This window comes from Lytechinus pictus, chromosome 14, assembly GCF_037042905.1.
Source record: "Lytechinus pictus isolate F3 Inbred chromosome 14, Lp3.0, whole genome shotgun sequence".
NCBI classification, from domain to species: Eukaryota; Metazoa; Echinodermata; class Echinoidea; order Temnopleuroida; family Toxopneustidae; genus Lytechinus; species Lytechinus pictus.
In genome coordinates, this window is record NC_087258.1 from 9,311,689 (window position 1) to 9,455,867 (window position 144,179).

General features: G+C 35.6%; 4 protein-coding genes across 6 annotated transcripts in view; 2 read left to right on the forward strand and 2 right to left on the reverse strand.

Moving 5' to 3' along the window:
* Positions 1-8,394: 8,394 nt before the first annotated feature.
* Positions 8,395-34,094, reverse strand: LOC129276679 (G protein pathway suppressor 2-like). 2 transcript variants are annotated; one of them, XM_064109280.1, is made up of 12 exons: positions 33,969-34,094; positions 28,937-29,082; positions 27,788-27,894; positions 26,851-26,972; positions 25,112-25,188; positions 24,102-24,193; positions 23,308-23,449; positions 22,597-22,869; positions 17,696-17,823; positions 15,318-15,431; positions 14,305-14,391; positions 8,395-8,515 (listed from the first exon to the last, which is right to left on the reverse strand). In XM_064109280.1, the coding sequence occupies exons 2-12, from the start codon at positions 29,028-29,030 to the stop codon at positions 8,420-8,422; spliced, it is 1,332 nt and encodes a 443-aa protein (XP_063965350.1). In that variant the 5' UTR covers positions 29,031-29,082; positions 33,969-34,094; the 3' UTR covers positions 8,395-8,419. The 2 variants fall into 2 exon arrangements, with proteins under 2 accessions (XP_063965350.1, XP_063965349.1); XM_064109279.1 differs by having other exon boundaries at positions 23,308-23,452; positions 33,969-34,052.
* Positions 34,095-39,992: 5,898 nt separating this feature from the next.
* LOC129276275 (large ribosomal subunit protein eL22) lies at positions 39,993-44,815 on the forward strand. Its single transcript, XM_054912676.2, has 4 exons — positions 39,993-40,024; positions 42,845-42,964; positions 43,892-44,013; positions 44,473-44,815. The coding sequence occupies exons 1-4, from the start codon at positions 40,016-40,018 to the stop codon at positions 44,612-44,614; spliced, it is 393 nt and encodes a 130-aa protein (XP_054768651.1). The 5' UTR covers positions 39,993-40,015; the 3' UTR covers positions 44,615-44,815.
* Positions 44,816-50,732: 5,917 nt separating this feature from the next.
* Positions 50,733-111,700, reverse strand: LOC129276677 (polyamine-transporting ATPase 13A3-like). Of its 2 annotated transcripts, none has more exons than XM_064109762.1 (27): positions 111,560-111,700; positions 95,034-95,106; positions 94,480-94,650; positions 89,674-89,726; positions 87,009-87,140; positions 84,162-84,242; positions 82,130-82,199; positions 80,789-80,923; positions 80,146-80,212; positions 79,083-79,214; positions 77,846-78,010; positions 76,973-77,083; positions 76,383-76,429; positions 74,920-75,108; positions 67,270-67,331; positions 66,517-66,661; positions 63,101-63,217; positions 62,396-62,549; positions 61,801-61,921; positions 61,231-61,355; positions 60,775-60,950; positions 59,790-59,900; positions 58,441-58,673; positions 57,225-57,545; positions 56,703-56,851; positions 54,571-54,659; positions 50,733-54,246 (listed from the first exon to the last, which is right to left on the reverse strand). In XM_064109762.1, exons 2-27 carry the CDS (start codon positions 95,088-95,090, stop codon positions 54,046-54,048), a joined length of 3,414 nt encoding a protein of 1,137 aa, XP_063965832.1. In that variant the 5' UTR covers positions 95,091-95,106; positions 111,560-111,700; the 3' UTR covers positions 50,733-54,045. The 2 variants fall into 2 exon arrangements, with proteins under 2 accessions (XP_063965832.1, XP_063965833.1); XM_064109763.1 differs by lacking the exon at positions 111,560-111,700 and adding an exon at positions 100,401-100,552.
* A 26,874-nt stretch (positions 111,701-138,574) lies between these two features.
* Positions 138,575-144,179, forward strand: part of LOC129275921 (nucleolin-like) — a 21,124-nt gene continuing 15,519 nt past the window's right edge. Inside the window, exon 1 of the mRNA XM_054912385.2 lies at positions 138,575-138,631. Within this exon, the coding sequence (XP_054768360.2) occupies positions 138,575-138,631 (57 nt within the window). The remainder of the gene's footprint in view (positions 138,632-144,179) is intronic.

Genomic DNA, 144,179 nt, shown 5'->3' on the forward strand with positions numbered 1-144,179 from the left:
CTATATTATTTATAAGGAATACATGTGTTCCAATTGAGACATATACTGAGCAATTTATTGAACAAATAATCTACAACTAATCCAAAGTTCTATAAAAGTTATTTTCTGCACCTGCACACAAATTGAAAAATTCAATGAATTTCTTTTTTTTAACCTGGTATCAATTAATTTATCATCATCACCACCATCATTCTCATCACCACAACCATCATCATCATACTTCATAGGCAAAACCACTATTGTCATCCTCCTCATCACTAACCACCACCACCATCATCATAATCATATCCATCATCATAATCATCATCATCACCATCATTTTCATCATCATCATCATCACCATCATCTTCATCATCATCATCTTCATCATCATCACATCACCTTCATCCTCATCACCAGCCTCCTCCTTATCCTCATCAGTCATCACCACAACCATCCCCCTCCTCATCATCAATTTCATCATCATTATCATCATCATCATCGTCGTCATCACCATCCTCCTCCTCATCATCATCATCATCACAATCACCACACTGGCACCACCACCACCAATTTACCTATTTCAAAGTGTTCAGCAACTATTCCACATTATAATTCAGTAGCTTTGAAACCTACCTAATACTGCAGCCTCAGCCTGGACCAAGTTGTTGAGGGTGATCCTGATGACACTAGAATTCAACATCAGATGCCCATCACCATTTTTATTCAACATGAAGATTCGGGTGTCACCTGTCGTGACGGCGTTCTCACAGATCGCCGGGTCTCCAAAGCCACCGATTTGGATCGTGTTGTCATTCATCGGCGGGACCACATTCGAGTGCAAATCTTCGTAACCTTTAAACACGCGGACGACTTCGATGTCGCAATCGTACATGATAGTCCTAGGCTTCCTCATGATGCGGTGGATGTAGCCAGAGAGGACCACGTTTGCGATTTCCTCGCGTTTTTCCACTGGATATTCCTCACAGGTTTTTCCGTTTCGCCTGATCTGCACCCCGGCGACGCCCCGAAGCTCACCCATCGCTAGGAAACAGGCGACCGCCACCAGCACTGAGGTGTGAAACGCCAAAAGCTGCATGGTCCCAATTAAGTTTAAACCACTTTCAAGTCGAAAGAAAGGGATGAAACTATCTCGCAAAGTGAGATGATTTTATCCTGGGTATGAATATTCCACACAATTCTCAATTCCTAGGCGAGACAGCGAGAAAAAAACGAAAATAGGAAGCCTTTTTCTCCTAAGTGGTAGGAGAAACTTCCAGTGGGGTTCACCGGCAACCAAATCTACGCCAATTGTGCGCCCGGTGTCGCGGCTCGTATCTGTATAATCAATGTACACAAAAGTGTAATCGAACAATACAAAACTTCCGCTGAACCCATGCACTAGAAGTTACATGTACGGTTTTACGTGCGTACAAAGTTTTGCACATGCAGGCGGTGACGTTTTAAAAAGGGGTTCCAAAGTGCATTTTGTTGTTGTACTGTGAATAGAATGGTGCAATTTCAGCCGCTTTGACGACAATGGCGCAACATAAATTGCACTTTTTGTTTTCCATTTTATGTAAGTGTGAAATAAAGTCCTTGTTTGTTTTTCTTGTCTTTATTTTGAAATACATTTTTATCAATGGCTACAGACATGAAATGGCCAATGAGAGAAGGTGATTAATTGAATTTTGAAGTAACCAATGTAGGCCCATATAAAAAAGGACAAAAATGGAATACAAAAGAATCATATATATGGTTTGAAAATTCTGATTTCGAAATGATTTCAATCATTATCAATCAGCATGGATACCTAACTCAGAGGTACATATACCAGAAATAATCTTATAGAATTCATTGTGTGAATATAATGCAAGTTATGAATCTTTTCCTTTTATCAATAGTAATATATGGGTAGAACTGGAGGACGTTACTGCATGAATAACTAGTCAGTTTTTGCAATAAGGATTTAAGATAATTGATCTTTCTACCTTAATTGAAATACATGTACAATGGATCTTCATTGAATTAGATAACTATACCAATGACAAAATAGACTACTCCCTAATTTGCCCCCCCCCCCTCTCTCTCTCTATTTTCTCTGGTCCAACTCTCCTCCATCTCAACAATCAAGTTATTGTTATGTAATCAAAATGAATAAAGAGACATTATCCTCCTGCAGACCATACAAGTGTTAATCTCTTCTGCAAATCATCTTAACGATGAGTCAGCCCAAGGAGAATAGAAACTATAGAAAGTCTAGCATCCCAAAACATTTATAAGAATGAATGTAATAATGAATGGATGATTGAATGGATGGATGAACGAATGAATGGATGGATGGGTGAGTGAAGAGGTGGATAGATGAATGGATGGATAGATAGATGGAAGGATGGATGGGTGGAAGGATGGATGTATATGAATGAATGAATGGATGGATGGATGGATGAATGGGTGGGTGAAAAGGTGGATGGATGAATGGATAGATAGATGGTTGGATGGATGAATGGGTGGGTGAAAAGGTGGATGGATAGATGGTTGGATGGGTGAGTGAATGGAAGGAAAGATGGATGGATGGATGTATATGAATGAATGGATGGATGGATATGAATGGATGGATGGTTTAATGGATAAATAGATGAAGTTGTGAAAGAATGTGTTTATAGCTGATGAAAGAGAAGAAGAGGATATGAGATTAGGATGAAGATACAAAAAAAAAGATTGAGAAGTGAAGAAAATGAAGATCACTGAAGAAAATGGGACTAGAAATGAGAGAATAAGAAGATGAGGAGAGAAGAGCAAAGAAGAGAAAATGAAAAGAGTGAAGAAAATTCATTTAAAATGAAGAATCCAAGAAATAGCAGATGAAATGGAAGAACAAAGACGATATGAGAAGAAAAATGATACAGAAGATTGAGAATTTAAGAAATGAGTAAGATATGAGGAGAATTGAGAGAATGGAAGATAAAGAAAGTAAAAGAAGGGAGAGAGAAGATAAAACAGGTGAAGAAAAGTGGGAAAAGAATGGGAAATAAGGAGAACAAATAGAAGATAAGGAAAGTTAAAGACAAGGGGGGTGCCATGGTAGATGAATAAAATGGAAGGGGGAAATGGTAGAAGAATAATGAGAGAAAATGAATGTCAAGGGTAAGAAGGAAAGGATGGTTGAGAATGAATGTGAGGGAGATCTGGGTCCCGTATAACACAAACGTTAGCATTTGATTGTACACTTGATAGTACATTGTAGTCAATGCAATCAATCATTAAAAAAATGTTCTACGATGATTGCTAAGCTTTGTGTTACGTGCCAAAGAATAAAGATGAAAAGATGAATGACGAGGAAATGGGGAGGTATGAAGGTAAAAAACATGGAGAAGAAAATAGGATGAAAATTGAGAAATTAGAGATGGAAAAAAGAGATCAAGGAATATCTGGTGAAGAAAGTGGAGGAATAGAAAGTAACATTTTTTAAAAAGAGGTGACCACCACCAACAAGAGAAGAATAAGAGCAATTTGTGTAGAGAAGTAAAATCAGAAGAATTTGAAGAAGAGAAAACAGTAAAGAATCAGAAAAAACAACAAATAAAAGCTCTAAGGAAATAAATAACTTAAAAGGAAAGTGAAATTAAATAATGTACACTGGAATTACATTAATACAAACAATAACGAACTAAAGTAAATATTACCAATTTTTTCATGGTGATTATACAGATTATTTTTCACAAATTTAATATATATTCAAGTCAATGGTGCATTATAACATGCAGAAATTATAATTTCTTCCATTTACACGACTACATATATACATAATTTTAAAACAAAACACAATATACAATATTTACCAAGCATCATGTAGAACATGGGACCTCAATACAGACAGTATTATTGGGATAGGGTATTTATTAATTTCTACTTTTTCCTATCACCATCTTTCCAACCTACTCCCAAATTCATATGCATATTTGTTACAAACATTACTGGACAACTTCTACCCTCCCTTCCTACTCCCTGTCTCTTTCCCTCCCCTTCCTCTTCTTCTTTTTCAGTGCCTCGTTAAAAGAACCAACCAGAAGACATGTACATTTCCAACGATCTTGGTGACACTGGTAAAGTTATGCATCAGTTTTACTTTTCTTCTAAGAAATATATATGTGAGCAGCTCTTTTGAAAGTTTTCTTTATTTAAGATGATGTCAATAAAAAAAAGGGGGGGATGTACCCCCTACTCTGGTAGCCCATACAATTGCAATGCCCCTACTCTTGTTGAGAACATTATAATGGGTTCATGACAATGTAAAATTTATTGTACTCCCAGTGGTCTATAGAGGGCATCCTTTCAAGACATATCAGACTGTCTTTTCATTTGACTTGGCATGCATGAAACAAAGTGTTGTCACAAGTCCAAGTTTGACTGTGGTAAAATGTTTCCATCAATTTGATTTTATTCTGGTATGCTTTAAAAGAATTTAAGAAGCCCTTTATTTATATTTTTTTATTTTGGTTTATTAAATATTATGAAATGAAAGGAAAACTCCAGAAAAGGAGCGTCACTTGTATCTGATATTTTGTCATCTAATAATAAACAATCTGCCTCTGATGAAGAGTAACATAAGTACATTTTACACCTATCTAATCACAAAAAATAACTGTCATTTCGCTAACATGAAAGCAAATTATCCATAAAAATGAAAGGAAGTACTTGTAATCAAGTAAATTTCAAAACAAAGATAGTTTTTAGGGATTTCTACAAAGTGGTAAGTTTATAAACAGAGTGAAAGCAAAATACACACACATCTGTGGGGCGTTTCATGAAAGTTGTCGGCACTGACTATATAGTCAGCGCTGACAATTTCAGTGAAATCCTTGGCTTTCATTGGCTGAGAAGCACTGGCCTCTTACTGTTACTATGGTAACTGTCAGAGAATGAAAACTTGTCAGTGTTGACAATTGTCATGAAACAGTCCCCTGGTGTGAAGAGAAATATTGGAATCCTTTGTATAAGAATCAGAGAGAGTTGTGTTGCTGTCTCATAACTACATGTACGAGAACTTGTAACTCTTTTTGGTGGTGTAAATATGTATTTTTTTTACTTTTGAAACGGGGAGGGTGTGGTTGCACCTACTGCCATTCTAATTCACTCCAGAATTATGTAATATCCTGCTTGTCTTGTCATCTTGATTAAAAGCAAGGCCAACAACACCATTAAGCTATCATTGACCAACTACACAAAGGGCAAAACCCTATTTAATGTATTGTAAAGCTCAAGAATATTACTTGTAATTTGCTTTCACACTATCCAAAATACCTAGTATTCTGTGATGGGGGAAATCAGAGTAAATTTCATAATCAGAGAATATATGGTATTAATGGCTTTAGAGTTGGTCTGTAAGGAATTAAAGATCCGAAGATCTCATGAAAAAAAAACCCAGGGGAAATACACATGTTTTATGATTAATTACAAAACTTGTCAAACTTTGAACTAGATCAAGCACAGATTACAATTTTCTCTTAAGGGGCTGTCACATATAGACTTTTAGCCAGTTCATACCAGCATACGTATGGTAAGCTGATTTCTCATCAAATCATATCAAGCATTTCATTCTTGATATCAAACCTTTTGACATCACAAAAGATCAAGTATCAAATCCTTTATAACAAAACAAATGTGTGCTGTCAATGAAAGAAAAGGCAATTCTTTATATTAAAAATTGTAATCATATGACGAAAATAGCTTGCCATGTGTATGTCAACATACGCTGACTAAAACGTCCAGGTTTGTCGGCCCCTTTACATGATATTCACCATTTACAAATTCACAGGTGACTACAATTCATTTCTAATTCATTAAACAATTGGTATTGTGGATAGCAATGTGGAACAAAGAGTGACATTCAGTAATTACACTATCATGATTATAACAGAGATAAAAATAGAGAGATACTCGGGCACAGAGAGAGAGAGAGAAAGAAAGTTAGAGAGCTACATGTAGAGGTGGGGGGGGGGGGGGCTTTTCACTAAAACCAACTCTCCTATCCATCCCAAAATACACATCAGGTGGGTGTTTCACAAAGCTGTTAGAAAGTTAAGAGCGACTTTAAGAACGACTGGTGAACCTTTCTTACCCGCCAAATAATCACCAATGAACATTTAATGGTGAAAATCATTAACCACAAGAAAGGATCACCAGTCGTTCTTAAAGTCACTCTCAACTTACCAACAGCTTTATGAAACAGCCCCCAGTTACAACTTATCAGGATCATTCCTCCCCCTACTCTTTCTTCTTTCTCCCCCTTTCTACTCCTCCTTACTCCTCCTCTCCCACCCTCCCTCCTACGTATAACGAAATACAGACTGATGTGCTTTAGAACTTCCAGAACGAGCTTCTGCTTACATTAGTTTCCTAATATCAAAGAAACAAATGCATTTAATTCTGGTATAATATAATCATAATAATAATAGCTGTTTTTTATATAGCGCTTTACAAAATATTATTACCCTGGTCATTGGATTCATTTCAATCATGCACGAAAAGTGCACAATAATCTAGTGATTATATCAGAACTTGTGTTTCACAAACCTGTTTGTAAGTTTAAAGACAACTTTACAAATAATTAGCTACATATTCTTGTGATAAATTAGATACCCTATGTTTCATATTCTTTTGATAAATTAGATACCCTATGTTTCCATTTAACAAATAGGGACTGAATCTCTGACTGAATAAATCAGACACTTGATAATACCAAGAATTTCATCTACAATAGCAGGATTTCAATGTTACCTGATAGACCATGTCACCAATTGTGTGTAAAGTCATGCATAATTTACAGTTTCATGAAAAACCATCCTGAAGCAAACTCAATTTGTCTTAATGAATCATATCATGCACAGATACAAATTTGATGAATAATTACTTTTGAGATCAACAACATGCACATATCATTTTTAATGATTTACTAAAGCGTACATGTACACAAACGCTGCAATGCTAAAGTCACAAAGATATATGCTATTACTCAGTCTGACGTCACGCAGTGCTGACAACAAATAAATCAACTTATTTTTTTTTTGCATGAATACCTAACTAACACCATTGCCTCCCAGGATACTGCCTGAAAACTGAACGATTAGCATCAGTCTGGATTTGAAATTAACCATTGTTCATGCTTATCAAATGGAATGTTCTAGTATTACATAACTGAGCCCCCCCAAAAAAAAAACAAAAAAACACCAGAGCAACCCCCCCCCCCACAATGCTAGGAATAGAAATAAAACCTCACTCATAGACATTGTTGATCTAAAGAGGATCAACAGCCAGTCTTTCATAACTTCTCTTGAGTGGTAGATTTCAGTGTTGCTATTCCACTCTTTATTGAAGAGGGTGGGTATGACCAATGTCCTTGATAGTATCTTCCAGGACCTTGGTGTTGGCCCCGAGATGATCTATATCCTGACTACCCACTCTCCTTGCCACGTAGACTAGGGAGAGTCTCATTGCTGTCTTCTGGTGGATGCCTACAATGTACATGTACTTGAAAGTGTCTCCCATGACCTTGGTGTTCACCCGAGAATACAGCCTCGATCCTTTTCGTCCTGGAGGGAAAGTAGAATTTCAGTGGTGCCATTCCACTTTTTCCTGAAGAAGATTGGTATGACTAATGTACCTTGCCTTTCTGCTCCTTATCCTTGAGAGTAGTTAGAGTTTCAGTGGTGCCAATCTGCTGTCTTGAAGTGAGTGGGTGCAATTAATGTTCTTGATAGTATCTTCCGAGACCTTGGTGTTTCCCCTGGGAGGATCCATCACCTGATCTTCCACGTCCTTGTCTTTGGGTATAAGTAGAGTTACAGTGATCCCCTTCTACACTGTCTTGAAGTAGGTGGGTATGGCTAATCCTTGATAGTCTCCCATGGCCTTAGTGTTGCAATAAGGGGAGCCATAGCCAGACCTTTTACCTCTTTGTCTTGCAAAATCAGTAGAGTTTCAGCGGTGTCATACTGCTTTGTCTTCAAGTGAGTAAGTATGACTAATGTCCTTGACAGTATCTACCAAGACCTTGATGTTGGCCCCTAGAGGATCTACAGTCCTTCTACTTCCTTGTCCTGTGTATAGCTAGAGTTTCAGTGGTGCCATCCAGTCTTGAAGGTAGTGGGTATGACTAATGTCCTTGACAGTATCTACCAGGACCCTGATGTTGTCCCCTAGAGGATCTATAGTCCTTCCTTCTGCTTCCATGTCCTAGGTAAAGGTAGAGTTTCCATGGTGCTGTCTTACTGTCTTAAGGTGGTGGGTATGACTAATGTCTTTGATAGTATCTTCTACAACCTTGGTGTTGGCCCCTAGAGGATCCATATTCCATAGTCATTCCTTCGATTTCCTTGTCCTTGAGTATAGGTACAGTTTCAGTGGGCCTTTTACACTGTCTTGAAGTGAGTGAATGTGACTAATGTCCTTGATAGTATCTTCCGGGACCTTGGTGTTGCCCTTGAGAAGATCCATAACCTGACCTTCCGCTTCCTTGTCCTGGTGGGTAGTTGGTCTAGAAATCAAAAGAACATAAGGCAGAACACAATTAGACCAAAATAATTCACAAATAAATAGATAACCATCTCACATTGACTACAAAAGATAGAACATTGATTGTTCCAAGAATCCAAAGACAGTGATGTGATTCATGTCACCTTGCATAATTATATTAAACTGGTATATTAAACCAACATCCAAAACATAACACATTTAGAAGTATCTATGATCCCAAAGGACCCTATCGATTAAGGAGAAATGACAGATGTTCTAACAATCACAAAGTCATACATACAGACCCAAACAAAATGACCACCAATTGTTTGTATGTATTGTAGGTGCTTGTAGAAAATCAATATGTATCTGTAATTGTCAAAATAAATTAAGAAAAGGCTCTTATTTTAGCCAAATATGTTCAATTACTTTGTATTTCGATGCAAATTTAATGTTTAACATCTGCAATAACCTCTCAAAATAAAAATCCCCTTCTCTCACATACATATATTTAATAATACAACAATAACTATTTTAAATATGTCTCTACTTTTCACAAAAACATATTCATCTCACGACCACAGGGTGATTAACAAACAACTAAAATCTGTTTTCACAAGATGTAGACCAAGATATCTCCTGAAATCAATTTTATCTTCCTTAAAATTGATTTTATCTATTGTTGAATCACCATCAAGAGAAAGAAACTTTCGTTGAATACAAAACTTGTTGTATTGAGCTTATTAGCAAGTTAACCTGACAGCTGAAATAAATTTTCTGTAGGTATATGACCAATTAGATCTCATTAATCGATTTTATCTCTCTTAAAATAAATTTGAGCTGTTGTTAAACTGCTCCTAATAGGGTGAAACTGTTGTTGAATATAACTATTCATTATGATTGGTGTGTAGATAAGCTCAGGGCAGGCTGGGCAGCATATAGCTTCTTTGCAAGTGCACTGGACCTCCCGCCGGGAACAATGACATTTTGTTTCCTTTTCAGCGAAAACCCCACAAGTTCTTGCCAATTATTTCACATGATACACTAGCTTATTCATTTTCACTTTTTTTTTCTGCATTGGCCAGGTATGGACTGCGTAGGTCAGTTCCCATTTACAAGTACATATGGAGTAGTGAGTACAGGCATTTGAATACTACTGAATCCTTGACAGGACCAAAATTGTTCTAGGCAATTTTATTTTTTATTTTTGATATATATACATCATTTTCAACATTACACAATATTCATATTATTATAATCATTCATATTATATATACACATGAGTGGAGCATCATAAGCTCTATGAGCTTGAGAACGATGAAATCCATTTACTAAAAATATGACAATTTCAAGACTTTGGCTAAAATTATATACTCAGCCGATTAACACATCATGTTTGAAGCACCTGTGACCGGGCTAAGTATCTTATAGACCTTCATAGCCAGGCATATCACAATCATATACTTGCATATTGGTATTTATTTCTTGTATCTATTCCTGAAGCTCTGCTGGTTTATTTGAAGACCAAGTCCATCATAAAATCAAGTTACTTTATATTATATATATATAGGTAAATATAGAAAAATCAAACAAACATGTCATCATAAAGCTTTTTAATGAGAAAATGTGACATTTGGGAATACCATAACTTTCTTATTTGACACAAGACTAACAGGATAAAACATAAATTTTCTCTAATTTATTTTCAATTAACTTGAAGTTTTAAGTGAAAATCTGGGTATGTAACACTAAGAAATATACTTATATTCACAACTAATTATTACTTTTTGTATATGATTAGCCATAGACGTACAATTTAATTAAATGATAAATTGTATCCTTAAATACAGGGCATTAATTTGACTTACGGTTAAAGAAATATGCTAAATGCATCAGCCATGCACTAAATTAAACAGACACCCAATGAAGCTCATTACAATTTATTCTGCATTAAGCAAATTTCTGTATGAAGTTTTCCTTCCTAATACTGAATTAAATGTCAAAGCCCGGCTATAGAAACAGCCCAATGAGCCGACAGTAATCATCGCCAACAGAGGGAGTGAATGGCCGAGCCCTTGACCTCTATAGAAGTTAGAACCAATTACCGATTGAAAATGTGTTGAGCTCATTAGCAAGTTACAATGGAAATTAAACTGTTTGGTTTGAGATTAAAGCAAGTGAGGAATGATAAATGTAATGAGAGATTTGTTTGATATCCTTTTCCCCCATCATTCATTGTGATTAGTTTTATTACCAATAAATTGTTTTTGGATATGTAAGGCTTCTCTGTACTATGAAAATTTTACACTTATTCAAATAGATCTTTCAACAGATTCTTTTTATGTGTGCTTTCGACTGAAGCTACTGTACCCGGGAATTCTAATTCCCTGACTATACTATTAACATTATATTTTCAACATTTCTCAAATTTTTTATAGTTATCTGTCATTAATCTGTCATTAAAAAAAAGGAGGAAATTCTGTTGACCTCCTAAGCTGAGCTCAAGTCATGAAGCCTATACTCTCAATGTTCATTAATTCACTTGACAATTAGCTCATTACGTATTATGTAATAATTTGAGTCATAACCTATGAATATATTTATTTTTCTATTCTACCTATTGAATTCATCATTCATTCAATTGTTCATTAGTTTATCTGTCTGTCCATCTGTCCATCCATTTATATCATATCAATTTCTTTTCTATATGTACATGTAGGTCCACTTTACAAATCATTCATTTTGTGTGTGCTGTTGGATGTTGGGTAGAGCTATTCTCTTTTCATGACTGATGTAAGTATTTTAATTATTCATCTACAATCCATGGCCTGATTGACTCTGTTACATATTAGTTTATTCCTTCAATCAATCATACATTCTGATTGGATCTTTCCTTCCTCTACAAGGGCATGCTATGCTAAATAACTTAGTATTGGCAATGGAAAATGCATTACACATTAACCACTCATCCAATTCATTAACATAAACAGTGCACTATCGCTTAAACCATTTTCCAGTTCCACCATAAACAAATCTATACAAAGTGATTTCATCATCAATCTTTCTTGCCCCCTACAACTTCTCGAAAATCAGAACAATGTGGTTCCACTCATCTGTCAAACACATGCACTCCATCAGAGCTAAAACTTACATGAAACTCACAAAACAGCAGCTATTCAAAACTGCTAATTTTGGAAAATGTAGTCTGACTTTCTCCAATTGGGGATACATGTAGCTAGAAAGTTAATAACGTGGCAGAGTATTTGGTATTTTAAGATTTGTTTACTATCAGAAGAAAAAATTCTCATTATTTCCATATTAAAATCTTTTAACATCAACAATTAATAATTTATTAATATCCCCCTGCCCAATCTAATGCCATTTCCAGTACACACTAATACTCTAAATCATTATTTTCTTGCTAACTTTGCAAGGTTGAATGCACTTTATCTGTTATTGCATTTTATAGTTCGTATTTTTGCAGTTTACAGTTTCATTTGCATTTTCCATGTGTTTTATTTATCCTGTTCAATCAAGTATAATTCAGCCTCGGGCTGGAAGAAACAAGTTTTAATGGATCAATAAAGACCATTATGCTTCTCTGAGTTATGTTTTCAGAGACATTACAAAATATTAAAGCAATGAAATGAAATGCATTTAATTCAGAATTGGAAAACACTGGAAATCATAGCACTGAAGAATACATTTTAGAAAATAGTTATACATGTATATCTAGAGTTGTCGAAGGTCATTGTCTCCCGCTGCCCTTGAAAGCAGGGTTTGTTTACATATCTCACTTTCCTTCAGTAAGCACTCTATCTTCTTGGGCAGAGATCAACCCAAAATTCTGCTTTATGTAAACACATTATACATGGACCATTGACCAATGACTATGTCATCTCCCAATCATATTCCTGGACAGTTTTGATGGCGCTAATATCATAAATCAGGTTTTATTTATTTACTTATCTCGCTCTCCTTTGGCAAGATTTAAAAGCATTTTATAGATAAAGGTGATAAAGAAATAAAAATTGGCCATTTCCTCAGTAGTTTGTCAAATATTACACACTTTTGAATTTGGTTGGGCTATAAAGATTTTTCTCAAGATTGTGCTTTTAATGACCGATTCTATTCAAATCATAAAAATATGGATATACTGAACAATTATAGGGACTAAAAAGGCCAGGAGGCTAAATAAAGGTGCATGCAGTCATCTTTATTCATACCATCATTGTTATGTATTTAATTTAATGGTAACTTGTTGATTGCAACTGCTATCTTGCAGGTTGGGAACATGTAAAATATTCAGATAAATTTGCAAACTGATAGTTTATAGTGTAGTTTGTTGTCACAGAAGTTGATCCATTATATTATAAAATCATTATAAACCACATCACAACAATAATTTGCTCAGATATGGAAAATGTGACCAACAACCTGTAGGTATTTCTCACAAATCTTGTTCGAGTCACTTTTATGGAACTAAATAGATGTTCCTTTGTCAGCGAGAAAAATACTGCTGGAGGAAATGTATTCACTTAAATTTGAAGTTGTTTCCCTTGATGAACTGCCAATCACGAGGACAAACTACACAGCGCTTAAGGTCCTGTCACATTGCTCCGTGCAAGACTTGCAGGTGAGTTGCGGATGATTGCCTGCAACTCACATGCAGCAAAGTTTTGAGCACGTTCAAAACTTTTCTGCGTGAAAATTAAACTTGCATGCGCTTTTGCAGGCAACTGCGTGTTAGATACTGTCAATGCGGATGACCTGTGGGCAAACTGCTGGTAGAAAAAATAGCCACCCGCAAGGCTTGCATGGAACGATGTGATAGGGCCTTTATCAAATAAATTACAGTATGTGCAGTTTAAGTTCAATTTTATCATAAACAGTAGCACAGAACACAGTATTATACCTGTATTTTGAAAACTGGAATATATGTCAATTCAAGGAAACCCTACAACACTTTTACTTATTTAAATGGAAAAATTTGAGGTTTTTTTTTCATTCACCCTGTACAAGGACTCACACAAAAAAAATCTTGAGATAGATTCATGATCTGATTTTTTTTTCTTCTCTCTACTTTCTTTTTGTACATTGTTCACGATAATACATACATGGCCCACCTTCTGAACCCTTTGTACAGCCTGACAGGCTTTGGGGCATTTTCAGGTCAAAGGTCGAAGGTTGTGCTGACCATACTTGAGCAAAGTTTTGATGCAGACTGGTTTACAACATGCCTATAGTTCCCAGACCAACTGTTATGATCATAGGATGCAATAGTGGTAAATGTACCCAGATCTACCAATATCAATATTATATCAATATTACAGAGTTCCAAACAAATGGTAGAGTATTCATGTCTAAATTACATTTCACCTATTTACTGTATAGAAAATACACTCTTTGTTTTTGCATTCTACATATTCAAAATTTACATAATACTTAGTATTTAAATTCAGAAGATAACATCAATGATGGGAATAAGTATACATGTATTTCACTCAGTTTCACTCAGCATTGCTGCTTGTAGCTGATTCATCTCCCCTCCCCCAATAATCGTTGAAAACCATACGGCAATGGACATCAGTAGATAATAACATAATTCAATTGTGATTATATAAAGTCTGAGTACAAGTACTACCAAGTCACAAATATATCTCAGAGTTTTCATAGCATATGGTAACTAAACAAAAAGAAATACATAAAATTACAGACTGAATGACACTCATATGTTTCCTTTGTTTTATTGTTTTGGGAAACATTTTTTGTTTAATGCAATGAGATGAAATGAGAATGATAAAGACTTACCCCATGTTGTTGGCTTGGTTTCTTATGATACACAGGAGACTCTGGCTTCCTTCTTCCATGAGCAGCAAAGGATGTTGGGATACTCGACTGAAAGTTAGAAGGGAATACAGGGTGTACAATTAGCAGGAGAAACATTAATATTTCATTTTTGGGAGCTACACCTACTACCTAGCAGTGAATGGAGATTTTCAGGGCCCTGTCTTACAAAGAGTTACGATTGATCCGATCAATCGCAACTATGGACGGCCAGCAACGTCAACATCTATTATGCATGTTTTTTCAAAATATTTTCTAGCTACGATGTATATTCATGCATTCATTGTTTTCTTGATAATTCACTGTGCTTCTCTTTGCATACAATTACAAAGGACATTGTGAAAAATTTTCGTAGAAAAAATTATGACACTGATGGATTCCCATAGAGTTATGATTGATCGGATCAATCGTACATGTAACTCTTTGTAAGACAGGCCCTGGACTCCTTTTTTAAAATTCACTTACTAAGGGTATTTTGAGCAGTTTGGGGGCAAAATTGCCCCCGGGCCCCAATGCAATTTTTCCCTAGTACTTAGGAATGTCAGATAGAGGGCTTGAAAATTGTCTGAACATGCCTTGTGAATCCCCCCCCCCCTTATAACATATTGAAGAAGTTAAGAACATGGCAGAGCAGCAAAACCTGTTCAACCATGAAAAAGAATCATTATGGCAAAATAGAGAGGAATTCCTGAAATCTGGGAATAAAAAAATGTCTTTAATATTGACTCCAAATGACCCTTGACCTTGGTCTAGTTACCTGAATAACATTCATCTAATAGACTATATTTATATTATTTTCATGAAATAGAGACACATAGAGAAAAAAAATTCTAAATGAAATATTATTATCTATAAAAAAAAAAAAGATAATAGAAATACAAAAATAACAAAATGCTGTATGTTTTAAAGAAAAACATAAAAATTACGGCAAACATATATAATGGCTGGCAGCTCTGAAATGATTTGTGATACCTTACCTTAGTTTGTGCAGGTTGCATATGACCTGGAACTTGACCTTGTGTCAGAAGAGGTTGATGACTTCCTTGATGATGAATGGCTTGAGCGTGACCAGAATTCAACTGACGAATGTGCTGGATATTTTAATAAAACAGAAAAGACAATTTTGAGGATTCTAGATGATCCTAAATTTTAGGGAAAGTTCACCATCATAAAAAGCTGGTTTGACCTTATCACTCTCAGAAACATACACGTGGTATTACCCAAGGATGATGTGTATTCAATTCAATCCAAAATGGTTTATTAAGATAAAAACTTCCATCGCAGCACAGAGCCGAATTACAAAAAGCTTTTACAATATAAAAGATCGAAATCATAAGGAATAGCATAGTGTGGAATATAACAAAAACACAATACAGTAAAGCAACATTAATATGGTACATAACATAAGATAAACAAAAATTATAACAAGACAAAATGTGTTCTCTATGACATTAACGTCAATTACAAGAATCACAGAACTAAAACAAAAAATACAGAGTCAGAGAATCAATATGAGAAAAGGATGAGACATACAAATTATGCCAAAAAAAAGTACCCGATCGTGTACAATTAGGGATCGAATTAAATATAAGAATACACAAGAGATGTAGGATAAGCAGAAAAATATAGGCAGATCACAAGAGCGAGGAGAAAAGGGACAAAAAGATAAAGAAACGAAGCAGCAATTAGAATTAAAGGCGAAAGAAAAAAAAAGAACAATAGTATATTTAAATAAACGAGATGGAGTAACTGATCAATAGTGAAAACAACTTAATTGGGGGGATACAACGTAAATATACAACGAAACAAAAGACGGACAAGAGAGAACGGTAGCGAGGCTACTAAACAAGTGGAACGCCTCTGGCAGTCTCGCCTGCATTACGCGATTTAATATAGCAGCAGTGCTAACTTTGAAAACTACTATAAAATAATCATTCACAAAAACACCATTCATATGACATAATACCACGTTCATTGACCATAAATGACATTTGAACGGTGACTTAAGACTTGTCAACTTCACCCATGTCCACATTTCATTCACTCTATCCATAAACTTTCAAAGTTATGATGGCAATTCAACAATTACCCCAACATGGCCTAAGTTTATTGACCTTAACTGACCTTTGACCTTGGTTTTGTGACCTGAAACTCACAGGGGATGTTCAGTGATACTTGATTACTCTTATATCCCAAGTTTTATGAAGTAGATCCATAAACTTTCAGAGTTAGGATGGTAATTCAACAAATACCCCCAACACGGCCAAAGTTCATTGACCCTAAATGACCTTTGACCTTGGTCATGTGACCTGAAACTCGAGCAGGATGTTCACTAATACTTGATTAACCTTATGCCTAAGTTTCATGAACTAGGCCTATATACTTTCTAAGTTATGATGTCATTTCAAAAAATTTACCTTCGGTTAAGATTTTGAAAATAATTCTCCCAACATGGTCTAAGCTCATTGACCCTAAATGACCTTTGACCTTGGTCATGTGACCTGAAACTCAGGCAGGATGTTCAGTAATACTTGATTAACCTTATGTCCAAGTTTCATGAACTAGGTCCATATACTTTCTAAGTTATGATGTCATTTCAAAAACTTAACCTTAGGTTAAGATTTGATGTTGACGCCGCCGCCGTCGGAAAAGCCGTCGTCGGCGCCTTCAGTCTCGCTCTGCTATGCAGACGAGACAAAAAAAAATTGTTTAAGTTATAGATAATTAGGAATCCAACATAGTAAACTGTGAAGATAAAAAAATATAAAATTTGTCTGTATTGTACCAGATTGCATTGTAAGAAAAAAATGTGAACACAATTAAAGCAGATATAAAGAAATAAGAGCAAGTTGAACAAAAGCTTTGAAAATTTTTGTAGTTACAGACCAAGTCGAACAAAAATTGACCACGCTAAGCAGAAAAATTAGCTGAAATTAGCTCATACTGACTGGTCAGAATTCATAACATACAAGATTCAATGCACAAAACAATTAAGACATGAAATTCATGATCCGATTGTTTTGGCATTTAACATCAAATACTTCATCCATACAATCTTTACAATCAATTACATTAATGATTAGGTGCAATCAACACACACAAACTTTATGACCAATGATTGTATTTGCATTACAGGGACAAGGCATCATTAATGTGGCGAACAATTACCAAACTTACAATGGCCAATCAAATTTCATACACATACATGCATTGTTCAAGATTACCAATATCGACCAATCAGATTAGCTGTTTGAAAATTGTTGTTGTTGTTATTGTAGTTCGTAGTCCACACCCAGATGATCTCTTGAATTGTTTGTTAGTACCTGTCCCTCAGAAATTAATGAATTCAACCTACCTGCTGGCCTTGGAGTTTGGCCTGATAATAGCCTTGGTCATCACCTTCACTACTGGCTTTCCTGGACGGTTCCACTCCATGGTGGGAGGCAGAATGCAGGCTGGATGAAGGGGCACCTTGCAGATATCCTGTGAGTGAAATGAGGATATACTATAAAATGATTTTTTTTTAATTGTGTATTTTTTCTTCATATATTACCTAATTGCTAAGAAAGCATGAATGCTTCAAAGCAAGCAAACAGAGTACAAAAGGCTGAAGGTCCTCTCCAAGGGACCTGGTAATGAGGATTTTCTAAAGGGTAATAATAATCAAACCCAGATCACAGAATCTAAAATACCAACTGAGCTATCACGCCTCCTGAGCTATATAACTTCCTGTTACTTTTCTTGTGTCAATTTTTTTTCTCAAGAAAGGGCTTTGATGGAAATGTCACAATGGTTTCTTAAACCAGCTTTGCACATTAGTAAACATTGAAGAATTTCTTAGAATTGGGAAATTCCATTTTGCACAAATGGAGTTATTAAGGGCCAACTAGTACAAGATTGGCTTTTCTTTATTTCATTTTATTCAACTTTTGGAAAATTTCATAAAAAAGGCAGTGTCTGCATTCAATTGCAATATGTTGCAACAACTGCAATCCAAACATTCAATGAGGAATCAAACCTCGTTTCACATTATGAGGAAAAAATAAGATATTTTGTATTTTATAGAAAACAATACGAAAGAAATAATAAGTGGGTGATGTCATAAATTCCTTCATTTGCAGATTGACCAAAATGTGCATTTAAATGTTTATGTGACATTAAACAAAACTTTAAAATGTAATCACTTTCTTTATGCTCTACATCTGATTTTGATGAAATTTTCAGCATTTTATTTGTTGGATTTTCTCTTTTCATTCAATCAACTTTCGTTTGGGTGTACAAGCCCTATAAGCAACAAGTTCAGAATTCAATAAAGCAGAAATTTTCTAAAATTCAAGTATTCAGAGATGAATGGAAAACTAAGTCTCCTCCACATGGCCAGAGAATCTGTTCAATAAATTAACAAAGTCAATTGATCAATAAAATATCCACCTACCGGGTAAATCAATTCACGATAAAAATTTAATCAGAGCAAGGCCTAATAGAACAAAACCAATCTTGCTAATTATAAAACATCAACATCCTTTCAATATGATAAAAGTAAGCACAAAATTAGCATAAAATCAGCAAATAGAAGAGGATAGAAACTGATAAGATGAGACTAAATTATACAAAGGTCGTCGTAAAATTACTTCCTGTAAATGACAAGCTGAGATTAAATTTACAAAAGGTCATCGAGCAATTACTTCCTGTTTCCTAGATAGGGAGGATAAATAGTAAATTCACACATGAGGGCAGGTGGAGGGGGGGGGGTAAAGGGGTGTTTGAGCGTTTATTGTTTAGTAGTGAAAGTGCCATAATAACAATAATAATAGTAATTACTTCTTATTAAGCACTTTTTCAAAAGTTACAAAGCGCTGTACATATGACAAAACAAATACAACGGTGAAAACTTAAAACAAAACTACACAAAATGGAACATTATTACTTGCAATATATTAAACATGTTAAAACAAATGAGACTTAAGCATCTTCTTAAACACATCAATAGAAGAACATTGTCTAAGTTTATGGGGTAATCTATTCTAGGCCCGTTTCGGGTACATGTGTACACGCACGGTCAAGTCAGTGCATGTGTACTAAATTCCATCACCGTGTACACGGTAGCATCTGCATAAAGCTTGCATGGGACTGTAAAGTCAGTGAACAAGCTCACAGCCTCACTTTAAATCTTAGTTCTCAGACACTGCACATGTTTTAATCACTAATATGTCAATATATTTCAATTAACCAAGAGTGAGTTTACTTCCAAAATCGCCGATTTAATCCACATTTATTCTGGAGACTCAAGTTTTTGTACCACGAAATGGGTCTGCTCCGGTCTCGAAAGCGTTGCTCAATCACACTCAGAGCCAATTTGAGAATCAACAATTGCGACAGCGATCATTGCTACAACTTACGTGTTATACGCTCGTACACATGTGCTACAAGCCTACGAACAAACGCTCCTCAAATTGGCAATAAAAATCAATCGATAACTTCAGTTCACTTAATTCTGCAGCGATCTGTGCATGCACGTACGGTACAGTATACAAAATGCGCATCCAACGAACGTCGGCGCTAGCTAGGGCCCTGCACTGATTTTCTTTTGCATTCTTTACTAATTTAATGCGCTGCTAAGCTGAGTAAACTTATTAATTGCACCAATTTTTGTGGATTGATACTTCTAACTTCTCAGGTAAGCTTTAAAATTGTGACTTAGGCTATATAGACCCCTTTTTATGTTACATTGACATGTTGATGCGGGTCCGCGTCGACATGAAAACATAACTCGCTCTCACAGTTTTTACAACGTGTACACGTGTACACGACCGAAAAACACGCCGTGTACACGTGCATCAAAAATGGACTTTCAAAACGGGCCTAATCTATTCCAATATTTGGGGGCAAACACAGAAAATGACCTATCACCTACTAATTTTAATGTTTGGCGATGTGAAGAGGGATATGTGATGATGACCGAGTGTTGTACATTGATTGGCGAACTGTTAGGAGGTCTGACAGGTATGGTGGAGCTTGATCATTGAGACATTTGAATGTGATAGTCAGAGACTTATGCTCAATTCGATTTTTTACTTTCAGCCAGTGTAATTCTCTTATCAGGGGGGTTGTCTGTGTATATGCTGGTTGACAGTAAATGGTGTAGTGGTTCTGACTTTCGCCTTGCAATCAGAAGGTAATGGGTTCTAATCCCACCATGGCCTAGCATACTTTGTCAAGGCATCAATCAATGATGGGTCGTGTGGTCTAGTGGTTAGAGCATTGGACTCATAATTAAAAGGTTGTGAGTTCAAAACCCAGCTCTGCCATTATCTCCACTCCAACCAAAAAAGGACCGAGGATAATTTCTGTCATCTGTAACGGGACAATGACTGGTTAACCTAGATGTAAAATGTTTCATATGTAATTGGTTACACTGGCTTGGCATTGATGTGGAGGAAAGCTGATTTGCCGTGGTCAATTTGACCCCCCCCCCCAGATCTCTGCCGCCGATTGCGCAATCTACAACTACAAGACTGTATAGTAAAATTTTCAAAAAATCAATTGTTTATAATAAGCATATGAAATTTGCCTTAAATTTGTTCTTTGTGTATGTTTTTGCTTTTAACTCAATTTATATAGTTAGTAGAATGCTAATTTTTGGTTGGAGTATCAATTATTACATTTCTAACAAATAACTACAAAAAATGCAAAAATATAATTAATTTCTTATGTACTTCTTTGTTTTTTATTATTTTTTTCAATGAACTTTGTCGGAGACCCTTTTGCGATCATAAATAGCATAAAATAAATCCATTTAAACCAACAAAAGTAAGAATAATCATACATTTATGATTTTTGGTTGTAAAACAAAATTTGCATTGACTTTGTAGACGGAATCACGTTTTTGAGCAATTTCGGGTCTGACATGCACTTACAAAATTTTGCCAACCGCGTACCCGGCGTCGCAAATTTGGTCTCAAAAGATGCGCAAGACTTAAAATAAAAAGTCAGCGAGCGGCGCAGTCAAAAAATTTTGCGTGACGGCGTAGTGAGGGGGGTCAAATTGACCCCCCCCCCCAGTTTAATAAGGGTTAACATACAATACTCTAAGGTAGGTTTCTGGACATGTTTATTTATTTATATTTGAGGGGTAAAAAACAGTATTTTTCATTAAGTCTCAGGTACTTGGGGCTGAAAATTGGTTAAAACTACATGTACAACATGTTATCTTTATTATTCTCATGTAGAACTTTTTTGAATTTTATGGAAAGGTATTGTTGTCTCATCAATTTTTAGTTTTTTGCAATTCTCTCTATAAAACAATTGCAAACAGGATGGACGAAGTTGTAAACAAAGCATGTTGTCCTTGAATAATCTAATTCACTCAAGCTGAATTTGGGGTTAATAAACTTTTCAGGGCAAACTTTTGGCAATTTTCATCAATTTTTGGAACAAAATCAATAAAACAAATACCACATTAATCAACTGTTATATAGTAACTCAATGGGACTTTGTGTGGGTGTTTCACAAGGTCATAAATAAAGTATGCACAACCTCACGAGAGAATTGCATAGAATGGCAAAAAATTAAGGTAAAAATATGCCTTTTTTTATAAAGCCCCCATGCCCCACAACACAAATCTAAGCATGTGATTGTAAGGCTAATTTTTAAAATAGATTACATTATACAAATAGCGAATAGGCATGAGTGCAATGGTGTGAGATTTCGCATGGGGTGAAAGAAAGATACTCTATTCAACGAGGCATTAGCCGAGTTATATAAAATGTCTCTTTCTTTCACCGAATGCAAAATGTCACACTATTGCACGAATAAGAATAATCGCTATTTGTGTTGTATAACGCCTCGGAAGTTAGCGAAAATACAAACAATTTTTTTTTCCTACGTAAATCTATGGAAATAAGAATGAAAATTTTGAAAGCGAAAGGAAAATCCTCCAAATGCACATCTGATCTGCAGCAGCAATGCGCATTTCAGCCAGTAAGCCCAGCCCTACATGTATTTACTACGCATGCAATGCGTTGAATCATATTTTCATAGTGACAACTTTTCCTGACCCATGCAACGGTACATTATGGATGGTACATTCCGGACGGTACGAATGTTTGACATTCAGCCTGCCATTTGCTCGCGTACAACAAGCCAAGTAGACGTTGTACAATGATTATTACTTGCAATCAAGCATGCAAATCAATGGTACAATCAGTCTTTAAGTTTTGTGTTATCAGCCCCTTTCAACATTAATCAATGACTCACTTTGTTGCTGCTGCTGCTGCTGCTGATGTTGCTGTTGTTGTTGTTGTTGCTGGTACGACTGAGAGAACTGCTCTCCGATGCCTTTCTGCGCTGTCGCAAAGTGGTTGCCATAGGAACTAAATGCCGACTCCCTCGCCTGGTATTTGCTAGGGTTCGGTTGGCTGCTGGACGCGTAGTTGGCATGGACTGGTTGCTGCGTCGGAGGAAAGCCGCTTGCTGATTGGTTGATGAAGGCTGATGAGGGAGCCTGAGCTGTTGTGTACGCTATGTGGCCTGGGATTAGGAGGTGAGAGCAAAACAAAAATGTAATACTTACCCACAATGCATCAGAGCAATTTCATGATAAGAAGGACAACAGCCAAAACTTTATTCTTACTCCTACTAAAAGTCTTGTTATTCTCGGGGGTTGAACAACTTGAATTAAGAAAATGTAAAAGCAAAAAGGTTTTATCATCATAAATAATAACAATTCCAAAATATTTCCTTATAGGAGAATCATACAAAAAAATCAATATATGGGACAAAACAGTTAATAGACTGACAGAAAACTATCATTTCTTTTGTGAGTTTTTCAAGTGGATATTACACTTAAAAAAGGTCAAATTAAGTAAATTACAGAAGAAAATTATTCCAAATTTGAATAATGGGAAAGATGATCAATCATTAATTCTTGAAATTATTACTTGTCTTTAATGAGCTACTACACCATACCTTGTTGTCTGTATGGGCTATGGGCATGACTGACTTGGCTCTGTGTATAAGCAGCATGCGGAGGATAATGGCTGCCTTGAATGTGGTGTTTGGGATACAGGTCAACCACAGGAGGCGATGGACTTCTCGATCGCTTCACATTCTGCTAAAGAAGAAAACAAAATTTATCCATCGAGGCAAAAGAATATGGAATGGGTAGACACAGCTTTCACTGGGGGCCCATTTCATAAAGACTTGTTGTAATAACAAATGCAAAGTTTCTATAACAAATTTACTAGCAGCAAACCAATTTGAAGGCTATCAGAAGCTTTTAACTGTTACTGCAAATTTGTTATTATTATAACAAGTTTTATGAAACGTGACCTAGGTCTGGATTACTCTGTTTTGTTCCTCAAAATGGAAACAAGCATTGACTTTCTATTCATTTTGAAATGCTGTGTCAAATGATGTATCCACCGCACAAATAAAATCACTTTCAATCTAGTGAAAATGGAAATTGGGGGATTTATATGACATGACATATGAGCTGCTCTTCTGTGACCTCACAAAATCGTCACTTACCAATTCGGAACTCGTTATTTTTTGACATACTTTGATTGAACCTTTACCAGTACTTCTTTTCTAATTTTTCGACTTTTAATGAAACCAACTTGGGGTCAAGGTTAACTTCCCCTTTAAGCCTCCAGCATTATCAGAGCAAGAATATATCTACTTTACCTTCCGTTCCATTTACGGAAGCTCACAATAAAAGATATCTAAAAAAATATCAGTGAGAGATAGCAGTAACGACTTACCTGAACTGATTGCGAAGGTGGAGTTTGGGCTCCACGGTAGTAATGTCCTTTGGATCCATCTCCCAACAAAGTTGGTCTTGCTAAACTTCCACCTAATCAGAGAAAGAGAAAGATACAAGTATTGCTGTTCTGAAATTATGCAATGCGTGAAACATTCCTGTCCAACCTGACACTAACAGAACCAGACATTTCAAAGAAAACGTGTGTTTTGCATAAATATAGTATTTAATAATGCATACATGTTTATCTTTCAAAGAGCCTTGATAATTGTATGAATATTCCTGTTTTATGATAAAAACTTTGAGAAATGAGTAATGGTTGGAGGTCCAGTGTCAAATAAACCATTGACAGGTGAAGGAAATATGAAGAATTTAACCATCAATTGGTGACACACAAGATAATGGCAACATCTCTGAACATGTTTCATAAATGATCATAATACACATGGGTTTGTCTATGACTAATGTCTTTCAATGGCTTATTACCAATTAAGTACAATATTGTAGTTCCACATGTAGACTTTCATGTAGTAGATCAAGTGTGACATTGACTGAAAACGATCGTTCAGAATAAAGAAAGAAGGGAATATTCTTCATTTTCTTGATAGCTTCCAATTAAATCAAAACAATTTCAAGGAAATATGGACAATAGATGGACATCTCATGGATAAAAATGTGAAATGTAAAATTTCAACTACTATTTGGGATTTTATTTTTTGAGAGTAAAATGGTTGTCAAAATAGGAAAATGTTTACGCTTGTAACAGTTATTTGAATGGCGTATAAACATATTTACTTAGCCCTAACTTGGGGTCTCCAAGTCAATCATAGGGCTTACAACTGATCCGCCTCTTGCAACAAGGAATGTGATCTTAATTTACGTCAGCTAAAACTGATCTGTAAAGTACAAAACTTTAACAGAATTTTCTAATTGATTCCAAATATTTTCTTGCAATACCCCCTTAGACAATTATGAATGATATTGTGTGGATATATAAAAGATTTGACTTACTCTGGACAAGCATGTGAGGGCCTGGTAGCTGCATGGTAGGATGATAAGATTGACTGATACTAGCAACAAGCATTTCACTGAAAAAACAATATGAATAAACATGGAAATCAACATCAAATAAAAAAGATGAGCAACAAAAGGAATTAAATCAATATACTTTTATTGACATCTTACATTATTACAAAGGATATATATCACATTCTTGAGATATTTTAAATTTTTATCAAATGCTTATGGACTGATTCACTTAGTAAATAATATGGACAGCAGGCGCTACTTCATAAAGTTGCTTGTAAAACAACTGGCACTTGTACTCATGCTAGAAGAGATATCCCAAATTTTCCACCTCATAATTGGATGTATTTCCTACAATCAAATAACCAAACATTGAATATATTGAATTTTCCATTCAGATGACTAATAGAAATAAGAATTTCAACCTACATGTACAACTGTAAGTGATGACAAATGAAATGATTGAGGATCTAAGCCCCCAAGAAAGGATTGTTAGTTGTGCGTAAGTCATGTATAACTTACAAACAGCTTTATGAAACAGTTCCATTACAATTTTACTCCAACAGCGGCAATTGCTCCGATGTAAATGAAAACCATATGGCAAGAATTCACCCGAAAACTGTCTAAATTTTGCAAAAAATATGTGGGAAACTTTCTCTACTACCTCCTGGACCCTAGTAAACAGCATATCCGGTCAAGCCGCTGTCGGCTAGCGCTGAATAATTGCATGCATTCATTTTTAGTACTAAAGACAAAAGACGTCAACTTTTTCCCATGATACATTGCGAATTTCAGCCTATTCGCTGCAACCGATAGATGGTGCACAGTATTGTGAATCCACCGAATTGAGTGTGCGTTACAGCACTTGCATATGTGTTAACATACAATACTCTAAGGTAAATTTCTGGAGATGACATGTTTATTGATTTATATTTGAAGGGTACAAAGCAGTATTTTTCACTAAGTCTGAGGTACTTGGGGCTGATAATTGGTTAAAACTACATGTAAAACATGTTATCTTTATTATTCTCATGTAGAACTATTTTGAATTTTCCATTCAGATGACTAATAGAAATAAGAATTTCAACCTACATGTACAACTGTAAGTGATGACAAATGAAATGATTGAGGATCTAAGCCCCCAAGAAAGGATTGTTAGTTGTGCGTAAGTCATGTATAACTTACAAACAGCTTTATGAAACAGTTCCATTAAATTTTTACTCCAACAGCGACAATTGCTCCGATGTAAATTCCACAGGCTAATGGAATGACCAACTTCGACCCTGGAATTAATAACACCATACCCTATCCTAAACATAACCCTAAACCTATCATAAAACCTTATTGCTAACCCTAACCCAAGCCATATATATTAGATGAAATAAAGTCTGGAGCTATCGTTGCCGGAGCAAATGTGCGTCGTCTATAAAACACCCACACTGCCACCTATTACAAAGAGTTCCAACAGTCAAACTTAAATTTGTGATTGATCTAAAAATCTGATCTCTTAACTAAAATAGATCAGTTGTGATTTGAGTTTAATTTGTTTCCATCGTAACTCTTTATAAGATGGAGCCCTGGACTATACAACCAAAAAATGTTAAAAAACATTACAATTTATAAGCCTTCCCCAGCCCACCCTATCTGCAAAAAAAATAAAATAAAAAATAAAACTTTCAAGCCAACAGTCAGTCACCAGAAAATCAGAGAGATTTTTAACTAACTTCTTCTTGCTTTCTTGTTGTCTTCTCCTGTTTTCATCTTCATTCAAGACTTTCTTGAGTTGTCCAAAGAGCTCATGCTTTTCTTGATGGAGAGTTTTCAATTTCTCCTCCAAATTCTTCACCTGAAAATGAAATAAATTCCATGTAACAGGTCAGTAACTACTTACATATAACATAAGTACCAAATTTCAGTCACCTGATGTTAGATATCCCTGAAGAATATCTATTATTGCTAGGGTATTGTGGATCCATCAAGGATCATGCATGCACATCTGGCCCTGGAGAAAATATGCTACCCTGTGCAACAGGGAGAAAAATATATAATTATATATATATATACACATATATAAATAATTATATATATTTTTTAATTTTCTAGGGCTTCTTTTCACAACCTACTGCAAAAGTGAATGGGTATTTTCCAAGGCTCTTTTTAAAATATATTTCCCATAATTTTTTTGAGCACTTTTAGGGCAAATCAGCTAGAACCCTGTGTAATTTTTTTTCCCTGCTGTGCACTTTTAACAGTGTATGGTACAAACACAGAAATACACAACAATTCACCAGTGTCGGCCGCACAAAAACATTGTTAGCCTAACAGGGCGCAAACAGTAAGCCCAGTCACATCTTTTAGATTGTGAAGTCAAAACATTATTTCAATGTGTAAGTAATGCATTGTTGTAACATGAGGCATCTGTGCCACATTGACGGTTGTAACAGGTCCTCTGTTAGTGCATTGTTAGTGCTAACAACATTTTTTTCCATACCGAGGAATACATGTATATCAAGTAAAAGATTTTTCATGAGTTTTCACAAAAAGCTGACAAATTACCAGACTTTTCCAAATTTTCCTGACCTTTACAAATATTTACGATCCCCTCTCATTGGAAAAAAACAAACATTTATTTCATGAAATTGTAATCCTATGATCATGTACCTGTTCCTTTGTCTCTTCCAATGACAATGTCTCAGCTTCTTGTTTCTTCCTTAATCTCTCTTGTTCTTGTTTCTTTCTTTCTATCGCCTTGTCTGCTTCTTCTTCCTCTGAAATTGAAAAAGAAAACATTGTTCAGTTCAAATCACTTCTCATAAATACCTAACCAACTGATCAAATTCAAAAGAAATGTGATATTTGTCAGTCATGCATTGAAGAGAAAATAATCCATTCGGAAAATACTCTTGTACTTGGTGTCATTCCAGGGGGGTGTTTCACAAAGATTTTAAGTATGACTTACACGTAGGTAGCACTTAAATGCCGAGGCGTACAAGATATGCAATGTGCAATCTTATTGATCAATACGCAGTAGTTCGCTTCCTAGCATGATCTGACCAATGCGGTCATGCCTTTTATACCACACACAGCGAGGCATTTAAGTGCGACTCTATGTCATACTTAAATCTTTGTGAAAAACCCCCAGGCATTAAATGTCTATATATCTTTAGGGCAGGGCCCCTTTTATAGGGCACCTTTCTACATCTCAATACAAATGGAATACTTCAAAAGAGCACAAATAAGACCAAGATCAATAAGATAGGCATAGAGATCAATCGATAGGGCATCCAAGGTCATGGCTTTAGACAGTCACGGATCAATTTAAGCCCTGTATCACAATAATGAATAATAATAGTAATGATAATAATAATAATGATAACACTAATAATGATAATAACAACAACAACAATAATAATTATAGCTGGATATATATGAGCTTTTTGCCCGAGGATACAAAGCGCTTGCAAATATTACCTCGGCTTTAGCTCGAGCTACCATCACCGGAGCTCAGTGCATGCAAGGAATTAATCCTGCTGGGTACCCATTCACCTCACCTGGGTCGATTGCAGCAGTGTGGATAAATTTCTTGCTGAAGAAAACACACCATGGCTAGGATTCGAACCCACAACCCTCTGTTTGAAAGGCGAGAGTCAGAACCACTAGACCACGACGTGCCCACATGTTTGTTATTTACATCCAATAAAGAGACATGTCAGAAATTTACATTACTCATCAAGTGTGTTCTCTATTTTTATAGCTTTGGTGCATAATGCCCAGAAAAAAAAAGGGTGGGTTGTGGGTTTATGGACTCACCTTGGCGTTTTCTGTCTCTCTCTTTGACGACGTGCACCCGGAGGGCTGCAGCCATAGCCTTGCTGAGTTTGGGTCTCTCCAACAGAGCAGGCATGGTGCTTTTGTTATGGTTGTTCGCCAGGTCAAAGGTCAAGGGTGGCAACAATCTGAGACAAATAATAATTAAATGCAACATTTATATAGTGCAGTGCTTAATATGTTTCTAAGTGCTGCATACTATTACCATGGGGCAGGGGCGCTCAAGCATTAAAGGAATTTCTTCCTACTGGGTACCCATGTACTACATCTGGGTGGAGAGTGTCAATCTAAAAATGCCTTGCCACTGGACGCCAGTGCTACAGTGAGATTCAAACCCCAGACATTGTGGTTCAATGTGTGGAGACTTATCCACTGAACCACAACACCTTTTCAATATTATAAATTACTGTAGAAGGGAGTGATTGTGGAAAAATCTAGCATAACAGAAGGGTAGAACACCCTGACCAATAGTTTGCTGCAAAAATTCAAGAAGATATAATAACAAGATATTGGTGAAAGTTTCAGGAAAATCTGTCAAATATTATGAAAGTTATTTGAATTTGAAGCTTTTGATTTGTGATGTCATACGAGCAGCTACAATATTCATAAACTGCATAAATTTCAATGGTTCATGATGACTACAAATTTTCTTCTTTTAAAAGTGTATGTGAAATAATTTGTCTGTTGATAATGATGAAGGTACAATAAAACTCATTTTCATTTTCTGAGGAAATAAAATTTCATTGATTTTTGTAATTCACGATACATAGTAAGCTGCTCGCATATGATGTCACAAATAAAAAAATAATATTCTAATAAGTAATAACTTTGGAAATCTTCGATTTTATTTAAACCTCCACCAATATTGTTTTATTATTTATTCTGCTATTTTTACAATAAACTTTTTGTCAGGCTGAACTTTCCCTTTAAGTTTTTATCAATTCTGAGAGAAAGATAATTCAAATACCGGTATTTTATATATTCAGCTTTGTGATAAGTCATGATAAATGATTGTAGAAGAAAGTGAACTTTGTGACAAATATAGTGAGTGATTGTATTACCGACCGGCAGGGTTGTAATAAAAAACGTTTTTTATAAAAAAAAAACAAATAAAACGTTTTTTATTGTTTTAAAACGTTTTAAATCGTTTTAAAACGTTTTTTTTCCAACGAACGATGTAATTTTCCTGTAAATCAATTAAATTATACACTTAATACAATATGATTTAAGCTCTTGATGTTTTAATTACATTTTTGGAGTATTAAGAGATGACTACAATTTTTGTTACTGAATTTTCAACAGAAAAGTTCATATTTTTCCCAAAATTACTAAATCAAGGAAATTGAATGCCAAAAAATTAAGTTGACATTTTATAAGTTTATTCCTCATACATGTAGTCTCAGGTTTTTTTTAGTCTTATCAATCTATAGGGGTAAGAAGAAGTTGCACTATGTAAGAAAACAACATAATCTATAGACTATAGGCTTTCAAAGCTTAATTTCATTTACTCAATATGCTTTATTTCATTTGTATCAATTATACAAATTTTAAGTAATAATAATGATAATAATAGTCCGCTTTTATATAGCGCTTAATACATTGGAACGACGTGTCTAAGCGCTTTACAGATATATTATTAACGCAGTCATCGGAATCAATCAGTCATTCCCGCACACAATGTATGCACATCCTCAACTCCCTGGGTAGTATTTCAGTCAGTCGCTAGTGAGGCGCACACAGTACTGGACAAGCTACAATGACTTTCACATCCTACCGGGTACCCACAAGTGCATGAAATATAAGTTTGGGTTTAAATCTATAAATATTAGGCCCTTGAACTGCTTATTTCTTTAATTGAGGAATTTTAATCAAATTGTTTTTTTCAATGTTTGTTTTAACTGTTTTTTTTTAAATTTCTTATGTACAGTTTTGTGGTTACTTTTGGGTTTTTTTATCGTTTTTTAATGGAAATTATTGGCAATAATTTTCCAATCATTAACAAAAAGTACAAATATTGATACAGATAAAATGTTGGCGAAAAATTTGCATTGGCTTTACTTGTGTAATATCATGGAGCTATCAATGTGTTGATAGCTCCATGGTAATATCATAACCGCATATCCATGCATGTATCCAAAAAATAGTCTTGAACAATATGGCGTGGCCCTGCTGTTCTTATGGATTTATCATAGACATTTTTAAGGGGGCCATTACAGTCCCCTGGGATTGTTAGGGTTAAAGGTCAAATCCACCCCAGAAAAATGCTGATTTGAATCAGTAGAGAAAATTCAAACAAGCATAATGCTGAAAATTTCATCGAAATCGGATGTAAAATAAGAAAGTTATGACATTTTAAAGTTTCGCTTATTTTTCACAAAACATTTATAACAACTCAGTGATGTGCAAATGAGGGAGTTGATGATGTCCCTCACTCACTATTTCTTTTGTTTTTTTAATTGTTTGAACAATAAAATATTTCAATTTATACAGATTTGATAATAATGACCAACTTAACTGAACCAAAAAATGTTAAAACAATGGTAGTTCCACTCATGTTCAGGGAGGAAAAAAAAATATATTTCACATGACAATGAGAAAATAACGACGTACAAAATAAATAGTGAGTGATGTCATCAGTCCCCTCATTTGCATACCAACCAGTATGCGCATATAACTGTTTTGCGAAATTAAGCGAAACTTTAAAATGTCATCACTTTATTATTTTACATCCGATTTTGATGAAATTTTCAGCATAATACCTTTTTCTTGGGGTGGACTTGTCCTTTAAGGTTTGCTAGCTGATTATCTTATTCTGAATTAAACTACTTTTCTTCATCTTTACAAAGCGCAAAGTTTCACCTACTTTCGTGTGTACCTCAAGGTTACAATGTCAGTTATACAGTCTATTTGCAAAATATTATTGTGCTTGTGCAACACTTCCATTTCATTCAAGTACTACTATTACATATTTGAGCTTAGTTTAAATAGTGTTTCTTTCCCTGTCTAAAAGTGAGCACAACACTCAAATGCTTGTTAAAATGAGAATATATAGATTGATCTACATAATTGAACAGGAGAAAAGGAACATGACAAAGCAATGGAAAAGGGGAGAATAAGGGGGGAAAGAGAGAGGAGAAAAAGAGTGGTGGTGAGAAAGAGATTTAGTTAGAAGAAAATAATATACCACTTAAGAAAAAAAGTATAAAAAATATATTCATGTAAAATCACATCCATGCATATTTATAACACACAAGTCTATGAGGTGTTTTAAAACACGTTTTTTTTGTAAAAAAAACGGGTGTTTTAAAACGCGTTTTAAAACATGTTTTAAAACACACCGTTTAAAACGTGCCAACCCTGCCGACCGGCCTTGTATTACGGAACGCGCGCATCATACGCATCAGAAAATAATATTACGCTCAAAATTTTGCAACATCCTTCCAAAGAGAACTTGAATAGAAAGATGATGAAAAATTGTAAAAAACCCATTTTCAAAGTCTTAATATTCTTAAAATAATAAAATATGGTCAAAATAGCTCATCAGTGATTTTGTTGTTTTCTCAACTTTTCCCATAGATAACACACGTTCGGTAATACGATACCTTTTTCAAGTGACCCAAATATTTCACATGCGAAGAGGGGTCCGATTGGAAGCTAATATCGTAAAAAGGAAAAACGATTTCGGCAAAATTTTTACATATTGATATTTTGTAGGTAATTGTGTATTTATGGTGAAAGTTTGGTGAATTTCATGAAAATAATGTGTTTGATATGATTGAATTCATGAAAAGTGTTCGGTAATACGATCCACTACCATACCTAGGCTAGCATTAGACCAAAAGCTTCGGTCTCTGTTATGTTGGTTGTTCAGCTGAACTCCGTTGGCTTCACTCACCAAATACAGAGACCGAAGTTCTAGCGCGATCTGTACAGGGGACTCAATGGCCATATGTTTATGTACTTAAGATCGGATAAAACGGGGAAGTGAATTTGCGCGACAGCCGAGGTAAGTCACTGTTTTTGTTCCTTTTAACTTGATTTTTCTCCGTTTTTTGGCAAATGCCAAGAGGGAATATTAATTTGCATTTTGGTCGCGTTAATTTTCAAAATTTTTATTCATTAAAGACAAAAATTGAAGAGCCCCGACGGGGGGATTTTGCATTGCAAGTCCCCTAATGGTGGCTGCACGCTAGCGAGCCGTCTGTGTACAAGGAGAAATTAAAAAAATAAAAAAAAGTTAAAAAACTCCTCGAAACTGGATAAGTATTGGAAATGTGAACCTGTGAAGTACAAGTTTGACGCTGACCCACCAGGACATGATCCGGCCAACCTAAAGAGGAGACAGAATTTGGAACTGAATATAGAGTCTTAGACTGCGTTCAGAAGCATCCATAAGTATCCATAACTTAAGTAAGAAACAGACGGCTGCCAGCTGTCTAGGCTAGCATAAGAGCCTATTTTAAAATATTTTCAAGTTTTGATATAAAATCTCCCATAAACGAAAAGTTCTCTCCTTCTACCCAGTCTCGATCGGCCATTTTGTTACGATTTTTAACAAAAATGGCCGATCGAGACGGGGGTAGGAGAGAACTTTTCGTTTTTTTGAGGTTCCAGTCTGTGCCCAGACATGCCAGATGTCAGGAAACTGCCACTGCACTCGTTAGACCTTCATCCATATAATCGTGGTAGTTGTATACTTTCTGTTTTTACAATTCATTTGGAGAAATATTTAGACCATAAATCACCCTAGTCCGGTGACTATGGTCAAATACACGGTAAGCTCCTGGGCTCCCTGGGACTGGGTTAGATTGGAAGCAGACCCAATTTTGCATCATTCAATCAATTATTCATAGAATCATACATGTCATTACTACTAAACTAAAGTAACGCCGGTACCGGTACCACGCCGGTGTAAAGTAATCAAATCGCTCACGGAATCTAAAGCGACAACATTAAGAATAAGATGTTTAAGAATAGCAAGAAGAAGAAGAAAAGAAACAAAGTGCCAACTTACTACATAGGGCCTACAGGAAATCAAAACTACAGTACCGGTACACACAGTTGCAGTACGTGGGCGGCCTGCCTACACAAATATAATACCAACGAATGAAGCTGGCATGCAGGATCTCGATCAGGAATTACCGGAATTAACGACGCAGGAATGCCAATTCGAAGAATGTCAAAATCGTAACGACCAGTGTAAGTAATGTGCCAAAATATTTTTTTCGAGAAAATCTAACTTTGAAAAATTAATCAAATCAAAAGAAACGATTCAGTCTAACTTGTGCTTTATTATCTTAATCAGGAACAAGAGGAGTTATATGTCTTTTCCCCTCACCTCTACATTCAACTTTCAACATCGTTATAGTCAGCGTGGCATCGTGCCGGCGTTTTGTCCCAATCTTTTTCTTTTCCCACTTTTTCATCCAGAATTTCTTCTTTTTATGTGCATTTTTTACGATACAGATGAACTGACTGTTAAGATAACAGTAAAGAAGCCAGGAGCGTTATTTACTTTGCATTACCGAAAACCCGATCTATTTCCAAGCATTCCAAGAACCTGTATCTGTTATATAGGGGGGGGGGGGATATGGATATCAAAATATTTTGCGATATGACCGGCGATAAGAAAAGCTCCTCTATCCTGTCCAGGTGGCTTCAAGAAAATATAAGAAACGCCTTTTTACTTCAATGGGGACTTCAAAATGGTGAATTTTCCAATATATGTAAATAGGCAAAGTACGGAAAAAGGGGTGGGATAACTTCAAGAGCCCATGCAAGAGGGTAAATAGGCTTTGATGTGCCAGGACTTTTCCCTATGTAGTTGATAGAGAAAAGGCTCTTCTATCCTGTCCAAGTGGTTTCAAGAAAGTAAAAGTGACTTTATGATACAGCAGAAACGCCAATTTGCTTCAATGGGGGCTTCAAAATGGTGAATTTTCCAATTACATATAAATATAGGCACTACGGAAAAGGAGGGTAGGCTTTGATGTGCCAGGACTTTTCCCTATGTAGTTGATAGAGAAAAGGCTCTTCTATCCTGTCTAAGTGGTTTTCAAGAAAATAAAAGTGACTTTAAGGTACAGCAGAAACGCAGAAATCAATGTAGCATAATGCTGAAAATTTCATCAAAATCGGATGTAAAATAATAAAGTTATGGCGTTTTAAAATTTCACTTATGATCATCAAACAGCTAGTGATATGCACAACTCAGTGACATGAAACAGTCGATGATGTCCCTCACTCACTATTTCTTTTGTTGTTTGTTGTTTGAATTATACAATATTTCATTTTTTTACAAATTTGACAATAAGGACCAACTTGACCGAACCATATATTCAGTGGCGTAGCTAGGATTTTTTCCTGGGGGGCACTGGGGGTCCTTGCTTTTTCAGGGGGGCACCATTTTTCTGTGTGTGTGTGTCACAAGGGCGGATCCGATTCTCGCCAATAGGGGATATGGGGCACGAAATCATCTTCACCTTTCTTTTCTCCGATCAGTCACTTCTTAGCTTTATTCTTACAAAACAACATAAATATAAAATAATCTAATTTGCCCTACATAAAAAGTGCGAGCGCGAAGCGCGAGCAATTTTTGTTTATTTTCATGTATTTTGTCCTGGAAATTTTAACATTCTGGGCAATGTTTGTGATCGTGAACAAGATGTATGTAACTACAGTGCGTGAAGATAATTACTGCGAATGCCAAGCGCGAGCAGGAATGTTTAACAAATGTTTTAGCATATGATCGAAAAGGGACCTGTTCGTTACCCACGAAGACGGTACATATGCCAATATTGGGAGCGCGAGGCGCGAGCTAAAAATTCTTGACATGCCGACCTAAAAAATAGTCATTCTAAGAACTTTTGTAATCATAAATGGGATAGGTATGTAACTAACAATTGATGCGAGCGCGAAGCGCGAGCGGAAGAAAATTGATATTTTAGACCTAAAAGCGGGACACTCTATTCATATTGTGTAAATCATGAATAGGATATGGCTAATTGGGTATCATCAATAAAGCGAGCGTGAAGCGCAAGCAGACAATTATTGATATTCTGGAACTGGATAATTTAAGCACATTTTAAATAAAGAACATGCAGGCTATCTCAATAAACATGCGTGTGCATGTTTTAGATTTAGACCTAGAATCTGGGCATTCTGAATACATTTTTTAATCATGATTCATGAAGATCAATAATGCAAGCGCGAGCTGAAAACATTTTAATATTCCGATCTGAAAAAGGTCAATTTAAACACTATTTCAAGCACTGTGTAGGAAAATTGTGAAGTGGATATGGAACACACTTAATGAATGATGCAAGAGCGAAACGCGAGCTGATGTTTTTTTGTTATTATTATAACAAAGGACCGGGACATTCTAAGGACATTTTGTCATCATATGAAAATTATTCCTAAGCTTGTCGATATTCCATTCTGAAAAGACCCAATTTAGTTATTAGGAATTCATGATAATGTTATTTTCTTATTTGTTAATCTAATATGCGTTAATGACAGCGTGGAATTCGTTGTTTATAAGGCTTGAAAAATTGAAATTTTAAGTATTTTGTAATTATGAATACAAGGAATTAATAACAATTAATGCGAGCGCAAATCGCGAGCTGAATTTTTAAAATAAAAGATAATGAAAAGGGAGCTTGTTCGGTTATAGAATTGATATAGAGTATATACTCACAAATCTAAATGCGAGCGCGCTAATTTGTAGACCAACGCTTGACAATCACATCTGAAAATTGATATTTTTATAACTTTATTGGACACACGAAGACAATTGAAAAATCATGCAACCACGCAGCGCGAGCTTAAAATATTGATATGTAGACCATAAAACGGACATTTTACAGAGCACTTAAATTTGTAAATGAAAAAAAAATGAAAGCTCGAGCTAAAATATGTTTTGTATATTGACTTCAAAACTTGTTATGTTAAGCTCCATATCAGCCTATATTGCGCAAGTAATGAATCTCATCGAACAGGTAATTCGAGCGCGAAGCGCGAGCGAAATTTTTATATTGTAACATGAAATATTTTTGTGCAAGTCTTCCCATCACATTATTTTATTCATTCGTCTTCCTCTTCTATTTTCCTCTTCATTTTTCCTTCTGTCTTTCCCCTTCTTTTTCTTTTCTTCTTTCTCCTTTTTTTTCTTTGCTCCGGCAATTTTTTCAGGGGGGCACACCAAATCTCAGGACCCCCCAGGCCCCCCCCCCCGTAGCTACGCCACTGCATATATTAAACAATGCTAATTCCACATGTTTGGGAGGAAGTAATCGTTGTTTCACCTGACAATGAGGAGAAAATTAGAATATTTCATTTTTCATATAATAAAATACAAAAGAGATAGTGAGTGAATGACGCCATCGGTCTCCTCATTTGCATACTGACCAGAATGTGCATATAACTATTTTGTGAAACTAAGAGAAACTTTAAAATGTCATAACTTTCTTGTTTTACATCAGATTTTGATGAAATTTTCAGTGTTATACTTGTTGGATTTTTCTCTTTTTATTCAAATCAACTTTTTGTTTGGGTGGACTTGTCCTTTAACTATTTTTGCCGAATACCTCTCTTTTTAAAGAATATTTATGATTCCGGCAAGTCAATAGGTCAAAGTTATAGCGGTTGCTGTAAAAATATTTCAGTAGCCTATAATTATAACAAAAATTTGCACCTTGTTTGTTGAATTGTTTGCCTTCAAAACATTTTAATGCATTACATTCTAATACAAGATAGCGCAGCGTGCAATTAAGAGATCGACTGTTAATCCATAGACATCTTAAACATAAATTTTCGATCTCTCTTTCTGTCGAATATAATGATTTTGGCATTTTGTTTGTCTTCCAAAGTAATTATCTCCGTTTCTGAACGGCCAGTGGAGCAATATGAATAAAATGTTGTTTTATTTCTGATCATCCCATTTCTTGTTTCGACCCCGATTGAGGGGTAATCATGACATTGAAGAGAATGTCACGTGACCTCATTAATGATCATACGTGGAATCAGTGGCCCAGATTCTGAACTCGGGTTTATCATAAACCCTGGTTTAGATTCCTCACAGGCAGGATGGTTGCAGTGAGCTAGTGGGCTAATCATTACATTGAACAGAATGTCACGTGATCATACGTGGAATCAGTGGCCCATATTGATCTGAACACGGGTTTATCATAAACCCTGGTTTCATTAACTGAGTAATAGTTTAATGGAGAGCAAATTGCGGCACAAATCTCTATTAGAATGTTCAATTATTCATTAACTCTTATGACGCTAAAAAATCATGTATAACTGTTTCAGAATGATAACTGAAATATATTTAGTTTCATAATTATGAAACATTAAGGGAAACAAAATCGTAAATATTAGAAATATAAGCAGAATTCTTGACTTTTTGGCTCCCCATAGTTTAGCACAGAGTTAAAAAGAGGGAACTGCTTCAAAATGTGGATTTCACAAGTGAGCAGACGAAACGAGTGAAAATAATTATGTTAGGCATATAATGCATACCTATTATAGTCTGCTGTGCAAACCCTTCGCTCGAGCATAAAGGGTCTGAATGTGCAGCCTACAACGCCCTAGGCCCAATGTATGTGCTAGTCTTTTTTGTGATAAGGGTCTCTGCCTGCAGACTACCTATTGATGCCAGAACAATCCTAGGAATCTCGAAATAAAACCATTGACCTGTGGGCAAAAGTGGAAAAAAAAATCATTTTTTAAATATTTTTTTCATAGTTCAGAATTTTATGCGCAAAACGCGCTGAAAATGACAATTTTGTATGTTTGATAGTATAAAATTTAGTGGTTTCATAAAGGGCTTTTTAATACTTACTATAAAGATAAATTGCATATCATAAATTTTTCAATTTTTTGAAAATTTGTTGATGTCACATCTCCACTTTCCTTTTTCTTATGATACAACATGCATAGGCGGCGGAAGCGGGGGGACGGGGTGGTGGACCTGTCCCCCCTAAATTTGAGAATTTGAGGCGGGGGGTGGCCCCCCTAAATTTTTAGTTTAGTTTTTTTTTTTTTTTGCTTGTCAAATTTTTTTTGGTGACCCCCCCCCCCTAAAATTTAGGTTGATAACTTTTTTTTGCTTGTCAATTATTTTACCTGTGTCCATCACAAAATTTCAGGTGGGCCCCCAATAAATTTTTTGGCTTCCGCCGCCAATGATAGCAAATCATAAATGTTTCATTTTGTCATGTGTAAATGATGTTTCTCCATTATAATGAAATAAGAGTTGCGGCAATAAATAACTAATGCACTTAATCAGTTGTCTTAGTTCTTGGTAGAAAATTTTTGAATAAACCTAATTTTATATAGTAAAATACAAATAAAGAACAAGTGGGGAATATGACATCATCAGCCCACCTAATGAATATTCAGCATAAGGGCATGCCTAGAACAGTAGAACACGATTCACAGGAATAATGCAAAATTCAATAACTTTGTTATCCGATTTTGATCAAATCATTTCAGCGTTTTGCTCTGTGAATTTTACTCTATTTATTGAAATATAAATATTTCCAGCCTGGACCAGCCCTTTAAACTTTGTTGCCCTGAATATTTTCACTGGGGGAGATCCACTGATCTCTCCCAGATTGATATGTCCCTGATGGTGATGGTTTGGATAATGGACACGAGCTCAGTGTATAAAGTACTCTGATCGATCTAACAAAAGTTAGCTGTACTGAGAATTTTCGGGGAATTCTCTCTATACACAAAAGAATATTTAGGAGGAGGATCTGCAAACAAAACTAAAGATTAGTAGATTGGCCACGCAATAAACGGTTCCGGACGAGCAAGGAGGGAGCTACCTTCAATTCTTTACTTTCATTCAATTTATTTTATTTTTTATTATTTTGAATCTTACATTTTAAAAGTATTTTTGAATTTATTCAAATTATTTTTATTACATAAAAATATTATTACATATATTACACAAATTATTTAGCTGTTGTATTCTTACTCTAACAAAATGATAACCTTAAATCAAAATCTTTATTGCCAAATCGGCCTCTTTTAATTGCATTGCTACAAACCATGCCTGGTGTAAGTAGTAAGGGCGTCAAAAACGCTTAAATTGGGCTTTAATGATGAAAATTATGATTAAAAAGTAATGAAATTTATTTTGTTAAGAGTATATAAGAAGAATGATTCCCTCATATTTGTTATCTACTGTTGAACAAGAGTAATATAATGATGAATATAACCAGGTGACTCCTGATAAATGAGCCGCAGAATGATTCGTGCGTGTAATGTGTTGCGGCATGTATTAATGCGTGGGAGACGTGTACCGTGAGTGGAAAGTGCGCGCTAGCTGTGTGTGCCTGTGGCGGGCCTGAGTGTAGTGTATGCATGTGCCAGTTGATCGGATGACATGATCATCATGTCGTGAAATGATTGGAGCTTGTGTTGTATGACTATGATGTTGGTCCCAAAGTCTGCACACCTAACAATTTTAGTTAAGATTTAAGATGAATTTTTTTCTATTTAATAGAATCTTTCAGTTATGTTCCTTATATTAAGTGTACCAAATATTAGACAGGAATAACCGTTTCTGGGGATTTATTCAACAATTTCTGACATTTTACTGTAATCCCCATTTACCGACGGTAGGGTGTACGTGTAGGCTCGCATGTGTTCTCATTCCCTCCCTTTTGTCAATTCACAGTCCAAAGTTTGATGTAATTTTACACATCGAATTTACAATCTAAGGATGTATAGGCCTAAACAACAAACTTTTAAAACTTGATATTTCTATGTTTAAATACTTTAAACGATATAGATGAAAAAGGCATGAAAAATATACTTTACCGATGTTTAATTGGGTTGAACACGATAAAAATGGTCAAAATGGCAGCCAAATTATAAAATATTTACAAACGAACGTCAACAATCACGAATGTGATATCGATATTGCTTTCGATATTATACGATCTGCTCCATATGCGAACGAAACCGAAGATAAACGATACTAGTTATACTAGTACTAGTACTAGTTATAATCGCGATATATCGATTCGGGACATTAAGTTAATAACGATAATGACGTCATTCAAGATGGCAACTTGCAAGAAAAACCGTCAGGTCAGGTGAAAATGTCTTAGATGACAGATTTCTCAATCATCCAGAGGATTTTTTTCAATAACTCCGGCCCAAGGTATGCAATTACTTAAGTTATTTATATTTCCCTGATAATGGAAACCATGAAACTTTCAATTTTGCTTAAAAAACAGTTTTAAATCGCGATCTATAAAACGCTAGTTCACTATACGTTGGCTGTAGGTACGGGGCCCCATCCCCTTCAGTCTATGTATGGTGAGTGGAGCCAACGTAGTTCAGCGGAACAACCAAAATACAGAGACTGAAGCTTTTGGTCTAACCAAATATATGCAAATACCTCATAAAAATTTGAAAGAAATATAGGAATTTTTTGGAAAAAACCTTGGGCAGTCATTTTCAGATTGAAATGTGTCTGCGCACCCATTAACTTTGCACACGATTCAGGGATTTTGACGAGAAGGGCAGCAATTTGAGGTCACATGCAATGCCCTAAAGCCAAGGCTAAATTCATTATTTAACTTCCCACCATTTTGAGTAAGATTTTTAAATGGATATCTGTTAACGTATTGCATGTGTAAAGTCTGTGTTCGTTGGCTGCGTATCTTTTACTAGAATCGCGCGTGTGCTCAGATAAGGGGGACTGGGCAGACTTGGGGGAACTTGCCATATTTTGTCTTTTGAGCAAGCCCCTGGGCCTGACAGTAGGCCCTATATGGAAAAGATTGAAAAGGAAACCACATTTATTGCTGAATTTTTTGTTTCTTAAAATAGCACAAAGCCAGAATTCTGAATGTTGGACTGACATTCAATTTTAATTTTATTGTCTTGAAAACTAACATTAGACCCCTTACTTAGCTAGGCCCTAGACTAACATTAATGTTAGACCCAAGTTAAGGGTGAATGCAGGGAGACCAATACTAGGGTGTCTGAAGCCACACTAAAAAGTGTCGGCATAAAACAGGCTGATTTAGGGGAAAATATGGCACATTTTTTCGGGGAAGTTCAGGCTACTAGAAAAATATGATCTGAATTGATTATTAACTTGTGTTTGGCATGTATGGAAAGAGAAAATTCAGGGGCTTCTTTTGACAGTAAGGACAAGTTTATATGATCATTTTAAATAAGGATTTAGAGATAAATTGCAAACCCTTATTTTTGTGTGTGTTGAGATTGCCATTTCTCCATGCGTTTTCTATGGGAAAATGAAATTTCTGTTTTGCACAATTTTTTTCACTTTGTTGCAATTTTTCATTGTGATCTGGTTTCCAAATCTTTATAAAAATCATACCATCAGATAGAGCATAAAAAATCCTATTGGACTCTTTATGGACAAGTTTTGGGCATTAATAATAAATTTATAACAGCTCTCGGAAGCTAAAAATTTGGATTTGTGTGTGTCCATTTCTTAACTACACAGTCTATGGCAGAGAAATGCCGAAAATTGACCTAATTTCATCTTTTTTGCAGCCAATAATTGGACTTTTTCAAAAATGTTACATTTCTGTCAGTCTGAAGGTAATTTCTCTTCAAATTCACAAAGAAAATGTGATATTTTCTTGAAATAAAAAAAATAATTTTTTTCTCCAGACACCCTACCAATACAGTCAGGTTTGTCTGCTTAACAAAATTGCTGGAAATGGCCATGAATTGTCTTTTTGTTTCTGTTAAATCTGACAGTTGATCCCAAAAAAAGGCTTGGCCTAATATATAAATTTTAATTGAAATGTAAAATTCTAGCTTTTAAAATTTCTTCTTCACGGCTATCTAAATGCTGATTTTCTTCACGTCTTTTCTTCCATTTTACAGAAAACAGCTCAGAAGGGTGGCCGCCCCACCGGAAAGGGCAAGAAGAAGAAGCAGACTTTGAAGTTCACTATCGACTGCACCCTGCCAGTGGAAGATGGCATCATGGATGCATCTAACTTTGTAAGTTTACGATACATCCTCCCTCTTTTTCCTATTTTCCCTTTCTATATACCCCCCCTTCCTATCTTTCCCTCTACCCATCCGAGAATTTGGAGAAAAGTTGATAAAGGTAATACAAGTTCCTATTTAGCCACTTTCTGAAAATTATATGGAAGATGATAATTGTAAAGAGAGAAATTGTAGGTAGGTAATCTTATTCCTTATAAATGCACATTGGATGGTTACCCAGGTGGTATTTCAATGATAATGTGACACGTTCCCCTTTTAATTTGTGAATTAGCTTGCTTGGGAAAATGATTAATCCAGAAACTTGAATAATTTTTTAGAATCGAAGAACAAGTTATCACAAAAATAGAAAAATTGATTTACTGCATGTTTAGGAGAGAAAGGAAATCAGCTGTTCAAATGTGCTCATATAGTATGTAGGCTTCCAGATGTGTGGATGCCTTTGAAGGAGAATTAAGAAGGGATGAAGCTGTTAAAAGCAATGTACAGGTAACTCTGCCTTAGTCGAGCTTCCAGGAGTCAAATATTGAAGCAATTTTTTAGACCAGATTATTCAAAACATGTGTAATATACCTCTTCAAATTGAATTTCTCCAGTCCAACAGATTTCTGTGGTCTCAAAATGTTTGACTAAGGGAGAGTTTTCTGTATGTCACAAAGCCTATCTGAGCACAACATTTGTGTTCTTGCTTTACATTGTGTGCGACTCTTGTGCAATTCAGACGAGCGATATTAACTTCAACAAATGTGGTTCAGGGTAACATTCCTTGATCCTACCTAGGGACATCTTCCCTAAACAAAGAGCTCATCATTGTTAGGGGCATCTTCCCTAACATGGAGCATCTCCTCTTCTCTCTCCCCCCTTCATCATCTCTCTCGTCTTCTCTCTGGGCTGGACCTGGTCTCACTTTCATGACAACAGGAACAGTTCCTCCAGGAACGCATCAAGGTCAACGGCAAGACCAAGAACCTGACGACCAACATCGTCATTGAGCGCAAGAAGAGCAAGGTCGCTGTGACTTCTGAGATTGCTTTCTCCAAGAGGTGAGTCTCCAACGCACTGAAATTCTATTGCAGGCAGGGCTTGATACAATCAAAGATGAAGAGAAATGATCAATTTGAATGATTTCTAGATAGGAACAGTTTCATTAAAAATTGAATAAGCCAAGGCAAGACAGGCTAAAGAGTTAAAGACTGATCTAGTATTCAATCTAAAAATTGAGACAGTTAACTTGCTTGCATCTTCATATTTGTTAACTGTTCAATGTCGGGGCTTAAATAAAGGCCATCAAAGGTCATAGCTGTGAATACTCTTGTCATTGGCTTTTTGCTTTTCTCACTTTGTGCTGTAATATGAAAGTGTCCTATTAAAAGTTGCCTTGCACTGAAATTTTTAAAGTTAGGGCCTGCAATGAGTCCAATCTTATGAGTTGTTTTTTGGTGTAAGATGTTGCCAAACATTAATGAAGCCATTCTACTTTATTTTTGTCACTGTTGAACCAGGTACCTCAAGTACTTGACCAAGAAATACCTGAAGAAGAACAACCTTCGTGACTGGCTTCGCGTCGTTGCTGCCAACAAGGAGAGCTACGAACTCCGATACTTCCAGATCAACCAAGATGATGAGGAAGAAGAGGAGGACTAACTCTTATGCCGACGCCACCCTGATCATCGCTGACATCCTAGGTCATGCCGTAGAGAACGTCCGTGAATTCTTGGATCGAGGAGCACAGGCACACATGAACTCATGCAATGTGACATATGGAAACAAGACATCCAGTTTCTGATCTACCGTATGTGATGGTTGACAGGTGTAAATAAAAAGAATTTATTTGCACGGCAACAACTCACATTGACTGCTAATTTGTTTTTGTAGTGTCTGGTAGTTGGGTTGAGAAGTAGATGTTTGGAAAGGTTGATTGTGGAGACGGATTGAATTGGAAGGACATCATTATGCTTTTAGAAAATTGTTAAAAGTGAAGGGAATAATGAAGGAGGTAAAATGTTGAGGCATGGAGGAAAGGTGGTTTCATGTGTCAGAGTTACGTATGTGTATTTTTTTTCTTCAAATTGAGATTAAAAGAGACATGGGCATTTTGAATGAGATGATATGCTGAGGCATGGAAGAAGGGCGATTCACTGGAGGGGAAAAGGGTTATCTGATGTGTAATTTGCTCTGAAAAAATGAAAAAAGAATGGTTTTCCTGGTGATAAATATGCAGTGAAATAGTTGATGAAGACTGAATACAAAGGGGTGATTCCATACGTGTCGTACGTAGCATTTTGGCAATTTCTAGTCTTGCCTGAATGCTTGAGCAATAAAATTTTCTCTTTTGTCAATGATAAAGTTATAGTGGGGTCATGTGAAAAACTGATGACCAACAAAAAATGTTTGATTGTGGCCCTTTTGTGGGTGAATAAAGGTGACAATGTGTGTCATACGGGACTCAGAAATGTCCTGTGCGACACGCAACATTTTCACCTCTAATTCACATGTGGACAACGTATTCTGACTTGTTGGTTATTTTTTACACGACTTCCCAGTTGTACTTAAATATTACCACAAAACAAATTGAAGCTCTTGTTTGTTTGGACATCAGGCTGCAAAATGTGAAATGGCTGATTTTTCTAGCATGGAATCGCCCAAAGTGATCTTAAGTTTGAAAAGATGATATAGTGTCGGTCTGATGAGGAAAAGGGATTGCTTATCTGGAGAAAAGTATATACAGCATGATGAATGTAAAGAATGTAGAAATAAAAGAAGTATGTCATGACAATTTTGGTGCAATAAAGCTGGATGATGAGCATGATCACATGTGTTGCAAATGTCTGTATGTAAATCTATGGCACAAAGTGGTACTCCTCCATATGTCGAGTTGATTTCCATAAAAAAGTAAATCTTATTTGAGCAAAAAAATACAGACAAAATTGAAAGCAAATTCGTATTCATCAATCTTCTGATTTCCATGTACAGACCAGTGAATTTGCAGAACTCTAAAAATATTTTAGGACCATGGAAATCTGTTCGACTTGTGCAAAATTTGACCAAGAATATGTCGGTGACTCCTGTTAGTATGTTGGAGCGGTATTCTGAACATTGTCTTTTCTCCATATTTTATCTTTTCTCAGAGATATGACAAAATCGGTATTCTGGTGGATATAACTTTTGTCACAAAAATTGTCATAAATTTTGTCTCTACTCTTTAGCGTGCACCAAAAACACACGGCTTTAAATGCACGTGATCCTTTTATACAAGCAAAAGATATGACAAAAGTTATGACGGGGGATAGCAGTCATAAATTTTGTCATATCTTTTAGTACCAAATATCCCGATAACCTGCCGACTGAATGTCAAGCATATAATATTATTTACATTAGATTGTGGTATTATTTTCACTCATCATCCATGACAATTTTCAAAATTAATTTTTCATGCTACAATTAGTTAGGCCCTGCATATTAATTGCTCCTTTTTTCTGTTTTCCTTCTTTTTCTACTTCTCTTCTAAAATCCTTCACAGCTCCCTGTCTCTCTTTGTAATTAAGCGCATCAATATAGGCGTAGTTGCGCGATGCAAGCAACTGTATTGGGAATACGCCCTACTTGCCACGGGGCCTTCCTATTGGCTAGAAGGGCTCCCACTGGGAACTAATGATTTTGATTGCTTTGCTTCCGAAAAGATGGGCGGGAACTTAAAGAGATATTACAGGGAAAAGACAATGTTCAGAATACCGATTTGTGACAATCATAGAGGAGTCACATCTCGGAGAGATATAACAAAAGTTATAACAGTGTTCCAGAATACCACCCCAGTGTCAATATTTGAGTTGACTTCTGGAAGGTCGGCACTAGTTTACTTGACAATGTTCTGACATTTATATTCATGCTCAAATCAACTTGATCATTGGGTGGAGTTCCCCTTTATGTATGACTGACTGGTAGCAAGAAATGTATAATTGCAAGGCCGTGTTTTATTGCATTTTGTAGTCACTCAAGTGAGCAACGAAAGATGTTCAAACTAGAGTGCTCCCGATTTGCTCTGAACAAAGGAGAGCAAGAGTTGGACATGAATGATGTAACACTGAAAATTTCATCAAAATCTGATGTAAAATTAAAAAAAAGCAAGCACATTCCAAATTTGCTTATTTCCACAAAACAGTTGAATGCATAGCACACAATAGATGATGCAAGTGAGTGTCACACGTTACTATTTCATTCAGAATATTTTTTTTTATATTTGACATTAAGGAAGTTCTTCATTGAACACAATATGGTGTAACAATGGCAGTTCCATGTTCAGGCAGGAATCAAAACTTATATCACATAACAAGGAAAAATATAATATTTCTCATCTTATACAATAAAATACCAACAAAATAGTGATTGGAAGACTTCATCGCTTCCCTCATTTGCATACTCGCCAGGATGAATGTTAAACTGTTAGGTGAAATTTTATTTCAGAACTTTATTTTACATCCAATTTTGATGAAATTTTCATTGTCATCATTTTTTTCTTTTTTTTCTCTATTTAGGTGGACAACAAAGCTAATAGCTATCCCAAAAAATAATAAAAATCAACAAATCACCATGTTAATGAAATTTGGAAATAGCCACAAAAAATTATTTTGGGATGATTGATGAAAACAGTGACAAAATGCCAGTCTTATTAGGGTCAATTGGTTCCAACTTAAATTGAATTAAAATGTTTCACAATCGCATTAGAAAAACGACACACCATCGACAACTTGATTAAGTTCTGTGTATTTTTATTGACATACCCTGTATTCTTACAAAAATATGAAGACACGATTTTGATCCACTGGCCTTTCAAGATCCTGTCTTATTAGGAGTTTCAATGGGTTCAAATCATACTAAAATGTAAATTGGTCTCAATTTCTACAATTTCAGATCAATCCCATTTTGAGTTTGACTTGAATCTATTCAGTATAGCAAACCTCTTCAAAACAGGATGCCAATGACATTGGGCATATTACATCTTTTTTTTTTACATAAACATACATGTACATAATTATATCAATACAGTTGGAAGTAAATGGGATATGCAGTTTATTAATATAAAAATATGCTTGAGAATAGTTAATAAAATATGTTTTATAATAGTTTATCTTAAGGGGCAATATAAGTAAATAATTGCTGAGGATGTTGTATTTCCTCAAGGGGGAGAATATTTTTAGTAAGTGGACTAAATTTCCTTCAGTTAAAAAAAGAATGGGTGACACAATCAAACGGCCCAACATGATCATCCTATGTTAGCCAGAGACAACATGCATAGAAATTAATTACAATACAAATTGATTTTGCACCTGTCAAAGACTCCAGGCTGAATTAGCATTGATCTGATTCTTAGAAGGCTGATGCTGGATTGATAATACCGATTTGTTTCATAATTTAATTAAAAATTGGCAATATACTCTCTTGAAATTATTATTGAAAATAATTTTTAAATAGTTGTTTTAATGGAAACAAAGTACAAAAAAGGAATACAAGTGAATTAATTTATGTACATATTATTCAAACATTGTGTCTTAATTTAAAAAAAGGCTATGTGAAATCATAATTTCAAGAAATAAAGTTTGTTTTCAAACCTTTGCACGCTGATGTTGCAATTTTGCACATTCGTACAATTAAATTCGACAATCGTAATAATTAGTTTACTCCTCTAACTTCATATTAGAGAAGCTAATAAATGGAAAAAGTTCTTGGACAACATCTATATAATAATCATCAGTATCAATGGTTCAAAATCTTGATTCAAAGAAAATAACATGGAAACAATTGTCATTATAATTCCCCAAAAATTAATTCAGCGTAAAAGAGTTAAGCAATGGTGCAGGGTACGTTCCATGTAAGTACTTACATGTTAGAACTAACTCGACACAGTCAAAGACAGACCTGAGCCCTGTAACACAAAGGTTAGCGATTAATCACTAATTTGAAAGAACAATTCTGATTGGTTCCTAGTCAAATATGCGCATAAAATGAACGTAGAGGGCAGCAACACACGGCAGTGTCCACTTCGCTCAGATTTTGTGACCAATTTCTCCCAGAGCACTTTTTTGGAAGATTGTAGAGTTGATTTTTTTTGTAAGTTGTGTTGCTGCCCTCTACATTCGTTGTGTGCATACAACAATGATCTTGATAGGCCATTTCATTTAGCTATTAATTGCTCACCTTTGTACTATGGGGCCCAGGATGATGATACTGATTTTTTAGGATTAATTTGCACTGATCATTAAGTACATTCCCTCACAAAATCAATCATGCAATCAGTTGCTTGTTTTGTGTGACAAGGCCCTAACCATATACATGAAGATGATGAAGTTAGAAAGTAAACGCTATTGAAACCACTCCATTATACCAACCAATTAAGCCTCTCAAAATGATGACATGCAGTAATTAGAGATATCATGGTAATACATGAAAAAATTGAAAGAAAATGATCTTAATACAACATATATGAATAACACAATTTCCATCACAAATATACTCATATACGACAATAACTGATCTGATATCTTATTTCATGGAGACTACATGTAATTGCCTTACGCTTAGGCATTTAAGTTTTGCCAATTATAATGGTGAGACTTACAGGGATGGTCCGGGCTGGAAATGTTTATATCTCAATACATAGAGTAAAATTCACAGAGCAAAATGCTGAAAATTTGATCAAAATCGGATTACAAATAACAAAGTTACTGAATTCTAAAGATTTGCATCATTCTGGTGAAACAGTTCTAGGCATGTCTTTATGAATATCCATTACGTGGGCTGATGTCATATCCCCACTTGTTCTTTTGTATTTTATTATAGGAAAATAGGTTTATTAAAAAAAATTCTATGAAGAACCAAAACAATTGGATTGTCAGTTGATTAAGTGCATTAGTTATTCATTGGCGCAACTTATTTCAACATAATGGAGACACATCATTTACACGTGTATGAAAAGAATGAAATAATTATGATTTCATGTAATAACATAAGAAAAGGGAAAGTGGAGATGTGACATCAGCCCACCTAATGAATATTCATGATGATGTGCATATAACTGTTTTCACAAAATATTGATAAACTTTAAAATATAATAACTTTGTTATCCGATTTTGATGAAATTTTCAGCATTTTTATCTGTGAATTTTACTCTATTTATTTATATATAAATATTTTCAGCCCGGACCATCCCTTTAAAGTTCTAAATGAAAAGGAATTAATGGCGAAACTCAAACACCTAAACAAAAGACAAATTGATCTCCACAAACGGTCTATTGGTGAGTCTACCTTGAATTCATTACAATATCAATAAAGCAAGTTAATTGCAAATATACACATTCATTATTCGGGTCTCATTTTGATAAAGAACATTTGCATACTCATGGCGAGCTGTGTAAAACTAATTGCGGTTAATTCCCAATTGGAAAGGGGGCTGATAAAAAACAAAAAATGTCAATTTTAGGCTATTAGCTGTTTATTGGGCTGCACAAATCGTCATAGCTTCCTTCTTTTAGTTTAAAAAGAGATTGAGTTATTACAATGATACTAATATGGTGTAATTCATTATTTCATTGAATTCAGAGTTGTTGGCAAATCTTTCAATAAGTGGTTCTGTTGTACCTCATATTCAAATTGCCATACCCTTGATAGCATTCAACCTCACTTTTCCCTAAAAGTTTCTTGAATATTATTATTACACAACATAGAGTTGAAATATATACAGTACAATTGCCATTCATCACACAAAATTAGTGGCTATTAATTTTAAATTATAATTGCAAAAAAAAAAAGAGATACATGAATTAATATCCTACATTTCACACACTACAGTAGTCTAACTTTACAAACCTAAAATCAATATATTGCTAATTTCTAAAAGATGATAGTTCATAAAACATACTTCAACGTATATTCATAAGGCACAAAATCAAAACAACTAAGTTGAGATTAAAATTATCTTTTTCAATGAGTTTACAGACGTAGATTTCAATAATACAGGTGTATGTGCCAAAGTGCTTCATACTACAAGTTCTCAAGCCTGTTTTCTATCGCCAATTATTATACCATTATAAAAGAAGAAAATAGGAAAATAAGTAGGAACAAATGAGTTGGCAGCTTGACTTCTCAAAATAAAGGGATCAATTACACATGTAAATGTGTCATTTTACAATTACCATGAACTTACCACATGTTTAACATTCAACGATTGTAGTTGCAAGAACAAATCATCGCCTGAAAAGCAGTATAAATCACTAGAGGTAGATCTTCACTATAATTAACACTTGAAGAATCAGAAGGCAGTTAAGTCGTTGTGGCATAATGGCAATAAATATGGTAAATTACTGATGGTATAAAAGAAAAAGCTGACTTGGAAATATTGAAGAGATGACAGGCAGGAAGATAAACGAATGCTGCAAGATAGCACTGGATAGAGACAGATGGAAAACCATGACATCCAACCTCTTCAAGAGAAGGAACAGCGGTATACACCCACTTCATCTACTTTCCACTTGGTCTCATCGCACATGATTTAATCCTACTTCATCTACAACCAGTTCCGTCTATCAACCATTGGGCCTACTTGCCACTTAACGCACATAATGCCATATCTCATTTCCAGCCGTGCTAAATCCATTTGGTCTGACACCGCTTAAGCCCAACGCACATCCTGCGATGCGATTGCACTGTGATTTCATTGCAATCTGGTCATAATGCAATTGTGTCGCATACGGCGTGTTTCTACAGAGAATCGTTAAATGGTATTACCCGCGTACGTATCCAGAATTCCAGAAAACTTTCCTGTAGAAACAGACGCGATGCGCTTTATTGATGAACCACATCACGCAAAATACTGTTTCTCATAACCACCTCTGGGAGGTGGTTATTGCCATGTTGGCGCGGTATTTGCGACGCAAAATGTGAGTTAATCGGATTATTCGCTCTGTAGAAACGGGTTGGTTTGAGCAATACGGTTTTTCCATTCCGGAAAAGATAAACTGTTTTAACGATTCTCTGTAGAAACATGCCGATAGTGTGCACTGGGTTTTAGTCTACATGATTAGGTGAAATGTTTATGAATCAAATTCTACTTGGCAAAGTGAAGAAAATAAAATAATAAGACCACTCAATGGAAAGTAAGACTAACGAGGCATTAGACTTATGCGAATTAGACTAAGTGGTTATTAGACCAAGTGTACAGTAGACCAACTGGCAATTAGACCAAGAGATAGTAGACCGAATGGGTTTATCCCATGTGGTAAAAACATATTCTAGAATGTTAATACATTTCTGGCATGCAAAAAATAAATTACAATGAATATCCTTTGTAAAAACTTACACAAAAGATATTTGTTACTGTTAGCACTCGTAATTTTTTTCAAATCTCTATACATCATCCCTCGATAATATGCAACAATATTTGCTTTGAAGAATGTAGTTTTCAGACAAGATTAATATTTGACAGTAGACCTGAGTAGAAAAACAAGAAATAACAGAAAGTGTATAAAAACAAAAGAAAGTATATAAAAACACATACATACATTATGTTACAGTTTGTTCAGAGAACATCTTTCCAAGTAAAAGATTCAGAGGGGGGGAGGGGTTGAAAAGAAGAAAAAAAAAATCTTGTGTGACAAGTTTAACATAGCAAATATGTTAACAAATACCTCAGGAATAATTTCACTTCTAAAAATTGGTCACAAGTTTAAGCAACTTGGAAAACATTTCAACAAAGTTCAAATGAGTACCCATTTAAAGATTTTTTTTTTACAGGATCAATCAACTTTCAAGGTGAATGTCAATTTTTACTCAGAAAATTACAAAGGAAGAGTGGAATTATTCTGCATCAAATGCCTGATAAAAAAAAAGCGTTTTTACTAAAATATCATCAGCCATGATTTAAAAAAAAAAATGTGATTACATGTGATTATACAGACAAAGCAAGTCATAATAACTGACTGTTATTACTTGGCATATGAAAGTGAAAATGTGCAAGACAGAACATCTCTATAATAATAATCCGCTTTTATATAGCGCTTAATACATCGAAACGACGTGTCTAAGCGCTCTACAGATATATTATTACCTCGGTCATCGGATTCAATCAGTCATTCCCGCACACAATGTGTGCACATCCTCCACTCCCTGGGGAGTATTCCAGTCAGTCGCCTGTGAGGCGCACACAGTACCGGACAAGCTACAATGACTTTCACATCCTACCGGGTACCCATTTAGCACCTGGGTCGAGAGTGGCAAAGTGTGGATTAACGCCTTGCCAAAGGACGCCAGACCGCGGTGGGATTTGAACACACGACCCTCTGTTTACAAGGCGAGAGTCTGAACCACTACACCACGGCTCCTATAAATCATGATTAAGTAGTTTATCAATCAATTCATTTCAATTCAAAATTAAATTCAATCATGGTTTATTTCGTATAAAAACAATACATGTTACACAGCCAAAAGGCTGAAATCAGCATGTTTACAATAAAATGTTCACATGTCATCAAACATTGGAAGTATTTCAGTATCACCATGTTGTTTTTCTTTTAATGTTTTCAACTGTGGATTCACTTAATAAAACTTGCATTTTAATTTCAAATGGTCCCATGTATAACAAAAAAATATATATCTCTTTTTTCAAAAATGGGATTAACGCACACATTCACATTTTCATGAAATTTATCATTATCAAATTGGCAACATAAACGTGGAGGACATTTGGTATTTTTTAAAGAATTTATTTGGTATCTCTTAGCAACCACAATTCAAAAGGTCTAACATTGCAACAAAAACAAGTTAATATTCTTTGAGCAGTCCATACAAAGAACTTGAAGAAAGCCCTTTCACACATGGCTAGCTGAATCGCCTCAATTTGACATGAAAACAGTCTTCCTATAAAAAAAAAACAATACTTGATGTTTAAAAAATTTGTGCTTAAGATAGTCTATGTCTCTTCACTGAGCACATGCTCTCATCCAATAAGTCTTCTCTTCCAAGATGAACTTAAAATCCGACCAACATTTTGAGAGCTGCTCCGGCGAGTGGTTGAAACATGGTGGTTGTCATGACAACTGGTTGACCTCCTCCATCTCCAGGCGTTGGAAGGTGTTCAGGGTCTTCCGACGAAGACATCGACAGGTCATGAACGACATGAGGGCGTTCCAAGGAACGAGGAAGAGCTCGATAATCTCTGCCAATGCAAAGTGAAGCACCCCCAAGGCTAGGATGATGGTCTTGAAGCCGTAGTCCGGAATATCCATGATCTAAATGAAAAATAGGCAGGAAAAAAAAAATCTTGTTTCCATGGTTCAGGTAAGTTCAAATTTATTCAAAGTTTTCAGTCATCCCTGTTTTCTGTTACATCCTCTCACATTCTATTGCCCCGCCTCTCTCTCTTTTAATTGTCTCCTGAATCCTTTTCATATGGTAAAAGGCTCTTTTTTTCTAAAAAAAATCACTAAACCCTAATAGTTCCTGGATAGTTTTAATCTTAGGAAGTACCGCAGCATGAGCTTTTCATGTTACAAATTTTGCTTAATTTTGCCTCCCCCATGAAGTTAACACTGCCAAAAATGATTTTTACTCACCTCAAATTCCTCTCTTAGTTTCTCAGGAGGTCCATAAAGAAGGAAGAGGTTCATCCCATAGAGAATCAAAAGAGCTGCACAGTACGGCCCTGACATGAATCAAGAGGAAACCATTTTTTACATCTATTCATCTATTCTTACAGCAAAATTTACTTACTCTCTCCCCATAATAGGGTCAGAGTGCTTATGGGGCTGTCATACACTGCCCATTACACAAAGCTTAGCAATCATCGTCGAACATTGTTTGAATGATTGATAGCATTAACTAAAATGTACAATTGATCATGAAAATCAAGCGTATGATTAATTGCTAACTTATGTGTTACGGTACCCAGGATTTACCCAGCGTTCGGCGACATACATTTAATACATGTGGCCAGTCTTATTCTCCTTAGGTGCATTTCCTGTTATAAAGCATCCCTTTTGTGATGTCAAGAATTGCATTTTGTTTACAACACAAAATATTGAGAATTCAAATTCTATACAAAGAATATGCACAATCTCAAATATTACAAAGGCCTCCCCTTCATCGTCATTCGCCCAACGAAGCCAATGGGTAATTGGCGAAATGTTACAACAGTGAGTTGTCAGGTGATCTTTAAAGGTTTTCATGGTGGAGAGAATAATGTCAGTTTTTGCGGTAAACACCATGTAATGTAGTCCTTAAAAGGATTATTTGTTTATCATTGAGTTGTCGTTTCCATTTAAAAAAAAAATCTAATTCCTTCATGATTTATACAGCTAGATGAATGAGAAGAATTTACATCAGTTTGATCATTATTTTGTGTTGTTAACGAAAGGCGATTCTTGTTATCAAGAAATTGGATGAAGAAAACGCTGGCTATAATGTTCAGGCATGACAGCTCCTTACTTCCTTACCATTACAATTTGTCTTAGAGCTATATTAAAAATTAAATCTATAATCTACTAAAACAATGAGCCATATCCATGTAATTGACCTGTTCCTAAACAAGGCTAGCTGGCAAGATTGATTGGGTGTGCAAACGTCTACATAGTAGTTCTATTTATTATTTTTTTATGACTGTATGCTACATTATTTATTGTTAGTTTCTGAAGTGCCGAATAATATCAGATGAATGATAATTATTGACAACATTAAAATTCTGTAACATATTCACAATCAGCCAGTCGAATGTCCTGATTTCACAAACCAAATTTTCAAGTATCATAAATCTAGCACAAATTTCATGAAATACAGATACACTTGCACAAATCAACACCTTCCATATTTGAATGTTCACCCAAGTCAAAGTTAATTTTTTATGCCAGATTATGCAAAACCAGAGCTGCCAAGTTGTATTTTGCATTTTCAGTATTCTTATCCCCCAAAATCAGTATTTTGACAAAAAAATCAGTATTTTTACCGTGTGAGATAAATATGCAGACCTGCCAACCTCTGGGAATGAAAAACTGTATTTTTATAAAAAAAAGTGTATTTCATAATAAAATGCTTGGCGCACTCGCTCATTGCGGCGCTCAAGTTGCATGCAAGCTAAAATGCGCACTGCTCTTGCAGATGAAAAAACATTAAAACATGTGTATATCTTCACACTGGTTTTAACAAAATTATTGAAAAAAAAAAACAAGTTACCTGAAATTACATTGATCTAATAACCATATTTGTGTACGTTTTATGAAATAGAGACATATAGATATTATTTTTCTCAATAAATTATGATTTAGTAAAAAAAGAAAGAAAAATAAATAAAAAAATTATTTTTTACAAAAAAAAAATTTTTCAAAGAAAAAACGTACTGCCGTATTTTGGTTGCAAAAACGTACTAATTACGGCTAAAACATACTGGTTGGCAGGTCTGCAAAACGTGTTATTTACATCTTCTGGGATGAATTTCTCCTGAATCAAACAGATTTAATTGATCCCACAAGATTCAACTGGAGCAAAGTAACCTGGGCCCCTGTTGCATAAAAGTTACTATTATGGTAACTTCGCCATCCAATAATAACTTTCAATGAGTCCTTGATTTTAATTGGCTGATGAGCATCGTTACCATGGTAGTTACCATTGGATGGCAAAGTTACCATAATAGTAACTTTTATGCAATGGGCCCTGTAGTGCATGGGTTTAAAAGGATTAAAGCACATTCACTTACAATTGGTGTAAAGCTCTTTGCGGTACGGTGCCCCTGGTGAGAATGCTACGGCCGAGTTGATGTATAGAAAGCAAGATAACATAAATATCACAGTGTTCTCAAAGCTGAGGATATAGACCCCGTCATCGTCATACACAGGAGCCGTGTACCTAGAGAATTATAAGAAATAATGAACAGAAAATGAACTAGTTCTACAGATCATGAGTGTCTTCTGTAAATCTGTCTACAATTCAGCCTATTGACTGGGAAGTGCAATATTAATGACTTTTTAATTTCATTTTCAATGAACACCATCGTCATCATGATGATGATCATCAATTTACTCACCAAGGCTCTTGCTGAACAATCATATATAAAATGGCCTGCAGGATGATCTTAATGATCACGTTGGAGTCCAATGAGAAGATGGTAATATCATCATCACCATCATCATCACATCACCATCCTCCTCCTCACCATCACCATCACCACCACCACCACCACCACCACCACCATCATTATCAACATCATCATTTTACTCACCAAGGCTCTTTCTGAACGATCACATATAACACGGCCTGCAGGATGATCTGGACGATCACGTTCGAGACCATCGAGAAGATGATGGTAACCGTCATGAGCTGGGGAGGGGGCGGGACCTTGGACAGGACGGGGTACGCCTGGTTCCGCCCCATCAGGAGGATGACCACTGTGGAGAGGATGATGTCGATGTAGAGGAACTGGAGGTCGCCGATGTAGCCCGACCCCCAGAGGAGGATGGTCGCCGTGGTGAACTGGATCATGCTGTAAAGGGCCATGAACTTGAACATTCCGAAGGATGTGGTAAGGGCTGCTCGACCCTCTCTGTTACAGACAAAAATAAACAAGATAATTTTGTAGTTTAGTACATTTTGGTGATGACTTACATCATTTGTATGGCACAATGAATTCAGTTCAATTCAATTTATTAATTCAACCATCAAAAGGATAAAACAGTACAAGATAAAAGATGAACAAAGTAACAGAAAAACATAACAAATAGATGGCTCGGAGACTACGGAGAAGCAGTGCTTATAATAAGGAGTCACCATGATACATTAATACATTACAAATAACAAGTGTGAAGATAAAAGTAATCACATTATCTATAATGATAGTAAAAAAATGCAATAAAATGCGGTTTAAACAACTAATTACAAAATTCAAAAGGGTGATAATCTTACAGTAAAATTAAATGAAACACTCCTGCAACAACCAAAAAATGAATATAAAAGTTTACGACTCTTCCAAATAAGCTCCAATTTGACCATCTGGAAGAAAAGGCAAATCTTGGCTTTCAAGGTGTCTTGGTCTAGTGGATAAGTCTACAGACTATACATGTAGATCACAAGTTCCTGGGTTCAATTCTGACCAAGGGCCATGAACTTTAAAATTTTGAAGAACTAGTGAGCAATGCTCGACCCTCTCCCTTACATACAAAAATAAATGGGAGACATTTTCATTCTTAGGTTTAATTCTATTCCATTTCCAAAAATATCAATTGAACTGCATTATGCTTATAGGATATCACTTAAAAGATGCCAGTCTCTCAACAATAACACAACATGATGACTATGATGATATATGAATTTTATTTAATTGCCCACTCAGAAAATTAGTTCATATCAGTTTTACAATTTACGAATGCTTTATAAATTATAAGCTTCTTCTTGTTCTTTTTTTCTCAACTATGAAAAGTAAATTCCAAGCTTGAACTCACTTCATGACGGCAGGTATGCAGGAGATATCGTGAACCTTTGACGTGAATGGAGCGGCAACGGATGCCTCTGCCTCGGACAGCGCAATCCCTGCGTGTGCCAGCTTGAGGGCGCCGCAGTCGTTGGCCCCGTCCCCGCACATACCGACGTGGTACTCCAGCTTCTGTAGGATTTCTATGAGTTGCATCTTTTGGTCAGGTGACATGCGAGCGAAGACTTGAGCGTGGACAGCAAGCTGGAAGAAGTATTCATATCAAGTTAAAGTCCACAGTTTTCCATGTAAAATGCAATTCTGTGTCTTCAGTATTCTTAACATCAAATTTTAAGTTCTTTTAGTGACATGCACAAATATTAAAGCAATTATAAGCGGTAAAAAATCTGAAAGAAATGGAAGTCTTAATTAGAATTCATTGACTACAGAATGCAGATAAGCTTGGCAAACTCATGCTAAATGCTGCAATCAGGTTTGATCAATATATTTTACTTTAAAGTTTCATGCACGGTTTTGTTTATTGGAATTTGCCTAAATACATTTTTTTTAAATTAGGCTAAATGATTTCACTTTATTCTTGCTGTTAACTTTTTTTTTTGCCTGGAAATTGTGTTTCTCATCTTGATCACAGCATTAAAATCAGCATATACCTGGGGCCCTTTGGTATCCTTTGCCAGTCAAGCTGGATGAGGACAATCCACTGTTTTTTTACTTTATATATGTTTTTTTTACTGCTGCTGCTACTACTACTACTACTACTAATCATCAGTTCCTGTTTTCTCATGTACTTCTTAGACCTTGCACAAGTTAATTGTTCACATTTGAATACAAATTATATTAAAGATCAAGTCCAACCCCCCAAAAAAAGTTCATCTGAATGAATAGAGAAAAATCAAACTAGCATACAGCTGAAAATTTCATCAAAATCGGATGTAAAATAAGAACGTTATGACATTTTAAAGTTTCGCTTATTTTTCACAAAACAGTGACATGCAAATGAGAAAGTCGATGATGTCCTTCACTCACTATTTCTTTTGTTTTTTATTGTTTGAATTATAAAATATTTCATTTTTTACAGATTTGACAATAAGGACCAACTTGACTGAACCATACAGTATTATACAATGCTAATTTCACATGTTCACAGAGGAATTAATCGTTGTTTCAATGAGGACAAAATTAAAATATTTCATATAATAAAATACAAAAGAAATAATGAGTGGATGATGTCATTTTCTTTAATATCATTATTCTCATTATTTATGGAAGCTATATTATTTGTGCTTTTATAATTTTGTAAATATTGTTATGAGAAATTAAAAAAAAACACCTAAATCTGAATTTCTCTAATTCTCTCACCCTATCCATAAGTTCTGGTTCCATTTCTCTGATCAGTCCAAACGTCTTGCCGTCCATGGCAAAGGTCGTCCCGTTCTGGTTCATCATGTCAATTGCTATTTCATTGGTTCCCTGAAATGGTTCAAGCAAAGTAGATGAATGATTGGAAGGTCATCTCCATCAAAAATAAAATTTACTTGTACATATCATCGATGTCTGGTGTCTAATCACCATTTTGTCTATGACCATTTTGTCTCATAACCATTTGGTCTAATATTCGTTTTATTTTCAATCAATATCCACATGGTCTAATTGCCATTTGCTCCACTCACCAAAAGCATAACCTTGGGGCAAAGGAAAATGGTTTATTTTCATTTGGTCCGATGCCAATTTGTCCAATTGCCAACTCGTCTACTATCATTTGTTCTACCATCAGTTCGTCCAATATCCACATGTTCTAATTGCCATTTGGTCCACTCACCATTTCGTCTGATAACCAGTTGGTCCATTAGCCATTTAGTCCATATACCATTTGGTCTAATTAAAAATGTTAATTGGGCAAAATGAATGAAAATAAAACGAATATTAGACCAACTGGTTATGAGACGAAATGGTGATTAGGCAAAGTGATGATTGGACCAAATGGTGGTTAGACGAAATGTTGATGGATGGAATGGCATTAGACAAAATGAAGGTAGACCATGTGTTGAGTGGATGAGTTGGCAGTAGACGAATTGGCAATTTACAAAAGAAATGTACTCCATGACACAATAAACAGTATATGGGGCCATACCAACGCATAAAGAACTCAATGCGCGAAGCATGTACATGCACACGCAATCAATTTCGCAAACTTCTGATTTTTTTAAATATTTATGTCCTTGGAAAACTTCTGTAAGAAATTAATCGTTTAACCATGTTACCCCCATGAAAATCAGTCATTACAAATCATAGACACAAACAACCCCATTAAACACAGATCTAGAAATCTACATATGCAACTTACAACTGGTTCTTTGGTATTCAATTCCTCCGTCTCCTTATGAAACTCCACAGTCTGATACTGGACATCCAGTTTGTCGCCGTTTAGCGGCGGCACAGCCTCGACATGCACAACTCTTTTTCCGGGCTGGATGATTTCGCACTTGCGAGCAACATTGATCGCAGTGAGGATGTTGTCACCTGTAACAGAATTTGAGGTGAACTGACAATTTTTCTCATGTGGAATAGCCCATCAGCATGATTTTGATGTTAGATTTATTCACCACAATGTTTTGTCACACTAATATTGTCAAGGATGTGAACAAGTAGAAGAGTCAGCAAGGGTAAAATTCTGAAATATCTTTTTAGTTTCATTTGTACTGTTTTAAAAGAATAAACACACTTGTTATCAATGGAGTGGAATATCTTGCAAAGTTTGACTAGGAAAACTTGCTTATCAATAAATTTGTTTGTAACATACCTGTAATCATAATGGTCCTAATCTTGGCTTGGTGTAGCTCTTGAAGCGCTGGGGTGGTCTCTGGTTTCAGTTTGTTTTGTAAAATCATTAGACCAAGGAAGTGAAGATCACTTTCAACTGCATCTCTGCCAAAGCAACACACACAAAAAATACGATTTCACTATATCTGACCATGTTTTTTTCAAAGAGTTGCAATTTATTCAGTTTGAAATGTGATTGATATAAAAAAATTTCTTTAGAATAGGATTAATGATCACGCACAAGGGTTTTCAATTTTGGCTTGTTGGGGCAATTGCAGCAATGAAATGGTCTCTTATTTCAGTTTGCTTTCATTTATAGACTCCACAGTTTTCTTACAACTTTTTTTTATTGGTCTTCATCAATAGCAAGAATGGCAAAATAATAGGTCCTGTTTCACAAAGGGTTGGGATTGATCGAAATCAAATTGATTTAAGTTCAATTTAATGGCATGGATAGCAAGCTCCGAGAGCATCATAAACAACATTAGCATTATCGTCATACATGTATTCATGACTAACATATATGAATTCTCAACAAACAGGTGAGCACCTTTGTATTTTCTGTGCCTTATGCCACTGCAGCGCGGGATCCAGTGGTTTCCATGCCAACGCTATCACCCTAAGACCATCCGCAGTGTAGGAACTCAACATGTCCTCAAAGTTGTTAGGGACTGAAGGAGAAAGAAATTCAACGATAAAGATTTTAGTATTGAAATACACATAAGAACAAAAGCAAGAAGTGGAGAAATAAAATTGATGATGTCCAATGGTTATCACAAATAGCAATATGGATACTCACTGCTTTTATTCTATCGGGCAAGCACAGAGAAGCAATTTCTTTACAGAGATCCCTTGGTGTAAACACTTATATGTTTGGAATTCATGGCCCTGATGATGACATTCATTCTCAACAACATCATCATCATCACCATCATCCCCATCATCATCATCATCATCATCACCATCATTGTCATCATCGTCATCGTCATCATCATCATCATCATCATCATCATCATCATCACCATCACCATAATTCTAATTTTCATCATCATCACCATCATAAACACCACCAACACCATCATCTTCATAATCATCATAATCATCATTATCATCATCATCATCATCAACATTAAAATGCTACTCACTGCTGTCAGGTAAGCAAAGAGAAGCAATTTTCTCTGGAGCTCCTTTGGTATAGACACACATATGTTTAGCATTCATCGCCCTAGTGATAACACTCATTCGCTGCAGGCTGGATGAGAATGGGAACTGTTTGATGATACCGATCTCACCAAGATCCTTCAAGATAGATGAATGAAGTCAGCAAAATAAACATTAAAAGAAAGATGAAGTATCCCTCATTGATCTTAATGACAAATACATTCTCCAAATGTCAGTAGTCTCTATTAGCAAGGATGTTACTTGATGAAGCATAATTTCAGGTTTACATTTAATATGCTGGACAATTAATCTTATTATTCTTCAGCATATTATAGGATATTATTATATTCTTTGAAGACTCCATATCATATGTCATAGCAGCCATTTTGTTCAATAATAGAAGAAAAATCAGAAATTTTGTCCAGACAAAACGGAAAGTACTTCCCTATCAAGTATTCATGCTGCCCACAGAACCGAATAAAAACATATATCCAATAAAAAGCAGCACTATTCTATTTGTTCAGTGATCCACTCCTCATCAAATATTCTTGAATTTATACTCTTCTGATTTCTTGTCTTTTAGATCTATAAAGAGAATCTATTAATCATCTAAAGATTGTTGGTTTTGACTAGCAAACAAACTTTAAGAAAGTACAACAATTAACAAGGAGATAATATGTTAGGCATACCTCTGCATTGTTATCTCCTCCTGCTTTTAGATCGGCATGTTTACCAGGACTACGGACTATCGTTGGGACCATCGCATCATAGTTACTGGTCTCGGCTGGGTTGGACTCCTCAAGGGTCTAAATAAAGCAGGAAAGGAAAATGTGGTGTATTCATTTAAGGAAGAAAGCAATATCATTTCACAGCCTACATGTAAATATAATCACCCCCAAAAAAACTTTAATCATGAAACTAAGTGAACTATATCTTGCATAACATTTCACTTGATTCGAGAAAGTAAAGAGCAGAAAGCTGTACATAAGTAAAGACATACATCAATAATAATATGAAGAACCATATAAAACAAATAATGATCACATAAAACTATAGCTGAATTACAATGAGGATTATCTTTTCTATTTTAGACCATGGGCCTGAATGAGTAACATTGCATTACAGATATAGGCCCGTGTTCTGATAGCAGGTTTAAAGTTGTGGTTTAAGTATGGATAGCCGATTGTTACATAAATCACTAACAGTAGAGATATCATACTTCAGCTCATTTGGCTCTCAAATCATTCACAATTGTCTAGGAAGTATAGATAAATGATTGTCTTCACCATCGATGAATCAGGAAAGAGCACAATAAACATAAGAAACATACAACTTAATAAAAATTTTGATACCTTTGGCTTCCCATACTTAAACCACAACTTTAAACCCGAGTTTAAGTTAAGCCTGCTATCAGAATACGGGCCACTGGGTTTTCAAGTCATTTGAAGTCGGAGCAAAATGTTAATTCAAATACTTGGGTCTTAATCTGAGCCTAGTGAAAATACTCATAATTCAAATATTTGAGTGGGATTTGAAGTTTAGGAAAATGTCCATCAGATCACTCAAGAAATTTGGCAGTATTCAACATCCACGGCATGGTATAGGTTAAGGAAGCTGTAGTGTGGAATAAGCATGGTGCTCATCATGAATGAGGTGCTGGCATAATAATCATTCTCTGTATGACAGAGAGATTGTGAACTTGTTAAGGTAACTTTAATAGTCATGTTAATAGTACAAGAATGATTGCTAGATTAGTAATAAACATATATGAATGTCCTCGCATCAACGCTCACTGAATCTTAATACTGTTGCCTCAAGATTGTCCACATATGACAAAGCATTAGGGGCATGCCTTTTTTACTAAATATATATTGACATGTCCCTCCAATCTTCCAAACTTTCTCTCATCAACACGAGACAATGATACATGTAGATGAATCCTCCTACAGTGGTGCTGAAATATTCATATCAAAGGATTGGAGGGGCAAGCCAAAGTTAACACAGTATGTGCACTGGCTTACCCCTCTAAATATGTTGAATGTTCTCTCATCAACATAAGAAAATCTTCATTCACACAGGCGCCCACATTTTGCTGATTAGACAAAACATGGGCGGGCGAGCAATTGTTAACGATGGCTTGCCCCTCAAACACTTTGTAAATGTTCTCTCATCAACAATAAATATCATAATGATATATGAACCTTCATTCAGAGGCAACAAAATGTGCTAATCAGACAAGGGACTGGAGAGTCAATTTAATTATTGTTCATGAATCCATAATGGCTTGCCCCTTCGGTCTTTTCTTAGATCTGATCAGAGAATTTGTATGTCACAGACTGTATGTATACCATACAGATACACATTACACAAGAGGATGTGAGGTACATGTAGTTCAGTGAGTGGGGTGGTAGTACCAGGGAGCCGTTTTATAAAGCCGTTTGTAAGTTAAAAAACGACTGGTGAGTCTTTCTTGCACGCTAAATAATCACCAATGAACATTTTATAATGGTCAATATCATTTACCAGAAGAAAGGATCACCAGTCGGTCTTAAAGCCACTCTAAACTTACGAACAGCTTTATGAAACACCCACTAAGCCCTGTAGCATAAAAGTTGCCATCCATGGTAACTACCATGGTAACAATTCTCAACAGCCAATCATAATCAAGGATTTCAGGCAAATTACAACTGAATGAAAAGGTTACCATCATAGTAGCTTGTATGCAATGGGGCTTCGGGGTACATGTATATTGTACTCTGATGATCCAGGTTTTAAACAATTGGTGAAAAATAATAAAGGTATACACCTGGGCCTGTTAAACACAAAATTCTGCCATCAATTACAAAATGCAAAATGCCAATGAAAATCATTGTAGCACAGGCAAAATGTTGAAAAGAGACACTTTCAACCAATCAGAAGCAAGGTTTGAAATTTGTAATTGAATCAAATCTTTGTGTCAGGGCCATGGAATGACGTTGAAATGTACACTGAACCATTTTCCAACTTCAATAAACCGATAGAAATTTGATTCATCTCGACGTTAATCTTTCATACTTTATTCAAATAGTGGGTATATATCATATGAACTAACACAAACCTACAAAATTGAGATTGTCATGCTAAACCACTTCATTGATCAAACACTATAAAAATGACCTTGAATATTTCCTTCCCTTTTTCCAACACACTCTGTAGTAGCTCCTTATCTGGGCGTAGTCTGCATATATTGATAATGCTTACTAAAATCTGAGGCTGTTTAGTAAAATGTAAGCAACATTATCTGGGGCCCGTCTTACAAAGAGTTGCAATTTTTTTTTTTCAATTTATACAGGTTTTCACCTTCTCCCTTGTTTGCTTGTATATTTATCATATTTATAAAAATAATCATTTTCCTACTTATATTTATTTTTTATTGAGGGGTGGGAATTGATCTGTCTTACCAAATAAACATATTTTTATGATCAGACACTGTAGATGTTAAGCATAGATTAATATTGATCAGCCGGCTGAAATGAAGTGAAGATCTGATAGATGAAAAGCATGAAAGAAATCGGAAGAACCCACATACCCTCATAGCACCAACTTCTTGCATCGACTTCAACAATAAGAAAAAAAAATGAAAAAATTGAGAAATTGATGCATCAATATCAGCCTGTCTTTGTACAAATGTGATTTCCTTAAAATTAAACCAAACGCAGCATATCTGCATTCTTCACTTTCAGATCTATTACTTTACAGTCAATAGAGTAAGGTTTATTTGGCTTGAAAAAGTTAACATGACTGTTCAAATATACATGTACTATTCAATTCTGCTAGCTTTACTTTGTACAACCCTGAGAAATGTACGATAAAAAGAAAATGAAATTCTGCAATAATCATTAGAAGTCTCTTACAGAACCAGTTTTAGATCCCATATCAATCAACAGCATTGCTATCAATTTGAAATTTGGAATAATTTACAGATAATTTCTTCTTGCATCAGCCCACAATCTGACTTATCCATAGCTTCAAACATCTTGGCATCAAGAGGGCCTCTGGAAATTGATAGTAAGCCTTGCAATCAATCGCAGATAAGTTTCTTGCAAAACCCCTAAAACTGACTTACCCATCCTGTAGCTTCAAACATCTTGGCGTCCAGAGGATCTCCGGCAATCTCCTCATTGATGTAAGTCAACGAGTGACACGTTGCCATGGTAGATACAAAGGGGCCAACGGGAAGGGACTTCACATCCGTCGCCATGGGAGAGAACCTGGGAATAAGGAAAATAATGGTGAGTCCCACTGCCAACCTGTTACCTCAACGGAGGCCTGAAATACAGAGCTTACAAATTACATGTATATCCATATGCATGAATTAAAATTTAAAATATTGCCATATGATTCAGGTAGAAAAGTGTGTAATTGGCGATAAAATCTACAAATCAAGCAAGTCATTCCAGTCAGATGTCAAGTCTTTTACACTGTCCCACACATGCCTATCTGCGTCGGTGACCTTCAATTGGTCATTTTTCAACTTAGTTTTCATGATTTCACAGATTCAGTTCTATGTAAATAAACCAGGGGGCCCGTTTCATAAAACTAGTAATAACAGATTTACAATAACAGTTATAAGCTACTAAAATCCTTTAACCTGATTGACTGAGAGGAAATTTGTTATAGAAATCGTGTATGTGTTGTTATGATAACAAGTCTTCATGAAACAGTCCCCAGATCCATATCTACCATGTTATGGAGCCAATTAGCCTAGAATATAAAGACTTTCTCATGTAGTAACTTGTGTGCTGCAAGTACAGGTAGTTAGCTTTAATGCAGTATTAAGCCTGTAAGATTAAAAAGATGGCAAGAAAATAATTCTTACCCTCCATTGGACGTCTCTTGTACACCCAACATATCTAAACCATCTTCTGTTAGAGTACCCGTCTGAAAATAAACAAAATGTGAGGAAATTCATACATATTTCATACATACATGTATAAAGTGATGATAAAATGTTAACATTCCATCAGTAAGGTACATGTTAGCAACTGATCATAGGGGCTAATTTCTATGATTGATCATATATGCAATAATCAATACAATCGATAATATAAACCAGCCTCATAATCAATTAATTTAGATTTGTTATGGGGCCTGGTTGTTTTAACTGAGGCTTTGTCTAAGCATGGGAGGGTAGGTAGGATGTTTAGCCCAGCCCAGGATTTGAGTGAAAGTGCATTTACCCACGGCACGCGATGAAGGGAAACCTTGGGCAGTGAAACTGTAACCTCATGTTTATTTTTTTTCTCTCACAAGAGCAGGTAATTACTAGGGCATCATTTCTGCATTTAACCTTTTGAACACAAAGAGCTGGAATACTGGCTTCACCATATACCCGAAAAGCAATACCGGCTTCAAGTCATGTGATTCGAAAAGCAAGGGTTTTAGATATCAGGTGACCTTTTAAAATGACGTCATTTCAGAAGTATTTAGTCAACAACTTTATTTTATAATTTTGTTGACAAATAGCTTTCCTTTACTAAGTTGTAGCATAAAACATTATAGTCCAGTAGATATGTGAAAAAGATGCTCGAATCTGGCAGAAAGTGTGAAATTTGGCATACAGGGGTATTTTTGGGCGCTGATTTCAAAAATTGCCGGCCCCAAGCGATTTGACCATCGGGTCGGCCGCCATTTTGAAATCCAAGATGGCCGCCATGATAAATCATTAAATGTAAATTTCTTGAGTTTTACATGACATGTGACACTGAAATTTGGCATATAGGGGTATTTTGAGGCACTGATTTCAAATATTGCCGGCCCCCAGCAATTTGACCATTTGGTTGGCGGCAAAATGGCCGCCATCTTGAAATCCAAGATGGCCGCCATGATATATTATTGCAATCATTTTCTCGAGTTTTATATGAACTGCGGTATTGAAATTTGGCATATAGGCTTAATTTGGGGTGCTGATTTCAAATATTGCCGGCCCCAAGCGATTTGACCATCGGGTCGGCCGCCATTTTGAAATCCAAGATGGCCGCCCTGAGAAATTATTAATGTCACTTTCTTGAGTTTTACATGACGTGTGACACTGAAATTCGGTATGTTGAGGTATTTATAGGCACTGATTTCAAATATTGCCGCCCCCCAGCAATTAGACCATTTGGTCGGTGGCTAAATGGCCGCCATTTTGAAATCCAAGATGGCCGCCATGAAAAATCACTAAATGTCATTTTCTTGAGTTTTACATGATATGTGACACTGAAATTTGGCATATAGGCTTAATTCGGGGTGCTGATTTTAAATATTGCCGGCCCCAAGTGATATGACCATCGGGTCGGCCGCCATTTTGAAATCCAAGATGGCCGCCATGAGAAATTCATTAATGTCATTTTCTCGAGTTTTACATGACGTGTGACACTGAAATTTGGCATACAGGGGTATTTTTAGGCACTGATTTCAAATATTGCCGGCCCCCAGCAATTTGACCATTTGGTCGGCGTCTAAATGGCCGCCATTTTGAAATCCAAGATGGCCACCATGAAAATCATTAAATGTCATTTTCTTGAGTTTTACATGATATGTGACACTGAAATTTGGCATATAGGGGTATTTTGAGGTACTGATTTCAAATATTGCCGGCCCCCCAGCAATTTGACCTCCAGGTCAGCGGCAAAACGGCCGCCATCTTAAAATCCAAGATGGCCACCATGAAATATCGTTGCAATAATTTTCTCGAGTTTTGTATGAGCTATGGTATTGAAGTTTAGCATATACAGTGTAGGTGTAGTTTAGGGCACTTATTTCAAATAGTCTTACCACCAGGTCTGCCGCCATCTTGAAATCTAAGATGGCCGCCATGAAAATCACTAAAAATCATTTTCTTGAATTTTACATGTGCTCTGAACTTTGGCAAATAGAGTACCTATTTTTGGGTGCTGATTTCAAATATTGCCAGCCACAAGTGCTCTGACCATCAGTTCAGCGGCAAGATGGCTGCCATGAAAAACCATATCAAAATAATTTTCTTGGATTTTACATTATATATGACACCAAACTTTGGCATACAGAAGTACGTGGCACTGATTTTTGCCGGCCACCAGCAATGTAACCACCCAGTTTCGGCAAAATGACCGCCATGAATTAAAAGCAATGATAATTGTCTTGAGTTTTACATGAACTCTGGCCCTGAAAGTTGTCATATAGGCATATATTTAGGCACTGATTATTGTCAGACCCCTGTTTGGTTGCCATTTTGAAATACAAGATGGCCGCCATGAAAGATTATTTGCTCAAGTCTTACGTATTGCCTTTAACACTTTGAATTTGGAGAAAAACTTGATCTTTGCATCCTTGATCAATGAAAAAAAACATATTAAATATATGCTATTTTGAATTCAAATATGGTTACCAAGTTTGAATGATGTACAACATTATAATGGTGAGTAAAACCCGTTGTATTGGCACTGAAAACAAATCCAACACAACCACATCTTTGTCCGTTGCAACTTTGGCACCCTTAATTGCTGATATAGATGTTACGTAAGTATGAAGCACCATGAATACAAAAACCAGCTAGCTTCTTCTGCAGTTCCACATTTGAAGTGGCTTTGGTTGAATAATAACCATCCGGAACAATCATTTTCTGTTGAGAGGCTGTAAATTATTTCTTTGAGTTTTATATGATCTACAGTATTGCACTTTGACATATATCGACGGAGTGCGGGGTGCTTATTTCAAATATTGCTGGCCCTCAGCGATCTGATCCCCTGAGTCAGAAGCAAAATGTCAGCCATCTTGAAATCCAAGATGGCTGCCATTAAAAAAGATCATTAAAAAAAAATCACTTTATCTAGTATCACGTAATGTATTATTTCAACATTTGGCATCTAGGGATATTGAAATTGCCCCCAGTAATCTGTCCAATAGATATGCTGCAAAATGGCCACCATCTTGAAATCTAGAGAGGATCGACTGTCATGAAAATTCATTGAAATCATTTTCTTGGTTTTAAATAATTTGAGGCACTGCATTTTAGACATACAGGCAGGTTTTTGGCCTGCTTGTTTCAGAATATTGCTCCACTAATTGTGATATTACAAATCGACATGAAGATAAAACTGCTCCAGACTTGAAGTACTGATGGTTATATAGTGGTATGATGATGATGATGATGAATTAATATTAATGATGAATGATAATAATACATATTTTATTGTTCAAAATAGAATTCAGTAACAGAAATGCTCCGAAAATTTATTTTGCCCATACCCTGTAGATCGTGAGCCCGGCAGCAACTTAGCAGCGCCACGTCGGACGTTGCTCTATCCCTTAAAAAGGGAAGTTCACCTCGGAGAAAAGTTTGTTGTAAAAACACAAGAAAATATGATACAAAAAAGATATTGGTAAATCCATCTAAGATATCAGAATTTTAAGTTTTTGATTTGTGACGTCATATACTGTACGAGCAGCTGCCCCATTATGTTGTGTGATACAAAATGCATAAATGGTTCATCATGGGTAATTTTTTTCTTTCTGGAGCGGGTGTGAAATCATTTGTTTGTTGATATACTGAGGGTTCAATAAAAAACATTTTCATTTTTTTTAGGAGGCTACATTTCATTGAGTTTTGTACTATAAGAAACATGGGGGAACTGCTTGCATCTGACGTCACAAATACACTAAATGAAATTCCAATAGCTTTTTAAATATTTGATGGAATTTCCTCAAACCTTCAATATTGTTTTCATTATTTATTATGTTATTGTTTCAATAAACTTTTTGTCAGGGTGAACTTCCCCTTTAATTCGTTGACCGCCAAACAGGGTAGAAGCAACTCCCCTCTTTTAACATCTTTTGGTCTTATGCTGTCGGAGCTTGATCTCCCGATTGTGAGGCGAACATGCTCCCATTGTCAGATTGTCGAACACACAATGGTTATCAATTGAATCGTTTCAAAGTAATTCCTGGAGATCTGTAAGATTCACTGTCAACCGCCTAGCATATAAATGATTGATGGCAATAATAAATGGATTACCATCAGTTATACCATACATAAATTTTGATTCGTGCTATCATATTGTACTTATTTTCCCCCACAATGATCAATATTTAGAACTAAGCTAGGTAATCATGTCCTTTGTGTCATGATGGGTCATATTGGAATTTAAAATGGCAGATAAAGTGTGTTATGTGTTATATGTTCATTATCTATCCATATTTGAAATTAACATACAATACAAGTTTTTGCTTCATAATACCAATTTACAGTGTCGCAGGTTATGTAGAATTCAGGAAAAAAATTTGAAAGATATTTCGTAGTAGCCATCTTAGATGTCAAAGTTGCGGTCATTTTCAGCTGACCCGGTGGATCAATCACTGGGGCAGCAATATTCTAAAACCAGCAGGCCAAAACCTGCCTGTATGTTTAAAATGCAGTGCCTCAACTTATTTAAAACTCAAGAAAATTATTTTAATGAATTTTCATGACAGTCGATCCTCTCTAGATTTCAAGATGGTGGCCATTTTGCAGTATATATATTGGACAGATTACTGGGGGGGAAATTTCAATACCCCAAGATTTCAAAATAATACCTACGTTATAATTATGATACTTTATTTTTTTTTATGATTTTTTTTTATGGCAGCCATCTTGGATTTCAAGATGGCTGCCATTTTGCAGCTGAGGTATCACGGGCCTAAACTATTTCCCATAGACTCGTGTGTTAAAGAGACGCTCTAAAAAAATAAGGATGAAATTCGAGAATTGAATGTTTACTACCTGTCCAGTGGATAGGATATATGTCTGACATTCCATATCTGACCAGAAAAGGGTACCTCGACCAGCTCATTTTAAAAATAAATCGGCATTTATGAAGACTACACCTGACAGGATCAAATTCATCACTTGAGACAGTAAAATGGCAATACTTCTTCCGCCAGTATAAAAATAGTTCCAAAGTGGCGATATTTCTTCCCAATTTGAAAAAAGGAAGTTCAGTAAAGTTACCCTCCCTAGAATCAGTGTTTGATTATCAATCATATTCATTCATTTTTGTCAATCAGCAATATCAAAATTAAAAATTGAGAATTAAATGGGTTAATTGGCTCGAATGAATATCTTTGGCCCGTATAACCCTGACTCAGGAGATCAGATCGCTGAGGGCCAGCAATATTTGAAATAAGCTCCCCACACTACTTCTATATGTCAAAGTGCAATACCGCAGATCATATAAAACTCAACGAAATAATTGCAATATTTCTAAGGCAGCCAGCTTCGAATTCAAGATGTGGGCCATTTTTCCGCCGACCAATTGTCAGATTGCTTGGAGCCAGCAATGTTTTAAATGAACTCACCTAGATACCGATATACTACAAATTTCAGGGGTACATATGTAAAATTCAAGAAAATGAGTTCAATGATTTTTCATGGCGGCCATCTTGGATTTCAAATGGCGGCTGACCCGATGTTCAAATCGCTTGAGGCCGGCAATATATGAAATCAGCACCCCGAATTAAGCCTATATGCCAAATTTCAGTGTCACATATCATGTAAAACTCAAGAAAATGACATTTAATGATTTTTCATGGCGGCCATCTTGGATTTCAAAATGGCGGCCATTTAGCCACTGACCAAGTGGTCAAATTGCTGGGGGCCGGCAATATTTGAAATCAGTGCCTAAATATACCCCAACATACCAAATTTCAGTGTCACACGTCATGTAAAACTCATGAAAATGACATTAATGATTTCAAAATGGCGGCCATCTTGGATTTCAAAATGGCGGCCGACCCGATGGTCAAATCACTTGGGGCCGGCAATATTTGAAATCAGCACCCCAAATTAAGCCTATATGCCAAATTTCAATACCGCAGTTCATATAAAACTCGAGAAAATGATTGCAATAATATATCATGGCGGCCATCTTGGATTTCAAGATGGCGGCCATTTTGCCGCCGACCAAATGGTCAAATTGCTGATGGGCGGCAATATTTGAAATCAGTGCCTCAAAATACCCCTATATGCCAAATTTCAGTGTCACATGTCATGTAAAACTCAAGAAATTGACATTTAATGATATTTCATGGCTGCCATCTTGGATTTCAAAATGGCGGCCGACCCGATGGTCAAATCGCTTGGGGCCGGCAATTTTTGAAATCAGCGCCCAAAAATACCCCTGTATGCCAAATTTCACACTTTCTGCCAGATCCGAGCATCTTGGCCATTTTTTGTCACATAACCGCTCCACTATTACCAAAATATACTACCCTACCGAGGAGGCTCGTCCGAGTCATATACAGACTATGTGTCAGCTACTGTTGAATTTTACTTCCGTCAAAGCAGTGATTTTGAGATTTTTGTTAGTATGGGAAGCTAAACAATATCAGCCGGGTCCCAGTGGAGTAAGGTGCCTCTGTCATGGCTGGGCTGAATCATGAGAATAGGAGATCATTTATTTCAAATATCATGTATTCCTTCATTTTGCCAATAATCTTGATAGCTGCAAATAATTTAAGGTCAGGTTCATGATAGTCCCAATTAATTCAGAGTTAAAAGGATTTAGTCTTGGATTTAGATGGGTGTTCACCATCCTTATTTCTTTATTATGTAAGTTTGTAAGTTCTGTCATTAACTTCATAAATTCACAGAAACGTCTGAACTCGGCAATAATGAAGAAAAAAGATGGCGACAATGGGACTATCAACATTACTACTATGATTGGCAGTCATCCACAAGAGTGCAGTATACCACCATTCCAACAAAGTGAAATTCACACTATAATTGACAGGTGGCCTGATGTAATTAACATCTCTGTTGATTTGGAATGTTGGGTGACAGGAAGTATGATGTTCATTACAGGAAGGTTGATTTCAGTAATTCACACCATTCCTTTCCTAGTCAGTCAACCTTTTGATCTTGCTTTGTTAAATGTAGTTCAGTTGACTGAAGGTCACCATTTTATCCAGATAATCATAACACATTCATTGTAAGCATGAATAGCAAAAAAGACAATTTCAATTTTGATTAAAACAGATGCAGCACTACAAAGTCTATTACCGAGCTGTCAATATATTATTTCTAGGATAGAGGAACTTTGTGTAAAGTGGGGCAGTTAAAAGTGAAAATGAAAATAAAGGGGTAGTACATGTAGCTATTTTCATATAATTTTAAAAAGAAGGTACTTTGACATCTTATGAAATCTAATTCAATTACCGGTAAGATGTTTTGAGATTGTTAATTTGAATATTTTAAAATCTATAAAAAACAAAAATACTGCACCATGTTTTTGTTTCAAACTAGAATTATGGGACTAATGAAACTTATGAAACTATTTTAACAATTCACCTCTTGCATTGTCTGTATCTACTGTACCTTTTTAATCATCATCACCTCCTCCTCCTCCTCATCATTACCATTGCCATCACTATCACCATAACCACCTCATCATCATCATCATCATCACCATCATCATCATCACCACCACTATCATTGTCATCATCACCATCACCACATCGTCATTCCACCCACCTTATCAAAGCATACTATATCCAGCGTCCCACAGAGGTTAATCCGCTGCGGGCTGATGCAGAAGATCCCTCGTCTCTTCAATCTTAACTGAGCATAGACCATACCAATAGTTAACGAAGCAGGCAAAGCTGGTGGAACTGCGATGGTGATGATGTCCAGCGACTTCAGAACGATATCTCTGGTTTGCGTCTACAATTATCAACAGGAAAGGACAATACAGAGAAAGTGAAATGAGGATAGACCATACCAATGGTTGAAGAAGCAAGCAACATTTTTGTCCAACAAGTTTAACTTTCCTTGCTTTTGATTGGCTGAGAAACACTGTTACTATAGTTACTGTCTGATAAAATGGTACTTGTCAGATGAACAACCGTGAAGTCCCTTCATACGACACTCGCCAGAACGATATCTCTGGTGTGCATCTATGGACTCTAACAAGAAAGGGACAAACTAAATTCAGAAAAAGAATGGTATCCTATCTGAAATCTCTGTGTTTATACAGAGAATGCGAATTTGAGCGGATCTCCCAAATCTTTCTTCAAAATGCAATAAATTGGCATTTCTGTCTGCCACCTGTTGAGGCAGAGCATGTTAAATATATATAAATTGGTAGGTGGTAAAAACATAAGCAGCAGTCTACCAACAAAAGTGGTAGAGTTGATAACAACATGTTTCATATGTGATTGTCTTTCTACACAAAAATGTCATACTTTATTCATGATGTTTTATAACTTAAATTATAATACTGATTTTTATGCAATGAAATCTCAAAACAAGCAAAAATTAGAAAATACATTATTTACAGAGTACAGAATACACTATGAAATAATAGGTCACACTCTCATGATAGAAGAAATTCTGAATTATTGCAATTATATTTGTCCAGAGCTGCCAAGTTGTATTTTGCATTTTCAGTATTCTTATCCCCCAAACTCAGTATTTTTACCATGTGAGATAAATATTTTGTATTTTTCCCCCTAAAAGTGTATTTCATAATAAAATGCTTGGCGCACTCGCCCATCACGGCGCTCAAGCTGCATGCAAGCTAAAATGTGCACTGCTCTTGCAGATGAAAAAAAAAAAACATTGAAACTTGTGTATATCTCACCCTGGTTTTTACAAAATGATTGAAAAAAAAAAAGTTACCTGAAATTACATTGATCTAATAACCATATTTGTGTACGTTTTATGAAATAGAGACATATAGAGATGATTTTTCTCAATAAATTTCGATTTTGTAAAAAAAAAAAAAACATATTTTTTAAAGAAAAAACGTACTGCCGTATTTTGGTTGCAAAAACGTACTAAATACGGAAAAATCGTACTACTTGGCAGCTCTGTTTGTCTCTTGAAAATTCAAATCACAAACCACTCTTCATAAATATTGAAAATTATTGGCATCTGAGGAAAATAAAACATATTCAATCTTGAAAAACTTTCTTAATAAGCCCCATTTCACTTACCCCATCTAATGCTAGCACAATAACTGTATAGATAAAGCCGATGAAAGCTGCAATGAAACAAAGATAAAACGAAAATAATCAATACGCACTCTTGAATAGTACAAACTAAAATACCTATTCAGAAAATGATTATGATAATAATGGAAATATTAATCATTTATATAGTGTTTAATACAATATTTATAAGGACTTGCATCCTATTATCCTTGCTTTAGCATGGCAACTCGTATTAGGTGCTCGAGAATTCAAACCTGGGTGGAGTGGAAAAAATGTAGATAAATGCCTTGTTAAAGGATGCAAGTGCTGCTATAAGTACTTTTTTAATTTATATCTAAAAAATACCTACACTGTACAGTTTAGAGATCATATAAAAAAGGAAACTAAATTTTTATCTCTTTTGAGAAAAAGATAATTTTGGTGAAATTCGTTTTTCTCACACTTGAAAGTAAATTCATAAGCACTTGACTCACTTTCTTCTGATTTGTGCTAATTTTGTATTACTTTTTCACAGTCATGCATCGAAAGTGGTTGGGCCAAACCACACTTTGTCATGAATGGATGAAATCATGATCCAATCTCAAAAGACTTACCAAAACCAGCCAAGATTGCTACAAATAGCAGAGCATCTCTGAAGAGCTTGATTTCTGTCGGCATTGGATAAAGAATGGATCGAACCATGATACCCTTGGCAGTTGAAAATCCTGTACGGAAAAAAAAAAAAACGAAACAATTTTCTTAAAATTTAAGAAATAATGAAATGAATGAAATGTTATGAAAAAATGAAAATAAATTTGTTTGAATTTTAAAAACAAACTTATTACTTTGTTTTATAATGCTTTTGATAGTAAATAATTTTGATGTATATACAATCAAAGAAGCCTGGATACACATAATTATCAACAGAAAAATATGAACAATCCCTTTGAATTAGATAGCATGAATAATGTAAAGAAAAATCAACTTTCAAATGGACCGAACAACCTCTTTATCCTACCAGAAATAATCAACAGATCTATAGGGATAACATTGACAATTACTTCAACCATGAAAAGGATAATCGAATGAATACTGAAAATGAGAGTCAAATATTGTAAAAATTACATGAATTTTGAACAACAACAGACTATGAATACACTAATGCTTATGGTGATGAAATACAGATAATTCATATATAAACTCAACACATTTTATGACTTCAATTTTCTTTTTCTTCTTTTTGTCATTGAAGTGGGTAATCTTCAAGCAGTTGCCAATTTGAAGAATGTGATCACATTAATTTTCCCACTCAATGATTTCAATTATGACGGAATAACACACCTGTAAGTACTACCACAGCTTTGACATGCTAGTCTTCATACAATGTAATTAAAATGGGAAATCTCTAAGCAGTTGCCAATTTGAAAAAGAATGTAATCACATTAATTAACCCACTTAATGATTTCGAATATGACAGAATAACACACCTGTAAGTACTACGACAGCTTTGACATGCTGGTCTGCATAGAACCTTGTCTGAATAATGTTTGTTCCACAGAAAAGAGTGTGTCTTTTGTGTTGATCCATTGAATACTCTAATTCTCCACTCTCGGGACACGGGAGGGGGGTCTTCGTAATCGGGACACTTTCACCTGGATACAAGAGAAAGAACAATCAAAGATAAAGTACACTTCTGGTGGGTGTTTCATAAAGCTGTTCCCAAAGTTACGAACAACTTTATGCACAACTGGAACATGTTCTTGGGTGGTAGGTCAGCAAGGGATATGCCGATTAGCATAAGAAATGGTCACTAGTTGTGCATTAAAGCAGATACGAACCAATAGCGCCATCTCGAGTCCTCAACTACTCATACCTGGCCAGTTTCCTGACCCATTATGCTAGTGTAGTCTAGTAATATAGACCCACTTGAATGATAACAAGTTAATCAACTACTCAATACATTTATACCGCAATAATTATGGTACCAAGTAGCAAAACATTTACTTTTCCTCTCGAAACATTTTAGTTTCTCTATACAAATACAATTATAGGTCAATTTATTATCTGTATTAGTAGATATCTGAAAACATATATTTTTAAGACTATGGATTTAAGTCAAGGAAAGACCGCTCACAGGTCACTCCCCCTTTAAGTCATTTACAACTTACAAACAGCTTCATGAAACACCTACCTGGGTCCTTCAACAGATTAACAAACTGATTGCATGGTCAGTTTAATTATACATTATACATTATTTGGTCAATGCAATCAATCATAAATATATGTTCCACTATTAATTGTTGTTGAGGTTTGTGCTACCTAGTGATGGTTGGGAATTTGAATAATGGAAAAATCTTGACTTAGATTGATGTTAAATATTGATCATAAAGCACCAAAGAATCAGTCTACAAGATTTGGGAATCACCAAGATAATGACCAAGGTCTGCTGATGGTCACATGCACCATACACAGGAATGAATGAATGGGACTGCAAACAAATTTTTGGCCGACATATTTCAGCTGCTTTGGGTTATTTGCATGAATGCGAGGGCATCTGAGAAACAGCCCACTGCAGACAACTTTATTTAACCCCGGCTGTTAGATCTACCAAAGGAGCAGACCTAGTTATGGTTATTAATATTAAGATATTATTGAGAGGCATAAAATGTCAATGGCAATGCGTGTTGATAAACTTCCCACAATGCAATGTGCGACAAAACTCACCAGTGAGGGAGCTCTCATTGACGATGCAGTTGCCAGCCACCAAGACAGCGTCACAAGTCATATTACATCCACAAGATGGTATTATAATGACATCACCAGGAACTAGCTGATCTTCCCATACTGTCTCGATCTCTGTCAAAGTCAAGAATAAATGAGGCCGATATGTTAGAATATGGTACACAAGCATCACAAATTATAAAACATCCATAAGAACGGCTGTTTGATTGACTTATCACAGTGTGAAACTTGAAAACCAGGGTAATAAGTCACGTCACTTCGTATAGATATATATATATATCATTTTACCAAATCTAAGCCGGCAATGCCAGACTCCCCCATGACTTCTCACATTCTTGCCTCTTCAACCCTGATTAACTTTGAGGGGCAATGACTTAGCCTCCCCATTATTCAAGACATCTTTGCAACCTGGTTAGATGAGACTTCATATCTTCTTTCTATCATTCACATCTTGTAAATATTTTGGGACCTTCTTCACAGCACAGCAAAACTTGTATATTATAAAGTCCACCCAAGGGGACAAGAGGAGTGGGGGGGGGGGGGTTTATTAGCAGGTGGACTGTATGGCCAGGTTCCTGGAATACAGGGAATGCTGTATATAAAGACCGCTCAAGGGGGACAAAAGAAGTGGTTTTTATTAGCAGGTGGACTTTATGGCCAGGTTCCTGGAATACAGGGAATCCTGTATATAAAGACCGCTCAAGGGGGACAAAAGAGGTGGTTTTTATTAGCAGGTGGACTTTATGGCCAGGTTCCTGGAATACAGGGAATCCTGTATATAAAGACCGCTCAAGGGGGACAAAAGAAGTGGTTTTTATTAGCAGGTGGACTTTATGGCCAGGTTCCTCGAATACAGGGAATCCTGTATATAAAGACCGCTCAAGGGGGACAAAAGAAGTGGTTTTTATTAGCAGGTGGACTTTAAGAACAGGTTTCTGTAAAAATCTGCATTTCAAAGGGGAATTTATTAAAGGGAAACCAATTTGTCCTTTTTGACATGAATAATAACAATTCAGAAATACAACATGGACTTGGGTTTGCTTACCTCCGTTGGGCCTTAGTACTTGCACTGTAACATTCGATTTGACCATACTCTTCAGAGTTGTTGCTTGCTGAAGAATAAAAACAAAAGTAGAAATAAAATTTTAGTGATTCCTACAAAATTATCAGACATGCCAAATCTTACCCCTAAGGTGTGAGACTCTCAATTTAATTGTTTTTGTCATCCTATATATGAATATCTTCCATCTTCGTTTTTTTTTTACTTTAAGCTAACATGATAATATGAACCATGTACAATTGCAGTTGCGGCATTCATATTTGCCCCCACCTGATACATTTGTTGAGCACTATTTATTTAGTAATTCATGCCCACCTCCACGCTCACGTCTCCCTTTTTTTTCTCTTCTTTTCTCTGCCCTTTTCCAACCCTTCGTCTTTTCTTTGTATTGTTTACTGTATTGTATTTATGTCTATAGGCGTATCCCGTCACAAGACTTTGCTTTTAGGATATATGCCTTCTTCTATAAACCTAACATGTACATATTTATATTCTTCTTAACAAACCGATTTTTGTATGAATTTATGTTTACGAAAAATGTAGAAATTTGTGAAATGGAAGAAAATAAATGTTTATTTGAATCGAAAAAAAAATATCAGAATACCATCCTTGGAGTTTTAATACTTACAGTTCTTGTAGTATATAGTGAGATAGAGATTGAGAGAGTTGAGAGTATAATGATGCAGATAGAATAGTACAGATACTCATCTACGATCCATACAGTCACGCTGAAAATTTGGAAGATGTAAAATGGATTCAGGATCTGGAAAAGAAAGTAAAAAATCAAAGAATATTTACAGATGTGCTTAAAGTTTATCAGACTTTATCAATTATGTACCAAGTGTTCAGTTATTCATCAAAATATATCTATGGGCAATTCCATAGGTTGTGGACATGAGCTCAATGTGTCTTTGTACATACATGTATAGCCCATCTGAACCGTAACGTGAGTAACCACTTTATCTGCACCCCTAGTAAAAACCATGTGTTCTTTATTTTTTTAATTATATACAAATTTGTCTCCCTAATATACTTCTTTGAAATGGATATAATCAACTTTCATAGAAGCCATGCATGAGGACACTTTTCACTTATGTCCACTTTTCATTTTATGCATGTCCAAATCATGTAACATGAGTAACCGACACATTTCAAAGATTTGCCAGGAGCATAATGAAATTTCCAAAGTTTTGTTTTTATACAAAGGATAGTCAGACTGCGTACTATGTTGTGATAAAGAGATGTTTAGTTCCTATCAATAATAATGGAGTTACAGCTCCAAGTATGAGTCAAGGTGTCTTCAAATGTAACGTGAGTAACCGTGGAATAGCCCTTATGATATTGTGGTAAAGTTACCATCATACTATTAAAGGTCTTTCTAGCAGGTGCTCAATGCTGTATACCAGGTTCATGGGAAACCTCTAATATTTGTCAATGAATAATTAATGACTTTCACTATGAAAAAAAAAAAATCAGATATTGCACAACAACTTACTTTATAGCTTGTTGTATGCAGGCAAATGGGAGGCTGGATGTGCAAGTTACTGTTGCATTTGTGCTGTTGCACAAATACACCACCAAGAGATTATCACATACCTCTCATTGTGTTACAACCATTTGTTTCTATATTTTCAACAAAAAGTAATTCCTCTCTTGAAAGTCAAAACTTTCTTTATTTTTTTTTAATGTTTTTTTATAGTAAATTATCAGAGTTATAATTTCCAGACAGATTGAGATCGTTATGAGTGCTAGATGTATTTGTATACATTTGGCTCTCGATACTTAAATCACAGAATTAGGCTCTAGTTTGAGTTAAACTGGAGTTTAGAAAATTCACCTCTGAATTTCTAGAAATTTCCTGAAGTGTAGGAACCCTGTTTTCACAAAGACATGGCTAAATAAATGAATGTTTTTAAACACAAAATAACCACAAACACTGAAAATCGAAATAATATAAATCTGTCTTTACCTCTTGAATAAGGAGAAGCAGGATTGGTTTTACACGTACAACAATCTTATTCAGCCCATATAAAGCTCGCCTGGCAAAGGAGGAAATGAGAGGACTAAGAAAATGAAATTACATTCATACTTTTAATACCGAGATGCAAAATGTGATATAACGTAAAAATATATTTCATGAAAATATGTTGCATTGACATGAAGTCCATGTTTGAGAAGTAGTGGTAGCAATAGTTGTAGAAGGCAAGCAGTAGCAGTGTTAGCAAAAGTAGTTGATGTAGTAGAAGTAGGAATAGTGGTAGCAAAGTAGTAGTAATCATAGAAGTCATCACAGTCATAGTCGGAGTCAGAGTCGTTGTTGTCTTCTTCGTCGTTGTCATCGTCGTCATCGTAGTAGTAGTGGTAGTAGTAGTAGTTGTAGTAGTAGTAGTAGTCGTAGTCATAGTCATAGTCGTAGTAGTAGTCGTTGTCATAGTCGTAGTAGTAGTAGTAGTAGTAGTAGCAGTCGCAGTAGTAGTAGTAGTAGTAGTAGTAGTAGTAGTAGTAGTCGTAGTAGAAGTAGTAGTAGTAGTAGCAGTAGTAGTAGTAGTAGTAGTTGTAGTAGTAGTAGTCGTAGTAGAAGTCGTAGTAGTAGTAGTAGAAGTAGTAGATGTAGTAGTAGTAGTAGTAGTAGCAGCAGTAGTAGTAGTAGTAGTCGTAGTAGTAGTCGTAGTAGCAGTAGTAGTAGTAGTAGTAGTAGTAGTAGTAGTAGTAGTAGTAGTAGTAGTAGTAGTAGTAGTAGTAGTAGTAGTAGTAGTAGTAGTAGTAGTAGTAGTAGTAGTAGTAGTAGTAGTAGTAGTAGTAGTAGTAGTAGTAGTAGTAGTAGTAGTAGTAGTAGTAGTAGAAGAAGAAGTAGTAATATCATTTATCATTACATTTTCATTAATTATAATCAGTATAATCACTTTAACTGTTATAATTATCAGCTTATTCCCATGATTGTTACAATTGCTAATTCCTTTTTATTAACTACATGTGTTAGACATATCATATAACATATTCATTTATGCGTAAAGAAATTTAGATGTTGACCAGCTGTAGCTTCTAATTCAGAATTTAAATTGTATGATGTTACAAGCGGTGCATTTCTGAAGCATATGGTGGGTAATTCCAAACTAATAGGGGAAAATCAATTAAAACGTCATTATATCCATAATAATCCAATAAATCTGGTTGTTAATGTATAACTATGAAAGACTCTAAATTGATTCCCAATAATCATTATCAAATCATTATGGGGAAATAAATCACCTTCAAACTGTATAAACCCCAACTGCAGAATAAGGAATTAAATGATAATAAAAGGTGATGAAAGGGAAAGCTGTTTGATGTCATAAAATCCCAATAACATAATCAAATCATTATAAATAAATGATACTCAAATTGTATAAACCCAACAGCAGAATAAGGAATTAAAAATAGAAAATTAAGACAATTTAAAATGTTCGACTTTGCAAATATAAAGATAATAATGGTATTGGAGTTATTTACAAACCCAAACAGCATTATGAAGACTCATTTTCAAATATTAGTAATATTAGTACGAATGGAACTTTCACATAACACTACTGGAATGCAACCAGACCAGGTGGGTGTTTCATAAAGCTGTTCGTAAGTTAAGAGCGACTTTAAGAAGGATTGGTGATCATTTCTTGTTGTAAATGGTTTATACCAAAACGTTCATTGGCGATGGTTTAGCGCGTATAATGATCACCAGTCGTTCTTAAAGTCGCTCTTAACTTACGAACAGCTTTATGAAACGGCCCCCAGATATATATTTTTCAAGCATGTGTAACCCAGACAATAAAACGAATATCTGTATAGGGCTATTTTAACTCATTCTGTTTATTCTTAGTTATCTTTTGCATCAAGTCAAGTGGTAATTCAAAACAGGAAGGTGTAATTTCAAAGGTCTACTTCAAACTGTTATTGGCATATGGGGGGGGGGGGGTGGGCTTATCACCCTCAGTCCCGGTTCAGTTTCATCATTGATGTTAACTTACCTTTGGGCAGTTTCACGAACATCCATACCAAGGTTAGCTCGCTTGTAGATCTCATCGCTAGTAGTTTGCTTATCAAATCCCCTAGAACAACAACAACAAACAAACAATGATTTATCACTGAAACTTGAAATATGCTTGTATTAATATAAATGTAGCTAGTGACATAGGACCACTGACTTACGTCTGGTTTAACCCAGACCATGGTCTATCTCTGTGCTAAAATCAAGGGATGCTGAAAATTTAAAAAACAATTGACATTTTTACGTTTCTAATGCTCTTTGCCCATGTTAAAGAAAGCAATTTCAGTTAATGTTTCCTGACAGTTATGAATGATTTGTGTGTTAATACTTGAGAGTAAGTATTAGATTTGTGACTTTGGCTTCATGTATCATTTTCAAGCCTGACTGTCACTTGGCACAGAACTTAGCTTACATGTATATCATTGTTTGATTTGATCTTCATTAGAAGTTCACTGGTTAATTGCTTTTCAAACTTGTAACAGATAAAAAAAGACAACACACTTTAGGGGGACGAATTGGTGCATACAATCAGAAATAAAAAATATCTACATCACGTAGACAACAGGATCTAGACTCATTAGACACATACTGAGCTCTTATCATTATTTGATTTGATCTTCGTTGGTGGGTATAACACAAGAAGAGTAATTAACCAAAATGGCAATTATCACTTCACAGGTTTATTGCTTTTTAAACCTCAAACAGGTAATCAACTTATCACTAGGACTTAGTGTTACAAATTGAAAGGGAGATGGGAAACACTGGGTGCATAAAATCATGGCCCTGTCTTACAAAGAGTTACAATTGATCCGATCAATCGTAAATCTATGGAAATCCATCAATGTCATAATTTTTTCTTTGAAAAAATTTGAACAATGTCCTTTGTATGCAGAGAGAAATGCAGTGAATTTTCAAGAAAACAATACAGTAAATGCATGAATATACATCATAGCTACAAATTATTTTGAACAAACATGCATAATAGATGTTGACGTTGCTGGCCGTCCATAGTTACGATTGATCATATCATATCAATCGTAACTCTTTGTAAGACAGGGCCCATATGTGCATCACATGACAAGGCAAAGTTTATGAGGTCAACCAATAGTCATCTGCAACAAAATTAAGCCTGCATTACTCAATTTCTGTCACAAATGTATTATGATTATGTTTATTTGAATAGAATGAATATTTAAGAGATATATTGGGTAGATTATAGTGTCACTTTAATGTCACTTTATTTCCCCATCATTGTATCATTTTTCCTCCACAGAATTTCCTCAGGAAAAATATTGATTCTTCAAAGGAAACAATAAGTTGTATCAAACTTGTCTATGCAGGAAATAATCTCTTCATGGCTTGGATCACAAGTCCAATCATTTTCTTGACCAAAGTCCATTTGCACTTTTTTTTTAAATCTTAACAGAAAGCCAGATCATACATGTACATGTACATGTCCTTCTGATCAAAGTTTATATTTATCTGTTTATAAGACAGCACAAGCAAACATTATTTATTCATATATCAAATTTCTTCTTCATTGGTTTCTGGCTGACAGTCGCTGCATGCTATTTTTCATCACGCTGTGGCCACGTGGTCAGCCAATTCCCTGATCAAAGTTTATAATTTGTTTGCAGAAAACCTGCTGCATTTTTATGCATTTTCTTGACAGACATTCTAATTCATTGAACAACAGGCAGCTCATTTGTACAAGATTTTAAGTATTGGACACATGGATATCTTGAGGCTGCATAACACTGTTCATAAACTACACCTTAGGACTTGATGATGCACAATTTTACGCATTATTTTAAGCATAACTGGTGACATACGTTCTCTAAAGGAGAAAATCAATAAAATTGGGTTATTAATGGGCTACAAAGCCCCCCAAACCCTGCCACACTAATATCTATCTACGTGAAGATGGAAGTGTGGCACTTCAAGGTATGTGCAAAACCAAATCTTTGTAGATTAAAATCTTTGTATTAGCAAGCATCACATTGCAAAGGTTTTAAAATTTGTCACAATTTTACCAGGGTTATAACAAACTCACTCCCACAAAATAAGGTATCTCAGGTACAAGAACAGTTCACCAATTGCGTATACAGCTGTGCGTAAGCTTACATGTAGCTCTATGAATCAACATTAATTTAATTCATGCAAGGAAATTTAAAGAAAAATAAGGAAATAATTTTTCATGTAGTTCATTCATGTATAAATTTAGTTTATGTCACAGAAGCTAAAACCTGCTACATAGATTATCTCTCAAGACCCAGGTTTTGCTTTATTTGGAAATAAAAAGCCAATGTATATCATATTTATTATACTGTGACCGCAAAATCAGTCATGTCCTCAACCAAAGTTTATATCAAATCATTTATTAATAGAAGCTTCTCCCAAAATTTGAAGGGCCTATACTTGAAGTACAGTAGAAGTGGTTGTATTATTGTTTTAAATGTCCCCCCCCCCCCTCCTCCTCATAGAAGCAGGTAGAGTTAGAGGATGGAAGGTTAGTCTGCAAACGCAGACCTTTAGTTTTTGCATAGTGTATAATGCGGAGTCTGGAGTAGTGAGCCTAGATTCACACATGTACCATAGCTGATTCTACCTGATCTGACATAGACAGGGGGTTTTGAATCTAGTCTTCACTCTAGACACGGAATAATTTGTCAAAATGTCAAATTTGAGCCTGTGCTTGCAGGGTAGGTGGAGGGGTGGTAGAAGATAAAGGGGGAGGGGGAAAGAGGGTATAGAGGTGGATCCGAATGGAGTGGATAAAGAGGGTGGGAGCTGCCCCTTCACCCAGGGCCCATGGCCCTGAACTCACCTCAGCTTGAAGAAACACTTCTCCTGGGGGTTCCAGAAGAATTTAATCTTATGGAAGCGGAAGTACATGAAGGTGTCGTCCATGAGGACATCTTGCTTCATCACATCTTGGAGGATCTCCTTCTCCACCACCCTGTCAAGGTAAGAATAGAAACAAGGTTAACTCTCGAGACCAGGGGGAGTTTCACTGAGAGTTGTGATTGGTCCTATCAACCTCAACTATATATAGAAATCCATCAATGTCATTATTTTTCCTCCAGGAAATTAGTCTTTTAAGAGTAGCAGACTGAATTGTCATGACTACAATGAATGTATGAATACACATATCTAGAAATCTTTTGAACAAAAGATTTTTTTATGTTGCATTTTAGATGTTGGCGTTCCTAGCTTTCCATAGTTAGGGTTGATCGGATCAATCGCAACTCTTTGTAAGACGGGGCTCTGTACTGATATCAAAAGGAATATTGGAATATGTCTGACACTGAACAAGTGGCAGATCTATAAAGAGTAGCTCACTGAATTGTCACAACTACAATAAATATATGAATATACATGTACATCATATCTAGAAAACATTTTTAACAGATATTAGATTCCACTGGGCGGGGCAACAGCTACCTGTATATGTACAGTATGAAAGTTTGCATGTACATGTATTTCACTTTTTTCTTCAATCCATATTGATGTCATAAATATATCATCAATGTGAAATAGCAACTGTATTCAAACTGGAAAAGAAGCTACAAATAAGGTGGTTTCAAACCGCCTCGATCACAAGAATCCCCGTTAAATTACGAGAACTTTTTTAGGCTGAAAAATACCCATTAATTATTCCTGCATTCACACCGCCCTGAAACATACCCTTCGGGATAAGTTCCTGAAGTAGTTCCTGAAGTTACGAGCATGCGCAGTATGGTCTGATAAGCAAGCAAGGCGCGAGATTCAAAATCACTAGCCCAGCAGCCACCCACGGCGCCGCACCCAACGACACGCTGGGCTAAAAGTTCCCGTAATTTGCTTTCAGACCGCCAAAATACCCACGACCTTGGAAAAATCCCCGCGAAAGTTCTCGTCATTTCGCCAAGTACCTACTATTTATCGGGTATTTTCTTTCGGGGATATTACGCGTAGTTTGCTTTCACATCGCCAAAACACCTGGTATTTTCTGATCGGGGTAAATTTCCCGATCAGAGAATACCTGGAACTGGCGAACTTCGAGGCGGTCTGAAACCACCTATAGAGAGATTTCCCTGAAATCAAAGTACTGTATTACATAATCAATATTTGCTAAACTACTTTTTCAAGAGATCTTTGCTACTGTGTCAATATTATGATAACCTGTTAGCAGGTGATCTATGAACAATACTTTATAGACCCAGATACTATTTAACTGCAGCCAAAAACGTCCAATGAGATGAACATCCAAGTTTCTGATACATGGAGATAAATGAACAAATTATGTGCCGAATGATTCCAATTGAAAACAATGAGTGACTGCTGAGTATTAAACAAAATAAATGTGTAATTCTGTTGTGTTTATTTGACAGGTAATTTTCCAAGCAACAATATGCATTCCCATATCTTCATATCTGTGTTGGTGATATTCAGCATACTCTGGTTTCATTTACATGTAGATTCCCTTATTTCACAGTATTTGGTTTTGATGTGTTAATGTCAACATCTCTAGATTTATATCTATGTGGGTATTGTAACATTAACCATGAATTGTAAGAATTTCTCGACAAATCATTGCACTCTGCGATAACTTCAGTTGAGCTCTAAACATGTCCTGGAAATTAAGCACTGATATCTCTAGATACAGATCACTGTCAAATAACACTCCAGATCTCCAGTTTTCCACGATACCAAAAATTAAAATTTCACAGAATTCAGGATTATCATTTTTATCAAGGAGTTCATGGAATTTTACAGAAAATGCAATTTTTAGGTCAAATATTTGAATTACAAAAGATATTTGAAATGTGCATACAGTAAGGGGGACTCTGCCTATCAACCTTATTCACATCACTAATAGCTAGTATGTTTTCCAGGCTTTATCTGCATAGAGACTAGTTTGGTTTTTTTCCCCCCTATTAACAACTGCTTTATTTAATACATGTTTGGTACATGTCATCCCACAAAACAGAATGTGCTGTATAGAACACTGAAAACACAGAATTGCCGCTTTAGAACACAGAAAACTGGGGACTCTTCATTTAGGTTGTTAGTGACAACTTTAACATCCATAGTAAAAAATGTGCTTTGGCATAGTGATAGAATATGTATCTTGACTTGCAAGAATTCAGATGTTTAAACAACAGGTGATCTGTTGCTATAGGCTATTGATCTGATAGTAATATCAATCGTGAGAGGCTAAAATGTCTGAAAATTTGGATATTTTTCAGTGGTGCTCAAAGGTTAGTGAATCCCATCAGATAATGAACATATCTAAAGTGTTCAAGTTCTGCCATGTTTTAGATATGTAATTGTGAAGTCAGGCAATAAGATATTACATTCAGTAAAGTTTTTGTTTCTCTGTGCTCGCCGAACATTGTAATGTTGTTCAACAATCAGCATGAAAGAGTGCATTTGTGGTAGAGTTCACTAACTTTTCAATACAACTGTATATATATATTTTTTTAAGTTACAGAAAAAAATCTACTTACTCTCCGACCTGCTCCCTGATCACACGAACAACATGGAATCTCTGAAAGCAATCCTATTTTGAGATAATCATAAAAAACAGAAATATGTGGTTATAGAAAATTATATGAAAAGAAAATAAACCGGTTGGTGATATGTGTGTTCTGCATTAAAAGGGAATGTTCAACCTGATATGTAATGGATGTCAATAAAAGAAAAGAAAATTAGAGGGTTGGTGAGACCGTTCTGGTTTCATAGCTGTTTATTTTTCAGTTTTCTCCCATTTAATTGCTTGAATGAAGGCCATCCTGGTAGGAATATGAACTTTTACATAATTACAAGTAACTGTATTGTGAAAGGTTGGCCAGTGTCATAAAACATATTGGCCCTTATTCTGAAATCAGGTTTAATTCAAGCTCTGTGCCCCGTCTTACAAAGAGTTATGATTGATCCAATCAATCGTAACTCTATGGAAATCCATCAGTGTCATAATTTTTTCTACAGGAAATTTGCACAATGTCCTTTGTAAACAAAGAGAAGCACATTGAATTTTGAAGAAAACAATGAATGCATATACATCATAGAAAATATTTTGAAGAAACATGCATAATAGATGTTGACGTTACTGGCCGTCCATAGTTGTGATTGATCGGATCAATCATAACTCTTTGTAAGATAGGGCCCAGGTCTAAGGTTGTGGTTTAATTATGAATATCCAATTGTGACAGGTAACAGTACAAGTACATGTATTTATCAGCTCATGCGACACTCAAATCATTCATAACTGACTGAGAATGATTACTGAAATAGTTCTCTTCATCATTAAAACATGAGGAAAGACCCAAGTAAGGATTGAAAGCACAAAATATAAATGCCACTTTGACATTTTTGGCTTTCCATGATTTTAACACAGATTTAAAGGGGAAAATCACCCTGAAGAAAAGTTTGTTGTAAAAATAGCAAAAAATTAATCAAAATATCGGTGAAGGTTTGAGGAAAATCCGTTAAAGATTAAGGGAGTTATTAGAATTTTAAGTTTTGGATTTGTGACATCATAAACAAGCAGCTGACTCATATGTTATGTAATATAAAATGCATGAATTTCATTTTTTTAATGGTTCCTGAAGACTTATTTTTGTTTTCTTTTCATGATCGGGTGTGAAATGATTTGTCTATTGATATACAAAAGGTACAGTAAAAATCACTTTCAATTTTCTGATAAAATGATATTTCATTGATTTTTTTACCATTCGCTATGTGGGAATGCTGCTCGCATATGACGTCATTAATCAAATACCCGGTAATAAAATTCTAATAACTTAATTCTTTGATGGATTTTTCTAAAACCGTCTGCAATATTTTTTATTATTTTTCTGCTATTCTTCCAATAAACTTTTTGTCAGGGTGAACTTTCCCTTTAATAGACCATGGCCTAAGTTAAGCCGGAGTTCAGAATATGGGCCTTAGAAATTCTTTAATGTTTTAAACCAGCGGGGATCGAGGATAAAAAAAAACAGATGGGACTCATGAAATCACATTTTAAAATAGAGGAGTGCATAAGACAATTTTCTTAGATTTAGTTATATATAAGAACCATGTACAAGCTGAATGAGTGATTCTCAAAATATCGAGGGGGTGGGCAAGCCCTACAAAATTGTCCTGCCAATGTAAAATGAAATGAAAAAGTTAATTTTGGGATAGCAACCGAATAGAAACATTTACTTGCTAAAACCTTCAACATCTTACTTTTTTCCACATTCACCAAACAACCCAACAACCAATATCTGACTCAATCTAACAACAATCGGAAATGAACTCTCTACATTAACATGGCATTCATTTCCTCAATATCACTGGATTAAGAGAAAACAAAAACAAATAGAGGAATAGCATCAAGGATAACAGCTAATTTGCAGAGTGCCTTTTTGGCTAATGCATGTATCACTAAAACTGTTGTCAGTACTCTCGAAGGAGGAGTACATGTACATGCATTTCGTTTTGGATTAATAATAGAACTATTGAGTAGAAGAAATTTCTACTCTTCAACTCAATCCTTCACCATGATGAACCTCTTCCACATCAATAGAACTATCATTTTCTTTTTTATAATTCATTCATTTCCAACATAACAAAATAAAAATATAACATAAAATCATTAAATAATATTTACATTTGATGGAGGAACTGAAAATCAACAGTGTAGATATATCATTTCTTGTTTTTCAGACAATTTAAAAAATTTTGTTTGAGAGGCAGGCAGCACCAGGTTATTTTGATGAAGGGGGGGGGGCATGATGGCATAAATGTAACATAATGTATTTTGTCCTCAATGGAATATGAGAGTTGTGAAACAAGCTATGCTCTCTTCTTTCTACTTTCTTTCTTTTTACTTCCCACTTGTTATTTTTCTCCCCCTTTTTTTCTTCGCTACTTGAAAAATCAGCAGGTTCTTCACGACTTGGAAGACCATGGGGCCAGTCATCCCACCTGTGGCACTACCCTGGGAGCAGCAGTAGCTGTTTTGTTCCTGTAGTATAAGTAGTGCTAGTAATTGTTCTTCTTGTTGTAGTACTGGTATTGGTGGTAATAGAGTAGCTTTGCAGAAACATTAGAAAGAGTTATAGAAACACTATTAGAAGTAGTAGCAGCAGCAGCAGCAGTAGTAATAGCAGTGGTGGTAGTAGTAGTAGTAGTAGTAGTAGTAGTAGTAGTAGTAGTAATAGCAGTGGTAGTAGTAGTAGTAGTAGTAGTAGTAGTAGTAGTAGTATTAGTAGTAGTAGCAGTAGTAGCAGTAGTAGTAGTAGTAGTAGTAGTGGTAGTAGTAGTAGTAGTAGTAGTAGTAGTAGTAGTAGTAGTAGTAGTAGTAGTAGTAGTAGTAGTAGTATTAGTAGTATTGGTAGTAGTATTAGTAGTAGTAGTAGTAGCAGCAGCAGTAGTAGTAGTAGTAGTAGTAGTAGTAGTAGTAGTAGTAGTAGTAGTAGTAGTAGTAGTAGTAGTAGTAGTAGTAGTAGTAGTAGTAGCAGCAGTAGTAGTAGTATTAGTAGCATTAGTAGTAGTATTAGTATTAGTAGTAGCAGTAGTAGTAGTAGTAGTAGCAGTAGTAGTAGTAGTAGTAGTAGTAGTAGTAGTAGTAGTAGTAGTAGTAGTAGTAGCAGTAGTTAGAATAATAAACTTTTGTTGTGGTATCCTCAATCCAACTCCCTTCCCTCAACATCTTTTATAAATGACATATTTTCCCACGTAAATCTCAATCATGGTCCCGTTGCAGAACGAGTTGCAATCAATCACAACTCTAAAAATCATGCACAACTGGATTATCAACCAATCAACAACGCACATTTGGGACTTGTGATTGATTTTTTTGCTTGCGTTTAAACGCAGAACCAACACATACATGCAATAACCATCAACCAAAAAATTGTAACTACTGAATATTATCGCTGAATATGACTTTATACCCCAATCACACTTATTCTGAATCAGCAGGAATCGAGCAGAACCAGCCGGAATGAAGAACTTTCAAAATTCGTGCCATATTCGGGAGGGAATTTGAAAATTTCACTACTTTTGCAAAAATGTCGTTTGAATACTTAGAACGTCCTTTGATCCCGCCTCGAATGATTCTTGCACATTCCGGGTGTATTGACTGTCGAATGCAGCTCGAATACAGTCGGAACACAGGAAGAATATTAAGAATGCTGTTAGAATGCAGCAAGAATATTTAGAATGCAGTCAGAGAGCAGTCAGAATGCACTTCGAATGTCGTTCGATATTTCTCCACTTCGAATGCACTTCGAAAGTTTTGAACATGAGCAAAACATTCGGGCCGGTCACAAGAATGGACCCGAATGTCTGAAATGCACTCAGAATGCAGTCAGAATTTTTAGAATGCGCTTCGAATATCCAGGAATGTACCAAGAATTTTCATTCCGACGGCATTCCGGCTCATTCCGCCTCTAGTGTGACGGGGGTTTTACAGATAGCAGTAGATGTTTTTCTCAAAACACTGGTATCCATTTCTGATTTCCCTTTTAATGATTTCTTGTTTAATGGTTTCCTGCTAATGGTTTCCTTTAATGAAAGGTAATGACCTCTCTCAATGTACATGTAATCTCAACAGAAATGCAATCGATACCCTGTGTTATCTCAGTTTGCAATATGCTATGTCTGTCGAAAGCCCTATCTGGTTGCTAATGAGGGGTATTACTGATTCCTGATGTTAGGTTTCGAGTTCCCTATTAAAGCCATCTAGGTAGGCTGTAGATGGCTCTAAAATATGTGAACCAATCTTCAGTGATCCACTATAATGAGTTCAGTTTAGTTAATACCTACTACCACCATTACTACTACTACTATTACTACTACTACTACTACTACTACTACTACTACTACTACTATTACTACTATTACTACTACTACTACTACTACTACTACTACTACTACTACTACTACTACAACCACTATTATACTGCTGCTACTACTACTACTACTAATACTACTACTACTACTACTACTACCACTACTACTACCACTACTACTCCTACTACTACTCCTTCTACTACTACTACTACTAATACTACTACTACTACTCCTCGTACTACTACTACTACTATCTCAGTTTGCAATATGGTATGCTGAAAGCCTATCTTGTAACTAACGAGGGTATGTATGACCGATTCCTGATATGCAGCTGTCACACCTAACAGACTAACTACAAACCGACCATCGAGTAGAAATTGGTAGTAACATAAAAGCTTTTTGTCTGTCTGAAGTCTGTTCAGCCGGTGTGACTGTAACATTTATAGTCTGACAACAAAAAATAGTTGTACCTCAATGAGTATGGAGTCTGCCTTCTGTATGGAGCTCCTGGAGTGAGTGAGCTTGAGACCCCAGTCAGGTTTCCAGTAGTACACCACCAAGAGAAAGAATCCAGCCGTGATGGCCCCCAAGAAATAGACCAGGATCAACCGGAGGAGACTACGCTGGTAGCCGATGCATATCTGGGATTGGTGATGAGAAGATTAAGAAGAAAATGATTATTTGACCTAGATTTACATGTAATCACAAAAAAGTTTATGTCCCTTCTCTTTTTGGCCTCCTACTTCCTCCCCTAGCTCCCCCTTATCTGCACCCTCTAAAAATGATAATGATGGTGATAGTGATGATGACGATGATATGATGGTGGTGGTGGTAATGGTGATAGTGATAATGAAGATGATGATGATAATGGTGAGAGTGATAATGATGATGATGATGATAATGATGGTGAAAATGATGATGTTGATGATAATGATGATGGTAAAGATGATGATGATGGTGTTGATGACCATATTGATGACGGTGACGACGAGAGCAATGTTGATTCTAATGACAACACACTTACCAGCTTCTCATCTCGATCCTCTTCAATGGTATACTTTGTCACCTCACCCGTCCCCATCGTCTTCTCATAGGCACTGCACAAAAAGAATTTTGAAAAGAAACATCAATGTTAAGACTAATGCACAGTGACTTGGTCAGTTTATGAAGTGAAGTATTAAAGACTTGAGAAAAATGAAGGTTGGACGTACAAGGATGATCATTTTATGGAATTGCCCAGTAGAATAATGACCATAAAATTACAAACATAAACAAATGAGAGACGTCCTCAATAGCGAGTATTGAGCGAAGTTCCATTCTAATGTACATGTACATATATGCCAATAATGCATTCATTGATTGTTATTGAAAAGGTAAAAAAAATGTCACAATTACTGCAAATTTTTTTTTTATTATAAAATTCTCCAGGAGTCGTGTGTGAATTATCAGATGACCTTGCAAATGTATGGTATCTTCAATTTCAAAGAAAAACGTTTTGAGAATATATTTAGTCAGTCTTTACCGAGGTGAAATGAAATGTTTTTATTATTCTATAAAGGAACCTGACGTCACACATGAAAGTCCAGGGTTTAAAACCTGGCATGGCAGTCATGCCCTTGAGCAAGGCATTTTAGTTATGCTGCTTCTTCACATCTTTCGAATGGTGAAGTTAGAGGTTGGTCCTTAGGTCTGGGACTTTCGGGTATTTTTGTCTTCGGGTACCTGTGGTAATTTTCGGGCGGGTACCCGAAAATCATGTCGCATGAAATATGACTGGTGGAAAAACCCTATAGGTGACGTCATCCAGCCACTGCGCCGCATGAATGAAAATATAGTAAGCATGCGCAGCGCAAGCCTCCCGTGCCCCACGCAGTATTCCATCAAAACAAGTCTGCAATACTCTGTCACCTCGTACCGAAATCGACCTAGAATTCCACTTTCCTATATTTATATTAATTATGAAAGGTATTCTTGGAGGATCGGTTTTCTCACCGATACCACACAGGTAAGCAAAGTTTGATTACTTCTTGCTTTTCCGTCAAAATCTTACGAAGTAGCGTCGATATTACATCGTGTTCGTGAGTTTGTAGAATCTATCGCTACATGCACAAAGTCAATTGATTTCCGGGTAGTTTCGGAGCGCCGAATGCGCCAGCCAATCACGATCGTGTCACCATAAGGTGTATCGCTAATCAGAACCACAATGCATTATGGGATCAAAAATGGGGCCCCCTTTTCGATCCCATGATGCATTGCGCGATTCTGATTAGCGATATTTTTGTTTTATGATGAACTGAAAATGGTAACACGAACGTGGTTGGCTGGCGCTTCGTATGCTCAAACTGCAAAAGAAACATGGCGACAATCGAACGATCTCAGTCACATCATCACTTGAAAAACTTGTATATTTATGGATATTTCAAGATTAATTGGTGAGTTTCAAAATGAGACTTGTGTACTTTTGTGATGAGTTACAATCATGTCTTACACTACACAATACAAATCAAATACATATACGTTATACTGGTAAGCAATTTTCGGGTATCGGGTATTGATTTTTCTACCCGGGTACCCGAGGCTTCCGGGCGGGACCCGGGTACCCAGGTTTTAGTCCCAGCCCTATTGGTCCTAGACATAAATAATCATACATGTATCTGACTGATAGAAATACATGTAGATGTCAAAACCATAAGCATTTACATGTACCTTGACAGCCAATTAGAACTCATCATGTAGCGTCCAATATTTGGGAGGTTTCTTATAATATTCATACCTTGGAAGTACATGTAGGCATTAAGTTTTACAAAAACTTATTTGCCTAATATCATTATTGTAATATTGTTCATTCTAGCGTACATAATTTTACTCTGAAGGGTGTGAGTCCAAAGGCTTCAATATATGGGTCATTTCATGGGGTTGGGGCAATTTTTGTGCCATACCAGAACTTCAAAAAAAGTGTCTCATGTAAAGAAGGCCAATGTATGCCTAAAATTACCAGCAAAAATAAATGGTGTCTTACCAAGTTTTACTTCTCAAGCACCATGATATATTGCAGATTCACACCTGAGATTGTTATACCAATGTGATGTCCATGTAACGGTGGTAAAACTTTGGATTTGTTTTGCAGCAAATCCATTAAAGATCCCCAATTTCCAACCGAATTACTATGATTGAACATCATCTTTAAATTGACACATCAAAACTTAACCTCAATTGAACTGATCTTCTCTGTGAAATGAAAAAGTTGATACCATCGTTACATGGACATCACACGATTTTGTTGCCCCAACCCCATGGAATCACGGTTGAACCATACCTGGGTTTAATAAAATTTGCAATATCAAACACATGTTCACAAACATATATCCAGCCAGAAAACAAATTTCATGCCATTCAATATCTATTTTGTGCACGATTGATAATATATAATTGAATTAAACCCCTTTATCTACTGAAAAACAGTTCTCGGATGAATAACTTACAGCCTTCCCCTTCTACTTACATTCCGCAAAAAAACTGAAAATGTTTAAAGGGGGATTCACGCTCTGTATGATGTCAATATTTGGAGGAAGACTTACAGTACTTAGAAACACACAATGGTAAAAGTTTGAAAGAAATCAGACAAGAAATATGATGGTATGGCTGTTTTCAAACTGAAATCCAAAGGAATGTGTACAGTCTGCAAGCACAGACTCATGTTGGACACTTCAACCAATAAACCAAGTCTAGAATAAAGACTAGATGCCAAACTCTGGCCAGCCAAAGTACGTCGTGAATCTAGTCTCACTACTTCAGACTCTGCATTATGCACTTTGTGATTTGCGAAAACTGGGGTCTGTGCCTGGAGACTACATTAGCCTGTGTACTAACAAGCTTAAATAGCCAAATTGGTTCACTAAATAGTAACAAGTGGAAGGGACAACTATCCCATTTTGTCATGAACTTTACATTGTCAGGCATTTGAGGTTTTCGTTGAGGTAAATGTACCTCAGGTTTTCCTGAAAGCAGTAAAGTATCAAACTAAAACATACCTACCTGTACATAATATGCATACTACGTCCTCATAGAAGATAGAAAACACTCTAGATAGAAATAGGTTTAGACATTTTAATTTCATGCAATGGGACAAAAGGAGTTTAAGATGCCCCTACCCTAAATCGCAATTACATGGCCCATTCGAAGTTTCCATACATGTAGGTAAAGTGATTGCAAATTTTTTCAACCTCAATTAAATAAATAACGTTATCATGACATTATTGATCTTTTTTTTTCAAACTTTCCCATACTTCCTTCTCTGATTTTTCTTTTCTTCTTTTAGGTTCAACATTTAGGTGGTTTCAAACCGCCTCGATCATAAGAATCCCCGTTAAATTACGAGAACTTTTTAAGGCTAAAAAATACCCATTAATTATTCCTGCATTCACACCGCCCCGAAACATACCCTTCGGGATAAGTTCCTGAAGTTACGAGCATGCACAGTATGGTCTGTATAAGCAGGCAAGGCGCGAGATTCAAAATCACTAGCCCAGCAGCCACCCACGACGCCCGCGCCCAACGACACGCTGGGCTAAAAGTTCCCGTAAATTGCTTTCACATTGCCAAAATACCTGCGAGGCTGCGACCTTGGAAAAATCCCTGCGAAAGTTCTCGTAATTTCGCCAAGTACCTACTATTTAGCGGGTATTTTCTTTCGGGGAAATTACGCGTAGTTTGCTTTCACATTACCAAAATACTTGGTATTTTCTGATCGGGGTAAATTTCCCGATCAGAGAATACCTGGAACTGACGAACTTCGAGGCGGTCTGAAACCACCTATTGTGGGTGGATTCTGCTGTATAATCTTTACATTCCCACCTGTAAACAGAGAAAAGGTGACCTATAAAACATTGAGGTGAACTTGAATGGACCTGAAAATTTACAAAGCAAACTTGAGGCAAACAGGGAAGGAATGATCTTGCTTCTTTTGTGATTGTTTCCATTCGCTTTCAGGACTTCGTGAAATGGATGCAAAAATAACAAATAATGTGGAATCTTTCTTTGAAAAATAAGCCAACTGAAATGAAATAATGAAAAAAATGTGATTTTATGTAATAACATAAGAAAACGGAAAGTGGGGATGTGACATCATCAGCCCACCTAATTTCGTTTTCACAAAATATTGCTAAACTTTAAACTTCAATTCAACAACTTTATTATTTGTTATCCAATTTTGATGAAACTTTTGGCATTTTGCTCAGTGAATTCTACTCTATGTATTAAGATATAAATATTTTCAGCCCGGACCATCCCTTTAACACAGAAAAGGACTACTCTTCCAGGTACTTATAATTATGTTGTTTTGTGATACTACAATTTCTGTTTTGTTTGGAAGCCGAGGTCTGCCATCCATTTGGTATGAAAACGACAAACCTGTGATGTCTTTAAAGGACAAGTCCACCCCAACAATAAGTTGATTTGAATAAAAAGAGAAAAATCCAACAAGCACAGCACTGAAAATTTCATCAAAATCGGATGTAAAATAAGAAAGTTATGACATTTTAAAGTTTCGCTTAATTTCACATAACAGTAATATGCACATCCTGGCTGGTATGCAAATGAGGGAACTGATGACATCACTCACTATTTCTTTTGTATTTTATTATATGAAATATTTTAATTTTCTCCTCATTGTCAAGTGATACAACGATTAATTCCTCCTTGAACATGTGGAATTGGCATTGTTTAATACTATATGGTTCAGTCAAGTTGGTCCTTATTGTCAAATCTATAAAAAATGAAATATTGTATAATTCAAACAATAAAAACAAAAGAAATAGTGAGTGATGGACATCATCGACTGACTCACCTAGTTGTGCATATCACTGTTTTGTGAAAAATAAGCGAAACTTTAAAATGTCATAACTTTCCTATTTTACATCCGATTTTGATGAAATTTTCAGCACTATGCTACAGTAGTTTGATTTTTCTTTATTTATTCAAGTAAACATTTTCCTGGGGTGGACTTGACCTTTAATGTAATTTATCACTGTTTAGAACTTGAATAAAGTCATTAAAACAACCAACAACCAGAGAACGGATATAAGAAGTGTATCACAGAAATGGATGATACAAAAAGGAGTCATAAAACTGATGGAAACATTCGGCTACTTTAATTCGATCAATCTCGTAAAACCCATGTCAAATACGGAAAAATTCACTACCTCACCTTTCTAGCAACAGTCATTAAAAGTCATTAAAACAACCAACAACCAAAGAACGGATATAAGAAGTGTATCACAGAAATGGATGATACAAAAAGAAGTCATAAAACTGATGGAAACATTCAGCTACTTTAATACGATCAATCTCGTATAAAAACCCATGTCAAATACGGAAAAATTCACTACCTCACCTTTCAAGCAAAAGTAATTGCCTCTCCTTTCTAAGAGCACTAAAATCGTGAGACCTACCGCACTCAAACACAGCAAAGCTACTGACAGGAGGCGACAAAAGTAACCTAGCCTCTGCTTGGATGTAAATAATAACTCCAGAGTCCAAACCCCTTCTTTTATGTACCATACAATCACAAAGGGATCTTATACCAGTTGAAATGTACACAGGTATGATGTGTATATAAAGTATGGTTCCCTACTGTTACAGGATAATGTATTTTTTTATTCATTTGGGGTGGATGGAGAGGGACTCTCAAGGCTAAAAGGCTCGTAACATTTCATGACAATGAATACAAGGAGAGAGAGAGAGAGAGAAGGGGGAGGGGATCTATGCTAATAATATTTGGTACATGTAGTCCATTCTTTGATACGTTTGATATGCACATATACAGTGCATCCCACAAAAAATGAAACCGAGATTTATCGATGATTTATCATAACTTAATAACAAATACAATAGACAAGTGACCTACCATTGTAAAGCTAATACCCCTTTCATACTGCCCTCTTCATTTTTCACCGGTGAACTTCACCGGCAAACTTCTCCGCCTCGCATTCCTCACTTCCCCGGCGAAGAAAAAAATGTACCCTTTCGCACTGACATTTCTTCCCCGGCGAAAGTCAACAGGCGATTGCAGAACAAACGAAAGAAAATTGTAAAACATGACTTCTTACCTATTACAAAAAGGTATCAAAAAAATAATTATAACATATTTTGGAAGTATTACGATAAGAACAAACAATATCACCTTGTTTTTATATTTTAGCGCATTTTATACATGTAAAAAGTGCTTTTTAATAAATATTGTTAGTAAAAAAAAATTATGTTCGAGGGTATCTACTTGGCCATAGCATTCAGCTGAGCTTGCAACTATCGCACGCGGAATCTCGGTACAAGGGACTTCGGGAGAGAAAAAAATTGACCTCCGACGTCATTAAAGAGGAGAAGTTCTCCGGTTTGCTTTCATACTGGCCTTTTCACCGGCGAACTTCGCCGGTGAAACAATTTCGCCGGCGAAGTTCTCCACCTCAAGAGGTGGAGAAGTTCACCGGTGAAGTTCTCCCGTGTACCTTTCATACTGGACACTTTCCCCTTCGCTGGCAAACTTCGCCGGTGAAGTTCGCCGGTGAAAAGCGCAATATGAAAGGGGTATTAGAATCTCCTCTTTCTTCTGAAATTACTTAGACTATTTCTCATTCACGCATGAGTGAGCAAAAACAATTTGAAGAGGGGATACCAAAAAGTCACTTGACGGGCTGTATCTGGGTTTCAAAAAAAAAACCACATTTTTAGAAAATTCAATATCTGCTCTTTAATTTGATACCTCAATTACAGAAAATGGTCAAGAAATAACAGAGTTCTGGTTACTTGAAATAAAGCTTGAATTTCAATAATTTCATAAAATTAAGAGGCTTTACGGGCTAGCGTTCCGAGTCACTCAACACTCCGTTTTGTTGACAATCAGCCATGCGTTAAGTCTTTTGTTAACCGTGTGATAGCTTCTGTGGGAAACCGGTGAAAACATGTTTATTTAATGAAATTATGGAAATACAAGCATTGTTTCGAGGGAACAGAACTTTTTTACTTCTAGACCATTTTCATGTGATTAAGGTATCAAATAAAAGAGCAGATTTTGAACTTTCTAGGAATATGATTTTCTTTCTGAAAATTCAGATACCCCCTGCCAAATTAGTTTTGGCATCCTTTCTTCAAATTGTTTTTGCTCACTAATACGTGAATGAGGAATAATCTAAGTAATTTCAGGTGAAAGAGGAGATTCTAAGCTTTACAATGGTAGGTCATTTGTCTATTGTATTTGTGATAAAGTTATGGTAAATCATCGATAAATTATCTCGGTTTCGTTTTTTCTGGGACGCACTGTACAATGTATATGCACATTTCCCAAGACTATATTCTTATATGTACAATCAATTCTTGTGATAGTTCATATTTGGTTTCACCATTATTGTTACATACCAACAGTTACCTGAAGGGCTAGAGCAAAAGTAAATGTAATTTTAACACGGTAGTAATTTTCCTTTTATTGCTGGAATACTACACAGGGAGTGCAAAATGCACATCAGGGAAAAAAGTAAGCTTAGAAAAAATACTTTATTTTTCTGTGGGCTACTTGCCCAGTTTTTCTATAAAATTGTATTACAGTTTACATGTACATTGGACCCTACAGGGGTGTATGTGAATTTCAGGGGCTCTTTCTCAGTTTTCCAGGGCTCTTTAGGGCATTTCAGTGCGTATTCGTCTGAGCCCCCATTTAATTTTTTTCCCTTGATGCACATGAATTGTGGTTGATAACTAGTCTGCTGTGCAAACCCTTCACTCGAGTAAAGGGTCTGAATTGCAGCCTACTCATGCCTTGTGTACTGAAGGCCCTCTCGCTCAGCAAGTTTTGTATGTGCTAGTCTTTGCGTGGAGGCACACTTGTTGATCAAAGTTCCAATCAGGGTCTGTGCCTGCAGACTAGATGATAACCAGAATTTGATGACCAAAGAAATATCCTTTTGCTCTTCTTCTTTCCCAGCCTGGTCCTCTTTCTGTCACACTACCTTAATCCTTTACATTCCACCTCTCTCTATCTTTGTCTTCATCTTTCTTTGAGCCCCCCCCCCCATCAGTGGCATGCATAATTTTATTCAGACCTCGGCCAGGGGGCCAATGCCATTACAAAGTGAACACCATGCTCAAATACAAAAGCTAAAAAGGGTTGTTTTTCATGGCCGAATGGAATATACTGAAAAGGGTTATCAAAAGTGCAAAAATGAGGAAAATTCTGTACTTTCAACTGCCTGGATACTTATTTTACAGTAGTAATTGTCTTCAGATTTCCACCCTAGCTGATGAAAAATAATATTTGAGGCAAAGTTTAGGGTGGACATAACAGCATGATAAAATAGTAGTTTATATTGCCCTCTGATTGAAGATAATGCATTGTGTGAGGCAGGCAAAAATTATTAATTTTTAAAAAAATCTTTGTAGGCTCCTTTACGCAACTGAATCTGCAACATTGGATAAGCTTTAACATTGCAATTAATGGGGAATATGGGGGCTCTTTTTTCAAGGGCTCTTTTGAACATTTTGGGGGTGAAATTGTCCTGAGCCCCCATGTAATTTCTCTCTGTGTGGGGTCAATTTTGAATGTGCATGTATGAACACGGTGGCCACATGATAATAACAGAAGCCACCCCACCCCCTGGTCCATTTGATGATTCACTAAACATGTAGACATTATTACAATGTCTTTCACATTTTAAGGTATGTGCATACTTGAATTTTATTTTATCATAGTGCCATATAACTTTTTAATATACCCAGTATATGTTTTTTTTATAGGAAATCAAAAAGAATCACAATATTTAAAATAGATGCTATAAATGCATGCTAACAATATAAAAACCAAAACATAAAAAGAATACAACTTTAAGTGCAATATTATCACTTCATGTGATATCAAAGTTATGATAATCAAACCTGAACAGCCCTTAACATTTGTCAACAAGTTAGATTTCAAAATGCAGGACACAAAAATGCTAATTCTACTTTTACAGGGGAATGACACCATTGAAGCATAATGTCATTCACCTGTAGCTGCATTTTATTTCATCTTAGTCTCATGTATTTTTTATATATGTTTTTTTATAAGAAATAAAAAAGAATCACAATATTTACAATAGATTGGCATGCTAACAATATAAAAACCAAAAACATAAAAAGAATAAAAATTTAAGTGCAATATTATCACTTCATGTGATATCAAAGTTACGATAATCAAACCTGAACAGCCCTTAACATTTGTCAACAAGTTAGATTTCAAAATGCAGGGCATAAAAATGCTAATTCTACTTTTACAGGGGAATGAGACAATTGAAGCATGATGTCATTCGCCTGTAGTATGTGCATAGCTGCATTTTATTTCATCTTAGTCTCATATATTTTTTTATATATATGTTTTTTTATAAGAAATAAAAAAGAATCACAATATTTACAATAGATTGGCATGCTAACAATATAAAAACCAAAAACATAAAAAGAATAAAAATTTAAGTGCAATATTATCACTTCATGTGATATCAAAGTTATGATAATCAAACTTGAACAGCCCTTAACATTTGTCAACAAGTTAGATTTCAAAATGGGGGCATAAAAAAGCTGATTCTACTTTTACAGGGGAATGACACCATTGAAGCAGGGAAGTGTTATAACACTTCCCTGATTGAAGCATATGTGAATATAAACTGTGCAATATTATTGCTTCATGTGATATCATCCCGGGGGGGGGGGGGGGCACTTCCATTGACGAGTAGATACCATGCGCAACCATGGGGTCTCGAAAAGCCCCCTAAACACGTATTTTCCATATTCTGAAAATGCACCCCTTAACAAGTATTGGCGTGTGAAACCCTACCCTTAACAAGTATTGGAAACAAAACGATACTCTTGGCAAGTATTCCCTGAATTGAACCCCTTAACAAGTACAGCAATATTTTAATTATGTCACGACGTCGGTTTTACCTTTACCTACATCATTGGGTTTAGTACGGTCCCACCTCCCACACCTCACCTTGCGCAAATCGTACTCTAAACACGTAGTGTTGACTGTTGCAGGGCAAAAAGTATATATCCTTTTTAGTCTTATTTTTTTATACCCTCGCAAATTTGACCCTAAACATGTAGCTTTCTTAGCCAAAATAGATACAATTTTTTCATTTTAGTGTTTTTGACACCCTTACTACATTACGTACGTAACGTGGCCGATCTTGAAAAAGACATCCTTTTTACGTGTTTTTTTGGTCGCGCATGGTATCCACTCGTCAATGTAAGTGGCCCCCCCGGGATATCATCAAAGTTGGGATTTTTTAATTCATTATAAACATACATTATTTGTAAAACAAAATGAGTCAACATGTTATGCATTCAAGAGCAGAGCTTTAAGATTTCATAGTGGGGGGGACAGAAATATTGCTAATTTCTACCTTTTAAAGAGCAAGAAAACTGGTGCTATATATGAGCATTATTGTTGACTCATGTGACATCAAAGGTTTAAAGGGGAATCCAACCCAAATAAAAACTTGTTTTTATAAGAAAAAGAAAAATCAGACAAGTTGATAGGTGAAAGTTTGAACAATATTCGACAAACAACAAGAAAGTTATGATTTTTTAAAAGTTGTAAATATTGGTAATCACTATACCCATGGAGACTTTAAATTGGCCGCATATGGGATGTCATAGTGATGTAAGGCAAGGACTACTCTTCCATGTACTCCAATACATATTGTGGCTAAAATGTCATTTTCCCAAAAAGTTTTATTTCAAATTATATTTTTCTTTCATCTTGACGACATAAAACAATATACCTGGATTATATTTAGATTACTGCCCCAGGGGAATGGGTACTTAAGAGAAAACCACAAATCCCTGATAATAAAGTACATGGCCTATGGGAAAGTTGTCCTTGCCCCTTATCATAATTTACTTACCCAGTTGCCAATTTGAAATCTACATACTATTAGTGATCTCAATTTAAAAGCAGCTATAACTTTCTTATCCCTTGTCCGATTTCTTTCAAACTTTCGCCATTCTATTTAATTTATTTTTCTCCTTCCCAACACAACATTTTATGGCAAAGGCTGGATTCCCCTTTAATCAAAACCAAATACATAGATATGGATATGATGAACTACTTTGAACAGCCCTTGAAATGTGTAAACAAATCAGGGATTCAGTTGCAGCACATGTACCCCCCCCCTTAAGGAAAATTTCATCTTTGAAGCCTGTACGAGGTACACTTCTGACATCAAAGTTATAACAATCAAATGCATCAATATGGAATATCATAAAGCCTTAAAAGTGCCCCAAAAGCAACAGGATTCCAGGACACAGGAAAAGGATTTCATAAAAGGGGTGGGTTCTGAAAAGTTGATAATTTCTTCTCTTAAGCAGAGCAAAGTATGAAGCTTACTGTACACTTGGTCATAGAAAAGAAAAGCATTGTAGCTCTGACCATAACAATGCAAAACTGACACAAATAGTGGCACCTCAAATTTTCAATTGATCTACTGACCGCTGGTCACTCACTTTAATCAGACCTTACAGGTGTAGGCCTATATTCAATTCCCATCTTATTAAACTATACTTGACCGTACAAAGTCCAAATATTACATCTATTGACGATATACAGTAACCTCAGTTATATAAAACTTGTCATATTTCAGGTTAATAATCCCCATCATTGTGCAAAAGATTTATGTCCAGGGTGTGTCCTTTGCCAAGATTATAATCTTTTTCAATACCAGACTTTTATACTTTTCACTCTATTACCCTACTTCGATACCCAGTCTACAAGGGAGGGGGTGGACACTGCAATTTCAAAGGGGACACAATGCTTGAACACAAAAGGACATTAAACAAGTTATCTTTCAAATTTTAACAGGGGGGATGATGTACACGTGGGCAGTGAAAACTGAAAAGGGTATCAAAATTGGCTAAATCAGGAAAAAGGGATCTGCTTTTCAACCTTGGATACATGAAAAAATAATTCATCCTATCATGAGAAAAAGAATATTTGAGGCATCATTTTAGCCAGGGTCGGGGAAAACACGACAAAGATATTTTTATTAGGTTATTAAATGTAGGGATGATTACTTATTTACATGTAGGGTCCACTTCTAATGACTGTGCCCCCCCCCCCCCCTTCACCTAGTATGCAAGCACAGACCTTTGGTTTTGTAATTCACATAGTGAATAGGCCTAATGCAGAGTCTAAAGCAGTGAGACTAAATTCAATTACTGTGGCTAGTCTGCAGGCACAGACCCTGATTGAAACTTTGATCAACAAGTGTGTCTCCACGCAAAGACTAGCACATACAAAACTTGCTGTTTCAATTGACATAAGTAGGCTGCAATTTAGACCCTTTACTTGAGTGAAGGGTTTGCCCAGCAGACTATACTGTGACTGCATCTATATCTTGATGCAGAGAGTTTGGAATCTAGACTTCATTCTAGACATATGGTATAGCCTAATTGGTTAAAGCTAAATGAAAGTAGTTGCAGTAAAACACTAATTTCGTGAGAAAGTCTGTAAAACCAAGGTTAAGTATGACTATATCATCGTGGATCTAGATCTGGTACAGTTACATAAATTGAACTTTGTGACATCATAAAATCTAAGCTGAAATACAATCACACTGAAGATCGCCAACACAGATAGGCACACGTGGGACAGTGTATTATTATTGCTGGAATAAAGACCTGACGGAAGTGACCGAAAAAATACACTTTTTTTGCTTATTTCTCAGCAATTACACAATTTCTTCCAGAATCCTTTGGCACATATTTTTTATTCATACAAACAGACACTTGGGTGGTCATTATATTAGATTCTGTAAAAAGTCATTTTGAGATCGTTACCAGAACTGGAATTTATCTTTGAGTGTCAAATGTGAGTCTGTGCTTGCATACTACCCCCCCCCCTAACTCAGGTACCAAAATATCTTTCTGTGGCACTATGAGATTACTGCAAAAATGAAATTTCAGCGAGCCGTGTCGTGTGCAAATGTAGAAAACCATGTCAAAATCAAAGCAAGTGTTTCATAGTACAGGTATGCCATTAATGAAGTTACGGATGAAAAATCTTTGGAAAAACAAGTTGGCAGTTCATGTATCCTTTGTTGGTAAGTCATGCGTACAGGTAAACAGCTTTTTCAAAAAGCACCCCCAGGGTAATTCACTTTGAGGTGAAATCTTCTTTACTCAGTGATAAAAAATATGAATTTTCTTCAACAATTTTGAGGTTATTGTAAAAAAAAGAGTGTGCTAGGAGTGAAAAGGTGAGGACAAGTACAGATGCACATGATGGTAAATGTGTAAATTATTGAGGACAGTGGCGTAATGAGGGGGCTAGATATAAGCCAGCGGGTAAAAATGTCGACAATTTTAATACAAATATCAAATTTTGTGATAGATTTGACATAATATTCAGAATGTAATAAACATATTACACTCTTCTCTCTTTTTTTTCTTGATTTTTTTAGGGGGGCAAGCACCTCACAATCCCACTATTTGTGCACCATTAGTTGAGAAACTAAAAAGTGAAAACAATCGAGATATAGAGAATACACACACGTTTCTTCCTCATTCTTAAATCTGCTTTATTTGAAGAAATCCTGTTTGTGACAATTGGGGGGGGGGGGGGGTAAAGTGAGGTTAAAGGGATGGTCCGGGCTGAAAATATTTATATCTTAATACATACATGTAGAGTAGAATTCACTGAGCAAAATGCCAAAAATTTCATCAAAATCGGAAAACAAATAATAAAGTTATTGAAGTTTAAAGTTAAGCAATATTTTGTGAAAACAGTCGTCATGAATATTCATTAGATGGGCTGATGATGTCACATCCCCACTTTCAGTTTTCTTATGTTATTACATAAAATCATAATTTTTTCATTATTTCATACATACTTGTGTGAATAATATGTCTCCCTTATAATGAAATAAGTTGCAGCAATAAATATCTAATGCACTAAATCAGTTGTCAATCCAATTTTTCTAGTTCTTGGAGGAAAAAATTTGAATAAACCTAATTTCATATAATAAAATACAAAAGAACAAGTGGGGATGTGACATCATCAGCCCACCTAATGAATATTCATGACGACCGTTTTCACAAAATATTGCTAAACTTTAAAATTCATAACTTTGTTATTTGTTATCCGATTTTGATGAAATTTTCGGCATTTTGCTCAGTGAATTCTACTCTATTTATAAATACTTTCAGCCCCGACCATCCCTTTAAAAGAGCTTTAAACCTGTTTTGAATATCATCAAATCCTTCAAAACAAAACTTATAGGGAAAATATGTTGCTATGAACTTGTTTGCTTCATCCCTGGACTAAAGTCTGAGAAATTTCCAAGTCCTGTGATTGAAGTGCTCATAGGATTGGTCTCTGACATGGCAACAAAATCCTTTGGAAAGCTTCGAGTTCCATTTGATTGCTTAAAATAGTTATTAAATACATGGTCCTGTTGCTTGGCTTGGCAATCTATCTGGTTGCGAAGAATCAGACCTGAAGCAAAGACCAAGACTACCTCCGACAAGTTTTGAATTTCGAGAAAACAAAAGACAAGGATAACGCTCTTCAATGGTTGATGTACAGGGTATGCTTTTAATTTTTTGCTTACATGATATTGTAAGTAAGAAAGTTAAAGAAAATTACAGTTGCAACTAGTTTCACAGATGATAATGATGATGATGACCACGATGATGATCACGTTGATGACGATGATAATGATGTTTATGTTGTTGATGTTGATGATGAAGATTCATACAATGATGAATAGGATAATAATAAAATAACTAAAATGAGAACTAAAACTACAACAACTAATAATGAAGGTATATATATAATATTTTTCAAATTAAAATTACTGGTAAATAATGTACATGTATGCATCAGAACAAACAAAGAGAACACATTCATTCCTCAAAGCATTTCACTTCAGGGGGGTGTTTCACAAAGATTTAAGTATGACTTAAATCGCACTTAAATCCCTACGCGTAAATGATATGCAACGCGCAATCTTATTGATCAATACGCAGTAGTGCGCGTCCTCTTGGCATGATCTGACCAATGCGGTCAAGCCTTTTATACCGAGCGCAACTATGCATTTAAGTGCGGCTGTAAGTCATACTTAAATCTTTGTGAAACACCCCCCAGAGATTATACACAATCTGATATGAAGGCAATATCTGATAAAGTGATAAAACTTGTACAAGTTTAGGCCCACAGGTATACTCGCACAGTATATACTTAGGAAGTTGGAACCATCCACATTGGAATGAAAAGGATGCGCACTGCTTATCTGTTTCAGGGGCTTTTAGATTTGGGAATCGAATATACATGTCATGGATCGCAGTTCCTATAGCAGTACACAGCTTTTACAAGGTCGATAATCGATTTTATTTTGGTCCTCAAATTGGTAACTATCGTTGATTTTCTATCCATTGTTTTGAAGAAAAAAAAACACAATAAGGATAGAAACAAGAGTCAAAATTAATGATTGAATAAATGAATAATACAGTACATGTGTATTTGATTTAGATAGCGCCAAATCCACTCAGTCGAGTGCTCAAGGCGCTATTCAAGAATTATGAAGGAAATTGAGAAGAATTTTAACAATGTTTTTTGAGGGGCTTTTTTTTCAGTCTAAATCTTTTTTAATGAATTCAGGAAGACTGTCCCAGAACTTAGAGGAAGAGTGGACAAATGATCTTTCCCCCAGGATAAGGAAACGTTTGGGGTAACAAGAGATCTAGAAGAGGAGGAACCGAAACATAACATAAGGATGTTAAAAGGGTGTAGCTTTTAAAGGTCACCCTAAAAAAAAGTTTGTTGTAAAAATAGCAAAAAAAATAATAAAAACATCTAGGTGAAGGCTTGAGGAAAATCCATCAAGGATTAAAAAAGTTATTAGAATTTAAAATTTTTGATTTGTGATGTCATAAAAGAGCAGCTGCCCCATATATATAAAATGAATACATTTCAATTTTTTAATGGTTCGTGATGACTTATTTTTGTTTTCTTTTTAGAAATGGTGTGAAATGATTTGTCTATTGATGTACTGATGGTACAATGTACAGTAAAAACCATTCCCAATTTTCTGAGAAAATGTAATTTCATTTATTTTTTATATATGATAAGTAGGAAAGCTGCTCACATATGACGTCACAAATCAAACAATTAAAATTGTAAAAACTTTTTTATTCTTTGATGGACTTTTCTCAAACCTTTGGCAATATTGTTTATTATTTTTTCTGCTATTTTCACCATAAACTTTTTGTCAGGGTGAACTTCCCCTTTAATTAATGAACTGAGATATTGTGAAGATCCATGCACACAGTGAAAAGCTAACAACAAAATCTTTAAAATAATGCATTGCTTTACAGGGAGACAGTGGCCTAGTGTAAGGACTGCAAAATTGGGAGTAATGTGGAAATAATGATGACATACAGATACAAATACTGCTGGTCATTAACATAAAAAAAAGAGAATACAGATAAATATGAATATAAAGTGCTTAACAATAAAATTAATTGGCAACTTACATGAATGCAGAACCGAAGCAGAACTAAAAATCTGCAATGCTAATGCCATGTATGGACGCAGCAAAGTGCCCTTTTATAAGTTAAGGCTTTGATAGGTGTTGAATTGAAATCCCTGATCAAATTTGAAGGGCCAACATTCGCAATGTGAGTCAAACAACAGGTTCCAAGTTCCAACTATAGAGGGCAGTATTATTGTATAGAGGAAACTTTCAATCAAATGCTCAATATCAACAATACAGTGGTTGCCTTACCTGTGTGAACTTTTCACTGAAGGTGAAGAGTTCCTAAAATAATAGATTTTAAAAATATTTCAGGAAAATGTATAGTGATAGAGAAACGAGCAAATGAAAATCAGAAAAATTAATGACAAATACCTGTCCAGTTATACTGTGGTCCTACATGTTGTTTCTTGTGTTAGTTACACCAGGAAAAGGATGCAGTAATGAAATGAATATTTTCCAGCAAGCCTGAATTATTTGAATGACCCTTTATTGTTCTAATTATGATTTCTGGTGTATGATAACCACTTTTATGATTGCTTCCAACCATTTCCTATGGAAATTAGATTTCTACACAGTACTACACCAGAACTCGTTGTAGGCTTTAAAGGGGAGAAAATCCAGCAAATATTAAGAAAGTTATTATAATTTTAAGTTTTTGATTCATGTGATGTAATATGTGAGCCGCTGTCTCATATTATGTGGTATAAAAAGCATCAATGGTTCATGATGACAGAAAAAAAATCTTTCAGGAGCATGTGTGCAATGATCTATCTGTTGATACATGTATACTGAAGGTACAATAGAAACAATTTTCATTTTTTAAAGAAATTATAATTCATGTTTTTTTTATTTTACCACAAAATATATAAGCCAATGGAGCAGCTGCTCGCGTACATGTATCATGTATGACGTCACAAAGCAAAAGTAAATTAATTCTAATAACTTTTTCAAATATTTGATTGATATTTCCTCAAACCATAACATCTTGTTTTTAATTCTACTATTTTTACATGAGACTTTTTTTGTCAAGGTTAACTTCCCTTTTAATGGACCAACCAAAACTTTAGACAGGCTCCAATTATACAGTGCGTCCCACAAAAAACGAAACCGAGAATTGTCGATGATTTATCATAACTTAATCACAAATACAATAGACAAATGACCTACCATTGTAAAGCTTAGAATCTCCTCTTTCATCTAAAATTACTTAGATTATTTCTCATTCACGCATGAGTGAGCAAAAACAATTTGAAGAGGGGATACCAAAAAGTCACTTGACGGGCTGTATCTGGGATTCAAAAAGAAAACCACATTTTAAAAAGTTCAATATCTGCTATTTAATTTGATACCTCAATTAAATGGTCAAGAAATAACAAAGTTCTAGTTATTTGAAATAAGGCTTGAATTTCAACAATTTCATAAAATGAAGAGCCTTTACAGGCTAGCGTCAAGACTCACTTGACTCTCTGTTTTGTTGACGATTAAGTCTTTTGTTAACCGTGCAATAGCTTCTGTGGGAAACCAGTGAAAATGTTTATTTAATGAAATTATGGAAATATAAGCATTTTTTCGAGGGAACAGAACTTTTTTAATTCTTGACCATTTTCTGTGATTAAGGTATCAAATGAAAAAGCAGATATTCAAATTTTTATAGGCATAAGATTTTTTTTTTTTGAAATTCAGATAGCCCCCGCCAAATGAGTTTTTGGTATCCTTTCTTCAAGTTGCTTTTGCTCACTCATGCATGAATGAGGAATAATCTAAGTAATTTCAGATAAAAGAGGAGATTCTTAGCTTTACATTGGTAGGTCATTTGTCTCTTGTATTTATGATAACGTTATGATAAATCATCGCTAAATCTCGGTTTCGTTTTTTGTGGGACGCACTGTATAACAGGATACAAATTATAGGTTAGATGTATCTTTCACAAAAGTTGCATTTATGACAGTATCGAAGACAGTATCTGTAGACAGAGCTGCTGACCATATTTGTGAAAAATCCTGTTCTTTATTTCTTTTTATCTTAATTTCAAGCCTTAAAAAAACTTTGAAAACATACCAAAAATCATTCTTATAAGTTTAAAAAATCCTATTTCTGGGGGAAAAATTGTATCTAGCGTCCCTTTCCCCTTCAAAATCATAATAAATATGATAAGGTCCTACTAATCAGCAGCTCTGTAGACTGTATAGACTATTTTAAAGTTGAATTAAGAAGGGGGTGAGTTTCCATAAATATAGGTTCTACATACAATATATAGTATATATAAGTTGTTCAAAGTTCAAACACATAGCATGTCACAATAATCCTCTGCCTTCTCGATATTTTGCTTTGAAAGTCTATGAAATTAGCCACCTGTCAGAGCCCGAGAGACGAGTGTACAGAAAAGTCACTCGGAGTGTGACGTCACCGGGGGGAATTTAGTATAAGAGGTGCCTGAATGTCATACAGAAATGCTATGCAGAGAGAGAAAGATATTTTACAATTTTTTTTCAAAGCAACTCAAATCAAACAAATAGGACTGATATGTACAAATCTTTACTTTCCCTGTATAAAAAACAGTATGAATAACCACCATGAACTCTTCAATCATGATGTAAGATAGCAAACAGTGAGTTATTGAATGATATTTTCACTATTTCTCATTTATTTTATCACGATGTTCAATCAAGTGAGTAGCTGGAAAGTAATTCCGGCGGCTAGCTCAGCGCGCGCTGAACGCATAATACTAGTACACACAACACCCAGGCATTGAGTGTACTGTTATGGTCTGGTATGTCGACTTAGTTCATGGCCGTGCAGCGATCCCCTGGCGTTTTTTTTCTTCTTTTCTTTTGTCTTTGACTCCACTTTTATATCCTCTGGATCATTTCCACTCATAGCTCATTCCACAGAACAATCTTGAACCAAACGTATAGTATTCTTTCTCGGCCTTCTGAGTTGTTTTCTATATTTAATTACGCTAGGGGTCACCGTCACACATACAAACGCAATTCGGAAGTGAGTTGAAGACAGAAAGATATATAGTAATTAGTATACATCTCTATGGTTGAAGACAACAAGAACGGTACGGTAGCTCGACAGCTAGCTGCGCCTGAGCGGGTGGCCGGTCGGCACAAAGCAATTCCGCAACCAACTGTGTTTTTTTGCAAGAGCCGCGTCACACGCGGATAAATATGTCATAATAACACGTCTGCTACGTTATCGACTGGTGAGAAGATCTCGATCAAATTTCATATTATTCACCTTGAAATTATTCCTTTAGGGTCTATGGTATCATTCTGAGGGAATTCACATATTTGGAATAATAGTACGGCCACAAATATTTTAATCATTTCCTCTTTGCAAGTTCTATGGCTCGCAGATACAACTTCAACTGCAGTTATTCCATATGAAGGAGTACGTGCATAGTACACAAAACGGCACTGCCTTGTTTACTAAACCGGGACCGAATACCCCCCGGTGACGTCACACTCAAAGAACACCCGTCTCGGTAGGCATTGCAGGAGCGAACTCAGGGAAAATGGGTACGGATAAATCGTTCAAATTCACTATTTTGAAAAAAGAAAATGGGGGGTCGAATCACCTATTAGTGTTTGGGGGGTTGTAAGGTTGCTATTAATGTAAATATCTCAATATTTGGAATCGTCTTCTTAATTCAACTTTAAGTATAAGGTGATTAATGTGAGATTAACTTCTAGCAAAAAGATGACTTCAAATCTTTGATTATTAACTATACAAGGCCTACATGAAAGACGCAACTCTGACCATAGGGTCCATGCTCTGACTTTGGTAAGGTGCCCATCCCGGGGGGGGGGGGGGGGGGGTACTCGACCAAAATATTGGTACGTGTGTGCCGTGGGCGAGACAAAAACCGGGGGCCTTTCGCCAAAATTGTAGCTCATTGTGGCGGATCAATGCGACCGGAACGGCGTAACGAAAAATATGCGAAGCTTTGTAGCGGATTTTTCTTCTTTCCTCTCCATTAAAAGAAAATGATATGCTTCGGAGCGGCTTTCTTAGTTCTTTTTCTTAATAAGATGAAAATGCTATGCCCTGGAGCGGAAATTTGAGTGTAAAATGGGGGTCCCCTCCGCGGCACATACCCACTATGCATTATATACTGAGTGCCCCCCCCCCTCGGTGCCCATTTAAAAAGTCATACAGTGTAGTAGACAGGAATAACCGTCGTTTCTGGGGATTTATTCAACAATTTCTGACATTTTACTGTAATCCCCATTTACCGACGGTAGGGTGTACGTGTGGGCTCGCATGTGTTCTCATTCCCTCCCTTTTGTCAATTCACAGTCCAAAGTTTGATGTAATTTTACACATCGAATTTACAATCTAAGGATGTATAAACAACAAACTTTTAAAACTTGACATTCTGATGTTTAAATACTTTAAACGATATAGATGAAAAAGGCATGAAAAATATACTTTACCGATGTTTAATTGGGTTGAACACGATAAAAATGGTCAAAATGGCAGCCAAACTATAAAATATTTACAAACGAACGTCAACAATCACGAATGTGATATCGATATTGCTTTCGATATTATACGATCTGCTCCATATGCGAACGAAACCGGAGATAAACGATACTAGTTATACTAGTACTAGTACTAGTTATAATCGCGATATATCGATTCGAGACATTAAGTTAATAACGATAATGACGTCATTCAAGATGGCAACTTGCAAGAAAAACCGTCAGGTCAGGTGAAAATGTCTTCTTAGATGACAGATTTCTCAATCATCCAGAGGATTTTTTTCAATAACTCCGGCCCAAGGTATGCAATTACTTAAGTTATTTATATTTCCCTGATAATGGATTAAACCATGAAACTTTCAATTTTGCTTAAAAAACAGTTTTAAATCGCGATCTATAAAACGCTAGTTCACTATACGTTGGCTGTAGGTACGGGGCCCCATCCCCTTCAGTCTATGTATGGTGAGTGGAGCCAACGTAGTTCAGCGGAACAACCAAAATACAGAGACTGAAGCTTTTGGTCTAACAGTGTAGGTGACGAAAAATTGTTTCCTACTAGATATGACTGTCTATTATCTTGGATTTACCTCTTTTCGACCCTACATGTAAAGTAACACAAGAAATAAATTTTAGCAAGCTAGTTGTCTACGGTAAACAGACATATTTTTGCCTTGAAACTGAAATAATTGCAAGACAAGAATTCATCAAGACAAGAGGAATGTAAAATGACCTCCACTCCAGGGACCAGGCCACTAACTGCACAAATCCCTCCTTTGAATATCCAAAGAATGAAGAGGACCTTAAATCCCTTATTACATCTCTGGTAACCAGCCATTCATACAATAGAGAAATATTTCCACAAACACATACACGTCAATGGGGAAACTGTCTTGCACTGTACAAAAGAAGGATCCCACATCTCTTTCTCACACTCACAGTCAACACACACACACGCACGTAGATATACATGTAGATCGCGATCGTAGGATACATGATCATTCACATGCGCATGCAAACTCAATCAATATCTTGTCGAATGGATTTTAAAATACATGGATAAAACAAGCTTTTCCTCATATAGAAATGAAGTAACTCGTCTCTCATACTTACTATGGACGGTCTGACACCATGATTTGTTCTCTTTTGTCCAACTTGGCATAATAAATCGTCTCAATCTGCTTCAGGAGATGTGCCAGCATGCGAGCATGCGGGCAGTAGCCAGTATATAGTACGGTACTATAGTATTTGCAGTTCTAAAATTGTTATGTTTACGTTTTGTATGTTGTATGTACACGTGATGCAATTCATTCATTCATATCACATCTCGCGCGCGCCTGCTCCTATGTATGGGCTACTGCACCACGTGGTACTCGCAATATTGAGTTTTTAAAAGTATGTATTATTTGACCCGGGTATTTGAAGAAAAAAATGCAAGCAGGGCCAAATACATGGACCTATCCACGGAGGATTATTCTATTGTGCTGAGCATTGTCACAGCACCCCCAGTAACAATAGATAATCCTCCGTGGTAGGTTCATGGCCAAATACAGTACACGATTCTGATTCGTTTAAAACCACTTTTAAACCACATTACGTTTGATTTGGAACTGAATTTGATAACACTTTAGGGGTGACTAAGTAGGCCCGCAAGCATTCGACTAGAAATTGGGGGCTCGATTGTGACAAAGGGAAATTGAATCGTGAACAGCACACTGCCCTATCTCGATTAATAAAATATTTTGGTTGTATTGACTTGAAAAACGGCCCGGGAGTTTTAATCAGTTTTACACATATAAATACGATCGATCGATATATCATTTTTTTTTAATGCAAGCGCGAAGCGCACGAGCTGAAATTAATGATGATTATGACATGAAGAAGTGTTTTTCTTTTGAAATCGTGAAACGAATCTTGGCCTAATAATTTCAATCGCAAAGCGCGATACTGACCAGAAAAAAAGGAGACACTTAAAGCATGGAGCTATTAAACACACTCTATATAATATGTTGATAGCTTCCACTAATATAAGGCGATAACGAAAACATGTATTGACATTGAAATAAGGATAATTCAAACACATTTTTTTAATAGTCAACACGATAGTAAATAAAGAGGTTTTAGTAGGAGAAATTATCATTTGTAAACAAATTTTCGGCATTACTCCTATGTGTTTAAGATATCGCATGCTCGATCTGTAATGAAAACTGGAACCATGGGATTCGAACCTGTCGTCTACTGCTTGCCGGGCAGCGACATAACCACCAGGCAGTAGCGTACCTAGGATTTTCCACAGGGGGGGGGGGGGCAAAATCGTCCGCCAAAAATTTTGACAAGCAAAAAAAAAAAAAGAAGGTCTTCAGGGGGCCGCTGATGGCTCGTTAGGGATCAGTTGTGACTCGTCAGGGGGGGGGGGGGCAGGGATACGTCCCTTGCATGGGTTGTGACTCGTCAGGGGGGCAGTCTGCCCCCCATAGGTACGCTAGTGCCACCAGGCTATTCAGTGGTTCACGGCCAAGTCACGATAAACTGGAATAATACCCTCGATTCTCTTCTTTTAGTTACTCATTATGCATATGCAGTCCGCCGTGGATGCACAATAGATATAGTAAATAAATAAGCTTCAATAAGAGAAATTATAATTTGTAAACAAATTTTCGGCATTACAGGAAATGCTTTAAACTATTTATTGCCTTGAAAAGGTCTTTTAAGATACCTGTCCCGCTAAAAAAATAATGCAGGCGCGAAGCGCGAGTTGAAATATGACCTGAAATTAAGACATTTTAAACTTTCTTTTTCATTTCATTTATTTTTTATTTCAAATCTTACAAGTGCGAGGTAAGAACCTATACTTAATAACGATACATTTTAAGCACCATGTCATCCTCATGAATATATATATATATATGCCAGCGCGAAGCGCGAGTGGACGTTCCATTTTGATAAAAGGTTTGTTGCAAATTACCCCACTCCTTGCATTTTCTACACTGTTCTTTATCTATTTATTTAATAATTTCTTTCCTTTTCTCCGTCTTTCCCCCCCCCCCCTTTTTTTTAAAAATAATTCTCCTCTTTTTTTTTTCATTTTTGCGCCACCAATCAGAGGCCACAATAGCTTTAGCCCCGGCTGGATCCGCCTATCATAGTATTTCCATATTTCTTCCTGCTCTATTTCATGTATTATTTTGGTAGGCATTATTATATGAAAGGGGCGAGGGGACAAAGGCTTGAATTATACTCCCAGATCGATTCGCAAAAATTAATTTCACTCTCAATTTCCACCCATTTCTTTTCTTTCTTCCTCTATCTTATATCTTTCTTTCACTCTTTTTATCCCTTGTTTTCTTTTCCCATTATGATCTCTGATTCTCTGTTTTTCTTTATTGCAGGGAGAAGGAGTGGACCAACGGCGTGGGCACGAGATCGTTTCCTTTTGTATTCCCCCGCCCCTCCCCCCTCTTCTCGTTTCTTTCTCTTTTTCCTTTTTTTTATGCTGGGATGGGGGGGGGGGTAATGCCCCTCAGTCAGGCACCCCTAGCTGGATCAGGAAATACCAATCAATAAAATGGAGGTGATGGCACCTTAACTAGCTAATGGGATTCACTCCTGAAGGTGATTGCAGGGACCGCAGAACCAGGTGTGGGAGGTTGGGGGTCTTCCGCCTCCCCCCCCCCCACTTTTTTCCGAAACCTTGTACAAAAACGTAAAAATGACAATCTGCTTATGACTTCCTGGCATGGTCAGCCCCCCCCCCCCTTCCCCACTTACAAAACCGTTCCGCGGCCCCTGGATTGAGTGATTTGAGTTTAAAAACACTAGTCAGAATACTATAGAGATAGTGCATAATAATTCAATTCATTTTCATTTTATCGTCTTCATGGAAATTCGATTTGCTCACATTATAATCATTTGTAGTAGAATATTACATATTATATAATCACATGCATAGATACAATTATACAAAATTGCATTGGAAAGCGACAAATACAAGGGAAATTCTTCAAAACAAGGTTAATATTTTTCCATTATAGTAGGGTCCATGTGAAAATAAAGAAGATCGCCCGGCCGTACAAATAACCAGAAAAGAAAATTCAAATGGAGATTATATTGTACGTGCGGATGGAGAAGGGAACGAAAGAATTTAGGAATAGTTGAGTGCGACAGTTCAGTGACCGGAGTCAGGGGCGGATCCAGCTTTCGCCAATAGGGGGGGGGGGGAGGAGGCGAAAAAAAAATCCCCCGATCGGCCGCTAAACGTTGATTCTTTCTTTTTTGTTTTTGTTTCTTTGAAGGGTTAGTCCTAACAGTCACTTCTTAGCTATATTCTTATAAAACGACATGAATATATAATAATCTCATTTTTTGTAAATTTAATATTTTGTCCTGAAAATGTAATATTCTAGACAATGTTTGAGATCCTGTACAAGATGCGTATCTAACTAAATAATCCATGCGAACGCGAAGCGCGAGCAAAAAATTTGATATACGTTCTGGCCTGATGGGAAAGGGACCTGCTAAGGACTGTTTGCAGTTAGCAATGAAGACAATAAATATTTCAACAATCTAATAATGCGAGCGCGAAGCGCGAGCTGAAGATTGACATTCTATAAGCACTTTTTGTAATCATGAACAGGATAGGTATAACTAAACAATGCGAGCGCGGGCCGCGGAAAAAAAGAGATTTAGACCTAAAAACCGGGGCACTCTATTCATGTTTTGTAAATCATGAAAAGGATTGGTGATTGGGCATCTTCCTACATTGATAATGCGAGCGCGAGCAGAAAGTTTTGGATATTTTTATCTGAAACTGAATATAAGCATATTTAAGATAAAGAACAAGCTGCGTATCTCAATAAAATGCGTGCGCGTGTTTTAGATTTAAATCTAGAATCTGGGCATTCCAAATATACTTTTTATCAATAATGTGAGCGCGAAGCGCGAGCTGAAAATATTTGATATTCAGATCTAAAAAGGGTAAATTTAAGCACTATATATTTCAAGCACTGTGTATTGTTACGATACTGCAACAAATAATTAAACAAATGATCAAAATAATTTTATTTATTAAAGTATATTCTTCTTTCTTATTTATTTACATTACAACAAATTACAAAGTAATAAAACAAAATACTGAGTTATTCAATTTCAATTCAATTCATCTTTATTCAATTCACAAGCCGATTAAAAAGGCTCTTTAAAAACAACATAAACAGTTCAAAGATAACAACGTAGAGCAGCTCATCACAGAATATGTAGATGTTCCATAATGCATTTACGTGTTTGGCTTGTGAAGCACACCTAAAAAGGGTTAGATGACTGCAGGCAATGTAACCTGAATAAGAAACGAACACAGGGTTGGAGCAAGAGGCTGAAGAAACGGGTCAAGTAAAGAGAAGAGTCAGCAGAAGAGATAGATGTAAAAGGAAATAAAAGGGAAAGTGTTTAATAAACGTATGTTGGTATTTGAGAAATGGAAGCATGCAGGTATATAATTAGGGTAAAAGATGGTATAAGAAATCGTCAGTGGATAGCACCAAATATTTTGAATAAATCTGTTTATTTCTTCTCAGCTTTTATTTGATTTAGAATATGCTAAATTAAAAAAGTCTTTCCCTGTTTACTGGTTGAATAAGTTGTTTAAGGAAAATTATCTACTCGAATTAAAAAAAAGTGAACGAACTTTAATTTCATTAAAAAGTGGAGTACAAATAACTCTAGATTCCTTACCTATACAAAAAGATATATTCTTTATTATGCTCGGAGGTATCAGAAGAACCAGGCATTGTATCTTTTTGGTCTAATATTTTCTCATTACCAATTTCCTTTAATTGGAACCATGTGTTTTATTTTAAGTTGCATTTAATTGTTGATAACATTAGACAATTTAGTTTTAAATTTTTGAACAAGATTTTACCCGGGGATTTTACCCTCGAGAGACAATTTATTTAAGTGGCATGTAGTAGAAAACAACTCATGTAACATTTGTGGAGAAGTTGATACCACTTTTCATTTTATACTGTATTGTAAATATGTTAGATTTTTTGGAAAATTATAGAAAGGTTGGTATTTTATATTTTCAAGATTACTATTTCTATAGATGAAAAAACATTAATTATAGGTTATGATCTGCAAAATTCCAGCAATGTTATGTGTAATCTATTTTGTGTTATTGCTCAATTTTTTATTTATCGAAATTATATAAAAAGCATATTCAAAGGAAAAAGATATGATGCGAATTGTTTATGGATTGAATTCAAGCTTACTATGATTATTTAATTAGAAGGTTTATGTAAACAAAAAAGCAAGTTCGGAACTTTGAAAAAAATTGATATTAAAAAAATCATTGCATTATTGAATTGATTTTTAAAAAATTGTTTGTATGTACATGTTATTGTGAATAAATACCTCGATTAAGAGGATAAAAGAAAAAAAAGGGAAGTGAAAGATTGGAGAGAAGTATATTTTTATCAATTCCCTCTTGCTCATCTTTTCTACTTTGGAGCATAAATTTTGAGCTCCAAAGTAGAAAAGATGAGCAAGAGAGACTGGATAAAAATATGCAAGTATACAGTGCGTCCCACAAAAAACGAAACCGAGATTTATCATAACTTAATCACAAATACAATAGACAAATGACCTACCATTGTAAAGCTTAGAATCTCCTCTTTCATCTGATATTACTTAGATTATTTCTTATTCACGCATGAGTGAGCAAAAACAATTTGAAGAGGGGATACCAAAAAGTCATTTGGCGGGCTGTATCTGGGTTTCAAAAAGAAAACCACATTTTTAAAAAGTTCAATATCTGCTCTTTAATTTGATACCTCAATTACAGAAAATGGTCAAGAAATAACAAAGTTCTGGTTATTTGAAATAAGGCTTGAATTGCAATAATTTCATAAAATGAAGAGGTTTTACAGGCTAGCGTTTAAACTCACTCGACACTCTGTTTTGTTGACGAATCAGCCATGCATTAAGTTTTTGTTAACCATGTGATAGCTTTTGTGGGAAACCGGTGAAAACACGTTTATTTTATGAAATTATGGAAATACAAGCATTGTTTCCAGGGAACATAACTTTTTTACTTCTTGACCATTTTTTGTGATTAAGGTATCAAATAAAAGAGCAGATATTGAACTTTTTAGGCATGTGATTTTCTTTTTGAAATTCAGATACCCCCGCCAAATGAGTTTTTGGTATCCTTTCTTCAAATTGTTTTTGCTCACTCATGCGTGAATGAGGAATAATCTAAGTAATATCAGATGAAAGAGGAGATTCTAAGCTTTACAATGGTAGGTCATTTGTCTATTGTATTTGTGATTAAGTTATGATAAATCATCGCTTAATCTCGGTTTCGTTTTTTAGGCCAGACAAACCCAGTACAAAAACAATTACATACATGCATGGATACCCCGATTTAATCTACATAAAAAAATGTGAGCTTGGAGATTAGACTTGTAATATTTTTAATGTATTAAATGAAGATGAGTTCTTAAAGGACAAGTCCACCCCAACAAAAAGTTGATTTGAATAAAAAGAGAAAATCCAACAAGCAAAACACTGAAAACATCATCAAAATCGGATGTAAAATAAGAAAGTTATGACATTTTAAAGTTTCGTTTAATTTCACAAAACAGTTATATGCACATCCTGGCTGGTATGCAAATGAGGAGACTGATGACGTCATCCACTCACTATTTCTTTTATATTCTATTACATGAAATATGAAATATTCTAATTTTCTCCTCATTGCCAAGTGAAACAACACTTGATTCCTCCATGAACAGTTGCTTAAAACTATGTGATTCAGTCGAGTTGGTCCCTATTGTCAAATCTGTAAGAAATGAAATATTGTATAATTCAAACAATAAAAAAACAAAAGAAATAGTGAGTGATGGACATCATTGACCGTCTCATTTGCATGTCACTGAGTTGTGCATGTCACTGTTTTGTGAAAAATAAGTGAAACTTTAAAACGTCACATTTTTCTTATTTTACGTCCGATTTTGATGAATTTTCAGCGTTATGCTTGTTTGATTTTCTCTATTTATTCAAATCAACATTTTCTGGGGGTGGCGTATTATTTCAAAGCTTTGAACCATTCAATGTGATCGAGTTTGAAGGAAGCATGGTTGATTAATGGGGTGTTGAGATGTTTGTTATGTCTAGTGTAGTAAGAATGAAAAGAGTCTGCTGTAGAAAACATGTTGTCAAAAATATGAGGTAAAATTTGTTTGTGGTATTTATACATGAATAAAACCGTTTGGTATTAGTCGCAAAATATTCAGCTGCTTCGATCAAGAGAGGGGGTGTGAGTGAGCACGGAAATCTGCATGCGTGAGAGTGCATGCCCTATTTTGGAGGATCAGTGTATGGTTCAAAGCTGTGGAAGATGCTCTGCCCCATATGTTTCCATAATTAAGTATGGCAAAAACAAAGTATTATTCAGTGGATGAAGTGTTTTTAAAGATAATTCATGCGACAGTTTATATATTATGTAGTACCGAAGTGTGACGTCAGTTGCCACTGTGGTGTCATGGCGGGCTGGCATGGTTCTAAACAGAGTCGCAGCTGACGATCGTCTGTATACACATTTGTCTTCGCAAATGATTTTTGCTTGTCTGAAAAATAGGTTGCAAGCGCGATCAAATTCCGATATCAATTTTCTCCTATATGAGAAACACACGCTTTCATTCGGCGGGTTCATTAATTTGTTTAGAACTAGGCCGCCATGACATCATGGCAACTGACGTCATCGCTTCGGTACTCTATTGGAGAGAGCAAAATATATTTCCACATGATAGCCGACTAATCATGTTATTGTTATATAACCTTTATATCACTAAATCTCTTAAAAAAGTAGATTTATAACTATTTAAATTCAAGATTTGTCATGACCATTCAAGAATCAGGGGCGGAAATCTCTCCCAAAAAGTAGGGGGACGAGGGGCTAGAAAATTTGACAAGCAAAAAAAAAAAAAAAAAGTTATCACCCCAAATTTAAGGTCAATTCGATGAAAATAATTTTGACAAGCAAAAAAAACAGTTATCATCCCAAAATACATGTCTTATTTAGATTTTGAATGATGTATTTCTTACCATCATAAAATACCAAAAATAGTAGGGGGACATTTGATATTGTGTCCCCCCTACTATTTTGAGTAGGGGGGACACGTCCCCCTGTCCCCCCTGGGATTTCCGCCCATGGCAAGAATGGCCCATTAGTGCCGTCGTGATATTATCAGCGCTTTATTACAAGGGGGATCCTGAGTCAGACTTTTATCAGTGCTGATTTGTCCCAGGTGAAATTCGACAACGGCAAGTGATGATGCCCCATTTATTATTTATATTTTCAATTTTTACGGCAGGCAACCGCACCTTCCGCCACCCCCCCCCCCTGGATCCGTGCCCGATTAAGGCTAAAATCCCAATGTTATCATCACAATAAATTTAAAGTGCATCATGTAGTCCTAAAAAGGCGAATCTCCCATGGATCTGATTATTTTCCTTTTTTATTTTAATTTTGATCGAAAAGGAAAAAAACATGACACGTACGATGCGTGCATCCTTAACTGATAATAAATACAATCTTACTTGCTACGATTCTCGAAGGTCTTATAACTCGCCGACGTCGATGGCTGGATCGTCCCCTTTGCGGTAGCACCCGTTTGGCCATCGTTGACAATTTCGTCACCCTTTGTTGGAAGAAGACGATTCACTTCATCAAGCACATTCTCAGCAGCCATAATTATTTTCAAACGAGCTCAAACAGAATTGCAAGATTTGCGAAGTGCATGCCTTCCCCTGTGTGTATACACAAGACACGAAACTAATACCTTTCCTCACCCCATTCAATAATTCATAGGGATAAAAACCAACCGATCATCGGAGCATGCTGTTTTGAGGCATGCAAATTTAATTCAGGTCGATGAGCACGAACCTGCAATTTCGTTATTCAAATAGAGTGGATAATACCCCCATAAATGAGAGGAGAAAAATCTATTGTTGTTTGCATGGGAAGAAATCCCAGGGCGGGCCGCGAAGGGGGACGCTCCCCCCCCCCCACACACACACACGCTATTTGTGGTGTTTAATGACAGAACAAAAGAAAAAAAGAAAAGAGGGGAAAGAAAACAAAGGAGGGAAATAGGAGAAAAATGAAAAGGAAAAACAAAAAGAAGGAAGACGAGTGATAAGGTGAGGGGAAGACTTGAAAAATAAAATTTAAAAAATCTTTCATGTCAATATATAAAATTTTTGCTGACTCTTATATCGCCTGTACGATGAGATACATAATTATCTTGCCCAATATACTGATATGGAGCATAATATATATGAAGTTCTGAAGCTTTAATCATTATTTTGTTTGAATTACAATTTTTTTTCTATTCATCCTCAATTGAGGTACTTTATTGTCCATAAAAAATTTCAAAAGATACAAGTTTTTACATCAATAAAATTCATATCATATCACACAACAATATTTTACAAAAATGCAATAAAATATGTTACTTACAGTTACACCACCAGTCACAATTCCTCGGCCCGCTGTCACCCGTCGAGAACCAGAGAACAATAGATTCAGTGGACTGAATCCATTGTTCTCCGGCTCCAACAGGCCAGCCAATAACGGACCAAAAAACCGTGACTGGTAGTGTATTCACTCAAAGTAAAAACGCATCTTCTCAGTTTCATTAAATCTTTTCTGATTATACTTCACACTTATGTGAAATCTTATTTCTGCTTTCAAATCTTTCAATAGATAGTTTCCATGTAACACATGTTTCTTTTTATCATTACATTCTTTGACATAATTCTTATATACAGTATATTGGGCATAATTAAGGATGAAATTGACGAGTTTTGTTTTTCGGTTGCCTATATCATATCCTATAATAATCGTTTTTTCATTAATGTCAATATCAAGGTAAAAAATATTCCGAATAAGATACGAAACTATTTTCCAAAATATCCTGACTTTTTTGCATGTCAATAAAAAATGACATATAGTTTCCTTGCAATTGCAAGTACGACATAAATAGACCAGTTCGTAGTTGAGTCATGGACAATTTTCGGTCAAATGACCTTTCATTTCTTTCATTATGATAGGCAGATTTCAAAGCAAAATATTACGTAAGCTTGCCTTACATAGCAGGATGAAGAAATTGAATAGACCAGGTGACTAGAATAGCACACCAATGAACACTTTATGAAGGTATTTGTTGCATTCCTACTTTGAATGCATATCATAGCATGTTGCACAATGTACTTGGCAAACTGTAATTAACCAGTCGTTCGTGGACGCGTTGTTGTTTTTTGTGGATGTAAATGAAAACCACAATTCAAAAGAATATATGAATAATCAAGACATCAAAGTTGGTGCTTATCTCATTAGATTTTAAACAACCATGTCACTTTAGTACAAATGACCTTCCTCTGATCATGCGTAGAATATTTTGATCATGCGCAGAAAGGAACTACGAACTGGCTTATTATCATTCGAAATTCCCATTTGCATAAATTGTCTTTACTTGGCTATATTCTGTGAAAAAGTTTAAAACTAAATTATTTTATTTTATTGTCATTAATTTGCTGAAATTTGAATTTAAATACTTCACTCCAATTAAATTCGTTTGATAAGTCTAAACGATCTTGCCAAAAATGTAAACAAACGGGTTCTTCTTTATATTTATCCACGAACAAACTATAATAGTGTTTAGCTGACATTTTCTCGACATTTATTGAGTCACCTGTTGCTAACTCAATCACATTGGGTTCTTCTATTTGTAGCCGTTGTGGGGTTCTTGTATTACGTAATTTCTCTAACCAGAAGGGTGGGAATGCCTTTTTGAGTTTTGACAATTCGAAAGAAGTAAGCAATTGTCTGCGGTTAAAATAGTTGCTAATACAAGAAAAATCTTTCCAATTCCCATCTTCTATAATTTGTCCCACTTTATAAATCTCCTCTTTGATCCAGTTTTGAAAAAAATAACGTTTCTTTCTCATGTTTTATATTGCTATTATCCCAGATAATTTCTTGGTTTATATCGCAAACATTAAACATGTGAATGTACTTTATTTCAGACCACGATCTAAAAAGGTCAATGTAAAACACAGGTAATTGTTTTCTTTTGCATATTCTTATTATATCATTTTTGGCAGTTAAATCTCAAACACATAGGAATGTCAGAAATTTTACTGATCCAACAATTGAATAAAATTTTCCATGGTGTTTTTTCACCTGAGATATATTTTTGAATCCATGATAAACGAAGAGAAAAACATTTGTAAAGTAAATTGACCATTCTAAGGCCTCCTTCTATTTCAGAATTATATACAGCATACATTTCGCTTGACCTTTTCAGCTTTGGAATTCCATAAAAAATAGTATATTTATCTATTTACCAATTTAATTTTTTTCAAGGGTACTGGGACTGCTGTTGCTGTATATACTAATTGAGAAGTGACTAAATGCTTTATGACAGTCACCTTCCCATACAAAGTTATTTTTCGCACTTTCCATAAGTCTAAAATACTTTTTATTTTCTTCACTTTATCTTCCCTATTTAAGTTTGCAACTTCTATATGAAATTTTCCAACATAAACCACGAGACATTTTATAGCATTTTCTGTAAATTCTAATTCCTCAGTGTTTTGGACATTGATATTTAATCTCATGAACTTAGATTTTGACCAATTAATTTTGGGACCGGCATTTCTACCAAAGTTTTCTATTTCTCTCATTATTTCTTTAACAGAGTTGACAGAATCGGCAAAAATTGTAGTATCGATCTGCAAACTGAACTATACGAATATCTATGAAATCTAAACAATCTGATGCAGGGTTAGGTACTTGAATACCTCTAATTTTTTAATTTTGTTTAACTTTTGCTGCTAAAACTTCTGCCAAAATAATAAACAAAAGGGCAGACAATTGACATCGTTGTCTTATACACCCCTATCAATCGAAAACTTTTTAGATATCCAACCATAATTTATTATTTTACCACTGGCGTTATTATACAAAGTCTTAATCCATTTAATAAACGAATTTTTAAAACCAAGTTCTTCTAGTAAAGTGAATAAGAAATTATGATTAACGATGTCAAAGGCTTTCTTAAAGTCTAATGACATGATGATACCAGGTGTCTCAGTACTTTGACAAAAGTCAATTATATCCTGTACAAGTCTAATGCATTCAGGTGCAGAACGGTTTTTCATAAAACCAAACTGATCTTCAGATACAATGCAATGAATAATTTTCTTCAATCTAACAGTCAAAACACGAGCTGCTAATTTGTAGTCTATATTAAGAAGTGATATGGGCCGCCAGTTATCTAGAAATTTTTTGTTGCCTTTTTATACAAAAGAGTAAGGATGGCCTGACTTTGCGTTGAGGACAATTGTGTTTTGTCATATCCCTGATTCAGGCTGGCAACTACCATCTGTTTCAAGTCCTCCCAAAAACATTTATAAAATTCAACACTTAGGCCGTCACTACCAGGAGACTTGTTAAGATTCATTGACTTTAGTGCGAGCCAGCATTCATTTTCTGTAAGCTTTCCCCCATGCATATATTTGCTTCTTCATCATTCAAAACATATAACTTTAAGTTACCTATATTCTTTAAAATCATATCTTACATCATCTTTTTGATACAGTTTAGTATAGAATTCATGTATATTTGACAACATTTTCTCATCTTCCTTAATAATCTTTCCATTAATATCAATACAGTCTATTTCTTTCTTTTTGTCTTTTGCTTTTTCAAGCTGGAAGAAATATTTAGACGATTTCTCTCCAAACTCAAGCCACCTTGCTCTTGAGCGAACATACGCACCTTTGCATTGATATATACCATTTATTGATCTCACGTTTTAAACGACTAATTTCGTCTACATCTTCGCTACGTTGATCTTTATCTAGTTTTTGACAAAGTTGATTATACCTTTTTTTCAATGTGTATTATATGTTCCCTCTTCTTCCTTGACACATCAGAAGCATACTTAATGCTGAACTCCTTTATTTTTACTTTACACATCTCCCACTTCAACTGATTATCAAAATTGTTATATTCCATTTTGATATTTTAATAACATTTGTTATGCCTTTTTTATACATTTCATCATCAAGTATGGAATTGTTCAATTTCCAAAAACCCTTTCCCCTCTTTTTTGTTGTCACCTGAAGTTTCATCGTAACATCATTATGATCGCACTTTGATACTGGTTTAATATCGAGATAATGCACATACGGAACAAATGCCTTGGAGACTAGCCAATAATCAAGCCGTGAATATAATATATTGAGTTATAACTGCCTCCAAGTAAATTGTCTCCTCTCTGGGAAGCTCTTTCTCCATACATCTATTAAGTTATTACAGTTTTGAAATTTAACAAACCATTTTTTAGGTAAGTATGAATATGATATTCCACTTGTATCTAACTTTTTATCTTGCACACAATTCCAGTCTCCTCCTGCAATCATAATATCATTCTGTTTCTTTAACCTGTTCACCCAACTATACAGTGACGCATAAAATGACTCCTGTGTATTTTTAGCAGGAGCATATACATTCAGGCAAAAATAAACAAGATCATGACTCATGAATCTTAGTGCTATGGACCTACCATCACCTTTGGCATATATATCAATAATATCAATGTCAAGATCCTTTCGGATTAAAATAGCTACACCTTTTGAGTGTTTCGTTCCATGATCATAAATTCCTAAACCTTTCCATTCATTTGAACCCCGTGAGCAAGGCATAATTAGAATCGACAATGCCCTTTTATCCCTATATGTTCAAAATAATAATGGAAATCTACACGTATTCTTGGTAACTTATTATGTGCACTTGATTTTCATAATCATTATTTTCTTCGGTGAATATGCCTCGGCCAAACTTTCCGTCCTCGGCAGCCGCAGTGCCATAGTTTATTTGTAAAATGAAATAAAAGAATTTCAAAATTTATTAAAAATTAGGTAACATTCTTTTTTATTCGTGGGGAGAGAGAAAGCAACAAAGGGAAGGGTTGATCTTTAAAACTCAAAGGCCAAACCAAAATGTGCACGGGCAACTATAGGGTACTTTGAAGACTTGAATCTGCAAACATGGAAAACTTTAAGTAATTTTCGACTTTTTTCACTACATGCTTGGGTACTATAGCAATCCACAGTCAATTGTTTGGAACCAATTATTGAGCAACACTCCACGAGCATTTTCTTTTTTTGGCCCATTAAAAAATTTGGACTTCCATGCATAATATATACCTCTAAAGTTCATATCAATTAATAGGGTGGGGTTGCAAGTGCTGATCCAGGTATTTTGAAGGGGGTGCTATGTATTTGTCCAAAAAAAAATTGACGAGCAAAAAAAAAAACATAAAAAAGGTCATTGTCTCTCAAGAACGTTTCCAAAATAATGAGCACACTTTACAGATGCGCCCCCTCCTCGCCTGGTCACAAAAAAACATAGAGAAATATTAAAGAATGTACTCTTTTTAGACTGAAAAGAAAGCCTCGAGACAATGATTAAGGTCAAGTCCACCCCGAAAAAAGTTGATTTGAATAAGTGGAGAAAAATCAAACAAACATAACGCTGAAAATTTCATCAAAATCGGATGTGAAATAAGAAAGTTATGACATTTTAAAGTTTCGCTTATTTTTTGCACAAAAAAAGTTACATGTACATGCAACTCAGTGACATGCAAACGAGACAGTATGATGTCCCTCACTCACTATTTCTTTTGTTCTTTTATTGTTTGAATTATACAATATTTCATTTTTTACAGATTAGACAATAAGGACCAACTTAAGTGAACCACAAAATGTTAAAACAATGCTAATTCCACATGTTCAGGGAGGAATTAATCCTTGTTTCACTTGACAATGAGGAGAAAATTTGAATATTTCATAAATATTTCACATAATGAAATAGTGAATGGATGATGTCATCGGTCTCCTATTTTGCATACCAACCAGGATGTGCATAAAACTGTTTTGTGAAATTAAGGAAAACTTTAAAATGTCATAACTTTCTTATTTTACATCCGATTTTGATGACATGTTCAGTGCTATGCTTGCTGGATTTTTATCTTTCACATCAAATCAACTTTTTGTTGGGGTGGACTTGTCATAATTATTGCACTGGATTAAGCACTGTCTTGCGCAACACATCCTTTACTACGAAGACCTCTTTGTGTGAAAAGCTTTGCATTAGTTCAGTAATTATAATTGCATCCGTATGATTTCTTTTGTTCTCCTTTTCTTTCATGTAATACATATATGTACGCATATCAGAATAAGTCTACTATACTTTCTTCATTTCCAAGGGGGATCCACACTTTACAAGCTTTGCTTTTTAGTGGATCCCCCTCATTTCCATTTATGCTCTATATTATACTGGGTTTTTTTTTTTTTTTTACGAAGTAAGAATGCCCTTCTGTAAAATTGTACTCGATTTGTATTACTTTATATTACTTTGTATTATGTTTTGAATGGAAATGAAATAAAAAAAAGAATTGAATTGAAAGAAAGATGGCGCTCTTTCACTTTAAACATGGCTCTCCAGGACGATGGCCGAGCCCGTTTCAAATCAAAATGATTCATCTTCATTCGTTTCTAGTTCGTATGAAAAGGTGCAAAATTAATGGTATTACATTACCATGGTAACAGTAATTCCTAAGATGTGGCAAAAATTGAGAAAATTTTGGATTGGAAATGATGTGTAAAAAGAATGTTATACGGAATCGCTCTTATTTATTGAACATCATTGAAGTTTGCAATAATAACCAATACTGTCCTGTTCAAAGGTAAATTACGTTCTACATGATTTTTTTGGGGGGGGGCTGGACGTTTTTTTTTTTTTAATTAGAAATGTGGATTTTAAGAATAAGTGTTTAATTCAACACAGTCCTACCATGGCTATGTCAATAAAAGATTACCGACTGATGTTTAAATTAAAGAGGCCTTATCAATAGCATCAGCAAGAAAGAGTAAAATAATGTTTTTACCGAAGCAGGCGAATTCAGTCTTTGGGATCTTACGTCAGGTTCAGCTGAACATTCATATTACGAACAAAATTAATACTTGCAACTGATTTGGATTTGATTTTGTTTTTAATTTAAATGATATTTCTACATGCCTAATGAGTATAGGACTTCTGTGATTTTGATAATGAAATTGGGGAACCGCATGCACGTAAAAATGAAAGAAAGCAACTCTCTTCTCTTTTCTTTTTCTTCTGTCTATAAAATGCGCAATATATCCTTCATAGCGGAGACCTCTTTGTCTGACTAGCCCTGCATCTGATCAGTCTGATTTCCACCTTTCGCTTCTTTTTCCTTTCCTGTATACGCATAGGCCTATTGATTAAGTCGACAATGTACTATTTTGTATTTCCAAGGGGGATCCACACTTTACAAGCATTGATGTTAGTGAACCCCCCCCCCCCTCCTCATTTCCATTCATGCTCAATTTTATACTGTTTTTATTTCCGATGTAAGAATGTTCATCTGTAACATTGTACCCGATTTATAATACTTTGTATTATGTTTGAATGGAAATTAGATTTGAATTGAATATAACTGTCTTTGAAACAGGCAGCCCCACCCCCTTGAATTGTATGGTAATTTTAAAATAGTATCATTATTAAAGCTCTTTAGTGCTCTGAAGTATTTTCACGCCTTAATAATCCTGGAACCGCTATTACAGGGTATAGATTTTGACTCAGTCTGTGATCACAAGCGCGGATTTCATAAAGGAAAATTACTGTTTCGCAAGAACACTATCTTGCTTTTGACCACGTGATGGCGCTCTTTCAATTAGAATACATACGTTAGAAAATTTTGAGTAAAATCAAAAGATTAATTGGATGGTGGAGGCAACGAGATCTGACAATGTTTGGTAAAATTAGATTGTTAAAAATGCATGTTTTTTCAAAATTAAATTATGTTTCTTCTCTTATTTCAGTTCCTCAAAATATCTTTAAAGAAATTGAAAAGATTTCTTTTAATTTCATTTGGGGTGGAAATGACAGAATAAAACGGAAAATTCTATATCAAGATTATTGTGCAGGGGGACTCAAAGTAACTAATTTTGAAGTTTTCATTAAAACTCAGAGAATTATGCTGTACGGTGAGAAATATTTAGGTTGGAAAGTAACCTTTGACTACTTTTTTTTAGATCATTGGGAGGTCGGAGTATATTTCTTTGTAATTATGATGCAAACAAAATGGACTTACAAGGTATACCAATTTTCTTTTATAAAGATATGTTGAAAGCATGGCAAGATTTGGATCAATGTAGAAACTTTGAGAAAAACAAGATCAATCCTGTGATTTTTAATAACAGATTTATATGTCTTCATAATAAACCGTTGTTTTATGTTGAACTCTTTCAGAAAGGGATATTTCAAGCATCAGATATTATTGTAGGAGGTCAACTAAGACCAGTCTCATACTTCAATAACCGGGGTTACACTGCTGATAATCTGCTGATGATTCAAATAATTTTTTCTGTGATTAAAAAAGAATGGATACAAAGTGATTTTATAGTTATAGATAGTGAAAATTTTCAAATAGAACTGAAGATCTTTGGTTACCTACATAAATTTATGGATTTAAAAGCCAGATATGTATATAATTACCTTATTGAGCAATTTCAAAAAGAGTACACATTAAAGGTTTATGATGGACATTGTGAATATGATCTTGGAATAGGAGAGTTGAAAGAAACCTTTACAAGATTGAAAAATGCTTTTATATGTAGTAAACAAAGGGAGTTTCAGTACAAACTATTACATTATTACACTATTACAAAAGAGAAGCTCTTCCGATTTGGTTTTGAGTCAGACAATTTATGTTCTTTTTGTAAACAACAGGTCGAAACATATACCAACATTTATTTTTAGATTGCTTAAAGGTTAAACAGTTATGGAAGGAGGTCATCAAAAAGCTTCATTTAAAGGAAGTTAGGATTGATGATTGGAAAACAATTTTCATCGGTCTATCTGGTAAATGTGTGAGAATACATGCAATAAACTGTATAATCTTTCTGCTAAAACATATAATTTTTATTTCTAGAGGAAAGGGCGAGCTACCATCCGTACAAAGAACAACAGATATGATTAAAGGTTACAGCAACGAAGAATATAATATAGCCAAGAAAACAGGGAATTTGGGAGTACACTTAAGAAAATGGGATCAAATTGGTGCATTTCTTTGACTTTTCATTTATCGTATTCTATTTTATTTTATTTTATTCTTTTTTTCAATGATACAAAGTTACAGATCGACAGACCGGAACGGATGTGCTGTTGTATGATGTGTGTGTGTGCGTGTTTTTTTTTTTTTTTTTTTTTTTTTTTGGGGGGGGGGGGGGTTGTATGTTTGTGTGGTAAAGAGTGTGGGTGCGTGGGTGAGTGAAAGATTATATATATATGTAACCTTCCTCTTAAGGATCATAGAGTTTCATGAAAAAAGTAGTTTATTTGATTTGACATAATTTTGACATTAACATGATATAAATATTGAGGTAATTTTATTCTATATTATGTACTTTTTTTGGGGAAGAATTATAAGAGTTTTCATATTAAAAAAAATATATATATATATTTTCGGGTTAAAACTTTACGTTTTGAAGAAATTGTACAGTTATATTGATTTGAGATAATTTTGATATGAATTTATATGCTCTTATTGCATTTTTTTTATATGAGATACTTAGTTTGTGAATAACTTGTTTTGCGATATTTGGAATTTTGTCGATTGATATGGGTTTTTTCCCTCTGCTTTCACATTGTTATAGAAGAGAAATTTGGCAGTCCAAGTTCATTTGTAATCATTTAAAAAATATTTGTAATCTCATTGATATTGATATATTAATTTGTGTGATTGTTTATTGATTGTATACATGCAAAGAATCTTTATTTATATGAATTGTGATTGTAAACTTATTGATTTGAAAGAGGAAGAAAATAAAACATTATTCAAAACAAAAAAGTTAGAATATCGGCGTGGGGTTCATCATGGACCGAATTGGGTTTATCATTTTGTTAATGATTTTTCAATGATAAATTTTGCTCTGAGCAAATCCGATGATTTCAATAGTAATAAACAAAATAACCAGTAAATATTACTACATTTTTTTTCTTGTTCCGTCTTAAGTAAGAACGGGAGGGGAATGGGGGAGGGCGGTAAGTTTTCCCATGTATCTTGGATAAATTTCCCCCACTCAAAATTTCAAGGAATGAAACAAAAGAAAAATTATTGAAATATATACAGTCCATGTATCTCAATACCAATTGGCCAAAAAGTGCGAAAAAGAATAATACAAGAATAACGAAATGGGCCATGAAAACAGCCCCTTTCAAATTTTCAAATTAGCATCCCATCCCACATCCGGGGCTGGTAGTGGTAACGATTTTTGGAGAGGGTGCAGGTTTGGAAGAAAAAAAACAATGACAAGTCACCCCCCTCCCCCTCGAAAAAACATGTTTTTTCTCACACTGAAATAAAGGTGATTTTGGTCGTAAAAAAAAAGACAAGAAAGAAAGATTTCGTTCCATATAAATTTAGCCCCCCCCCCCATCCGCCTTGATTTCCAGGGGGTGCTGCCTATGGTGTATGACATACGCAGCTGCAACCCCATAAACAATCTTGGAGGTGCTTCAGCTTTCCCAAGAGCCAACTGAGTCTTGCCCCCCCCCCCCCCACCATACACAAGCGTGCAGATGACCATCTGAAGTTCTCCCCTTGCCCAAACAACTGGACAGTCGAAAAAGAACTATTCTTTGTTCTCTAACAAAGAAAGACGAGGATGTAATCTTATTGCTCACTTCATCATTTCTTCACTGCAAAATCAAAATCTTCTTGATGACTTTTTTGTCCTACCAAGAGTACCATCTTCTTCTTTCCTTATCTCCTCAACTCTGCTGAACTCTTCAACAAGTCGCAACAAATTTGATAACATATCGAATCGGTGTCCAATAGCAACGGATATAATGATATCATCGCACATTATTAGCAGCAGCAAGTCACTACTAGAAAATTTATTGTCAGTCGACGAAAACCCACGCGCCCGCCGTTTTGTAATTTTACATATTTCCATATTCATAGCCTATAAGGGCCAATCATCATTGTGAAGCGAGTGGCAATGACCCAATCATGCCGCGAGTTTGCTTTGCGTCACTGAATAAATTTACATACAGCTGAACCGCGAATTCAGATGAGAGCAAGGCATTCATAATTGATTGTCCATTGCACACGGATTGCATTCTCGGGTTCCTTATGACGTCATTGAAAAAAGTAAAATGTGTTTTCACGTCTTCCCTTTAACTTAGAAAAGAGTATGAAAATGTATGATTTATAGATTTAAAGGGAATACATTATTCTGACTGACAAATCCAATATTCAAGCGAAATATGACAGTGAAAAACTTAATAAGAACAAAGGTTTAATCGTAGGGCTGGGCCTAAAACTATTTAAGGGGGAAAAAATCCTTATTTTTTATTTATTTTTTTACTGTTAATGGCCTAACGTTACGCCATTATTGTATACATTCAACAGGTTAGAAATTGCGTAAAATTTTGTTGATTATGCCAGTTTTTCACTGTCTCAATGATCTATGTTTTAGATCCTCACGCGACTGAAAAATAGGACGTGATTGTAGAGAGTTCTCACTATTTAAAAAAAAATGTGTTTAACATTTTAAGCAAGAGGCTTTGAGCATGTCACTGTAACTAAGTAACAAGTTAGTAACAATTATTGTTTAAACGTTTAACAATTATTTTAACAACTTGTTTGAAATTTTAAACAATTTATTTAATAACATGTTTAAAAGTTTAAACAATAATGGGAAACCTGTGCCTGTACCATCACCGTCGCATTGACGCACATGTTATTTTCCCCTGCAACATGTCTGATTCAGGGAACTATACCTACATGCAGGAGATGAAAAGAATTAAAAAAAAAGTTGAAGAATACAAAACGAAGGAGAAGGAAAAGACAGGAGAAGAAGAAGAAGAAGAAGAAAGGAAGAAGAAGAAGAAGAAATTAAGGAAGAAGAAGAGGAGGAGAAGAGAAAACTCCCGTTTACCCAATTATATAGAACTGAAGAAGCTGTCGACTTTCAACTTATCAAACCCATGAACCTGGAATGATTTTTTTTTAAGGTGAAAGAATACGTATAAGAAAAATTGTAGAGTCTAGGCCTAAATTAGATAGCAAAAGAGGGATAACGATGATGAAATATGAAAAATGAGAAAGAGAGAAAGAGAGAGGGAGGGGGGGGGGGGGAGAGAGAAAGAAAAGCTGAATAGAAAGTCGACAGTGAGCAGAGAAGAGCCTTGTATTGAATCCATCACATGACCATCCTCTCCTGACAAGGAAGCTGCGTTCATTCATTTCATTTGCAATCCTTTGTGTGTGACTGCTTGTGCTCTCTGGAAATATAAAGATCGGCTGATCTTGACTTTATTATTCTTTATTTTTCTCTTGTAAGTACTTTTTCTCACATCACAAAATATGGAAGTCAACCCACCAGAACTCAAACGCGATGGAACTATGCAAGTCACAGCACAGGTAATGTTTGTATGAATTTTATCTCCTTTTTTGTGTGATGAGATTTAAAAAATCGGCTGCTTCTCCTTTTTTTGTAGACTGCTCACTGTTGTTTTACGTGCATTGCCACTATGCCGCGACCGTCCGGTAGTACACACACGTGTGTGCATATATCTACACTACTGACTGTACAGCTCATGTGCTTTGCACAGGTACCGCCGGTAAACGTTAGTGTACATCTGGGGCCTATTGACTATTGTTGATGAGTTGAAATGAATGAAGTGTAACAAAACTTATCGTAACTTCCGAATCGTTTAGAAAATGCAGTGTTGCCTTGTTTTTAAAAAAGAAATGAGATCTAACTAGACCCAGATCTAGACTAGAGTCTAGATCTAGTATTATTTACAGACTGGGACTCACCATCGGTTGAAAATTGGGCCTTTCTTCTAAGTTCTAGTTTCTGGTGTGTACTAACTGTAATTTGTAAACATGTCAATCCATAAATACTAGTAGTAGTACTACTAGCTAGTAGTAGTACCAAGTCCAAGGAGATGTTATAGTGATATCTCCTTGGTAGTACTAGTAGGCCTACTCCTACTACTTTAATACTAGGGTCAGATTTTTAGGGATCACACTTCTTTCTCAATCTCAGTCTCACTCTCAGGGAGAAATTGACTTGACTGTGAGTTGAGTCTTGGAAGTTGGAGTTGGAATCTTGGATGTTGACATTATTTGATATTTCATCTCTTTGTGTTCAAGTCTGACATTTTTGGGCTTTAATTGTAACTTAGACTAGGCTAGACTCTAACTGTTGTCAAAATAATTAATTTAGATCTATCATCAATTTTAAGACTAGTCAGTCTAGAACTAGAAATAGAATAATTTTTAGATCGAGGCCTAACGTTAACCGTTGCGTTGGCGTTAGATCCAACTTGTACGGTACTAGTACTAGTAATGACTAGTCTAGTGTAGTGTTAATGTTAATAATAGTCTTTTAGAGTCTTGGTCTAGACTCTAAATTTTAATGTAGTCTAGTATCTAGACTAGATCTAGAATCATAACAATACAGTAGGCCTAGATAGACCACTCACACGTATTGCGAGGTTAGAGTGTCTAACATTGGATCTGATTCTTATCTGGATCTGGATGTAAATACGATGCAGGGCCCTCCTGGGCATAAACGCATCGGGTGAGAGAGGGCGGAGTGAGGATAAGAAGGTTCTGTCAATGGCCTTCTTGAATGAGCTTGTCGATGTTGAGTTGATGACAGCGTCACTCGGGTGATTCCACTCGATAGTGGATGGGAAGAACGAGTTCCTGTATTGTTCAGTTCATGCTCTGATTGGATTCTAGCACTTGTGAGTTAACTTACACCTTGGTCTAAAAGTAGACTCGACTCTAGTCGGCTCTGCTTCGGTGTAGCTAGGTCTAGAAATTCTAGAATTCTAGATCTGGTTCCTCTACCATTACGTTACCGTACAGAGACAAGACCTAGATCTAGATTGATAGATGAGTGAGATCATGGCTACCTGTCTGTATTATTAATAGGAGGAGTAAAAAAAAAAAAAAAATGAAATTCCTCCAAAGTTGTCCAAACAGATGTAGACCATATTTCACTCAGCTAGATTTAAGTGCTTTGTGAGACGTAAAGAAGAAGTCTTTCAGGAGCCACCTGGGACCAATCGCCCTCCGTTAGCTCTTCAGTCGAGATGCATCTTTTTACTTGCACTAGACCTCTAGTTTAGTTTTGTTCAACTGCACCAAATGTCATGTGTTTTTTATTGCGGCCTCACTCACATATGACTATACTCTACAAAGAGGACTGTACTCAACTGAAGAAGAACAATTCAAAGAGTAGATCCAACCCCCAGTTTGAAAAAAAAAAACTCACTGCAGTATTTAATGAAATTTACTTTTACTTTAATATGTTTTGGCAGGAGTGTTGGCTGTTTGTTGCCTGTTAATACACCTGTAATTGAATAACCCTTGTGTTTTGTGTGATGATGTATTTTAACCCAATTGCCTTGAACGAGCAGTCCATTTACAAACTCAATGGGGATACTGGACATAAAACAAATTTTTACACATGTGCATAACATTGAAATTAAACTTCAGTTCTGAAAGGAATTGAAGAATTAGCAAATTAGATCATTATTTCATGAGCACTTTAATGACCATTGAATAAAGCATGCATGAAGAAATATATTCTCTCCAACATACTGTAGGTGAATTGTGTTACATTCAATGTCTGTGAATTGATATGATCTTTCCATTTCCCCGCCAATTGTTAGCCTGGCTTGTTATGTTTGCCAGCCCATTTACGAGTATTGAAAATTCAGAGTCCATGGTCCAACTACTTGCCTGCACTTTGGTTGAGGAAATAAACATGTGCTCAATATATTTCATATCTATAGTACATACAGCCAACCTTTTCTTTTCATTAATTTTTGTCAAAGAGGTCACAGAGCATTTGTTACTTTAGTTTAGGAATGTAGAGGTAAAAATATTGTGAATTATTTTAATTTGCACCGTGGGGAAGTGGTACAGTACATGAATTTTCAAGTGAAAAGTTACAGGCCTAGTGGCCTACACTGGTATGAGGAAAAGTGGTATTGATTACCTTTGTGACTTTTTGTCGTGTTTTTTAAGGCTTCCTTTTTTGCATTATATGTTGAAGGAAGTTGTTCTTTTTTTTTTAAAGTGACCGCTTTACACAAGCAGTAATCATCTGCATATTTTGAGGGGGAAATGAAAAAAACGACTAGGAAATTGTAGAAGTTGATTAACTTGCACCTACAGTGACCTGACATGATGTACACCATCATAGAGAATTAAAAACTAGATTATCAATAGGATAGAAACCATTTTTTCACATTGCATTAAACTTAAAGTGATCATAAAAGCAGTCTTTTAATAAATAAGGCCAGTGATTTTAGTGTCATTCAGATTCAGAAAATGTAATTGATAAAGTGTACATGTAAGCTATGCTATTTTTTGTTCACATATTTCCACCATATAATTTACAAGCAGTAAAGGGGAGCTAATATTCAGGATACTTCAGGCAAAGTAGGCCTAGAATACACATGTACCGGTATGTAGATGAACCTGTCCAGCAATTCTTATGAACTTTGCATTGCAAAGATTACTAGCAATACTAGATTAGTATGTGTTTCTTGAATGTTAAAGTAAAAGACATCCTACATACAATGTACATGCATATGCCTTTAATACAGTATCACTCCAAACTGAGAGGGAAGTTGAAGATGAAATTGATACTACATGTACCATCATGAACAAGCAAGAGAGTGTTATCACTTTATAGATTATCACTGCAAATTGTGAATCCACAATGCTAATTGATTTCAGTTTCAATCACAAGCAGACAAAAAGCAGGTCACAATAGAAATTAGAAAAAGTTTGTGTACGAAGTACCAGAAGTATTCAGATTGCTTTCACTTTTTCAGATCATCAGATGGTTTATTTGTTCCAGTTTCTCAATATTCGGCTCAATATTTCTCCATTACTTTCCAGTTTCCAACTTTGTGAATAAACTCCTTGTACTGTAGTTGTATATTGGATACAATTTATAGATTTAGAAACTATCAAAGTGGATCATATTGGTGTATACTTATTGCACCAGTTGCAAATTTATTTGAGTTTAAAACTTTAGAGGTTCTGCATGAAGTTTGAAGTTTTCTGACAAATGACTTGCTCATATTGTCAGTGCCTGGTTGTGGCTTTTTCCTTTGCCAGTCATACAGGGATACAAGAATTGAAAACTTCCTGTTCCACGTGCCATTCAGTTTACGAAAGCCCCTTTGAAGATTCTATGCTTTCTGTATTGAAGTCCTCTTGTTAATTACATGGATTGTTCTCTGCCCTGATGTATCAACAGACGCATGAGACACAGACCCAAGCTACAGGTGGAACATAGCAAGCACAGTCCCTTAATTCTAATGGCACTTTTATAAAGTACATGTACATTGTAGGTCCTGGCAGAAGTTGAGCATAGGTTCCAGTCTTGCTTTTTTTTTAATTATGAAAACTTTGGGAAATGTTGAATAGATTTATTAAGGGGGCTCCATTTTATGTAGTTCATTGACAACACTAATACAATGGGAGAATGCTAAGATTCCAGTGCCATGTTTGGACAAGACTTCACTGATTAACTTCAGGAAACTTGGAGTCAGAGATACACATACATTGAGGAGTTAAACCAAATGGGGTCTCGGAGCGAATTAGCCCCCGAACTGTCCTGCAGAGCCCTGGAAAACTAGTCTGCAGGCACAGACCCTGATAGAAACTTTGATCAGCAAGTGTGTCTCCACGCAAAGACTAGCACAAACAAAACTTGCTGTTGGCCTACAGTACACATGGCATGAGTAGGCTGCACATTCAGACCCTTAACTCGAGTGAAGGGTTTACCCAGCAGACTACTGGAAAACTAATAATAAAGACTCCCTGAAATAAGGTCCAGTGTATGTACATGTAATACAATTGGGCTGATGAGCTCAAGAAGTAGCCCTGGGGGAAAATAAAAAAATAACTCCCTGGGTCCAAAACAGAATTCCAATTTAGAATTTCTAGAATACAAGTGTTGTTCCAGTGAAAAACCTATCCGTGGTTTACTGCTCAGAGCCTCAGGGACTCAGACCCTAATGTACATGTACATGTACACTACCATTAATAGCGATGATCATTTCCAAGTACTGTCCATAATGCAGTTATTAAGACTAAGTTTCCATATATACATGTAAATGCCTTTCCAGGGACCTGAATGTACCTGGCCATTTCAAAGCACTTTGATTTTTTGTTATACGTGTTGTCTGTACCCAAATGACAAATTTCATGTTCAAGTACATTGTACAGGTTGACAGTTTTCTGTTGAATTGAACTGCTGAAAATTGTTTCATCCGAGAAAGCATTGACCTACATGTAGCACTTGTAATAGGAATGCACTTCGTGTGGACCAAGCTTCCTGGAAACTGGAGGTGGCTGGAGAGGTCAGTCTCCTTCCAACCTTTCCAAATGGTGTTTTGTGAAATGTTGACTCTAATCTTTGCGAATATGTCACTGGGAATGGAAGTATAATTCAAATTACAACATCATCAGTGCCAACACTGTCACAGTGACATCTGAAGCCCACAGCTGCTTCTCTCATACCACGGTGGGCAATTATGACTTGTGTTGTCTATCCAGACTACAAATACATTTATCTGGCCAAGCAAACTTGGCCAATCAGTTATCAGTATGTTGCGAAAACTTGGCATATCTTCATGTATGGTAGTATGATTTGATAAATGATTTTAAAATAATTTCATGGTATCTACTGTACCTGTGGGCTGTGGTAACCAATCATTCATGGGTTTTCAACCCTGCCCTGGCTTTTATTAGGAAGTAAATTAAAGACTCTTGTCTAAAGACTATAAGACTCATGTCTAACTTGCGCTCACTAATCACTATCCTTGTTGTTGAGAGATATTCCAGTGTCTGAAATGTTTATTAAAGGACAAGTCCACCCCAAGTAGAAGTTGATTTGAATAAAAAGAGAAAAATCCAACAAGCATAA

What these genes read in the sequence shown, in the direction of transcription:
- LOC129276679 (XM_064109279.1), bottom strand. Translation starts at nt 29,030, where the DNA reads ATGCCTGCTCTGTTGGAGAGACCCAAACTCAGCAAGGCTATGGCTGCA. An exon ending in GAGAGACAGAAAACGCCAAG is followed by an intron (nt 27,895 to 28,936) that starts GTGAGTCCATAA and finishes TTTCAATTTCAG; the next exon opens with AGGAAGAAGAAGCAGACAAG. An exon ending in CCCTCACATGCTTGTCCAGA is followed by an intron (nt 24,194 to 25,111) that starts GTAAGTCAAATC and finishes TTCTCTGATTAG; the next exon opens with GTGGAAGTTTAGCAAGACCA.
- LOC129276275 (XM_054912676.2), top strand. An exon ending in TCATGGATGCATCTAACTTT is followed by an intron (nt 42,965 to 43,891) that starts GTAAGTTTACGA and finishes TCATGACAACAG; the next exon opens with GAACAGTTCCTCCAGGAACG. An exon ending in GAGATTGCTTTCTCCAAGAG is followed by an intron (nt 44,014 to 44,472) that starts GTGAGTCTCCAA and finishes CTGTTGAACCAG; the next exon opens with GTACCTCAAGTACTTGACCA.
- LOC129276677 (XM_064109762.1), bottom strand. Translation starts at nt 95,090, where the DNA reads ATGGGGACGGGTGAGGTGACAAAGTATACCATTGAAGAGGATCGAGAT. An exon ending in ATATAGTATGCTTTGATAAG is followed by an intron (nt 67,332 to 74,919) that starts GTGGGTGGAATG and finishes GTTTATTTTCAG; the next exon opens with ACGGGTACTCTAACAGAAGA. An exon ending in AACCAGAACTTATGGATAGG is followed by an intron (nt 58,674 to 59,789) that starts GTGAGAGAATTA and finishes TACTTCTTCCAG; the next exon opens with CTTGCTGTCCACGCTCAAGT.